This window comes from Ostrinia nubilalis, chromosome 10, assembly GCF_963855985.1.
Source record: "Ostrinia nubilalis chromosome 10, ilOstNubi1.1, whole genome shotgun sequence".
Classification (NCBI taxonomy): Eukaryota; Metazoa; Arthropoda; class Insecta; order Lepidoptera; family Crambidae; genus Ostrinia; species Ostrinia nubilalis.
The window spans coordinates 13,239,087-13,361,434 of record NC_087097.1 but is presented as its reverse complement, the minus strand read 5'-3'; the positions used below and the strand labels follow the sequence as shown (position 1 = coordinate 13,361,434).

Sequence of the window (122,348 nt, the reverse complement as noted above, 5' to 3'; positions counted from 1 at the left end):
TCACATTCGCTAATAGACAGATATTTTTCTGACCGGACAAGTCCGGTCTTATTCCTTCAAATCACTCGCGTCTCTACTTGTATTAAAATTAGATGCAGATAAATATTGCAAGTATTTAAAATGGAGAGAAAGTGCCCATGAACCTATACAGTGTGAGTCACGTTAAAGTGTACATATGAAAATAGATGAAACTAGACCTATTTTTATCGACAAAAAAGAGGTCCAAAAATTTTTGAGTTTTTTTTTTAATTTTTTATAGAATTTTTTTTCTTCCAATTACTTCTTGTAAAGAAAACGTAATAACTTTTAAACTAAGCGGTATATCCTGATAAAATAAAAACAGTAATAATGCTAAATAACAGGCAATACTAAAAAAATACATAAAATACACAATAAAGGCCAACAAATAATAAAAAATGATACTTTTTGAAAAAAATCTGCTTTTAAATTCGTGTTTTTTTGGTTATTTGATAAATTTCTCCAAAAAATGCCCCTATAACCGGTGGTTTTTATTACTTTGTATTATTCTCTATCGTATTACCTTCGTAAAAACAAAAATCGCATGTCTCTATCCCTATCACAACGTTTGCAATGATCATTTGAACTAAGCCTCTCCGGGCGCGCCGTTCAACGCTTCGTTAGCAACGAAACTGAAAATGGCTCTAGATTTGTAATTTTGATAAAGACAAGTTAGATTTCAAATAAAAACAAAAGATTTCGAAGTAAAATATGCATTTTAGTTAAAATTAAAATTGTCTCTACCTGTAGCGGAGAATAATGTTATGGCAGGCCTTTGTTCAAACGATCATAGCAAATGTTGTGATAGGGATAGAGACATGCGATTTTTGGTTTTACAACGATAATACGATAGAGAATAATACAAAGTAATAAAAACCACCTGTTATAGGGGCATTTTTTGGAGAAATTTATCAAATAACCAAAAAAACACGAATTTAAAAGCAGTTTTTTTTTCAAAAAGTATCATTTTTTATTATTTGTTGGCATTTTTTGTGTATTTTATGTATTTTTTTAGTATCGCCTGTTATTTAGCATTATTACTGTTTTTATTTTATCAGGATATACCGCGTAGTTTAAAAGTTATTACGTTTTCTTTACAATAAGTAACTGGAAGAAAAAAAAATCTATAAAAAATTTAAAAAAAATCTCTAAAATTTTTTTACCTCTTTTTTGTCGATAAAAATAGGTCTAGTTTCATCTATTTTCATATGTACACTTTAACGTGACTCACACTGTATATGTTGTATATATTACCTAGTTTCCAATATTTATTAAGTTTTTTCTTACGTATAGGTAATTATTGTTATTCTATCTAATCCTATAATGCGGCAAGTTTAAAACCAAAAGTCGGTCAAGTTATTATCTCCCAATAAATCATCGTAACCGGAAGATGCTCTCAATAATTCTCACGTTATAAAGTGAACATTTACAAATATTTATCCATCAATCAGGGCACAATAAGTTTTTTGTCCGGCGGCCGACCGACCCGGAAACCGTCCCGGATGGATTTTTTTTATATAAAAACCAGTTGATAGGCAAAGGGCGCAGTTTTTGTACCCACCTGTTTCCATGGGAAATCTCCATGTCCGGGGATGAAAAAGTGTTACAGATTTTGGATGTAACAAGATTTTTTTCCGTGAGAGCGTCTCCTCACAATATTTCTTATAAATACCCCTTCCGTTCTTATTAATTTCATATACAGGTTAAGATACTGGGAGTTACCGTGTAGCATGACAAGTTCAAGTAATTTTCACTTTCGTCTTCCTTGTGTTTAAGTACTTAGTTAACTGAAATGCTTATCTCATTATCATCATCATCATTTCAGCCATAGGACGTCCACTGCTGAACATAGGCCTCCCCCTATGCTTTCCATGTTGATCGATTGGTAGTGGCCTGCGTCCAGCGCTTCCCTGCTACCTTTCATGGGTGGACGTCACACGCTGCGTTTTCCGGTACGAGGCCTTCATTCCAGAATCTTGCTGCCCCATCGGCCGACTTTTCTGCGTACTATGTGCCCTGCCCATTGCCACTTCAGCTTGCTCATCCGTCGAGCCATGTCAGCGACTAATTCGTTTACGGATCTCCTCATTTCTGATTCGATCTCGTAAAGAAACACAGAGCATAGCCCTCTCCATAGCACGCTGTGCAACTTTGAGCTACTGTATAAAGCCTATAGTGAGAGGCCACGTTTCCGAGCCATAAGTCATCACTGGTAACACAAATGCTTATCTACCGGAAGCAAATAAATGTCAAAATTCCTTTATTTGCATGGACTATTAAATAGTGTTTATTAAAAGTAAAATCCCTTTTTAAACACAGTCCTATCATTAACCCATTTAAGCTCTTGTGGTTGTCTGATTGTACAAATAAGTACATATTTACTTAGTTTAAATAGATACATTCGGTGAGTCGAATATCAAATGACACAAACCAGAACCGTCGTGTTTACAAACTGACCCAGTCTGAGAACTTTAACATTATTATTATTTATTAAATCCCCGGAACGTCCTCAAGTTTTTGCGTCGCAATAAATTACATCCCCATCTGTAGGAAGGAAGCTGGCCCGTTATCCATTAAACAATAATATTATATCCAGTCGTCGGTTCACACGCTTGTATGATACGGAAAAGGGCATGATCGGTTTTTTGTTGTTTTTTAAACTCTTACTTTCGGTTTGGGTTTTTAAGATTACCGGATTCACATAAAAATTGTCACTGAACATGGTCTTAAGTTTCATTGAGGGGGATATATCCTTTAGCTGAGATTGTCACGTATGATTGCCATTATTGGATTTTGGAATTTCAAATTTGGGGTGATGGCTAGTTTTACGTAGGTGGGTATTAGTATGGATGCTGAAATGGTGTAAAATAGAGCTTGATTTAGTTAAGACCGCGTTGGTCTGAGTTCATGTCAACAATGCCAGCTGTCTTTGTAAGTTCAAAGCCCGCCCGGGGACAATTTAGTAGTGATGAGTGTGAGAATTTATAGTTTAAGTACTTTCATGTTTTCATTTAAAAATTGATCACATTTAAGTTCAGCTTTTATGCATCATGGTCTCGTGAAAACCGGTCCTCAACAAGACGTTATTATGACGCATCCCCTGAGAAGTTGTGTAGCGATATGTAAGTTATGTACTCAGTTAACGAGGGTATAGCCCTACGATAAAGTAAATGTAGGTCATAGAAAATTTCCGCCTATTCACATACATCAGCCATGAGTATCGGAAATGACAAAGAGAAGGATTTTGCTCTCTCTAGATTCAGGAAATAAAGCGATAACTGTACCTATGACGTGAATCATTTCGGTTAGGTGGTGGTAACTAAGGTACATAGGTTCCTAACCGAAATTCCAAATTGGTTAGGTTCAGTAGAAATTCCGATAGACCGCTTTTTCCCATCATCAGCCCCTTTCACACGTCAGCGACATATGACATCAAATTATTCACTTTTCATTGGCTCCGTCACGACATCGCATGCAATACCGTCACACTTCGGTTCATGTGATACCACAGGATCTATATTAAAAGCTATTTTGAACTCTATGCTCTTTTACATAGGATAAACCCATTAAAAGTCTGGACTTAAACGTTAACTGGAACCATTTTGCGTTCACAAACCGTTACTTAAACTGTATTGCAAAGCAGTAAGGTTGTAAATAAACTGGAATTCTGTTTTGCAGGTGCCAAGTTGAGTGGTTTTCTGGCATTGTGACCGTGGGAGAAATGTTTACGATCTAATTAAATATTAATTTGTCGATGCAGGACGTACGGAACCAGACGGAAAGGTCATCAATGGAACACCTGGTTCAGTAGGACAATGACATTTTGTACTTTACTAGTATTACTTTACCACGTATTACCTGCAAGTAAACAATGAAAGTAGGTATTAAAGCGTGTAAAGTTAAATAAAAAGTTGTAATATTATGAAATTTTATGCAATAACGTTCTGAATATAATATTATATCTTAATAATCCTTAAAAATAATTTTAATTCGATAACATAAACATCGCGCAAGAAGTAGAAGGAACTTAACATTACTAAGCAAATCCTCCAAAATTTGAACCCACGACCTTTCGCTTGAAGCGTTACTGCTCACCACTACGCTACGGCGACATCCTAGTCTAGTCACCATGTCACCAATAACATCGGATATTAAAAAGGTGTCACCTTAAAAATAGTTTTAATTAAATGAGTTGAAATATGTAAATACAAATGAAATCTATTTACCTACTGTACTTATAAGTAGCAGAAGTCCCCATACCAAAAATACTGCGACATTGCTAAAACAACGCGAATTACCGAGTGCATAATAAAATACGGAGGTCTATCGAACCCTGCACCTTGGCACATTCTCATACACCGCGACCGTGAGAACCCAGCGACACCCCTGCCCATAAAGTAGGTAATTCCACCGCGAACCAAACTGCACGAAAAAACACGCTACTTCATAGCCTTCCCCTTCACGGTACGCCGCACACATGAAGTACCGAGTTAAACCGCAAAGGTGTGCGTAGAAAAAAACACAGTCCTTCATGGAAAGGTGTGAATCAATGAAGTACGGGGATAATGTGTTCGGGTGACGCGATAAAAAAATGCGTTCTTGATGGGCGCGCCGACGCCCATACATTCCCATACAATACAGGATAAGGGAGTAATCGAAGTAGCTTCACTTTGAGGAAATTGAATTTCGGCGAAATGTTTTTTATTTTTTTTAAATAACTATCTAGCTAACACCTGGGAAAATATTTCTATTAATAAAAATGGTAATAATGATTACATTTTCCTTAGTTTAATTTTAGGATATGCAAATCCTACCTACTACTTATTTTTGAAAATTGTACAATAAGTATTTTTTCTTAGAGAACGCATTGAGTAGGTAACGTTTTGTTAACAAGATCCTTTAAAACGCTCCCATAATGCCCAAAAAGACTTAGTCCAGAATCAAACCGCGACCCACCTACGCGCAGCAACCACTCATCCACCGCGTCCATTCACAACAGGTTCCCCCGTAGAGCGAGACGGAACGAAAACAAAACATTCCGACACAGTTCCCACCGCTCCAACCCTCGGGACAGAAAGAGACAGCTCAACTTCCCCGTTGCGTTTTATAATGCGGACGGAACGGGAACAAGGGCAATTTGAATTTTGCTTTGCGCGTACGCAGGATGCTCGGACATATCGTGTCGAGCCCCCGTCGGGAGCAGACGTGTCTGTGATCTGTGAAGTGCCAGTGACGTAGTGTGTATCAAAATGCCGTGCAGCGAGGATGACGACTCACAAACTGGGTTCATGTCAGATTCTACCAGAGGGATGTCTAAAGCTGAATTGCGAAAGGTGAGGATCCAGTGCTGTGCGGTTTTTATTTAAAAAGTGCTTTTCGAAAAAAAGAAAGTGTTTATTGTGATCTTGAAAAATTCTGAAAATTAACCTAAAGTGCAAATCAGTTGGATTTACAAAATATTTCAAGTTAATACATTTTCAATACCCAGTGATTTATTTCTGTGAAGTTATTAAAGTTTGAAGTGTTATACTTAGTTCCATTGTGACCAATATTTTTCCCTATTGCAGACGAATAAACCGATAATGGAGAAGAAGCGGCGCGCGCGCATCAACCAGTGCCTTAACGAGCTCAAGGACCTGCTGATAGATTCTACCAACACCGACGTAAGTGTCTCTTCCAGTAAAATATTTAATCTTACGTGACATTGTGCTCACTTTACATATTACAGAAGTTTCCATATTCTCGTATTCTCCAAATAATGTTTAGCTCATTCACTTTTCCATAATTTCTACAGACGAAAACAACTTTTAACTCGTCCAAATCATTTACAATAAGATAATGAATACGCGATACAATTTCATAAATTCCAATAAGAATCTGACAGCTGAAATAATGCTAATTTCCTTTTCTCTACATTACAGCCAGCTCGCCACTCCAAACTGGAGAAAGCCGATATCTTGGAGCTGACGGTGAAGCATCTTCAGACGCTGCAGAGGCAACAGCTGGCCGCTGCCATCGCCGCCGACCCTGCTGTTCTGCAGCGCTTTAAAGCCGGCTTCGGAGACTGCGCTGTAGAAGTCAGAAGATACCTCTCCCGCCTCGCCAGTGTTCCAACCGGTCTTCGCCACCGATTGGGAAACCATCTCCACTCCTGCATCAATGGAATCGAACGCCTCAACCCTCCCGCAGACTACCCATTAATCCCCGACCCTCTCAGACTAGAAGATGAAAGACCCAGTGCGTTCCACTTCGTACGATCAACAAAACCCACCAGCCCGCCCCTCAGCCCATTATCCTGCGATTCCGCTTGCGACTCCTCTACAGAACTCGAAACACCACCAAGACCAGTCCAGACCTTCCCATTCCCTACCCCACCGAGTAGATCCGCGTCAGATCAAGACTCGAGCCCCGAAACTCAAAAACCCACCGTTTCATCCACAACCATATCACCGGAAACTTTAAAACAGGAAGCTATAAGAAACAAAAAGTACATGGAACCTCTATCCATCATCATAGACGTGGAAAACTACAAAATAGGAATCGATGCGTCGCCCAAACGAGCGGTCGATTACTCTATGAGGAGTAAGTTGAAGCGGCCGGTAGTTGAAGCTACAGGCCCCGCGCCAAAGGTGATCAAGATAGAACCTGAGCGAACTGTGATACCAGAGAGGTTAGACAACAAACTGATCTACGTTAGGAAGTCCCCTGAAAAGTCAGCGTTCAGGAGAGTTTCAGAAAAAACCTCTGTGTACCCAGAAAAGAGGTTGACGCTTCCCGAAAGTATAACCACGCCTATGGAGAGACCGTCGTTGATAAGTCCCGATTTAGTACCTGTGATGCCGAGAACAGTGATAAGTCATACGGCGGCGTCGCTCGCGCAATCCTCTAGTAGTCAAGCTAGGGACAAACAAAGGGCTGACGTCAGGGACCAAAGGGCTGACGTCAGAGACCAAAGGGCTGACGTCGGGGACCAAAGGGAACCAGACACGGGCTCAAGGTCCCCCGAAAAAAGTACAAGCACTGAAATGTGGCGGCCTTGGTGAGATTTGATGGTGATATTATATTCTGAAGTTATGGAATGAAGCTTTAAAATTACCCTGTGGTATACAATTTATATTGTTAAGATATATTAAGAGTATTATTAAAGAGTTTTTAAGTTTTAGTCCACTGTAGTTATTATTTATCGCTAATAGATATTTTTAATTAGCATGAGTGATAGTCTCATGACAAAGGTTATGAGGTTTAAACATTAAGATAAATGTACAAAAATAACGAATCGTAAATTAAAAACAATTGATTAAAAATACTATCTTTATTGGCAAGCACATCACATAGCACTTTTTATCACAATAAATAAACAATTCAAAAGTGGACGGATTAAGTTACGTTATTAATTAATTATTAAATCTAAAAACATAATTTGAAATATTTAAGTTAAATAAATACAACTCTATCTGACAAACATGATATTCAAAGAGGTACCATCCATTCTGAATTACTCGTACATAAAAAACAGGTACAGAAACGACAAGATGATAAATGACTGACTAGTCAATCTTTGGCTATTCAAAATAAAAATAGCTGCAGTTACAAAAATACACACCCGATCATTGGAAAACTTTACACACGCTTCATAAATAGATATACCTGACCAATTCTTGGTCATATTAATTCATTTTGGCTAGAAATTAGGAAGCATAATACACGCAACTTTAATGTCGAGACAATTACAATTTTTAACTCTAAAATAAATTATGAAAAAGTGGGCGTGGCTTATTTATTCTCTTGTCTACAAGATTCCCGAAAATAATTTCTTAAGAGTTCGTAAAGCTAAGCGTCCACATGTCGGTATCGTACGCATCGGACGTATCGCACGCAACGGATCGTAGTATTATTTATATGGAAACTCATATAAGTGCGTCCACCTGTCCGCATCGTACGCATCGCACATCCGATACGATGTGTTTCGTACGATGCGTCCGTTGCGTACGATACCGACAAGTGGACGCTTAGCTTAAATCGTCACTACCCCTACTAATAAGGTAAGTTGGTAAATCTAGATAGATTTATTAAATGCAAACGTACCTAATATTCAGATTACGAACTGCTATTTTCTCTTCTATATTTCTGGTAATAGAGTTCACTTTTGCTTGAGGAAGTCCTTCCTTTGCTGCTGCAGCTTCTGTTCTAAGAGTGTAATCTTCTCCTGGTACTTGGCGGTCTCGCGTGTCAGCGCCTGGATGGCGGAGTCCTTGCGAGCTACGGCTACCTTCACCCTGGTGGGATAAAACATATAAGGTGAGAGAAGATACAAGCCATATATGGTGTATCTTACAGGGTATCAGATTGGTCATTATAGACTGCCCAATGCCCATTCATAAATTCAAAGCACATATTAAAAGTACCTTAATGAAAAAGGGCTACTATAAAGTCGATGATTATTTAAAAGATAAAAATGTTTGGAATGCTTATCTGCCTAGCTTGCATAAATACTTATAAACTATGTATATTTTAAAGTCTGTAAACCTTTGAAAAAGAGGCTGACAATAGTGACTGAGTTTCTTGCGCTGCTTCTTCTCAGCACTGGCCCATTTATTGTCCTGAAGCAGTGGTAGGGTATTCTACACACATGGATTTTTTTTAAATTTTCTATTACTTACACAAGTAAGCTCAATGTGTGCCTGTATTAGGAGTAGATTCACCACAACGAAACAGTCCAACGATCGGTGGAGATCGAACTATCGTTTTTCCAACAAGCAGTCCAACGCCGAAACCGTTAGGCCCAGAACAGACGGTGAAACGCAACTGCAACGAAACTGCAACTTTGTGATGATTCTGATGAATGAAACTGAAAGTTTCAAACTGGTCGCGTCATGTGTGGTCTCTCAACGGACGCTACGGCAAAAACCTAGATGCAACTCTAAAGTAACTAGCAGTTGCAGTTTCGTTGCAGTTGCGTTTCACAGTCTGTTCTGGGCCTTAGGCTATTGTCGTCTCTTATAGCATCTCATTCAGGTTACAAACCTGTTGTAGATGCATCTCAGAATGTTAATAACATTTTTTTTACGAGGCAGAACTTAATGTTAATTAAAGTTTTTGGATAATCCCTATCATTAATTTTTGAGACACAACTTCTCACTTGTCATCATCATCTAACAATGGTGGACTCACTTGGCATAGAGCTGGTGCATCTGCTCCTCGTGCGTCTTCTTCATGTTGTCTATGTCCCGGTGCAGGTCATCCACCTTCCCTTTCCAGCTCCCTTCGCAGCTGGATCGAACTTCTTCCGCTCTTGCCTCCAGTTGGGAGTTTTTCTGATAACAAAATATACAGTTACTACCAGCACCTTATTTGCGACAATCATATTGCTAGTTTGGAGAAACGCGTGGAACATCGGACTTATTACAACTACGTAAGATGTCTGAATGTTTAGCTTGATAAGACGTCATTGACTTTCTCAGGAGGAAAATACTAAAGTTAGAGCCAAATTAGTGAGGCTTGGGGGTTAGCTAAGATATTGGCAAAATCTTTTGCTAACATTTTTTTTTTTTTTTTTTTTTTTTTTTTTACACAGCGCCAGCTAGCCCCAAAGTAAGCAACTTAATGCTTGTGTTATGGGTGCTAGCTTAACGGATATACCTACTACTTATATCCTTTTTTTTACTCATATACTTATATACTTATATACATTCACTGATGAGTGCAAATGCGATAGTCCTCCTACCACTTTCGCGCTCACCAGTTGGTGCCACTGTCTTCGCTACTAGCAAGTGACAGGACCTTACTCTACAGTGGCGCTAACTGGTGAGCGCTAAAACGATAGCCCTCATTAGGTTTATCTTCAAATAAGTAAGTAGGTATGAATTATTTTTTACCTCAATCAGAACCTTATTGCGTGTTTCCAATTGGCTGATGGTCACTTCAAGCTCTGCACCTGGAAATAGCAATTTTACGTCACTACGTAATGTAAACAAAAATATACTAAAAGTCTGTGGAATTTTATTTTAATAATGCAGTAGGATAAGATCTTATGAACCCTGTTGGGCGTTGCAAATTGGTTGCCTGTATACATACAGTGGGCCTCGGTCTGGCGAACGCGCGCCTGCGCATCTTGGTAGCGTCGTAGCGTGGCACGCTCCGTCTCTGCTAGCTCCTTTAGCTCCGCTTCGTATTGCTCTTTGTTCCTCCTATGGGATATATCAAATTGAAGTTCTTTAGAAATACATATAGGACGTCACAACAGTGGTGTCAATGTCTAAACAGTGCCGTGCATTGGGACCTCCAAGCTCAAGACCTTCAGGACTAACAAGCAAACCCTATAGAACTGGCTAAATATTCTACCACGTCTCAACTTTAACAGTTTAATTAGGGTTTTAGCACCAGGACCTTTGATTACCTAGTATAGCAAACCTGCCTAGAGCGCCACGTATCGGCATGTTTAGTAGACTAAAATTAAAATATTATTTGTCTATGGTATGTAGCTCTAAGCACTCTTCTCTCTGGCCACCGGCACGATTGTCACCGCCCTATATTTTTATATTATTTTTATCGTCAAGAGTTTGGAAGTAAACTTAAATCACAAGTGTTGCTGACTTTCAATTCGGGCCCTTCAAGATCCTCATACTAGCCTATACAGTGTGAGTCACGTTAAAGTGTACATAAGAAAATAGATGAAACTAGACCTATTTTTATCGACAAAAAAGAGGTCAAAAAATTTTTGAGATTTTTTTTAAATTTTTTATAGAATTTTTTTTCTTCGAATTACTTATTGTAAAGAAAACGTAATAACTTTTAAACTAAGCGGTATATCCTGATAAAATAAAAACAGTAATAATGCTAAATAACAGGCGATCCTAAAAAAATACATAAAATGCACAAAAAAGGCCAACAAATGATAAAAAATTATACTTTTTGAAAAAAATCTGCTTTTAAATTCGTGTTCTTTTGGTTATTTGATAAATTTCTCCAAAAAATGCCCCTATAACCGGTGGTTTTTATTACGTTGTATTATTTTCTATCGTATTACCTTCGTAAAACCAAAAATCGCATGTCTCTATCCCTATCACAACATTTGCTATGATCGTCTGAACAAAGGCCTGCCACAACATTATTCTCCGCTACAGGTAGAGACAATTTTAATTTTAACTAAAATGCTTATTTTACTTCAAAATCTTTTGTTTTTATTTGAAATCTAACTTGTCTTTATCAAAATTACAAATCTAGAGCCATTTTCAGTTTCGTTGTTAATGAAGCATTGAATGGCGCGCCCGGAGAGGCTTAGTTCAAACGATCATTGCAAACGTTGTGATAGAGATAGAGACATGCGATTTTTGGTTTTACGAAGGTAATACGATAGAAAATAATACAACGTAATAAAAACCACCGGTTATAGGGGCATTTTTTGGAGAAATTTATCAAATAACCAAAAAAACACGAATTTAAAAGCAGATTTTTTTCAAAAAGTATCATTTTTTATTATTTGTTGGCCTTTTTTGTGTATTTTATGTATTTTTTTAGTATCGCCTGTTATTTAGCATTATTACTGTTTTTATTTTATCAGGATATACCGCTTAGTTTAAAAGTTATTACGTTTTCTTTACAATAAGTAATTGGAAGAAAAAAAAATCTATAAAAAATTAAAAAAAAATCTCAAAAATTTTTTGACCTCTTTTTTGTCGATAAAAATAGGTCTAGTTTCATCTATTTTCATATGTACACTTTAACGTGACTCACACTGTATACGCCTCTGCCGTCACAAATCTCCCCTATCATCGTCATTGACACGTTTGGAGTTGATTATGAAGAAAGGATCGGCCCTTACCTCAGTGCTTCTTGAAGATCTTTCCTCCCCGCCTGCGCCTCAGCCTCCATGCTTTCGATAGCTCGTTCAATCTCCCTGTCTCTTTCGTGCTTGTGCTGAGCGGATATCTCCGCTATCTTCCTCTTGAGTATCAACTGCTGTTCATTCTCGAAATCCCGCTTGTGTTGCTCAAAGCGTTCTTCGAGTTCTAATTGTTTCTGTTTCAGTTGCTCTTCATGCTTCTCTCTTTCTTGCGCGATCTCCTGTTCCATCTGCACTTTTTTGTCGTCTAACAACTTTTCTTGATCTTCTTTCCATTGTTCTGTACACATATAACATTGAAAATTAGTCTTTTAAGCATTAAAAAGTAAAAATAGGTCATAGTATAGCCTTGAATAGCTCTAAAAATCTAGCTAGGATCTTAAGCCGCGTGGCTGCTTCTAGTACTCTAGCTCCGAGCTTGCTCTCTAGCTCGCTGTCTCTAGCCTGGCTCGCTCATCTGCGCGTCGGCGCGAATCTCCGCCTGGCTGCTCCTGTTGTTCCTGGTACTCTAACTCCGAGCTAGCTCCCTAGCTCCCCGATCCTAGCCTGCCTCGCTCACCTAGCTGGGCGCGCTGCTGGCGCTTCCGCTCGGCCAGTACGGCGGCGGGGCGCATCTCTACCACCTCTACCACCAGCCGTGTGACTGCTCCTAATACTCAGCTCCGGGTTAGCTCCCTAGCTCGCCGCCCCAAGCCTGGCGCGCTCACCCAGCTCGGCGCGCTGCTGCCGTGCCCTCTCAGCAGCGCGGCGGCGGCGCGCATCTCCACCACAAGCCGTGTTCTTTGCTCCTGCTACGTTAGCTCTAGCTCTGGGCTAGATCCCTAGCTCAGTAACCCTAGCCTGGCGCGCTCACCCAGCTCGGCGCGCTGCTGGCGCTCCCGCTCGGCCACCATCTCCACTACAAGCCGTGTTCGTTGCTCCTGTTACTCTAACACCGAGCTTCTAGCTCCCCGATCCTAGCCTGGCGCGCTCACCTAGCTCGGCGCGCTGCTGCCGCTCCCGCTCGGCCAGCGCGGCGGCGGCACGCATCTCCACCACAAGCCGTGTTCGTTGTTCCTGGTACTCTAACACCGAGCTAGCTCCCCGATTCTAGCCTGGCTCGCTCACCCAGCTCGGCGCGCTGCTGGCGCTCCCGCTCGGCCAGCGCGGCGGCGGCGCGTATCTCCACCACAAGCCGTGTTCGCTGCTCCTGCTACGTTAGGTCTAGCTCTGGGCTAGATCCCTAGCTCAGTAACCCTAGCCTAGCGCGCTCACCCAGCTCGGCGCGCTGCTTCCGCTCGGCCACCATCTCCACTACAAGCCGTGTTCGTTGCTCCTGTTACTCTAACACCGAGCTAGCTCCTAGCTCCCCGACCCTAGCCTGTCTCGCTCACCCAGCTCGGCGCGCTGCTGGCGCTCCCGCTCGGCCAGCGCGGCGGCGGCGCGCTCGTTCTCTGCCCGCATCTCTGCCACAAGCCGTGTTCGCTGCTCCTGCTACGTTAGCTCTAGCTCTGGGCTAGATCCCTAGCTCAGTAACCCTAGCCTAGCTCGCTCACCCAGCTCGGCGCGCTGCTGTCGCTCCCGGTCTGCCAGCGCGGCGGCGGCGCGCTCGTTCTCTGCCCGCATCTCTGCCACAAGCCGTGTTCGCTGCTCCTGCTACGTTAGCTCTAGCTCTGGGCTAGATCCCTAGCTCAGTAACCCTAGCCTAGCTCGCTCACCCAGCTCGGCGCGCTGCTGTCGCTCCCGGTCTGCCAGCGCGGCGGCGGCGCGCTCGTTCTCTGCCCGCATCTCTGCCACAAGCCGTGTTCGCTGCTCCTGCTACGTTAGCTCTAGCTCTGGGCTAGATCCCTAGCTCAGTAACCCTAGCCTAGCTCGCTCACCCAGCTCGGCGCGCTGCTGTCGCTCCCGGTCTGCCAGCGCGGCGGCGGCGCGCTCGTTCTCTGCCCGCATCTCTGCCACAAGCCGTGTTCGCTGCTCCTGCTACGTTAGCTCTAGCTCTGGGCTAGATCCCTAGCTCAGTAACCCTAGCCTAGCTCGCTCACCCAGCTCGGCGCGCTGCTGGCGCTCCCGCTCGGCCAGCGCGGCGGCGGCGCGCTCGTTCTCTGCCCGCATCTCTGCCACAAGCCGTGTTCGCTGCTCCTGGTATGTTAGTTCTATCTCAAGGATCTGCTTCTCCAGTCTGCAATCAACAATATTCAATTAAAATTATGAAGTCCAAATATAACTTGACCTACTATATCACTGACTGATATGACGACGAAGAAGTGGTGGAATAAATTGAATGTCATTACATTGTGTCATGTCATTCATGCGTCCACACTGGGCGAACGGGCTCGCGCGGCAAACTCGACATCCTGCTCACTCAAGAGCAGGGTGAGCAGGATGACCAGCGTGCCGCGCGAGCCCGTTCGCCCAATGTCGTCCACATACCATAACATGTTACAAAATAAATGAGGCCAGTGTGGCTAGCATAATGCCACCAAATCTGCTTCCATTTCATCCGACAGTCATATTTACACACGTCATGTCTACTTCTATGTCTCACCTGGAGTTAGCTAGCTGCCTTTCCTTCACCAGCACTACCTCTTTCTTAGCTTGGAACGTTTTTCTCAAGTCCTCCAGCATCTTAAGGTCAGACACCTCCTTTGGCTAACGTCATATCTATTTCTACTTCTATGCCTTACCTGGAGCTAGCCAGCTGTCTCTCCTTGACTAAGGCAGCCTTCTCAGCCTCGAGCGTTCTTCTCAAGTCCTTCAATCCAGCCGAGTGTTCTGCTAGCGTGCTCCGCATAAAGCATCTAGAGGTAAAATGGCACAGCTTTCGGAAGTCATACCTATGTTACTTTTATGCTCACGGCTCACCTGGAGCTAGCCAGCTGCCTTTCTTTCACCAGCGCTGCCTCTTTCTCAGCCTCCAGCGTCCTCCTTAGCTCTTCTAACTCAGCAGAGTGCTTGGCCTGCGAGCGGCCGCATTGCTCTGCGTGGAGCATCTTGAGATCAGACACCTCCTTTTGTTAACGTCATATCTATTCTACTTCGATGCCTCACCTGGAGCTAGCGAGTTGCCTTTCCTTCACCAGCGCTGCCTCTTTCTCAGCTTCCAGTGTCCTTCTCAGCTCTTCTAACTCAGCAGAATGCTTGGCCTGCGAGCGCCCGCATTACTCCACATAAATCATCTTGAGATCAGACACCTCCTTTTGCTAACGTCATATCTATTCTACTTCTATGCCTCACCTGGAGCTAGCGAGTTGCCTTTCCTTCACCAGCGCTGCCTCTTTCTCAGCTTCCAGCGTCGTCCTTAGCTCTTCTAACTCAGCAGAGTGCTTGGCCTGCGAGCGGCCGCATTGCTCTGCGTGGAGCATCTTGAGATCAGACACCTCCTTTTGCTAACGTCATAAATATCTATTCTACTTCTATGCCTCACCTGGAGCTAGCCAGTTGCCTTTCCTTCACCAGCGCTGCCTCTTTCTCAGCTTCCAGTGTTCTTCTCAGCTCTTCTAACTCAGCAGAATGCTTGGCCTGCGAGCGGCCGCACTGCTCTGCGTGAAGCATCTTGAGATCAGACACCTCCTTTTGTTAACGTCATATCTATTCTACTTCTATGCCTCACCTGGAGCTAGCGAGTTGCCTTTCCTTCACCAGCGCTGCCTCTTTCTCAGCTTCCAGTGTCCTTCTTAGCTCTTCTAACTCAGCAGAGTGCTTGGCCTGCGAGCGGCCGCACTGCTCCACATAAATCATCTTGAGATCAGACACCTCCTTTTGCTAACGTCATATCTATTTCTACTTCTATGTCTCACCTGGAGCTAGCAAGCTGCCTTTCCTTCACCAGCGCTGCCTCTTTCTCAGCTTCCAGTGTCCTTCTCAGCTCTTCTAACTCAGCAGAATGCTTGGCCTGCGAGCGGCCGCATTGCTCCACATAAATCATCTTGAGATCAGACACCTCCTTTTGCTAATGTCATATCTATTTCTACTTATATGCCTCACCTAGAGCTAGCAAGTTGCCTTTCCTTCACCAGCGCTGCCTCTTTCTCAGCTTCTAGTGTGCTTCTCAGTTCTTCTAACTCAGCAGAATGCTTGGCCTGCGAGCGGCCGCATTGTTCCGCGTGGAGCATCTTGAGATCAGACACCTCATTTTGCTAACGTCATATTTATTCTACTTCTACGCCTCACCTGGAGCTAGCGAGTTGCCTTTCTTTCACCAGCGCTGCCTCTTTCTCAGCCTCAAGGGTCCTTCTTAGCTCTTCTAACTCGGCAGAATGCTTGGCCTGCGAGCGACCGCACTGCTCTGCATGAAGCATCTTGAGATCAGACACCTCCTTTTGCTAACGTCATATCTATTCTACTTCTATGCCTCACCTGGAGCTAGCGAGTTGCCTTTCCTTCACCAGCGCTGCCTCTTTCTCAGCTTCCAGTGTTCTTCTTAGCTCTTCTAACTCAGCAGAGTGCTTGGCCTGCGAGCGGCCGCATTGCTCTGCGTGGAGCATCTTGAGATCAGACACCTCCTTTTGCTAACGTCATATCTATTCTATCTACTTCTATGTCTTACCTGGAGCTAGCCAGCTGCCTTTCCTTCACCAGCGCTGCCTCTTTCTCAGCCTCAAGGGTCCTTCTTAGCTCTTCTAACTCAGCAGAGTGCTTGGCCTGCGAGCGGCCGCATTGCTCCGCGTGAAGCATCTTGAGATCAGAAACTTCCTTCTGCTGACGTTCTGCCATTTCACGAAGCTCGCCCTCTAGACCTTTCACTGTTAACTCCTGGGAAATCGAGATATGGCTGTGTAGATTTTTTTATTTGAGAATGCGTTCAAGACAACATCAAATGTTTGATGGTTATTCGGATTATTTTATTTTGAATGAAATAGTGCTACCTATAGTATGTTTGTGAACTTACTTTTATTTTCTCAGCTTTTTGTCGAACCCACCGCTGCCTAGCAACCTGAAATTGATGGAATAGACATGAAGTTATGAGTGCAATATGGTGTTGGGATATGTTTCATGTCCCTGCGAAAATGATACTTGTGCTAGATTGTAAGCACTGTTAATGAATGCTGGATTAAAATAATTTGATAGATCTCGTTTTTTATAATAAAAGTGAACACTAATTTTCATGCTCGAAAGTGTCCTATGACGGCTTTTGATGTTTTTCTAGAGTGCGCATGTGCCTCAGACAGAGATGTCAGATAACGTCACGGGAAATCGTGTTTTGACAGTAATATCTAAATCTCACTGAATGAGGGCTATCGTTTTAGCGCTCACCAGTTAGCGCCACTGTAGAGTAAGGTCCTGTCACTTGCTAGTAGCGAAGATAGTGGCACCAACTGGTGAGCGCGAAAGTGGTAGGAGGACTATCGTATTTGCACTCATCAAGATGGCGCCACTGTAGAGTAAGGTCTTATCAATCGCCAGGGGTGCCAACTGTTAAGTATAAAAACGATAGCCCTCATTGACTGGTGATGTCATAAACACATTTTAAGGCAAATTGGGTACTTGATACCAGTTGACTAGTATCATTTGACCGTACTTCTGATGAACTGTGTAAGCCTCACTTGCTGCGCGGCGGCCATCTTGTCGTGTTGGTTCCTGAGCTCGAGCTTGTAGCGCTCCTCCAGCGCTTGCGCCGAGCGTTTCCAGCGCTCCTCCAGCGCTCGCCGCTCGTCAACCAGCTGTTCGATGCGGTGGTTCAAAGTCTTCTTGTCGTTTATCAGCTGGGAAAAGGTAAGCACTTTTTGGATGACCAAAGTTGATATATGTAGGTACAGACGAAAAAAAAACTATATTGATGTGAAAGTGGTGTCTTATGTAGTCGTAATAGGGCCGATATTGGAACGTAAATATAGATAGTCTGATGTACTGATTACAACTATACCGCATTGACACTGACGCGCCGTTTTGACTAATGTTGAGATCGAACTACAAAAATTTACTTCAGAATTAGCAAGAGTATGAAATGAATTATTGTTACCTGGTCAATGAAATTCTGATGTCTTTTTATAGTCTCTTCACATTCTTGCTTCACTTTTGATATGTTCCTTATTGACTGCTTCTCCAAATTGCTGACTTTTGAAATCATCTGGAATTATAATATTTTAAACTATTATGTTGCATTTTTACTATAAAATCATCCTGTTCAGACGAACATTGATCTCTGATCAGCAACAAATTTGGCCTACATCATAGTGCAATCGTTGCACATTACACGGGCGTACACTATTATAGATTTAAGTAATGTACTTGTATGTGTGTGTAAATAGCGTTAGTATAAATATTGTAAGATTGTTAATAAATCCTCTTTGACCGTTTGGACTTGGACTACATCATTTCAACCACGTATCGTTCCACCTGGTAACTATATTCCTCTCACTGTGGCCAAGACACCCTTAGCCATCAGATCCTGATCAGTCTTGTGAGTCTGCTTGACTGGCAGTGAGAAAACCCACTCCTCACCTTATTCCTCACCACATTCCGTCTGTTACCTTAGGTCTCACGGTGCAGACATCCCTCACTTATTTATATATTTATTTATCTTATATTTATGCTGTAGGTTAGGGAACTAGGGAATTAGGATACCTAGGGACATAGTTCTATCCTATAGTATAATTGTTCATGTGTAGCTAGCCGGTGCCTTTACAAGAGACCACACTTCCACGCACTTAGATACATTATTTTCACACTCTACATTAACATTAGTCGGCAGCTGCACAATCCAAACCATCTGGAATTAATTTAAATACATATGAAAGTGGTGCCACCCAGTGAAAACAAGTACTTTCTGTTACATTTTGGTAAAGCAAGACATACAAATATTCGTCTTGAAGGAAAGAAGCTTATTATCATACCTGTTCCTTATGGTTGGTGAGACTCTCCTGCAGTAGAGCGATGCAGCAGGATCGTTCTTCTAGCTGCAGGGACAAAGTCACCAACCTCTGCGCTAGCTCCGTTTGAGGCAGCTTCAACAATGACTCCAACCTATAAAAAGTTTAACTAATTAAGTGACCAGTGCATGGATGGTTCATGAGCATAACCAGGTATATCTTACTTTGGCACTGTTTGCGGAGTAGTGTTAGTGACCACAGATAGGGCATCGTTAGCACTTTGTTCCACCTTTTCTAGGAATTCAAATATCTCCCTGGAAACATAAAGAAAAGTTATTATTTTGTGATCTTCTTTTGAAGGTTGGCTTAACTTTAAGCACTTACATAAAGTGGTCTTTGGGAGCAGTATTTTCTTCTTCTTTCTTGGACTCAGGTTCAGCAGCAACAGTCCCTTGGTGGCTAACCACAGACGTAACAGGATTGTCACCATAGCTCTCTATTTCTTTCAACATGGAGTAAATATCGAAAACTGTAGAGTTAGAACTGAGTTCTTTAGGTTTTGGTGGCTCCTTTGATTCTTTCGCTGAATTTACTACAGTTGATGGAGGTGTAGTTTCTACTTCAACTTTGTCAACTGTTTCTCTAGTGCCAGTTTGTTCGGGTATAGTTACTGGAGATTGAATTTCTTCAATTTCAAGGATTCTAGGTGAGGGCGCTGATAGAGACATCCAAGAATCTATGTCTTTGTCATTTTGAACCCCTTCTATCCTCGCGCTCATTGGGATACGATTGGAATACAAATTCTTTTGGGTCTGGTTTCTGATATGGACAGGAATTGCAGCTTTACTGCTATTGGGTTTGGTATTTTTGTTATTCCAGCTTTGTTTAAAAGCCATTGTACTTTCATCAAACCTAGGAGCTACATCACTGGGACTATTATTAGGTTTTTTATCATATTTCTGAAGATTTTTAACAATATAATCTTTGCTATAATCACCCTCTTTAACTTTTAAATAATTCTGTATCAATTCTTTAGTCGAAATTTTAGACACGTCTCTTTTACTATTTTCTAAAGAGTTGTTGTTAACTTTGGGCATCTCATTTATGCTTGATTCCTGTGAATTTTCACTTGAATCCTTCTTATCATCTACAAAATGAGTGGAGTTTTGTTCGAACATTCTGTCGATGTTGAGTGGAGTAGGTGATATGGCGTCACTTTGAATATCTTTAAGAGTAAGCTCATGTAGATTGTTTATAGCTTCTAACTCTCTTTTGTAATCTTCTATTACTTTGGAAGTATAGGCTTTAGTAGTGCTATTGACTAAGTATGAAGGATATTCTAAATCTTTGTTGTTCTTTCTTTCAGAACCTTGACTACCCTCACTAGTGCTTGGCATGTTGTCGCTCATACTTTTAGTAGGAGAATTTTGAGGAGGCAAAGCTACATGCCCTTCTTTCTTTATGAAGAAATCTTTGTATAGTAAACGACTATGATTCAAAGGTTCTGTCCACTTTTTATCTAAAGGGAAAGTCTTATGATAATACTTATCATTGCTACTTGTGGAGACACTGTCCAGGCTTTTGGGTTGGTCTTCAATTTTTGTATGTGAGCTAGATTTCTTTAATATTGAAGACGAAGAATGTGGAAGAGAGTAGTTTTGTTTATATACTTTTTCATCATTGGCGCCACTATCAGGATAGCCAGAGTCCTTTGAAGAGGCATCAGTATGTACAACTGTACTTGACATTTTGACAGCATAGGACTCCATGGTGTTAGTACGAAAGTCATCATAAAAGCTGCTGTAAGTTCTAGGGTCACTCATGAAATTTTGTGTCTTGGGATATGCATCATCTTTTAAATCAACCACGTAAGTATTTCGTCCAGTTAGGTTCTCGTCTAGGTTGACTTCTTTTACATTATTGGCATCGTTTAAAGAGTTTTCAGGAGAGAGACTTGATAGATTTTGTGATGGGACACTTTCCAAGTCTTGTGTAGATTCTTCTTCGACAAGAGACAGTTGTTGCTTCGTTAATGTGAGTCGACGGGAGTATGTATCTATTGCTTCTTCTACTTCTGCTTGAATATTCGGAGTGCCGAAAGATACGCGCCCTTCTAATGAATCTTCAGTGCTTTTTTTGTCAGATTCTAAAGGAATAAAGTAAGACTCGTAAGAGCGCGTTTTAAATGATGGAGACAGACTCCTTTCATAGTAACTATCTTTATTCTTAGTTGGCGACGACGCTCTCGGTGGACGTTCAGTTATTTTAATTTCTAAACCATATTCATCGTTTGGCTTATCTCCATACACATTATCCATAACTTTGCGACCCCTTTTAGCTATATTTCTATACTTTAAAATATTCTTAGCACTAGGACTTTTAATTTTTGGCCCTAACTGGGCCTTGGCTTTTATTTTAGTCCCTAAACTTATAAAGGTGTCCTCAGAGCCGTAATCAGAGGCATTGCTACATATTTCTTTGTCTTTTTTTATGTATTGATGTTGAGGTGATTTGAAATCTCCAAGCAACTCTGTTGTTGGGGCGACCACTTTCACAGTTGTTGGGGAACCTGAAAATTAGAGTTAATGGTGTATTAAACAAAATATTTATCTATATCCATTGTACTTATCATGCAATAAATATTATCCTAAATAAAGAAGAAATCAAGACCTTGCTGCAAGATACATGCAAATTATTCTTTATAAGACAAAGTCCTAGAATTAGGTTCCACATTCATAATAAATTAATTAAACATAAAATATAAATGTAAGTGTTGTGTAGGTAGTTGCATATAAGTCTGAGTAATGTGTAAAGTGTTTACTGTTATAGGACTGCAGAATCTCAGCACTAAATGTCTTCAGGAAACTCCGTGTAGACGGTGCTCTCTCCTTAGCATCCGCTGAGAACGGTCTCTTGTACTTTTCTTGAAGGTCCTGGCAGTGGAAAGAAATAGCTAACTAATGAATTAACATCTAATAAATTATGTTGACTTTTGATTAACAAATTATGATAATATTTAGTTAAAAATATTTTTTTTATAATCTTACTAGCTTTCCGCCCGCGGCTTCGCCCGCGTGGAATTTTGTCTGTCACAGAAAAACTTTATCGCGCGCGTCCCTGTTTCAAAAACCGGGATAAAAACTATCCTATGTTCTTTCCCGGGACTCAAACTATCTCTATGCCAAATTTCATCAAAATCGGTTGCGAGGTTTAAGCGGGAAAGCGTAACAGACAGACAGACAGACAGACAGACAGACAGAGTTACTTTCGCATTTATAATATTAGTTGGGATGGGATAAGAATTGAAGTTTTATAGATCTAGAGTAATATAGCAAATTCATGTATTACACTGATTATGGAATTACTATGTAGATCAATCAGATTTCTACAGAATTTTGGGTGTTAAGCCTTGGCGCAGACCACCGACTTTTAGTTGGCCGATAGTTGGGCCCGATTCTAATTTGTATGAAGAATCGGCCGATACCAAATCGGTCTAATGTGCGCACTTTCATACATGTTTATACTTATCAATAGCCCGATCCAACTATCGGCCAACTTAAAATCGGTGGTCTGCGCCTAGGCTAAAGGTAAAACCCATGGTAAAACAATATTTCTTATATGTCATGTCTTTTCAGTCAAAGTATACCTAACAATATTAATCTCATTTGCGTGACCTTCTAAGCAGGCATTAATAATTATTAGGGTCACGAACCGTAATCGATTTAACAAAAACAAAGAAATTTACCGGCGTGAAGCAGGAATTTTGAAGAGCTGAGCGTGGTCGGTTGCGTACGTTCTTTTTATCGTCTTTCCTTTTACTTCTGTATGTAAGATTTACAGGCGAGCCCAGCAGCCGCAAGTTAGAATTTTCCTTCGACATTTCACGCACATAACAGCGACAAATCCACGAAAAATCGGACAGATTCAGTTCTTTTCACTTTCAACCTTTTTTGACGTTTAAGTTGTTTGTTGTTGTCATGTCATTTGGTTGCTAAGCAACTGATTTATAGCCAATCGACTGTATTACTTTTAAATCTATTATCTCTAAACAATTCAGTAAAATAAGTATTCAATTAACATTTGACACAAATATTTTGTAATTATTAATGTGATGTATTATTAAAATAATAATACACCACAATTTTATAGAATTTTAAAGTGATAAAAGTACATTGTCTGTCCGGAAGTAGCGTAAGTTCTCAATCGCAAGCATGAAGCTACAGCTCTAATCCATATCTGTGAGCTACAGATATCGCAACGCAAGGTTATCAATGTTGCCAGCAATAAATAATACCGCTTGTGGTAGAAATTAATGAAAAAAGTAATACCATGATGTGTCTACATTTTATGATATTTTTTCATAAAACCCATGAATAAAATTTATGTTTAAATTCTTATAAAAAATATTTATGCGTATTTGTATTATGAATAATTATAAATTAGTAAATAAAGATTGCCAATGGAATAACAAAACGCAATAAAGTTATGACGTCAGCGATAAAAATACCGGCTGGTTTAGCCGCATGGTTTTCTCGACTTGCTGCGGACTGTAGTTGAACCTTGAAGGTATTTCGATTCGATCGCGTCCATTCGGGGTAGAGTGGTGCATGCTAGTTCGTCTTTCTTAGTACGTATCAAATCGAGGCTCGCAAGCGCCATCTATCCGCCTGACCCCGTACTTTTTTGACCTTAAAATGCGTTTACGTTTATAAAAATATTAATTTGTTATACAATGTTTTATTATTAAAAGTTATTTAATTGAAATAGAACTCTATAAAATATTTTATAGTCTCTTAAAACTTTATAATCAAGAAAAATTAAAATTGGTTTTAAAAAGTCTTGAATCGTGTGAACGCTTCCATAATATGTCGGTTAACCACTTGAACGTCAAATCTGACATTCTAATTTGAAAACTTGATCGTTGCTGTTGCGCGCTCCGTTTTCTTATTGGATTTCTTTCTCTTTGCATTCGCGATCCTTGATAGTAAAACGTTGAGTCGAGCTAATGCTCCTCCGTTCTAACTTCAGGTCTTGTGTGTGTTGAGAAAGTGACTGAGATAGTGACTCTGTTATACCTACGTGTCGTGTTGAGATAGTGACTCTGAGAAAGTGAACTTTTACTTTTGTTTATGTGCTTGTGTGACCACAACCATGCCTCAGAAGATCTGCTGTGTTTCTTCATGCAAATCATCACTTCAAAATGGTTAGTAAATAAATACTTGTAACAGTAATAAATGGTTACCTACAAATAACCAACCTTATGCTTTACTTAGCTGCCAAGTGCCATAAAAATTTATTACTTTAATAAAACTTGTACCTACCTACTATTCAATCTCATCTTAATCTGATGATGTAGAATGAATAGGTATCTAAATAAAGTACAACTAAAGTCTTAACAACAAACAACCTTCAAACTTGTGAGAGTATAAATTTATTGCAATCCGTGATGATAAAATTAAAAAAAACACCTTATGTTTATGCCATCAAAAAATAAATTGTGAACTCATGCCAGATTATAATCTGGCGCAGTTAGACTACAATTTGTAATCTTACCTAACCCACTATTAGTTTACAATGCCACTCAATAATATAATACTCTAAACTAATGGAGTGCACAAATTGTTACGGAGACATAATAAAAGAAAATTCAATTTAAAAATAACTTGTATTTTAATATGTTGATGGCCACCGGTGGCTTTGGTCAATAGCCCATTTGCGCCAAGCTTCAGGTGTTACAACAAACTATAACTGAGAAAGATTACAATTTGACATTAACTTAAATCTCATTTTGCAGGTGCCATTCTTCATAGCTTTCCGAATCCATTGAAAGAGTTGGAAAAGTTTCGCACATGGGTGAAAAATGCTGGTATTGATGGAGAGGATGACAAACATATATTTGCCAACAGAAGAATTTGCCATCTTCATTTTAATAAAATATATCATTACCCGAAAAACAGATTGAGCAAACTGGCAATTCCAACACTGCATCTTCCAGGTATTTTAGTTAGTTATACATATACATATAGGACAATAATAATTATTACCTATGTAATATTTTTTTCACACATTCTAAAATTTTATTCACCGAGATAGTGTGGTACTAAATTTAAAAGTGGTCTTATGTTAAAGAGATGTGCAATTTATCTCACCAGCGCAGCTGGCATGTAAATTTGTGTAAAAATACATCCGTAATTATTATTTTTAATTAATTACTTGTAATTAAACTAAGACACAGGTTATCATTACCTACATTATACACCATTCTTCCAAAATCTTAGTTGTTAATTTTGTAATAAACTAGTTGTACCTAACACATTTACCTAAGTTCCCTATAAAAATAGGGTACATAAATTTTGTGACACTAACTACTAACATAAATAAGTTCCTACTATGTTTATAATGTATAAAAGCCATAATAATTATGGATTGACATTTGTACCAAAATTATGGCCTTGCAGGATTGGAACCCGCAACCACTGTAGACTGGAGCGTGGTTTTCTTCTTTCGCATAAATTAAGTCCTGACATTCCTAATATACTAAGGCAACATCTTGCAATGTCACCATGTATGTTGTTCTACATATCTCCAAGTCGAGCAATTTTTTATTCTTATGACGGATGAAATATTAAATTTGTCTTTATTTTTTAGATGTCCCATCCAGTTACACAGCAGAGCCTATGGACGTGTGTGAGCAGCAGCCACCCACATATAAAGAGATCTATTGTGGTCCTAATACTAGTAAGTAAATATTATTAGTGTTCTCTTTTATAAAACAGCAAAACATTAAAATGGTATTGTACCTATAGTTTATTTACAAATCAGTATGAGTTCATAAACAGTTATAAGAGTTTACAGAACTTTTAATTATTAACCCCCTTACTAATAAAACTTACACGCTCGTTGAACAGTTTTTTAAAGTGACGTTTAGTATGGAAATATCATTTTAAAACAGTGTTCAACAACTGTGTAACTTTTTATTAGTAAGGGGGTAAGATTATAACAAAAATGAAACAATGGACAAAATGTCAAGTGGCAAAAATCGGAATAAATAATAACCCAGCATTGATTGAGCCTATTGTAACTAGGACACTGAAATTTTATATTGCATAATATAAAAAATTATGCTGGACCTTGGAGGAGGGCTTTGTCCAGCAGTGGACGTGAAAACAAGGCACTGACATCATGTTTTTTTTTCATTGTATTAAAATGAAAAGTGATGCCGTGGTCTTTCTTTTTAGTTCTTAAATTGTTCATATTTAAACAATACAAAAAGGCGTGTAATGTGTGGGTAAGATTGATTGTTACCTGTCAAAAATGCTATCCTGGGACGCCATTCGAGCGTGACGAGACGTTTAAGTGTATCTTCCCTTGTTTTAATCTTATGTAAAACTAATGCCATAATCAAATATCTGGCCGGATTATTTGTATGAAATTTTGTGAATTTGAGCAACAAAATCAGGTCTTAAGAGGTTATTATAATCTTTCAAAATACCATGCTCATTTGAACCAGAATGAAGTAAATTATAAAATTTATTTCTTTTCAGGTGCACCACAACCAACTTCTAAAAGGCCTCAGCCCATGACAATGGATGACCAGCAGCCAAGCACGAGCACTATGACTTACACTGGTGTTACTAGAAGTAAGTTTTGTTTTATTTTATAAATGAAAACTGATGCCCAGCCGGGCTAGGATGCGCGTCGTGATAAACTCATTTTAGACGACACATGTATGAGTTATTATTATTTAAAAAAAAACATAACCCTCCTTCTGGCGTAGTCGGGTAAAAACATTACAAAAAGGCTCTCCGTGCGTGTAATGCGTAGGTATAGACCCAATATACTTAACTGTCCTATCCGTGACATTGACAGCGGGGCGCCACCGTCAATACCGGATAGCTGGTTCCGACTTTTTCCATGCTGGATGATGCTTTTACACTACGCGGAAATTAGTCAAGTCAATGTGAACACACACCGAACAGTGAGGTGGGGATGATAAATAAATGATTTTCATCCCCACCCCGCTGTTTGGTGTGTGTTCACATTAACTTGACTTTTCTAATTTCCGCGCAGTGTAAAAGCAGCAGGAAACTATAAAGTTGAACGATGGTGGCGTCCCCCTGTCAATGAGTTTGGTGGGCCAGTTCAGTTTAGGTCATCTAAAACACCGATTGTTACCTGTCAAAAATGGCATCCTGGGACGCCATTCGAGTTTCACATTTACAAGAAGCATAAGCCGTATCTTACCTCTTTGTTTTAATCTTGGGTAAAACTCAAATTCAAATTAAAAATATTTATTGCGTAATTCTAATCCCATAATCTCAATATCTGGCCGGTTTATTTGTATGAAATTTTGTGAATTTGAGCACCAGAATCAGGTCTTAAGAGGTTATTATAATCTTTCAAAATACCATGCTCATTTGAACCAGAAGGAAGTAAATTATAAAATGTATTTCTTTTCAGGTGCACCACAACCAACTTCTAAAAGGCCTCAGCCCATGACAATGGATGACCAGCAGCCAAGCACAAGCACTATGATTTACACTGGTGTTACTAGAAGTAAGTTTTGTTTTATTTTATAAATGAAAACTGATGCCCAGCCGCTGAGCCGGGATAAACTCTTATGGATGATTTTAGACGACACATGTATGAGCTTATTTAAAAAAAACATAACCATACTTCTGGCGCAGTCGGGTAAAAACATTACAAAAAGGCTCTCCGTGCGTGTAATGTGTAGGTAAGGCCGATTGTTACCTGTCAAAAATGCCATCCTGGGACGCCATTCGAACTCGACATTTACGAGACGCATAAGCCGTATCTTGCCTCTTTGTTTTAATCTTAGTTAAACTCAAATTCAAAATCTTTATTGCATAACTCTAATCTCATAATCAAATATCTGGCCGGATTATTTGTATGAAATTTTGTGAATTTGAGCACCAGAATTAATTAGAGAAGAAGAGGTTCTTATTATCTTTCAAGATACCATGCTCATTTGAACCAGAATGAAGTAAATTATAAAATGTGTTTCTTTTCAGGTGCACCACAACCAACTTCTAAAAGGCCTCCGCCCATGACAATGGATGACCAGCAAGCAGCAAGCAAGCAGCCAAGCACAAGGACTCACAGTGGTGTTATTAGAAGTAAGGAAAATATTTTTTTTTTTTTATACATAATAATGTGGTTATATTAAACTAACTCTTACCATTTCTTAATTTTAGGCCATATGTTCAAGAACCAATTTGAACAAGATCTATATAAAGCAGTCGCCAAAACACAAGCGGAACTCAGACGATGCAAAAAAGCAAAAGCGGGATTAATACAAAAGTTACAAATAGCCAAGAAATTGACCCGTTCCAAAGCTTATCAATATGTTACAAAAGACTTGTCACCAGCAGCAAAAACATTTTTTGATATGCAAATAAGACAATCTACAAAACACCCCAAAGGACATCGTTTCACATTAGATGAAAAGATATTGGCATTATCATTATATAAACCTAGTCCAAAGGCATATCGCTTGCTGAGCCAAATATGTGTTCTGCCGAAAAAAACTACCTTGAACAAATTAATGACGAAAACATATTTAATGCCTGGGATAAATGATATTATCTTTAATAATTTAAAGAAAAGGGTAGAAAAAATGCCTAGTAAGCATAGATATTGCTCTATAATATTTGACGAAATGGCCATTGCTGCCCATGTTGCATTTGATAAACATACCGATAAAATAAAAGGTTTTGAGGACGACGGATTCGAACGCGAAAGAAAATTTGCTGATCACGTGTTGGTATTTATGGTCAGAGGAGTATTCAAAAAATTTAAGCAGCCTGTCGCTTATAGCTTTTGTACTGGATCCACAAAAACGGAGAAGCTCAAAAGGCAATTAAAAACAGTAATTGAAAACGTTTTAGCAACCGGACTCAAAGTCATTTCGACAACGTGCGACCAGGGATCCACTAATATGGCTGCCATAAATTCACTAATAAATGACACCAAAGGTCATTATATAAGGCAGAATCAAGAATTTAAAGGGGGGTTTTTTGAAATCAACGAACACAAAATTTACCCACTATACGACCCCCCTCATCTTTTAAAAGGAATAAGAATAAATCTGATTACAAAAAATTTGGAATTTACTCTGAATGGGAAAAAGCGCACGGCAAAATGGGCCCATTTAGAAGCTCTATACAAAAAGGGCCCAAGCTATAAAGGCATGCGCTTAATTCCTAAACTTACCGCGCGCCATGTAATTCCTAATTTAATACCTAAAATGAAGGTTAAATACTGCACGGAACTTTTTAGTAAAACTGTCAGCGTTGCCATGGGATTTACAGCAGGTAAACATTTATTTGTACTTGCCTTTTATGCCAGTCATCATAGTCACGAATATTATAATTTATAACTTAGTTTCTACTGCAAGAGTTTCATGTCATCTGCTTGGAAATATTCCATGATTTCATAATGTCTAGATTCGTTTTTAACTGACTTTAACATAAGGATTTAATTTTACAAAAATGCATTGAATACATTGGACTTGACTACAATTAATTTGATTAACGAATTAATAAATTAAAATTAATTTGGTGCACGACACTATCTGGACTACCTTATAATAATTTTATTTAAAACAAGTATGTAAATATATTTTATACTTGTATGTAACTATATAATGTGTTTGTTTATAGGAACTGGCAGAATCCCAAAAGAAGCTCAAGATACTGCAGAAATTTTATTATTTTTCGACAATTTGTTCGATTCCGTAAACGGTAGTTACAACAGAATTGAAAAGGGTAAAGTTTACCGATCTGCGGTCTCGCCAAAGTCACCACATCATAAGTTGTGGTATAAAAGTCTACCAATATTAAAATCCATGCAATTTGTTGGTGGAGCACGCTCAGGGGTGGTTCCATCTTTAAGAAGTTGGATTAAAACTATAGAAGCATTCCAGCAAATAACAAAAAAATTACATTCCATTGGGCTCAAATCTTTACTGCTGCGCAATTTCAATCAAGACCCTTTAGAAAATTTTTTTGGTGCAATAAGGGCTCATGGGCATCGAAATATAATGCCTACAGTGCCGGCATTTGAGGCTTCTTATAAAGCGCTTTTAATAAATAATATGGTGTCGCCTAAATCAATTGGGGCTAATTGCGAAAGTGATGATGGCTATTGTTTACAAAATCTCAAATACCTTTTTTATGAAAACATTGTTAGGCCCTTACCTAAAAATATAATAATAAATTTTGATCACATAAACATGGATCTAACCAACATTGATAATTTAATAAAAAGCCAAAATCCGTTAAACATCGAAAAATGCGCAGCAGCTGCTTATTGTAGTGGTTGGGTTATTAAAACAATTTATAAAAATATTGGTTATTGTGAAATGTGTAAAAGTGATTTAGAAGGGGATGGTGAAGAAATCTATTCAAAATTTATAACTATGAAAAAATATTCAGAAAAATGCAATCTTCACTATCCCAATAAACATTTGCTGGAATGCCTATTGCATATAGAAGAAATCACATTGTTAATTTTATCAACACAGTGTGAATCGGATCAAATATCCGAATATATAAAATTGGTAACCACTTCTCTTGTAACATTAAATTTTGTGACATGCGAAAGTCATAAAGAAAAAGTTAAAGAACTTATAATATGTAAAGGAATTTCCTTGATGATAAATGACTGGTGTAAAGAAATAAATAATATATTAAATGGTAAAAATATAGTTTTTGATGAAAATTGTCCTATGAAAATGTTAGCGCACAGATATTTTGTATCACATAAAAGTAAAAATAAAAGTTTTAAATGATTTACATATTTGTTTTTTATTTCTTTTACCTTGTTTAGCAATTGGTTATGTGCAGTTTTATTTTGGTAGATTTTTTTTTCCAAATTAATGCACTGTTGCATTGTTTTGGAAAAAAATCTACCAAAATAAAACTGCGCCTCAAAATAATATTTGGAATAATACCTGGATACGAACCATGAACGACGAAAGCACCGTGTTACAAGCAGAAGCGAGTACGGAGCTTGAGAACTAGATGGCGCCTCTTTCTATCAAAACCTTGAGACGGCTATCTATACGTAGTACTTATTCTTATCTATGGAGTGGTGTCCCTGATTCATAAGTTTGTGGAATTCTTGCTTAGTGCGCTCTACTTGGAATAATTTGTGGAGTTTTGTGCAAACAGTGAATTTATTTTAGCTAGTCAAAATGTTCAGTGGAATCGCAGGTAAGGTTTTTTATTTTTAACTAATTAAAACTTTTAATTATCTAATAATTATTACGAAAAAATGCGATCGAAACTTAATTAAAATTGATATAAACGGGTCCATACTGGTAAGTTTTTATTATTTATTAACTGCAAAATGTAGTTATTTATCATTTTAGATATTTATATCAGCAAATTGTAGAAATAGTCTGCATTCCTAATGCGTAGAATCGTAGTCACCCATTTACTACAATTTTATAAACTTAAATGCTGACACTTTTACCACATTATTTTAAAGTAGCGCACTTTTACCAAAGCAAGAAAAAAATAACAATGGTTATACCTACGCACAAATGTTATGTTAATTAGTGAAATTCAAAATAAAGGAAAATTTTCAAAATAGGTTGTATGTAAGAATGTTCATTGAACCAGAAAAATATATTATTTAACCTTGACATGACACCATGATGGTGTTGCTGATTCAAACTTAAAGTTTTCTTTAACTTCTGTGTTTAAGTACATAACTACGGCATTTATTGATGTGTTTACTATTTTCATGCGGTAGGAAATGAACAACTAGACTGACTGGCTAGGAATTACGATTAATTTAACGAGACGAGGTCAACCGGTCATCTTTTAATTAGGTAAGGCACCTTTGAAAACAACAAGCGTATTTTTAAACAATTTACTTATCTTTTTTTACTGTACACAAGGACTGCAAGTGCGACATGCGTTTCAAAAGATGGCGCCTGTTTGTCGAAATCAATTAGGTGACAAAGTTCTAACTCTAACTTTGCCGTTGTGCAAAATTAAAATTACGTAATGTTGGGGAGGATGGTATTGTTTTATAAACTTTTTGGATTTAAAGCATGGTTTCGTAAAATTGTTCAACTACATAAACGTATGTTAAAATGTTCCAATTTCATTCTTTTGTTATTCAATCACAACCGCATTCGGGAGTCGGGAGTGACCGCATATCAATGCGTTCGAAGCAAGTCATCTCACTGCTCGCAACTAAAATAACTTTCAAAGGTTATTTATTTTTAACAGAATTCATAATCAGGTAACTGGTTGACATCATCATGGTCTAGGTACGTGAAATATTTTTAAAGACATTTCACAGTTAATATTGTAATCGCGGTGAGGTGCAGCAATCCTTGTAAGGATGTAAGTTCTAAGGGTTCGGTCTTTCTTAAGAAAAGAATAGAAGTACCTGCTCGTCTTCTACTTTGTCCCCTGTTTGTAGTATTTTAAGGACCTGAGGTTTTCTGAATAAAGAAAATAAAATAAAATCCATAAATGTTAGACCTGTAGAAATATGAAAATGAAAGTACTTATTAAATGAGACTCTCGTTTGCATATTATGAATTTATATACTTACCTAAGAATAATAAGTACCTAACTAAGTAGGTAGGTAGGTACGTAGGCACTTTTCAACCCTTTCACGCATTCCAGTATTGTAAGGTGAGACTGAGTATGTTGAAAATATACGCAGTAGGGAGGAATAACAAAAAACAAGAAATATAAGTACTTCTTATAAGTATCTCGAGAACAGATGGCGGGAAGCCTTGACCGCGCGTACGAATATTAATGCGCAAATCGAAAGTCATAAGTGCTGCACTCGTATTTTCTGATGCACATGAAGGAAGATGTAAATACCTACGTAAATATTTAAGTGTATTAATCTTAATTCTTTAAACGTTGGGTATTATCACAGAATAAGTAATAGTACAGGTACAGAAGGATTACTCCGCAAGACGATTTAAATAAATGCGAGTCTTGCTGCGACGCGATACAGTGGAATTCAGCTCGCACAGCACTACGTACCTACAATTTTATTCACCTACAAGTTTTGTCTCTTTCTATCGCGTGCCTCTGAACTCTTCTTACGCTGCTAGGGTTGCTATGCTGTCTAGTGAAAAAATAGAATTAATCTACTTAGGTATTTGTAATGAGGTACGTATGTAGGTAAGTATTAGTGTTATTTCCGTACCGCGCGGGAATAACTTGACATCTCGACCTGCACTTTTTTTTTTTTATTAGCTTAAACGTTTCCTCTACCTTATACCCTTCTGGTATAAAAAACTCAACTCGAAATATCCAAAAATACTTGAAATACAGCTCTTGTTCACAAGTAAATATCTCCAATTTAGGCAATAAATATTTGACATAACGATATATCCAATTAATATTATTCGTACAAACATTTATATTTCGATTTATCAATGTATGTCAGAACATGTATTTGTTAATATTTCGACTTATACATTTATGGATTTTCGTTTTTAATTTGACAAAAACAGTTATCAAGTTATGATCCCCTCTGAGTACTAAACACATCCATGATATGTGCAGTTGTCTAGTTATGCACACTGTCGAGAGTTTGGATATTTGGAGTTATCCAGCTATTACATTCGTATAATCATATTTTTATATGTGTTTTAGCAGTTGTTAAAATATAACATTGTCAGGATTTCGAGCGTCTTTAAATGTTTTTTACTTTGCAACCCCTGAAAATATTTTTTAATATATTTAAGCATTAATTATTACTTTTATTACTATTTTCAATAGTTTAAAACTAAATTAACGTTTAAATAGCAAGTTGAAAGTAGAAGGATAAGTTTAGTCAATAGGTAGGTACTATCTACTTATGTTTTTTCATAACAGACTAAGATTTCGTTTGACAACCGAATATAAGTAAAAAATCTAATAATAAACTTTTAGGTCAACTTTAAGTTCCGGATATTTTTTATAGTCTATTGACTTCAATGACATTAATTAGGAATAATGATGAGGTAAGTAGGGTCGATACGCCAGATCTCGTCTATTTAGTGAGTTGGTAGATTTGAGGAATAAAAATAATATACAATTTTTCGTAATCATTTTAAACGAAAAATTGTTGTCATTATGCTCCCTTTAGTCTTTATAAGTATAGTATTAAACTTGCTTTAAACCATTAGAAGTTTTAATATCTTTGTAATATTAATATTATAGAAAAAATGCATTCAAATCACTAATAATTAATAACAGCATGGAAATAAAAAAATAAAGATAAAATCTTACTAATTGGTATTCAAAATATTTAGGTATCACACTTAATAATTATCAACATTCATAATAATATATTTTAGTTTATTTCATTTTTTTAAATTTCAATAGCATGGCTCAATTTGCAATATGGTCTCCTCTCTAGGCACAGTTTGCTTTTTAATATTATTTACAACGTCTTTACTCTGTATTTAAAAAATTGTCGTGATAATGTGGACGCAAATTGGTTATCACAAAGGGTAAGCTACATTTGGAGCGTGTATTAGCGTCCAGGAAAAGGCCTAAGTACTAAAAAAAATCTTTGTGTTCGATAAGTCATGTAAATAACGTTTTAAATAATATACAACATGCAATGTTTTGTATATTTTAATATCTTAGGCCCAGTTAGACCAGACCGCGATCACTTCTGACGCAAAGTGGAAATTTCATTGTAGTAAATTCGCATCCACCTTATTTTAAGTGTCATTTAATAAAGTACTATCACCGATATCATTATCCGTATTGTATGGTTCATGGTTAAGGCTTAGAGACTGCGGTAAATCCCAAACTAGACCTAAATATATTAAAAACTTACCTTGAAACGCGCACCTGCTCACGTGGGATTTATATTTGGCAAAAACGGTAGCATGCTATAAGATTTTTTTAATGTGGGTTTACCTGTCATTAGGGTTTCTGATTTCTCGACCTATTTTTTTTCTCGAGTTTCGGGAATTCTCGAGGCGAAAATCTCGAGTTTTCTCGGGTCTCGAGTCTTTTAATTAAAACTCTTGAAATCGGTTGAAATTTAATAAAAACACAGTTTTTTTTAATCTAATATACCTACTTTAATGCACAACAATCAATATTAGAATTTAGTACCACTTATTTTGGTAAGGAAACAAACAAAAAATGAAATCTTCTTTCATAATTAATATTAACTAATCATAACTTAGTTATTACTAAAGGAACAAAAGTCATAAAGTCGCGTGTACTTTAAAGATAAATAACAATAAAATTGCACATTTATGTACAAATTAATGCTGTTGAAACATTGTTAAACAAATAAAATAAAATAAAATAAAATAAAAAATCTGGAGCTACAATTGAATCACTTGTTTTCCAAAGGACACAAGTCCAAATATGTAGCAAAATTACGATAAATAGTTTTTTTTTATAAACAAAAAAACACTTTTTAATAATTTTTTAAATTTCTTTAGGATAACGACTTGAATAAACTTTACGAGGAGGCACGAGTACGTAACCTAACAGACAGTTAACAAATTTTTCGGTCTTTAAATCAGTCAGAGTTAAACATACATAATAAATAGGTATGGCATACTCGTAGGTAAACATTATTACTTAGTTTCGATTGAGATCATTAATTGCAAATCAAATCAGTTAAAAAAGGAAGACTAGGCCAGTCTAAAAGCAACGTTAACCACGTTGCTTTTAGACTGGCCTAGTCTTCCTTTTTTAACTGATTTGATTTGCAATTAATGATCTCAATCGAAACTAAGTAGTATGTATTCCTTAGTCGAGTATGCCATACCTATTTATTATGTATGTTTAACTCTGACTGATTTAAATAGGTTATATTAAATAATTAAAAACTAACTTTTGTCTAAGAAAACAGGCTTTCAAGAGTATTAAAGCTTCAAAATCGAAACTCGAGAATTCTCGAGCTCCGGTAATTTTTTTCTCGTCTCGAATGAAGCCAAATTTCTCGAGTTTTCTCGAGTTCGAGAAGGCTCGAGCAGAAACCCTACCTGTCATACATTCAGGGAATCATAGCAATAGCTTTCGTTCTAGAGTGATCCGTCATTTGGACGTGAACTGGACGGTGGACGCGAAAGGGCGTGTCGACCTTACGCAAAAATATTTCAGTTAATTTTAATTATTTTAAGCTTAATGGTAAGCCTAAAATAATTAAAATTAATTGTGCTTGTTATGAAGCATTGCTTTTGTTCTTTTATTTGTCTTTTTTTTTTATTTTAAGTAAACGTACAATTATCTGATCAAAAGCAATCATAATCTGCGATTATATTTGATTTTTCTAATAAATTTGTTACTATTTCATTGCAAAAGTGATAAAAATATGTTCTATTTTTATGTTTTGTTTTTTTACTTAAACTTCATTCAAAATAATTAACTTAAATCCAATTTTTACACCTTAAATGTTTGTTTTTCTTTGGTGAATAACTTGACAAGTCGTCGGTACACAACTTGACAAGTCTTTTTTTTAATAGATTAAGAAGATAATTTAATTAAATTCTTACGCCAATCGAAAGATACGCATCAAATTAGCTTATTTCAATCATAAAAATATCAATTATCATTAATTCAGATTTACCAGAGAACTCTAAACTTTAAAATCGCTCCCCTGAAAAGTACGCAAAAATGACATGTCAAGTTATTCCCGCGCGGTACGGATTTTACCTTTGTAAAAATAACATTTTAAATATACCTACTTAGGATAAAAAAGTACTTATTTTAATACAATGTCTTCATTCATACCTATTTTAACATAAGACAAATAAATTAAACATACCTACTATCACAGAAGAAAGAATGACAAATCATACCTACCTACTTACTACGCAAACACGAAACGGCTACATCCTAGAACGAGAGGCACCACCCGAAAATCATATTTGTATTTATTTGGCTTTGCACAAACTTAATCTAATGTTACTCGCTGTACTTTGGCAACAATTTTATTTTTTACTGAATATTGTTGGGGTGCCTATGCATTATGGCAAAAGAACTAGCTTGTCGTAATTTGGTGTACCTACTTATCGATGTTACTCTTCCGTTTCATTTACCTACACGGAAAGGTAATAGTTAATATTTTAACGATCAAATTCTTAAAACATCATAAATTGTATTCAAAAGAAATTATTTATTAAAGGCAAAACATCAAGTCCCGACGGGCGCGCGCGTTACACTCGACTGATATAATACCCGCCGGCGGGGCGCTTCGCTGTAGGTAATTATCGGATGTACCGCGCGGAGTGAGCCAGGCCTGGTATTATGTAGACCTGTCACAAGTTCGAAACTCTTGAGTTGAGTGTAGATTCATTTGAGTTTCGTTTCAGAATAAAGTTTTGGGCCGGCATGCATTATGAAAGGACTCCTGGAGGATAGGTTCTACCCTCAAAATGGACGGATAGATCTTAGTTTGAATTTAAACAATAAAAGTTTGAAGAAGATGCTTCACTTTGCAATTGCATCCAGTTTAAGCTTTTACTTTACGGGTGATATCATCAAGCATACACATTATGAAGTCATGGTAGGCAAGTTGTCATTCACACATCATGAGCAACTTGTTTATTTATTTATTCTTCTCTCCTCTTACCACTGCCCCCGCTGCTAAACTATTGATTTTCAAATGTGTCTGGTAAGATTCACATCGAAGTATATTATATTGTTTTAAATACACATGAGTATACTATTTGAGCCATTATGCGATCGATCACAATGTCACGGTCACCTCGCGATGACGTCGCACTGTCTTACCTACGAAACTATTTTTCATTGTCTAGACCCCAGATAACTATGTTTACTAAACAGCTGTATCAAAGTTCAAACAAAGCAAATGCTTAATAGTGACTTCAGTTAGGTACACTGTTGCATAAACCTGTACAGTGGGAGGTAAATCACTTCTTCTTCTTTGGCCCATTCCCATTTTATTTGGGGTCGGTTCTCCGCGTCCGTGGGAGGTAAATCACTATTAATTTATTTAACCATAGTGTAAATGGCCTAAACCAAAACGGTGCTAGTAAATTTAGGCTTGTAGAGAAGTGTTTATCAAATCGATTATGCCGTTGGTTCAGACCTGACAGACTGCCAGGATACGTTTTTGTATGTGACAGATCAGACAACTGTAACAGACAAAATTTAATTAGCAAAGTGAACACCATATTTTATTGTTTTATTGTGTTGTCCGTATGACTGCTATGAGGTCATGCGCGTATTATGGACTATTAAAATTATCTATAGCGTAGGTATAGACAAAAACACATCAAGCTTAACACTGTCGCATCTAATGAAGTTGTATTAGAAGCTATTTTGCAATATAAAATGTAAAACTGATGTGCTATTGACTGTACTACCGGAAGACATCGCGGCAATGAGTGGATTGACTTCAGAGCTTGAGAATTTAATAGGACCGTGTGTTGAATAACGATTGGCTTATAACGGGTTCAGCGTTCCATATTCGTGAGTGTACTAGAACTAGAACATTAAAAATAGGTTCTTATGATGAAAAATTAAAATTGGCACTAAGTTTAATAATTAAATTAATTTCATTGGACGATACAATTTAACGAAACACGTAGGTCGTGGCTCAAATGAACTGTTTGTTTCTAGAAAATTGAATATACCTACCTAATTAATGACTAACGGAGAGTAAATTAGGTGGGGGACAGTTTCTGTTTGAGGAGGCATTACACACGTCTATAATAATATGTACTAACTACTAGGTAGGTAGTTACTTAGGGATGTACAGTACTTTGTGTTAAATAATGTTAATTTTGTGATGCGTAGTCGAGTTTTACTACTTCTGTGGAATTTCAAGAATCAGGAAGTGTTCAACGAATAAATTTGGAATACACGCAAAATCAATATTTTAGCGGTAAAGTGCGCAATAAACACTGACTAATCAGAGGCCAAGTGCTAAAATGTAAATTTCCTCGTTACACAATGATTGGAGGCTGGTCACATTCATACTTGGCGTTTGCGCCAAGACTATTTAATTTCATTTTACCTACATTTATGTTGATATTCAACATAGGTACTAATAGTCAACCAGCTTGGTGTGTAAAAATTAAATTAAACTTTATCTTATTTTTAGATAACTATGATACATACATATGAGCAGCATGCAATTGTAGTAGAGTAGGCATATAAATTAGACAAAATATTTTATAAGGAATGTAACAATAGCAAATTACGCCTTCTGCCTACATCGCATGCCAGCCGAGTGCATGCCACTAATGCTAGAAATCATTCACAGTTATGACTAATTAAATTTACTATTCATGATTGAATATTGATGCAATCATTCCTATAAATCTGGCATATTGCCATTCATACAACTAAGCCTACATAGTTTTGCTTCTGTTGCAGTGTGCAAAGCTAAAAGCTAAAGCTCTTTTTTTAAGGAATTACTTATTGTAAAATATGTAATTCCCAAGAAAAAAATCGATTCGATAAATAAGTTTTCAGAAGTTTCCTTTCTAAGTAGCTTAGAACTAGAAGTTTAGACCGGAATAAGCTCATTTGCTACTTAACCCCTCAAAAGCTGACTCGAAATAATTAATTTAGTTAATTGACTAGCAGTTTTTACTTAACTCCAGTAAATAATTACCCGTCCTATAAATTACAAACTTAATTGACAGTCTGTCAGTTGTTACTTTATTCTATTAAATAATTACCCGCCCTATACGTTTACTGACACATTTTTCATCACAAAACTGTGTCAGCATGAAGTTGTTTGCAGTGGTAAAGTGCATCAGAATGCAATTAGCTGACGTCACCCCATCGTGCAAACATTCTGAGTAACATGGCGAGCGTGACCTAGCTTGGGTGTAGTCTTACTTTATAATTCTTCTACGTTTACCTACTTCCTGGTTGCCCTGTAATAAAATGTGGCCAATAGCCTCCCCAAGTCGTCTGTCCAGCTTGGGGAGTTAGGCCAAATCCCCATTTGCCTCGGTAAATTGAAGTGGGTGGTTCCATCAGTAACGACTATGATCTGATGATGATGCCCTTACTTTTGGGCACTCTTTGTCTTTTTTAGTTACTTTTTCTGTTTAAAAGTGTTTATAGTGTACAATGTGTTTTTGTGCCAAATAAGTAGAAAAAATAATGATGATAACCTAGTATTTCTGTGATATTGTGGACTAAAGGATTCATGAGATTACTAGATGAACCGCGAAGCCCGCGATATTTGTAGGCAAACTAAACAGTTTATGGTGATTGATGATGTAATTAATTGCGTTTTGTTTACGTGATTTAAAGTTATTTTAAGTAACGCCTGCGTGATACATTTAATCTGAACAGCTAAGAAGACTGAATACATTATATAGAGGGCAAATGAGCAATACAAAAGGCACTAGGGTCCAGACAGAGCCCACGCACTCACCGGCACAAAACATGAGAGTCACCACATTATTTTCAATTTGACTTTGCACGATGAGTCAACCAACCTTTGACAATAAGTTATCAATATTAATTTATTAAAAACTTAGACTTTGCCCTTACGAACGTTGGTGTTGACGATGATTTTACTATTTTGACGTCTACAACTTCATTAATTTTACTTATTTAGGTATTTACGTATGTTTACTAGAATCATTACATCATATGATTTTCCCTTACGTCTATTATTGCTATTTTCGTCTCAGGAAAAGTGATAAAAATAACTAATAAATAAATGTAGAGCTATCAACAACGACAACAAGATGTGCGTAATAACATGCATGGTGGACCCTAAGTACCTAGGTACGTAACTTAAATGAGGATTCGTATATTTAACTTGTTTAATTACAAACTTGAAGTAACGTTAATATTAATATTATTTTGATTAATTAATCAAAATTAAACGTGAAGGAAAATCAGAAAAAAGTTGCTCCAAAGAAATGATAATCCGGATTATTTTATTATTTTCCCGAGACAGAATAAAAACGACTTTTAACTAATTAAAAAAGCTATAAAATTGACAAGTTTCATAAAAACCCGTTCACAAGTTTTTGTGTGAAAACACAAACTTGCAAATATTCGCGAAACAAAAAATAAAGATGTCAGACTAGAACAAACGCAATACGGTTTTTAATTTTTGCTCTCTTCGTATTATGTATAACAGATTATGTAGGTAGAGAATTAATGGTTTTACTTAATTATTTTTTTGGTTCTATCAACATCTAATACTGTTCAGTCAAAGCTCGAATCTTCCATTGTTGTCTTGTGACCGATACCTACCCGGGCCGCGTTTGTTCCCGCACCGGTTTCTCGACGTCGGCCAGCTGGGATGGCGATAAAATATCGTTGCGGGCGTAGGCGACCGGTGCACGAGCACCGAGCTAAGGTCACGGGCAAGTCACGTAGGGCTGACTAGATATAAACTTTATGTCAAACTACAGGCTTATCAAGCATTCTTTAATCACGGACCCACATCATGTTCAGGCCCATATGAAACATCTTAGCATGTTGCCAACGATCCGAAATTTTTTTCGACGAGTTTTTACTTGTTGACATTTTTTGCCCGTGTGAAATTCAGTTTGTCACAGATCGTTTTAAATTGTAGCCTAATGATATTCTGACAGACAATATCTAATGTAAAGTTTCATCAAAATCCGTTCAGCAGTTTTAGCGTGAAAGACTCATAAACTTTCACATTTACTCATACTATTAGTTGGATGGCTTAGATAGTATTGGATACCTACGTTGTATCAATGACTACAGCAGATAACATAATCACTGTGCGAAGTTATAAACTGACATCCTTAGCCATAAGATTTAATTAAACAAAAGGAAATGATTCACATAGAGAATAGAAGCGTGATAATTGGCGTCGGAATGCGGCTTTGTCACTGAACTTGCGGCGTCTAAGGTATTTACGTCCGTTTGATCTCTAAGAGCATTAACTTCGACCTACATTCATTAAACCGTTAATCTTCTGTTATTACTAAACTACTCAAAGCAAACCCTAGTTGTTTCTATACGACAGATGTAGAGTGTTGCGCGACGTGACTGCGGCGTGACGAGTTCATGGAAAGCGTCGATTGACAAAATTAGTAGGATGATGGGATCGTAGTTCGCAACGCCCGCGAAATATATTCACGTCGGCTAAATTTTGAATTTCGTTATCATTTTGTTAAACATTCAACAGCACATGATCAGACTATACATTTTAAAGAAGGTATAACTTGTCGTCTGTGGCAAACCGAACCTCTTTGCCTTTTATACTTTTTTTATTTTATTTTTTTTAAGAATAAATCTGTTTTTTTGATAGCTGTCTTGTAAGCAACGTCTCGAAATTAAACGCGAATAACTTACTTGGATATTTTCTTATATTTTTCACTCCTTTACCTCTGATCCCTCACTGTCCTCAACATCGTCTTTACATTTTGGAAGACTAAAATTGAGACTGAGGAAAGTAAAAAGAAATTTGAATTAAGTGATCGGCGAGCGGCTCTATGTAATGACAATGTAACATAGAATGATACTTCGACCGCAATTGTAAACAGTGTTATGTTTATTGTGGTCTATTGTGGACTTGTGGTTAAGTTGAATAGGCAGAAAGCACTTTCTAGCAAAGATATTCGATTCCACCCCTATACTCAATAAGTTTCATCACCCAAAAAAGGTCCTACTTAGTTTTCCTTTCGCAATGAAAAATGCTCAGTCCGATATTTATTTTTTACGGAATAAGTCTTCAGGTAACCTCTAACATTTAAGTCTTGTCTCTATCGATACAAAATCCTAATACCACGATTGAGTTACCCAACTTATTATTATGTTCGCCGCTTTCTCCCAACTTCCCACGTAAAATCAAGCTACTTAAAACTCTGTGTTGCCAACTTTGTTGCTTAGAACGGGTGCTGCCACGTGTAGGTGTATTACCTATTTTCCTGGATTTGTATCAAAAATCAATGTAGCGAAATATTTATAGAATAGAGCAGACATTGTTTTCTTGGCTTTAACATTACACATAGGTATTGTCTTCTCTATAAAATAATTAATAGGTAAAAAGATAATACCAAATGCTCTGCAAAAAATGAAATGTGAAAATAATAGAGAATATCCGTTTCATATCAGTGAACTCAAATCCGTTTGACTGATAACATTGGTTACCATAAATAATATGTGACCCAAATTACTAACGGTCCAAAGTTTCTGTCATAATCATAATCCTTTGTTTGTTTCGAAATTTCTATCAAATCAACACTGATGACAAATCATCTGTATCAAATATAGAGTCTTCTAGGCCCCACGAGAATATTAAAAACTCCCTCCGTAGCAAGCCCCACCACGCCATATCGGATGAAAGTGCCTGAAAACATAACTTAACTCTGTTACGACTTACTTAGATTTTACTAATTTAATTCCTATTACAACTATTACCTAAAAATCTACATATGTTACCTGTTTCTAGGACTGATTAAATAAACTGATTTAGTGGTAAGATCTTATACCACCAAAACTTGTAGAGCAAAATGTTCACTCCATTCTCAGACTAAGAATAATAATGTTGACACATGGGACTTTTCTATCGGGGACACTATTTATAGTTCGACTATATTGTTATTTATCCTGTGGAAATATTTCAGAATTTCAGCAAGTGAAACAAAATCTATCAGAACAGAATCTATACTAATATTATAAATGCGAAAGTAACTCTGTCTGTCTCGCTTTCACGCCTAAACCACTGAACCCATTTTGATGAAATTTGGCATAGAGATAGTTTGAGTCCCGGGAAAGGACATAGGATAGTTTTTATCCCGGTTTTTGAAAAAAGGCCGAGCGCGATTAAAGTTTTTCTGTGACAGACAAAATTACACGCGGGCGCGGTCGAAGCCGCGGGCGGAAATCTAGGTAGTTTAATATAATTATGAAATGAATCAATCCAAGAAGTCAAATATTTTCGTGGCATGTCATCTCGTAGTATCTTTTCATCCATACCACCGCCCAATCCATCCATCTTTTCTCACGTCGTCCTTCCTCAAAGTCACCAGATAAGTCTTAAATAGCCACGACCCAAGGTTGCCTCCGTTAACCGTCACGTTATGGTTTACTGCGAACATTAACAGACTAGTTATCTTGTCAGACCGAGTTCTCACGGTAAAGACACAATGTGTTTGATAAATACCTAATTACTCGATAATTCTGATTATAACAAGTGAGTAAATAAGCAAGAAAACTTTGTACGTAAATAAATATGTATTTGTAACAAAATTGGTTCAAATTATTTAGATAAAGATAGGTTTTGTAAAGAAAACAGCAAGTTATGTAGAAGAGATATTACATTTCTCAAAAGCAAATAAATCATTAATTTTATCATTTACGCTTGGTATGTTCGAAAAATGATACTAAGTTTTTTAAATATTTTGGCTGGGTACCTATTAAATTGTTAGTTTTGTTGATTAAAAAACCATTAAGACTATCTCTAGCTCGACTAATCTTAATTTAATATTAATCCTTAATTTCTTGCGCAGCCAAACATATTTGATAAAAGACACTCGTAGTATACCGAGTGAGTCATAGCGTGTAATATTTGAAACTATCATTACACAATAGCGTGGAGAGGTCAGTAGGGTGGAGCATAAACAAATGATAGCGGAATGCCGCGTCTGTCTGCGCCGGCGCATTGTTTACCGCGGCACCATGATCACTAGCATAGGGCTACTAGCATTGTAATTTACTATCAGATACAATTAATTATTGATAGGTAACACCCAAAGTAGCCAATATGTTCGCAACGCGTCTTTGTTACAATTGAATAAGGTTGTGTTGTCTACTTTTTGGTCACTTTGAGTGTCACGAACTGTTTGACGCTGACTGTACTACTACGAGAAGTCATTAGTTCCGGCTGAGTAGATGTCTTTTGTCGTACAATTTATTCAAGACTCTACAGAAGCTTTAATTGAACATAAAACGGTAAGTATCACTTAATAGAGATCTCTGGGAATTGGGATGAGATCATGATGAGACCCTTTACAAGAGCTAGGCTTTATCCAATTCTTAGAATTTAGTTGTACTTAACTCCTACTTACCTACTTCGACGAATCTGTAACGCAAATTCGCTTTTATTTCCCTTGTGGCGGAATATAGCCATTGGCGTATCTAGGCTTCTTTTTCAGGGGGGGCCGTGCCACCTCGGCCCCCCACAATATGTATACGCGCATGATAATAGCATAGAAACAATATTAAATAGGTGAAATTTAAACAGACTCCTGTTTTAGGACGAGTGGGGTGGGGCCGGGTACAACTAAAGTACATATATTCATAACAACGAGTGAAGGTGCATTCAATTGTATCTGGCTGTAACACGAAACTGGTTCATTAAACTATGCTTTAAAGTATCAAAACATTGAGGTGCAAAACTGTGAACCCTAACCACACCGCGGCATCTCGCACCGCGATGACATCACCAAGGTCGGCCGGTCCGAAACCGCGCACGCACCGCGCTGCGTCACACATCTCGTTCTAACGTATCCGATATCCGATCAAGCGAGGAAGACAGAGAAACCGAATCGTTTCTGCGTAGCAATTACGCTCCGAAAATAAAGTCAAGAATGCTGGGGCATTAATAACCGAAGGGCGAAGCAAGTGCCTCCATTCAGGAAATATGGGCTACGAATTGAAATGTACAACGCGGTCGGCAGCTACTCTATTGTTATAGTAGGAAAATCTGTAGAAAAACAAAGAAAAACGAAGCTTTGTTAAGAAAAACAGGCAAGAGTTGAATGATTCAAAGAATCTATTTAAAACGGTGACGCAGTGATGGTGATAGTTGAGAAGATTGCACAAAAATATGTTATGTTCAGAAGTTATTTTCAGAGACTTCAGGCAATTAGTCATCATCACACTGCGCTTGGATGTACATTATAATTACCAAAAATTTATAAATAGACTGCTACCGAAATGTTTTGCAATTTACCTTTTAAGGGAAGATAAACATAAATGTAGAGTCTCTTCTATACCCTAATTCTCAACGGCTTCACGGATATCCACGTAACTACCAACGCAATTACAATTTAAACTAGATTAGCAGATAATTGCATTAAGGAAGTCAACAATGTGTCTATCAAAATAAATACGGCGTGATTTCACGCAGCGTGCTTATGTCATCGGGCCCGCATCGCCTCAATTGGCTGGCATTGCCTGTCGTGCCTACACAAGCCTGCTAAACGTTCTGATTGCCACTTCCAGTGGATTACATCAGCTCATTTTAGGATTTGTGTTATTCATCAGTCATTGATCTCTTCTTTGGTCTGATCCCTTACCCTTCCTTATTTTTGTTAGTTTTGTAAGTCAACGTGAAATTTTGAACTTCGTCAGCTTATAAACGCATGATATATACTCAGTGGGTGATTATAATCTGACGGAATTCTCAATTTTAGGGTATTTCTGGTTTCACCATTTTATCCCATTTTGCTTGGCGTGATATCACGTGCACTTAAGTTGACTTTCATCCTGGTATCACGCGCGTGAAAGTTGTTTTCCGACGTGATATCACGCGCGTCCGAGTTGTCTATCAGTCGTAAAATTTCTGGAACTTATAAAGCACATCGTAAACAAATCGAGTAGTTAGTATCATAAGGTTACCTGAGCAAAACAGAGCACAGTTTAGCACGTATGATCTAACAGCTTACAACAGTGAACAATACTAACTAATTTACGGGAATGTGATATAAGACCGTGATAAAATATTTTTCAGGCAGTTTTTAACTGTGCTTGTGATAGCTAAGTTTGTTTCTTTATTGTGCTGTGAACCATTAGTTATTATGTCAAACATCGCTGATAATATCTCGGGTAATTACGGCTTGATTACTTACTTTTCTTTGTTTGCTTTAATTCCATAATGGGTAATAGGAAGCGTTTGATGTTATCAATTATACTGTCCGAGTAAGTATCTAGAGTACGAGTTTTTAGACTTTCCGTTCAAATGAGAACTGTGCTGCATTTATTTATGACGAAATTATGAGAAGGGTGGTGAAAAACATGTTAAAGATTTTTAAATACACTCGCGAGCAAAAGTACGGAAAATTTGAACTAAGTATTAATTATGTGTAGTTTTTTGTTTAATTTTAACATTAAAATTGTTCTCTACATTCATAACCAGTATTTTTCCATATTCACAAATGAATTAAAGTGCAATGTCGCCTTCCCCAGTGTGCTATAGCCGCATTAGGTCATAGAGGCAATACCAAGTATTGCCGCAGACCGATCGATGTCTGGACTTGACCAGAACCAGTCTGCTAGCTGCTGATCTATTAATGAAACTGTAAAGTTAAGGGCTTGTTCCCAACAGATATATGCATATCCCGTTTTTTGCTTGAACTGTTTTTTGTAAGATCCCGCTTAGTGATAGGTATTCGTTCACACGTTTTCATTGACCAGCAAAATTGGAATTTGTAATTTTTTTTTGACACGCGTGTGTCCACATGACAGTCCAGTTTGCGAGATTCTGCATTACTGGATCCAGTATAACTGTGATCCAGTGTAACTGTGGGACTGAGAACGAGCCTTGAGACAACATTGACCTTGACCTTGAGACAACCTGGCTGTTCGACTACCTCAGTCAATCAGCTGATAAGGCACTAACCCGATACCTTTCTGCGCAGTTGGTCATTTTGGGAGACTTCAATGCACTCAGGAATGGCTCTTTCCATACCAGGTGACCGACCACACTGGGAGGATTTCACGTAGGATGAGCTTTTTGTTTGTTTACTAATTACAGATGCGTATTAGGTTCGTTACGTAATACAAAGACGTAATAAGAAAAATAAAAGTGTATTTGTTCGGCTTGTTATTTACATTCGAATAAGATATCTTAGTGCATATTTAGAACGTTTGTGTGACCTTTATCGATTCCAACTCCACCTTTCCTCGCCCTCTGTCGCCGCGAGACGCAGCTCTCAAGATGCCCCTGCCTGATTTTGGAGGGCATTTGTTTTTCTAAGTAGAATAAAACCACAGATTTTTCTCAAGATCGGCCTTTTGTCTTTCTCAGGCTCTTTATAGCACGGAATATATTAAGTTCAGGTTCATAATATTTTCGAATTTTTTATGAGACTTTCGGAGCTTTGGGTCAAATTACTTTTTTGGACCATATCGCCTAAATTGATAAATCTTTTAGAAAATAAAAATACTCACTTTCTTTGCGCAAAGACAAGTTGCTACCCAGCAAAAAAATTCTCAGCTTCTTTGTCTCGCGATTACGGTTTAATTTTCCGAGTTAATTTAAATGTCTTTCATTGTTGTCTAGTTTGTTTCAACCTTATGACCAGCTTGACAAAGGCCTCCCAAAGTCAAGTTACTATCTCCCTAATAACTGCAAGCTGACTAATTCTTTTATAATAGTGGTTTTCACAAAGTTTCCATCATATCTGCAGGTATGTTTAGTGGATCGATGCCACCCGGGCGGTGCCAGACGCCCGGGCGTCGGTAACTGCGTTACGCGAATTGAGTTAGCTGGAAAAGCTATAGCAGCGGGTCTGTAGGTCACGGGTGGGACGCTAGGTCAGGGGTTCCCAAAGGGTGCGCAAAAATTTCATATTTATACTTACTTATGTAATATTATAAAGCTAAACCCCATTATTAATAAAAAGTTACACCTAGGATGAACACTGGATTAAAATGACATTTCCATACTAAATGACAACTTAAGCCAGAGATCAACTAGGGTGTAACTTTTATTAATAAGGGGGAAAGAGTTTATTTTTATTTGGTTGAACGCGCTAATCTGAGGAACTACTGGTCCGATTTGAAAAAAATTGTGTTGGATAGCATAGAGATAGATGACAGATAGATTATTAAGGAAGGCTATATAAACATCTCCTTATAACTAATAGGAGTGGAGCAGTAAAGAAAAATGTTGCAAAAACGGGAAATATTATTCAAACTATTTTCACGCATATGAAGTCGCGGGCACAGCTAGTTGTAGATAATAATATGTAGATATTTTAATTTTTGTTCCTATCTACCTGACCTTAATACTATCAACTATCACTATAGGCGCCTATTTCTTTCGACTGTATCTCTTTCAAAGGGCAGGGCATCGTGAAAATACTTTTGTAACTGCGCCGCGGGATGAAAAAGATTGGGAACCCCTGTGCTAGGCACTAATTGAATGGTATAGGGCGGATTATTGCTTGCTGTAGTATTAAGTAAATGGTGGCTGAAAGGTTATTGATTGGTTGGTTATCTGTTGTGTTTTTCCATGGGCTTTGCCAAATAAAACCTTTTTTAGCAAAGATGTGGATAACATATTGGCTCTACCATTTGGCATAATTTATTCAATAAACAATTTTATTTTGTCACTTTTATGCACATTTGGAATTGTAAATATGGAAAAGTGTAGCTCAATCTGTTAAAAACTAATTAAAAAAAATAATAAATAAGTAGAAATTGAACTCGCATCGCAAGTAATTTTCGTCTTTGTCAATTAAAATTAATATAATAGAAGTGCGTATCTAGTTTTTATAGGCAAGCTTTAATTATACAGGGTGTCTCAAAAACAATGTCCATTGTTTTTGGGACACCCTGTATGTTTATAAACAAAGTTTCCAGATATCTTTAGCCACTGTAGGTATCATCAGATTATGTAAACCAAAATCTTAACATTCATATAACCGACTAACTCTACATTATAGCTCGTCAAAGCGTAATCGACATTTTACGGTCTCTACAATGTAGGGCGACTGGCAGTCGGGAGCGCTACATGTTTCTCTTATGTTTAATGGATTACATCATATTAAACGAGAGAGTTTCGCTTGTATTGGCAGTAAATATAAAATATTTTATGTTTATCGCTGAAATTGCTGAAATCTTACAGATTCATGAGTTCATATTTCTTTAATTACTGTAGGGTTTATTTGTTTTATTAATTTGTATTTTGATTATTTATTTATACGCTATTTGTGTACGATCGTGGAAGATTCTGGTGCCAGCATACTCGGAGCGAGCACATATTCCTTTTTTGACTTTACTATTCACAGTGCTAATTTTCGAAATTAAACCAGTAGCTACTAATCCTTATTGCATGAAAGTTACACAAGAAGTACTGAAAATAGACCTTCCTCAACACAAAGAGGCAATATCATAAGAATTTCATAATTGTTCTTTGTTTTCCTTCAGTCTGTAATTTTCCATAGCATTCGTTGTTTACTTGTCGCAGCGGACTTTGGATTGCTCTATTTATAGGTCAATGCTCAATGCTCGTTCTATTCGGGTTATTTCAAATAATTGTTAAGTACTTTGAAATGTGAGAAACTCGCTGTAATACACTGAAAAAAATGTTTGTTTACTGCTTACACAACAAAAGTTTTAACAAAAGTGACCACCGAACACTTTGGTTATGAGGAACAAAATGTTGTGTAAATTAAACAAATAATTCTGTGGTGAGCTAGACTTAGTTTGGTTATAGTTAACACTTTTTTTGTGTAAGCAGTAACCAAACATTTTTTTCAGTGATAATCTGCTCTCACTATTTCATTAACCTTCTGAACACGATCGCGTTACCTATGATTTTGAAGCTAATTGAATCAATCAGAAATGTACGTTGCTAAATGAATCACTGAATGAATTACAAATTACGAACAGATGACGTAATTTTAAGTAGGTATTACGTATGAACAACATGAATCTGCTGTAGGATATTTTGATCAGCACAATAATACTGCACTCGTCGCGACGGTGGCAAATACAATTACACGTTCATTTGGAGAGAAAAGTTTATACAATACAGCTTTGAAAATAAACTTTCAGCTATTATTTATTGTGTGAAACTTTCCTTTACGACTGATATAAAAGTTTACAGCGATGAAAATGCTGAACTTAAAAGCACGCTACGACACGTAGCAAGTGCTCGTAGCACTTTCATATTTCGTAGTTCTCGTAACGGTGACAAATTACTATACCCTACCCCTTTTTTCGAAACTTAACATTTGGGTTATTGGTTTCCAATCTTAAACTATCCATTTGTCTGATCCTATTGCTCCACAGACAATATTCCACTAAATCTCATCTGTACAGGGCGTTTATAAATACATCTTCTCTTGCAACATACACCCAAAATTGCGCAAGCGCTTCAGAAATATGAAAACGTTTAGCAATATCAAACATTAGCCAGATGCAAGGTACTTGTAGGGAACGGCCCCTCGAAGGGAGTGCCTTACTTACGTACCTCAAGACTACCTCGAGTGCTTCCTGAGTTATTTGGGTCACATCAATGCTAGGTTGCCAAACAACGAGCGTTGCTCTCGGGCAGGGTTGTCAACCTTTAATTTGATTTTAGAATGTAGGTCGCATGTGGCGGGCAGATGAGTGATAATGAGTTTATAATTGTCTATTCTTTAGGGGGGTTGTTGTTACTACTTTGCAGGTTTAGTGATTTCACAACTGATGAACTGACACAGAATTTCTTTACTCTAGATTTTTTCTTGAACCACTCTTTTTATGTACTGTATCTTATAAGATACCTTAAAAGTCTATATAGTGGCTGCACATGTAATAATTTTAAGATTTATTATTATGACAATATTGATTATTTTTACGTTCATCACACTAGACTAGGAATAAACTAATTTTGCTGTAATACACTCCTCTTTATTTATTTTTTTATTGAGGAAATAATAAAAATTACTAGTGATTACAAGCGCAATAAAAATCATATCATTCGTTTTCTATCCACAATAACCGTCAAGTGTAAGACAAACAAAAATAAATAAAAACAGTCAAACTGCTTTAGCAGCCCTACCCCCGGCCGGCTGACCGAGTGAGTGGTGGCTATTCCCGTGTCAAGTGGCCGAGATCGATGCCCGGAGGTGACACGCCACTCACGTGCTGAATGTAGAGTCATTTGTCTTTTATTTTTTCGGCACGATACTGACGTGTGAATGGCTATGATGACGATATAAGATAAAGAGCAAAGTACGGACACTATTCTACTTATGCCTAGGAAGCTTTTTTTTCTAATTTACTCATAAGTTTACTAGGTATTTAAGCCTACACAATGAAAACAATTAAATATTAATTTTATTTGCCCTGAAATAATACACCAATGGAGATAAAACTATGGATATTTTTAAGCTAGTATGAAAGTATGAATTGGATGCCTAATAAATACGCTTCTAGTAGTTGGGGAATTTTAGAGAGAGTTCAGTAGCAACGTTAAAAATCGCTAAGTTTATGTAGAGTTCAATTGCATGACTATTACATACTATATCACAATAGGCTAAAAACCATATCGTTTTGTACATACATATTGAATTGCAATCGCATGTACTACTAACTCTACATGACGCACATTGAATAACACACATACACAATATTCCTGTAAATAGACACAATAACTTAAATAGATTTTACTGGTCAATTTACTCACATAGACCCGTATTCTGGAACGATTACTCAATCCTGTGATTGGTTTAACTTCAATCTTTAGACTAATCAAAGGCTTGAAACTCTTAAAAGCTTAACTGATTATCGTTTTAGAATACTGGTCTACACAATATTTACCTTGCCCGACCTCGATCATTTTCTTTCGCATAGTGAACCTTACCACGTAGACGTAGATTGTAAATATTTACATACTCGCATGGTTTTGGAACGATTTAAATCTAAATGTGGTATTTATGTTTATTACACGCATTCCGGTAGACAAGAACCTTGGTGAGTTCAAGATTGTTTTTATAAATCTTTCTTGTTTGTGGTGTCTTTTTAGAGACTTGTTCACGGAAAACCATTTTATCGGTTTGAAAATTTCCATGTAGATTTTATTGAAATAGCAAGTAAATATTTTAAATTGCACGAAATATCTTTACGTTTCCATGGGACTAAAATAAAAACTAGTAACTAGTAAGTATGAGTTTTCAGGTTTCTTTGAAATCTTATTGTATGTCTACCGATCTACAGTGAAAAATACCTACGTTATGTATAATTATTTTGTGCAACATCTTGATAAATTCCCCTGTGTACAAACTAGTTAAAACCACTTGTATGTGACTTAACACCTGATAACTATGAAATAATAGTATTGCTAAAAGACACCTTGACCGCGATGAAAGTCACAAGAAATCAATATAAACAGTCACACGTTGCTGTCGCAGAGCCAAGTTCACGGCTAAATATTATATTTATATCGATTTTTCTATTAAATAGTGCGTCATTCGTATAACCTACCTTACGTGTAATTTATTGTATTTATCGTTCTATTCTATCTAGCACTTTTATTTTTATTCTAAAAAATAATTTCGAAATGTAATTTCAATTAATAAATGCGATTTTTTCATTTAATAAATCAACAATTAAGGATTACTGAAATCAATAATACCTATTTTCATTTGAGCCTAATATAAAATTTCATGAACAATATTTTTATTGTAGCAATTGTGGCATTTTCAAAATACTCATACCTGATGAAAAGTATAAAAAGCTATATTATTTCCTGATATTATTATATTTTATTGCTACGTCAAAGTTTATCTTAATTAAGAAACCAATTATTTTTAGATAATCTTGTTGACATTGTATTATTGATATAGGTTGAGTAACATCAATTAAGTTATCTTGTTGAATGTAGGTCACTATTAAACCGTTTTCCAATAATTTTAAATGACTGTCTCAGGATTTGGAAAGACTACAAAGTAAAAAAATCATGGGTTCTAGGTACTTCTTCCCGGCTTAGTTAGTTGTATTCAGTGAAAAAACGTTATGAACCTACTCAGGTCTATCTTATAATATCCCAGCACAGATTGTTGGCTGTTTAAGAAATTCTGTTTAAGATTTAAATGTATTCCGCGTTAATTGATGCATTGAGTGCGAACCGTCATGCATTATTAAAGTTGTTTACTCCAGCCCCGCTATGGTGGAGCCTGTCGTTAAATTTTACCGCCCATTCTACATTACGCGCTCTAGTAAATTAAGGATATATTGCTATATCTTGTGCATCTATGACATTATCAGGATTATTTTATGGACCTTAATGGTTTGTTTTACTGATAAAATATTTTTAACCTAATGAATTTTGTGATGTATTATGTAATTAATCCAGTAGCAGTAAGAGTACTCAATCTGTAATTAATTGTAACTGACACAATAGGAATGTCCATGATAAATGAATACCAGGTTTGAATGACATAATCTGAAGTTAACCTTGACTGACGCCGACATACAGCACATGTACAAATGGCGGCACATTTGGCTAAACACTGGTCTTATGGAGTTGCAATTGGTGCTATTTTAAAATAAAGATTCAGTCTGATCTGACGACTGTACATGGATTTATTTTACCCTCCTCAAAAAAACCTCTTTTGTTGTTACGTTCGACGCTACAACAATAATATGTTACAGTCAGCGTCAAATAGTTCATGACATGACACCCATAGTAGACAATAAGTTCGCAACACGTCCTTGTTACAATCGAAATAATTGTGTTGTCAACTTTTTGGTCACTGGGAGTCACGAATTATTTGACGCTAACTGTACCTACAAATGAAATATAAATATAAATATATCTTTGGACAATCTCACACAGCGCCATCTAGCCCCAAAGTAAGCAATGAATATGCTTGTGTTATGGGTGCTAGCTTAACGGATATATTACTTATATACTTTTTTTTTTTTAAATACATACATATTATACATAGTAACACCCAGACCCGTCACAGAAATTAAAATTCATCATTTCAATTTCTGCCCGGCCGGGAATCGAACCCGGGACCTCTCGGCATAGTAGTCCGTTCTGAACCACTACACCAAACGGCCGACTAAATGACACCAAAATGCTGCTACGTAACAACATGCCATGCACAGTGTTACAGACTTAAAAATAAAAATAAAATAAATAAATAACTTATTCTAAAACTGACTCTACCCCTGCAGGAGCGTTCCGGAGTATCGGAGAGAAGACCGCGTCTCTCTTCGAGCGCAAGAAGAAGGATGCGGAGCAGGTGGCCCAGGAGAAGGCGCAGGAGGCCGCCCACGTGGTGGAAGAACAGGCGAAGAAGACCGGGGAGATCATCGCTGGCGCCCAAAAGACCGCTGAGGACGCTGCTGGTAGTGGTAAGTGCGACAGTTCTTCTTTCTTCTTCTTGAAGTGTCGACAACAAACCTACACAGTGTCAGCCCAAAACTCCGCTACAAGAGTGGCGTTGTCAGTAGCCTTCATTAAATCTTCCTGCGAGCAGTTGTTTGGGCACGCAGCGCACGACATCATGTACTTCTTCGACTGAGGAACAAAACCACACCTGCACTCCAAGTTCTTCGTTTTTTTTCAGCCAAATGACTTCCACCGCTGGACAAAGGCCTCCTCCAAGGATCTCCATAACGACCGATCCTTTGCTTCCCGCGACCTTCACTAGATCGTTCGTCCACCTAGTAGGGGGCCTGCCTACACTACGTCTTCCGGCCCGTGGTCGCCATTCCACTCGAGAACTTTTGACTTTTGCCCCAGCGGCCAACCAACGGCCATGCATCATCTCTACGAGCTATGTGCCCCGACCACTGCCACTTGATTTTAGCAATTCTGCAGGCTATTACGGTCACTATAAATGCGATAGTATTTTATTGTAGATGAATAAATTTAATTGTTAGATTCCCGAAAATAAGGTAGGAGATTGCTCACATATGAAAAGGAAAGAAAATCTCAAGACGTAACTCCTGGTGATTACAATACAGTAATTATTGCAACATTGAATGCGTAGCACTTAATTAATGGATTGTCTAGAATTTCCCGCAGCAGCCGATGATTAAGTAATTAGTTAGTGCTCCACTAATCATTTATCGAGTTAACAATTTGGTTGTACTAATTGATAATGTAAGCATGAATGATTCATGCGAATTCTTGAATCATCAAAGATTTCTTTCTTGATGAATAAAATTTTATAAATAAACATTACCTACTTGTATTTCTTCAAAGGAAAGGTAGCGTCAGACTTTAGAGTTGTTTTCATCGTCCTATTTCGTTTAAAAACAAAAGTGTATTAACTTGGACTATTGTTTCATTCTCTTAACCTTTTGGCTGACATTGATTGCGCAACAATGCTATTAAGATATTATCAGCGTCTAAGCTAATTGGAGTCCGTTTATAGAGACTTACTGGCTCTACCTCCGTCGCGCGTGATCAGTTATCTTTTAACTGCGCATTAGCATTAAATGACACCAATAAAATTCCGAAATTATAACGAATATGATTATTGGGGCTTGCTGATTTATTGTAAGTGTCGTTCACCCCAAGTCCTGGATTTAGAATGGCTAAGCAACTCTGGTTGCGTTGAACGCTCGAGGTCGACCTCCTCAGGTTCTCGTGTTTAGAGCCATCTGATTAACCGTTTTATATTCCTAAATTACATAGTGTTTTCCTTATCAACCGCGCTATTCTAAGTCTTAGTAAAGATGAAATCACACCGAAAATAGGTTTTAGGTTGTAACACGGTCTCAAATTCAAATTCTTGATTGCCATATTGAGCCCATTTCAGGGCACAAACCTCTACAAATTAAATTTGTTTGCCCTAACAAGTAGATCGACTGAGTTCGAGGACCTCTATCACTTCTGTCACCTATTTCTTAAAGCCTTGAGTAGTTGAAAGAACACCATGTGAGATTTCTCCTACTAGTTATACTAAACCATAAATCTTCTCCAGCTGCCAACGCCAAGCAGTCAGCCATTGATGCCCTGGACAAGGAGATGTCAAAGGTGTCCCTGGCTGCAGGAGAGGCCAAGGACGCCGCCAGCCGCGCCGTGGCTGATGGCAAGAAGGCCGTAGACACCACTAAAGGTAAGGCACCAGCATCCTGGGACCTGAAAAGGTAGTTCTGGTAGTTAGAAATTGGTAGCAGAGTAGTTTGAGCACTTATTTTTGATGATTTTGGGCTTGATTAGTACCATAGTACTTTAGAGAGTAGTCCCATAGAAAGTAGCATCATATCAATAAGGTCTGCCAAACCTAATTAGTAGTTACGAGTACCTTTCTAAAATTGGAAAATCAAATCTTTCAACTTCTTGTACACCAGTCCTTTAGTAGTATTTTTAGTATGAAATGTATCGCATAAGTAGCTATAATTGCACTTTTATTATTCGTAGATACACTTGCAACCACAGTTGATAACTCAAAGAAGGCAGCCGAATCTGCGGTGAACACAGCTAAAGGTGAGATCACACTTTACGTAGCCTTCCAATAACCTCGAGATGAAGTCATCATTCTAGCCTTGAAGGAGACTATTTCCTTCCTTACAACTCTGCTTTATACTTTAATTATCTTTATAACTTTGTTTCTCACAAACACTGCATGTTTCTTATTCTTGACTTAACACACTTTTTTCTTATTAAGCACAGTAGTTCTTAACTTATCAGCACTTGCTTGTTAACTGTTGCATTGCACTTTGTAGATGGTATCTGTAGCGTCGCGGACTCTACCAAGAGTACCGCTCAGGGAGCTGTGGACACAGGTCTGTCGTATGTTGGGAGCGCCAAAGGTAATTAATAAGACATATTTATGTACACGTTTATCGTCGTTGAAGCTTGATTAGGTCTAGCCCAGCCATTCCGTAACTTAAAGCTTTAAAGCTCTATCCGAGAGCTACTACGGGCCAAATGAAGAACCATTTTTTTTATTTACTGGCAAGTTGGCAATATTTTGCGATGCCTATAACTGTGATGATTTGTGTCTCGATTTGATGAACAACAATGTTCTGAGACTTGTCTCTCTATTAATCCCTAATGTACTTATCCAAAGCTTTACTTTAAAGTTTTAAAGTATTTATATTTAGTAACCTCGTGTTTTATCGTTAGGTGTTTGTTTATATTATCGACAAAAAATAGTGCATAGGTTCAATACCTCGAATCATTAACACGTCTCCTGTCGTCATGTTGTTCCGTTAATTTTCCTCCCACGTTCTTGGCAAGTTTCTCTTGCTTTCACCACATCGATGTATCTTTAGGTTAGTCAATCCATTCTCGCCTATTTCAGTATTAAGTTCGTTATCCTTTTTACTTTCTAGAATTTATACAGGTTTCCCTCATATTATTTTATTTTTTTGTTATATTTTTCAGCCATCTTTATTTGCTTGTTATTTTGATTTCGTAGATACAGTCGCAAGCGCAGCCCAAAGCACAATTGACACCACCCAAAAGACCGCACAAAGCGCATTTGACACGAGCAAATCTTTTGCTACCGGTGCTAAAGGTATAAAGATATAAGTAATTTTCATCAAATCTATAACCTAAATCGGACCATCACCTACATACCTAAGTCATTGTAAATTTTCATTTCCCCTTTAAACAATATCTAGATTACTGAAATCTGGTTTTAGATAGCGTTAGCAAAGTAGATTTTCTTAGAGAAATCTATCACGATAATAATATTGTTAATGTTGTAGATAAAATTGCAAATACAGTAAACTCTACTGTCGATTGCACCAAAAACACAGCGCAATACGCTGCCGACTCTACCAAGTCATTCGTAGACAGTGCTAAAGGTATCTGCGAGTTGTGTCCTTTATTTGCACCCCGTTATTAACCCTTTGTTTGTTTGCCAACTAAACGCTTTGAGCGAGGTTTAGACTAGCGATAAAACTTGCAGAAATTGACTTCAACAAGCTGTTTACCACTACGCAAATAGCTGTGGAAAACCAACTTCTGCAAGATATATACAGTGGTGACAGCTTGAGGAAGTCAATTTCTGCAAGTTTTGTTGCTAGTCTAAACCTCGCTTTTAGATTCAGCAGAAAGCTCATTGCAATCGGCTCTGAATGCGTCGGTGACCGCCGCCTATTCCGCTTACGACGTTGGAAAGTCGTATTTCGATAGTGCTAAAGGTAGGACACGTTGCTTTGACAGTTATCAGTGTTTTGTTTTCGTCAGCTTTTGTTTTTTTTTTGTTTTGTTAATTTTTTAAGTTGTATTTTCCCTTGTAGATACTGTAGCCAGTACGGTAGATTCCACTAAAAATGCAGCCCATAACACAGTCGAATTAGGGAAATCGTACGTCGATTCCGCCAAAGGTATTTATCATTAATTTGAATTTGGTTTCACATTTGTTTTGTTGCTTTTTCCTTAGTTCATTGTACTTTTGTAGATGCCGTTACAAGCACCTACCAAAACACAGTCGATACCACGAAAAATGTTGTAAACTCTACTGTGGATACAGGCAAAACATACGTTAGCAGCGCTAAAGGTATTTATAGTTATCATTACACGTTCTAAATCAGAAATAGATTAATTGTTAATTAAAATAGCAGCATTAAATAAAATTAGCGATAGGAAGTTATTATTAACTTACCATTTATTAATAATAGTTTTTGTTTTGTTCAGGAAAACAATCATTAAGTTATTATCGCAATTTTATTGGTATAGGAACTTGAGTAATGTTGTTCTTGTGTTAAACACCTAAGACACGCAATATAATTACGTGGGAAACAATTTTAGATGCCGTGGCGAACACGGTGAACAGCACAGTTGACACAACTAAAAATGTCACAGCATCTGCCATTGGAAAAGGAACTGAGTTAGTGGGCAGTGCTAAAGGTAGGCATGTTTTTAAAACAAACAATATAAATAAAAATAACTTTAGGCAGATATTTAGAAACCTACCTATTGTAATTATACTACGAGTAGATGGAATAGACAGACACAAATCAGTGTGGTAGGATTTTGGATGGTCTGGATGACAATGGACGAGTGGTAGTCGAAATAGGAATATTTGACTTTTACAATGGATGGTATTTTACGTGACCTTCATTTCTTAGATACGATTGCAAACTCAGTAGACTCGGCGAAGAATGTCTCGACCTCGGCTTACGATGAGGGACTTTCAATCGCTGGAGCAACCAAAGGTTTCAAAGTTCATTAACGTTATTGTGCTAATTTATGTTTCCACTGTCAAGTTGTCATCCATTTTGTGCTAATTTACCCGTATCATTACCATTAAGTATATGTTTATCAAATTCATGTAAATAAACCATTTAATGTTAATTCATTCTGCTTCTGTAGACACTATAGCAAACACTGTGACAGCTACCGTAGACACTACAAAGAATTTTACATCATCGGCTTTAGACAAAGGTGCCACGTTAGTAGGCACTGCTAAAGGTAAATAAACCAAAAAACGCTTCACATTAAATTTTTAGTGCTTACTCCCTATGGCTTAGTAAATAAATTATTATCTCAAAACTGCTGTAAAATAACATTACAGTTTATGACCTTGACCATACATTTATTTTCTCATTTAGTACTTTATTTTCATTTTTGTTCAAATTTTGTAGACACCGTAGCAAACACAGTATCATCCACTGTAGACACAACTAAGAATGTAGCTGCAGCTGCAGTAGACAAAGGGACATCACTAGTTGGCACTGCTAGAGGTAGATACATAGAATCACTGTTTTTTTTGTTTTTTGTTGGTTTCAAAAATACTTTTTATTTTATTTTTATTGTAGACACCGTAGCAAACACAGTATCTGCCACAGTAGACACGACCAAAAATGTGGCCTCGGCTGCAGTAGAAAAGGGCACATCACTTGTAGGCGCTGCTAAAGGTATACACTGGGTAGATATTTGTACATGAACCATAGAATCATTGGACTGGTTTTCATTACTGTAGTGTATTTATTTTTGTAGACACCGTATCTGCCACAGTAGACACAACTAAAAATGTGGCTTCAGCTGCAGTAGAAAAAGGCACATCCATAGTAGGTTCTGCCAAAGGTTGGTCATTGATGTTCATTTGCATTTAAAAAAGCTTTTTATGTTGTTTTGATATATCCTTACTATTTAATTATTCTTTGTAGACACCGTAGCGAACACGGTATCGGCTACTGTAGACACAACTAAAAATGTTGCCGCTGCCGCTGTAGAAAAAGGCACTACATTAGTAGGCACGGCTAAAGGTATTACAAAATTGTTTATTTTTACTTTTTGTTTGTTTTATTTGTTCTATTTTCTTTTGTTTATTATTATTTTAACTATTGTAGACACCGTAGCAAACACTGTATCGGCGACTGTAGACACAACCAAAAATGTAGCAGCGGCCGCAATAGACAAGGGCACGTCACTGGTAGGAACTGCTAAAGGTATAATTTATCGTCATAAATTTCATCTTTAGTTTTTGTTTTATGCTTTTATTAACTGCGTACTATATTTTTGTAGAGACCGTATCAAACACCGTAGACACAACCAAAAATGTAGCTTCATCCGCATTTGAGAAAGGCACATCCCTTGTAGGTTCAGCCAAAGGTAATAAAGTTCAGTATTCCTGAGTTACAATTCAGTTTGGTTGTATTTTTGTTTATTTATTTTTTATTTATTGTAGACACTGTCACCAACACAGTATCAGCTACTGTAGACACAACTAAAAATGTTGCTTCTTCTGCATTTGAGAAAGGCACATCATTAGTAGGTTCAGCCAAAGGTAGGTAAAATTTATCAATTTCATTCATTACCATTACAATTTCATCATTTTTACGTTTGGTTTCAAATTGTAAAAGCTTTTCATAATACAAAGTTTAATTTTACGTTATTTATTGTCCATTGTAGACACCGTAGCAAACACAGTATCGGCAACAGTAGACACAACTAAGAATGTTGCTTCGTCCGCGTTTGATAAAGGAACAGCATTAGTGGGCTCAGCTAAAGGTATTGTAAGCTTTTCATTTGCATTTAAAGATTCATATGGGCATTTCTACTGTACGGTGTATTTTTTCTCAATTCGGTGCTAAAATTTATATTTAGCTTTTTAAGTAGTTTCAATACAAAAAAATAAATGTTACTCCATTCTGAATGTAAAAATAGCATTGTCACTAAATATTATGAAGTGGTTTATGAGAAATGTTAAGCATCGAATTGAGAGAGCACCGAATTGAGAAAATGAATCACGGAATTGAGAAATGAATCTCCAAATATAAAAATCGCTCCGCAAACTTAGAATTGATGACATTATGAAGTGATGAATGCCTAATGTATTTCAATAATTAACATAATAAATACTTAAAACGTTTTGATATCTGATTGCTGGTCTATTAGTTAGATGGTTCATTTTTAGGTTTATGTGTCTGAAATACCAATGGAATAAAACAAAAATCCTAATCAATATGTTTAATAAGGAACTATAATAAATTCTTAATTTTTATATATTATTTTAATTTTATTTAAATAAAACAAATAAATACATAACACAGGGTCTCTTTGTTTATTTATTCTTAACCTTAAACATAAAACAAATATTGCAAAACCCAAGAGCTAGATTGACCTGACACTATACCGAAGATATTATATCGGACGTCAGTTTGTACACGATTAAAATGGCACTCAAATAGCTGAAATACAACAAGGTACCAGGTGTTACGGCATTATAGCTGAGCTTCGCCGGTACTAAAGGCTCTACAGAAGCAGTTCAATTACGTCATTCTCGAAGAAAAAACGCCTCCGGCATGGCACAGAAGTGTAGTGATAGCATTATAGACTCATCTCACTTATGAGGCGTGTTTACAAACTGTTTTCGAGAGTCCTTACGAATTATCTCGCTCGCAGACTCGACGACTTCCAGTCTTCCGAACAAGCTTGTTTCCGAAAAGGCTTTAGTATTATGGTACACACACAGGTACGCTACGGCAGATTATACAGAAGACCAAGGAGTCGCGATATCGGGGATGATATCCGAGTCATGGCCTCCGTAGAGCCTTTCAACAAGTGGGTCTCAAAATGAACATGGACAAGACAAAAATCATGTCAAATGTCCGTGTTGCACCCACTCCTCTGAAGGTTGGAGACTACACTCGAAGTTGTTGACAATTGTGTATACCTGGGACAAGAGTCCAGATAGTTAGGTCCAACTTTGAGAAAGAGGTCTATCGCTGAATTCAACTCAGCTAAGCATCGATCGGGAAGCTTCGCTATTACTTCTGAAATACCGCAGCGTCTTAAGACAAAAGTCTTCTACCAGTGTGTGTTGCCAGTGATGGTGTATGGATGTGAAACTTGGTCGCTTACTATGAGCCTAATAAGAATCAGAAATGTGAATATCGGCAAGAGAACCAAAGTGACCGGCATAGCCCGTAAAATTGCATAAATCAAGTAGCAGTGGGCGGGACACATAGCTCGTACAGATAATGTCTGTTGGGACTGAAAAGTTGTCGAGTGGAAACCACGGACCAGTGAGCAGGCCCCCACTAGGTAGACCGACGATCTGGTGAAGGTCGAGGGAAGAACCTGGAAGAATTATTTTAATGAGATAGCAATAGCAGTGTATTTTTTTTAATGAAACCTCATAAAATTAGTTTTATTGTCTTCTGTCCAATGACTGGTACGGTCCAATGATTGTTAGTTCACCCTATTATTATGCTCTATTGATTTCATTATTATTTTAAGTTACACAAACAATTTATAGCACAATAAAAGTATCTATTTTCATTTAATATCAATTCGGTGTACGTGTTTTCTCAATTCGATGCCCCATATTCCGCGGAATTGAGATCCACGGAATTGAGGAAAAATCACATTTCATCAAATTACTCGAAAATATTATAAATTACAACGATTTCTACCAAACGTAATGGCAGATATCAGTTAAATACTTAATTAATTCAGCAGTAATCTCATTAAATACTTCATGAACATTATTAATATCGCACACCGGTTTGAGAAATGACCAGTGACCAAAAATTCTGAGTGATTTCAAACCTCTGAAAAATGCTCCTCAAAGCGACTGATCCCTCTTTTATACTGCTCGACCACTCGAGTGCAACTGCTAGTTTATGGGAATCAGGCGTGGGTGTTCGTATTGTGCGTTGTTAGTGATATATGAGCACAAAAGTAAAAATCACGGAATTGAGGCACACACGTCGGACAAAATTTAAATGTGTTACTGTATTAAAACCCAAGGACTTGCAATAAAGAAACTCATTTATATAGCTTTATTAACTATCCCTTGTTCTGTGAATGTGGGTTTCATAATGGGGAAGTTATTATTTCAAAAGTTATGAAGCAAGAACGAGTAAATTCTGGAAACCGGACACTCCATTTTAGGCCAAATTTCGCCCGTTTTTGAACTTTCGGATTTTTTCAAGGCGAGATGTAAAACCTGGCGGTCTTCTAAATATGCTCTCCATCAAGTCAAGAGTCCTATAAATACGTGTGATTTTTTTCAAGTCCGTACTTCAATTTTAAAGGTACTTTTTTCGCCCCAGTAGGTCGATCGGTCGTCCCCGTAGAAATGCCCATATCCATTAGGATAGGAAGATTTATTCTTATCGTTTTATTTTCCTTTTATTTGTAGACACTGTAGCAAACACTGTATCCGCCACAGTAGACACGACCAAAAATGTTGCTTCGTCCGCATTTGACAAAGGCACATCACTAGTAGGCTCTGCTAAAGGTATTTTATGCTTTTAATTTACATTTAAAGGTTCATACTGGTTCATACCCATTATGAGAGGAATATTTATTATTTGTATCGTTTTATCTTTTATTGTAGACACTGTAGCAAACACAGTATCAGCAACGGTAGACACAACTAAGAATGTTGCTTCGTCCGCGTTTGATAAAGGAACATCTTTAGTGGGCTCTGCTAAAGGTATTTTATGCTTTTAATTTGCATTTAGAGGTTCATCTTACCTATAATTATAGCAATATTTATTTACATCGTTTTATTTACCGTTGTAGACACCGTAGCAAACACTGTATCGGCAACTGTAGACACAACTAAGAATGTTGCTTCGTCCGCGTTTGACAAAGGAACATCATTAGTGGGCTCTGCTAAAGGTATTATAATGCTTTTATTTTGCGAACTTGTACTTAGTAGGATGATTATTTTTAATCGTTTTATTTACTCTTGTAGACACCGTAGCAAACACAGTATCGGCTACTGTAGACACAACCAAAAATTTCACTGCTTCAGCAGTAGACAAGGGCGCAAGTTTCTTTGATTCTGCTAAAGGTATACTTTATTATTTATCTTTTGGTTATCATTGGTTATCATTCATCAGTTGCTTTTACTTAATATTATTTGTTGTGTTATTTACTATGATTTATTAATTGTAGACACAGTAGCAAACACTGTATCAGGCACTGTAGACACAACCAAAAATGGGGCTTCATCTGCAGTAGACAAAAGCTCTGCTTTTGTAGGGTCAGCCAAAGGTCAGCCAAAAATAAATAATAATGTTTTTCGTTTTGTGATTGTTTGTTGTGTGACGTCATTATACTCTTAGATAGGTACGATTGCAAATTGGATAGGTATACTTAGTTATGACTAAAACATACCTGTTTACCAGTTTAAGTTGCAGTTGAATAATGCTTAATTTTAGGCTTCAGTTTTCGTACAATGTCTGAAATGGTTAAACTTTAACAATTTGATATTATTCTGATTGTATGAATTTGTGGCGTGAAAGAAAAAATCTACCAACTTACACAACTAGCATAACCTAATTAATTTTAAGGCATTTCTTGGGTTGCATGTGGTTTTCTTTTCTAATTTTCTGCTTTTTTTCTTTAACTCTCACTAACTTTTCCGTAGATACAGTAACAAGCACGTTATTTAGCACCTCAGAGTCTCTTGAAAAGATCGAGAACGAAGTTGAAGAAATAGCTGAATGTTCTTCAGGTAAGTAACAACGTAGCATTTTCCCTGCTTGTTTATTTTTAGTTGAAAAATTTTGACATATTAATCAGGCAGATAGGTGATTAGTCATGCTTAACAGAACAATTAACGACGTGTCGTTAATAAAAGAGTTTGGCGCCATAACAATTGTTCAATTGAGACAGAAGTCTTTCATTAAGACATCAATGGGTAATCGGTGCAATTGTTATACTTGCTTGAGTTTAACTAGCGACTATTTTCTAGTCTGATTGATACTAAGTTCGATGCTACTAAATGAGGGGCAAACTCTGCCCTGAACGGCACAAAGAGTATATGTATAGTTGAAGAATCTACTGGTAAACTATTCGCGCATTGGTTTTCATTAATGAATGATCTAAACAGATTTTCTTGAGTGAATATAATTACTTTCATGAAACTAATATGTCTAATGTCCAAGATTAACTGACCCGCTTACAATGACAAACTTTTTAAACACATTTCTCCATTGAAAAGTTTATTTGTGTTGTCTAACTGAATTATTTCTATTTATTGAAGTGAAGTGTGTGTCTTTTGAAATAACCCACGACAAATGAGCGATTCTAATCTCTAAAAAACCCTACTAATGCTAAACGACGTTTTCGTGTATGTTATTCTTATAAATATTTTCTCTTCAGATGCCATCCACACGACCATGGACACGACGAAGAAGGCAGCCGAGGATGCGAAGGCGCAGACGATGAAGGCAGCTGAAGACGCCAAGGAGAGGGCCAAGGCCGCCGCCGAGGCCGCCAAGGAAGAGGCCAAGAGGGCAGCCAGTGAGTACTAACCCTAAATAAAACTCATTTTATATTTGCAAATAGGCTTTTTAAAAGCACTTTTATACGTCCGTTAATAAATACAAAGGATTTCCTAATTCAACTTCTTGCCGGCCAAAAAGTCTCATGTCTTTGTTGTGGTGACGCGTTTTAAAGCCGTAATAAAAACAAGTTTTACAATGTCGAAATACGAGTAATTTGTCTATTTTAATATTGTAAATTGAATAATTTAAATACAGCGATGATGCAATCAAAGCAGTTCCTGAATAATTATGTTTTTTGTTTTTGTTTATTGACAAAAATACGATGATGTGTCCATCGATAAATCTACACAGTACTTTATTTAAACAAGCTGGCTCAAAACTTACACCGCGCCGGTCGGAATCAAGCAATCGAGTCGAAAATCATCGTTCGTAAACTAAACGCGGTCTTGCACATTATCATGTGCAACCTCCATAAGCCTAAGGCTGGGTTGCACCATCTTACTTTAACTTTGACAAACGTCAAAAATCTGTCAAACTCCATATAAAAAGCACCGGTTATCGTTATAGTTACGGTCAAATTAGGTGATGCAACTCAGCCTAAGTTTAGCATTATAATAGGACAAACGTTACTTATTCACTTCAGACATTGCCTTAGAAGAGTCCAAGAAGGCAGCAGAGAAGGCGGCTGCCGACGCAACCAACGCCGTCAACAGCACCGTCGACAGCACCTTCAAGCGAGTGGAGCACGCCACCGACGAGGGCCTGAAGAACGCCGGCCATGTGGTAGACTCCAAACTCAAGGACGCCGACAAGTTCCTCAGCGAGAAGAGAGATACGGTAAGCTGCCCCTACTGCTAAGTCCTACTTGCCCCCTCTTGACATAGCTCAGTCAACAACACCTTCTAGCGAGTGGAGCACGCCACCGACGAGGGTCTGAAGAACGCCGGCCATGTCGTCGACTCCATGCTCAAGGACGCCGACAAGTTCCTCAGCGAGAAGAGAGATACGGTAAGCCCTCTCTAGGTTGCTCTTTGCCCCTACTGTTGGGACTTCCCTGTCCCCCTAGAAAATACCTTCGACAACACCCTCAAGCGAGTTAAACTCAAAACCGACGAGGGCCTCAAGAACGTTGGCCATGTTGTAGTCTCTAAGATCAAGGATGCTGACAAGTTCCTCAGCGAGAAGAGAGATACGGTAAGCTGCTCCCACTGCTTGGTCTAATTTACCCCTCAATGCTAGATCATATCTGCCCCCTTAAGACACCACGCTGAAGCGAGTGGAGCTTGCCACCCACACTAAGATCAAGGACGCTGACAAGTTCCTCAGCCAGTAAGAGACATACGGCAAGCTTCTTCCAAATGCCCCTTAGACAAAGTTTTTTTTTAATGCTAGACAAGGCAGGTATTTGACCGCAATCGCACCTGGTGTTAAGTGAGATGCAGTCTAAGATGGTAAGAAGTTACGTGGCAGTTTTCATTTCGCAATCGTTTCACGGATTGTACAGGAAAGCCGCTTCCAGAAGTAACTAAGTGGATTGGTAGCAACGTCATAATATTAGTCATTTCACTATAAACGTCATGAGATGAGATTCCATTTCCGTTCACAGCAGTTTGTAAGATGGCTCATGAAACGAAACATACATACCTATAAATAATTAGGTACATACTTAGTCAGCGTCAAATAGTTCGTGACACTCAGTGATCAAAAAGTTGATTGGACAATCTTACGAGTATTCCAATTAATGGTAACAAAGATGTGTTTGGAACATTTTGACTATTTTAGGTATCAAAAACTATTTGACGCTGACTGTACCTACCTATCGAATCAGAAATGAGGAGATCCGCAGGAGAACCAAAGTAACATAGCTCGCAGAATTGCTAAAATCAAGTGGCAGTGGGCGGGGCACATAGCTAGTAGAGACGATGGCCGTTGGGGCAGGAAAGTTCTCGAGTGGCGACCACGGGCTGGAAGACGTAGCGTGGGCAGGCTTCCTACTAGGTGGACCGACGATCTGGTAAAGGTCGCGGGAAGAGCCTGCATGCGGACAGCGCAGGACCGTTCATTGTGGAAAACCTTGGGGGAGGCCTTTGTCCAGCAGTGGACGTCATTTGGCTGAAACGAACGAACGAACAAACGTACCTACCTAACAATAACACCGCCACCAACGTAGGATTGCCCACTATTTAAACTAATTCCCTCGTGTTTTCTTCCAGTTGGTGACCAACTTTTCGACGGCAGCGCATGACGGCGCGCAGGGCGCAGCCGGGCTCCTCAGCAAAGGGCTGGCCACCTTCCCCAAGTGAACCCTCCCCGAGCCTGCATGCCATGTGTATACGGAAACTAACATAGGTTATGACAAGTAGACCCTTAATTGACTTGTGCTCCATTTTTGTTTAGATTCTCCTAGGTATTTTTTTACCATTTTAAGTCTATTAAGTTACTAGATTTTCATTTATTTTGCGTACCTTGAAGGTTATTTTACTATATTTATAATTTGTCTCTCGTTAGTTTCCGAATACACACATTCATCTTTGTTTATACTTGCACATTGTCTTTAAGTTTTGATATAATGATACAATTTATTGTATTTTATTAAGTGTCTGCCTAACACAGAATGGAGGTTGCGTAACACCAACATCGCGAACAATGTATCTTAAGTTTTATTTTTAAGCATTTTAATGGTTTGTATACCTCAAAATCGTAAATAACATTAGGTATGTTAATTCACAAAAATGCAATCTCATTTTATCTTACATTATAAAAATGTATATGATCGTACAAGTAGGTAAGTTTAGTTGTAAGTAAGGTTTTTATTTCAGTTTGTTTTGCATTTCACTTGCATTTCAAATTCCAAATTCAGAAAGAATGCTTCGCTTTACCGTCCATTGAAGGCCTTGGAAATTGTTATACTGGATATAACTACGTAGGTGATCGGATTCGCAGAAGTATTTAATATCTTTGTTACTAAGAATGTTTCAGCTTTTGGAAGAATATTACACTGTTCAATAGCTTTTATTTATCTTATTAAACTATTTACACAGATTCACGTACTGCTCGGCAGGCTATTTTTTATTGCCAACAGATTTTATGGTTCTTCATGTTGTTCTTCAAGGTAGTTTGACTACCTTTACACTTTACTGCTTTTTAAATGTTTAAGCGCAAACGCAATGTTTAAATTTTTTACTATTATTGTATTAATATTTTATTGTTATTTGTTTAATTATAAATGATGTCATATAAATATTTTATCCGTGTCAATGGCTTATTTAATAAATACTTATATTATCTTACTATATTTATTTCATTAACTAAAAAAACCCCTTTAATTGGAAGTAAGTATGGCATTTCACAGCCTCATATTATAATGTTAACGATTTAGTTTTTGTCGTTGTGATTTGTCATAAAATTAAGTAGTTACGTCATTATTAGAAATTAAAAAAAAAATAGATAACCATAAAATACAGGAAAAGAAAAAAACACCACAGGTGCTACTAGGTATATCGAGTTTGTCCGCAAACCGTAAATGTAAACTATTTTAAAAATGGCGCGGTAAGACCGGAAATGACCCTCAAACCAGTGTTGCCATATAATTTACAAATATTTTCTACTAAGTACTCAAGAATGTACAAAAGTAGTGAAGAAACAAAACGTTTTTTGACATTTGCGAAAGATCAACAACAATCATGGCGGCGTTGGTTCGCTCTAAACTTGGATTTCTCAAAAATACGATTTTATCGACTTCTATTCGTTCACTTTCGACTACGACACCACTAAATATTAAAGAAAGTATGTATTAGGCTATATCTTATTCTTGTAATTTACATTTTGTGAACATAACCTCTACACATTTGTTATTGGGGTTATTTTCATTTTTGTGTTGTTTTTCTAGTACGGGAGCATAAAGAAGGTACAACTCTAGTAGTAGAGGCTGTGACGCTGCCATCTCCACGCCAGGATCTACTAGTTCGAGCGGAGAAATTCAATTTACCCACATCATACTGTGACGATGATAGTTCAGCAAAGAAGCCATGTTATATGTGTGCTCTTGGATTGGACGTGAAACACACTGATGTCCTAATATTGAGCCAGTTTGTAAGATCTGATGGATGTATGCTTCCACGGAGGATCACTCAATTGTGTAGCCGTCAGCAGAAGAAAATAGGCAAAATGGTTACAATGGCTCAAAAAGCAGGTCAGTATTTTTGTAACAAAAAATCTTTCCATAATACAAGTTATTTGTATGCACAAATGTAGAGCTCATGCTTGTCTGGTCAACCTACAGTAATATAACCCAACGCCCTGCTATACACATTTGAAAGTAGATTTACAAAAGATATGGAAGGACCAAGATTGAAGTCTTCTTCTTTTGCAGGTTTGATGATAAATCTGACTCCTGCAGGGTGCAAGAAGGACCCCAGAAAGAGAAGAGATCACAAAAAGTTCAACACATACTACGATGAGAAAACTATATTCATGAAGCGGATACCTGATCAGAATGACAAATGGAAGCGATAGACAAATTGTAAATTAATGTAAATATTTTGGTTGGAATAAATTAATATCTGTAGAAAGTATTTACAACTTCTTATTTTTTTTTTTTTTTTTTTTTTCGAGAATAAATTTTATAATAATACATTAACTTAAAATGACTTAAAAACTAAAATTTAAAAACTTCTTATTGAATAATCCATACCTAAGTATTGCAAAATTTATAAAATATCCTAGTTATAGTAGGGAATTTAGTGCAAGAACCCCTCCACTTTGGTATAGAAGGCTAATTTTTGCAACAGTGGTTCTTTGGGTGCTCCTGAGTGGATTTCCGTCGGTAGACATCGGGAGCCCCCCCTGTGGTAGCAGGGGGAGGGGGGGCAAGTTTCCTTCCGCCGCGCTTCACTTTAAGGCCCATATCTTCAAAACTATGGGTATTAGGGCAAGTGTGGTATCATTTTCGGATAATTAAAGGATGGCGAATTCATTTCTAGAACAAACTTTTTGCCTTTTCATACAAAAAATTAGAAATATTGAGTAAAATTCACAAAAACCAAAAAGCATTTTTTTAAATAAACGTCGTTTACTTTTAAACCACTGGAGATAATCTAATAAAAAAAATATGATCTGAAAGCTACATTTATCAGACTTATAAAAATATAACATTGTATGGTACTTTTTTCGCAAAAAGTAGGTGAAAAAAATTTTTTCTTCAGGACACAGCGGGCGAATTTTATTGCGCATCGGAAAAAAATATTTATTTTATCCATGAATTCATACTATTTGGTTCATAAGCAAGCAAGGATTATTATTTTAGAATTTATTTAGAGTTGCTGGCACATCAATCTACCATATTTTGTATTTTTTCGTCAATTGATTTTGAACTCTATGTGTGAGACATAAGGTTGAAAATAGTTTAAATACATTTTAATATTGAAAATATAAGAAGAAAGCACTAAATAAAGAACTTTAATTTGTCTAAACGTCATAATGATTATTATTATTTTAATTAACACTTATTTCTACATACTATTGTACTAGTGATTTAACGGAAAGGTAAGTGTGAGGAAAATGAGGTTTCACAATCATAGTGCGGGAGATATTTTTAGCACAAAGGTTACGGCTGTGACCTTTTTAGTTGTTTTTTTCAGACAGCACCAGCTTCTGCACTACTTCTTGCACTTACATCTCACCATTTCCAGGCAAGCCGCGGCAGCTACGGGCAAACCGGTCCATGTAGGCTCCATCTTGCTATCGGCTCTGGTCCACCTCCAACCAGTCGGGTAAAGGGAAGACTGAGTCGGTTGCTTGTAACTAATCCTATACGCGAACCCCTTGGATTGATCTAATAAGTAAGTGGATAGATCTTGAACAAGGGACGACTAGAAAAGAGGACCAAAATCCCAACAGAACAGTCTAATCTGGTTTACTGACAGCTCAAAGATGCAGTAGCGGCGAAGGGGGGGGGGGGGGCCGCCCCGGGTGCCAAGCATCAGAGGGTGACACATGTCGCACAGATTAGTACTCACTGGCGCATCTGCATAGCAAGTCTGCGGTCTATGTCAATGTCTTCAATCTTGGAATCGGTAGGTAACCCCAAAATCGTGGGGGTTACCAGGGGGTGCCTTAGGACTTACGCCGCCACTGCAAAGATGGCCTTGGGAACGGGAACGGGCGTCTACTGTAAACACTTCGAACATAGTGAACGCTTAAGGAGGTTTGCAACAGTGTTTCAAGCTGAATTCTACGCTATAATATGTGTGCACTAAAGAACAGGGGTGTAAAAAACGCAATATTTACATCCTGATCCACAGCCAGGCAGCACTCAAACAAAAAGCCATCGCCTCAGTGAAGGTTGAGTCTAGAATTATTCTAGATGCAATCGTAAAGATGAACAAACTCGGAAGGCATGAAAGTGTCCCTGATGTGGGATATCTGGACATACACGGATCAAATGCAATGGGAGAGCCGACAGTCTAGCGAAACTAGGGTCAGAGGCGATACCTATTGGGTCAGAACTGATACTTACCTTTATCTAACGGCATACCTCATGGCCATAATATGGTCATATCCAAGAAGCACAGTGCTGAATGGGAAAGCTCCAACGATATAAGATAAGCATCTCCAAATCATTCCTAAAGGGAAACACAGGGTCATGGAGAAAACCCATTAAGCGGAAATAAAAGGTACCTAAGCCCAAGCAATTACTGGTACGCAAACTGTACCTGCGTACCTGCGAGGTACTGGGCATTATGGAACGAACCACATGTCCCACAAAATGGGCCTAACAACAGAAGACAGCTCTCGAGCATGTGGAATACATGTGGGGTCCATAAATCAATACTGTAAGGATGGGTCTGCTTGGGTCAGCATATCCGGCATCAGAAGACTTAGAAGGCTTTCACTCAGACGCTTAATTCACCTAATGAATAGGATTTTTTTTGGATGATAGGGAATAAAAAAATGGAGCATAAAGATCCTAATGGGTCGCTGTGGACTACGCTTAGACCTAGCTTAGCTTAGCTTAGGCCCTACATAAGATAACCCAGACAGCAGCAGCAGCTTTGTATCAGCCTTGGCTACTGGCAGTATATCAAGGGATTCGCGTATAGGATCAGGTGCAAGCAACCGACTCGAGTCTTCCCTTTACCCGACTGGTTGGGGGTGGACCAGAGTCGATAGCAAGATGGAGCCTACATGGACCGCTTTGCCCGTAGCTGCCGCGGCTTGCCTGGAAATGGTGAGATGTAAGTGCAATAAATCTAAAAATCTTCCTCTCTCCTAAAATGCAGTGCCCGACAGGGTCCATAATTGTATCTTACCTTACCAATAACACCTTTTGTAAACATTATGGAAGCAATAAACTATTGAGTATTGAGTATTAAGAAGTAGTGCAGAAGCTGGTGCTGTCTGAAAAAAACAACTAAAAAGGTCACAGCCGTAACCTTTGTGCTAAAAATATCTCCCGTACTATGATTGTGAAACCTCATTTTCCTCACACTTACCTTTCCGTTAAATCACTAGTACAATAGTATGTAGAAATAAGTGTTAATTAAAATAATAATAATCATTATGACGTTTAGACAAATTAAAGTTCTTTATTTAGTGCTTTCTTCTTATATTTTCAATATTAAAATGTATTTAAACTATTTTCAACCTTATGTCTCACACATAGAGTTCAAAATCAATTGACGAAAAAATACAAAATATGGTAGATTGATGTGCCAGCAACTCTAAATAAATTCTAAAATAATAATCCTTGCTTGCTTATGAACCAAATAGTATGAATTCATGGATAAAATAAATATTTTTTTCCTATGCGCAATAAAATTCGCCCGCTGTGTCCTGAAGAAAAAATTTTTTTCACCTACTTTTTGCGAAAAAAGTACCATACAATGTTATATTTTTATAAGTCTGTTATATGTAGCTTTCAGATCATATTTTTTTATTAGATTATCTCCAGTGGTTTAAAAGTAAACGACGTTTATTTAAAAAAATGCTTTTTGGTTTTTGTGAATTTTACTCAATATTTCTAATTTTTTGTATGAAAAGGCAAAAAGTTTGTTCTAGAAATGAATTCGCCATCCTTTAATTATCCGAAAATGATACCACACTTGCCCTAATACCCATAGTTTTGAAGATATGGGCCTTAAAGTGAAGCGCGGCGGAAGGAAACTTGCCCCCCCTCCCCCTGCTACCACAGGGGGGGCTCCCGATGTCTACCGACGGAAATCCACTCAGGAGCACCCAAAGAACCACTGTTGCAAAAATGAGCCTTCTATACCAAAGTGGAGGGGTCTCCATACAAATCATTGCACTAAATTCCCTACTATTATCAGTGAATATCATTTTGTTTGTTACTCTGCATTAAAAATAAGTGGGGATATAATTGAAAGATGTAATTTAAGGTAATAATTTATTACTTTTCGTTGTTTCCTTTTAATAGCCATGAATGTTACATGGGCAAACACCCTGACAATGAGCGGGTGCCATCAAATGAAACACTGCTTCTTGAGAATCAATTAGGTACAAAGAAAACTTGTTTAAGCATGAGTTACACAGTACAGTAAGCATGGCCTATGGCGAAAAAACAGTTCAAAGTTACATAAACTTTTCAAATTCATCTGATATTTTTCTTGTTAATATGGTGTGACAAACAATTAAACATTGCACATCTCCTGTTAAAAATATACAAAAAATAACTGCAAACAAAAATGCATTTAGATGCAAAAACAACCACTTTTGATTAGACAAGATAAAAAATTTGTTAACCTAATTGAAATGTCTAAAAATTTGTTTCTATAAAATAAATATCGCCTAAAAAGTAGTCATTTTAAAATCTCTTAAAACATTTTTTACACATATAATATGCAGTCTAAGACATTAAATTCTTACTCCATAAAATCATGCCAGCGATTTTTGGTACAATTATTTCACATTCTGTTAACATCACAGCCTTTCATAGAGATATAAATATCCAAGATCTTTGGGAGGGTTTTCTGAGAGAGCAACCTGTAACAGAAGAGATATGGGTATAAAATACTTCTGGTATTCTGGTCAAGCATGATAAACTATTCTACACAAAAGGTCAGAATCGCATAAAATGTATTTTAGATAGGATAGTTCCATTACTGATCTCTAAAGGTTAGACCAGACCAACGCGTGCAGCCGGCGTGCACGATGACGATGGCGATGGCGACCAGACAGCGTGTATGAATTTGTAGCGATGTGTTCACATCAACGCGTCCTGTCATTGGTCGCGGCGATCTATGCAGCGTCTGCACGCAGCGATCAGCGATCATCGCGACATTTGTAACTGTGACGTTTCTGTTTTTTAAAATCGATGTAATAAATAGTAAGTAGGATCTGTTAAAAAGTTTTTACACAATTAAAAATGAATTATTCATAACATACCACTAGTCTGACCTACTTGAATAATAAAAAAGGTTTTAGAATAAAGTATCAATATCAGAATTTATTTTTATGTAATAAACAAATTATTCTAGTTTTCTCGAGAACCTGCTTCTTCAACTTCATAAATAAAATTGGGATATTATCTGCAGAACGAAATAATTGAGAATGTACATGTCTGCAGCTTTCTCAAAGGCCCTAGAGCAATTCTAAGTATGCCATAAATAAAAACCTAATTAAAGTCATCAAACGTCTCAGTCATTAATTTAGTGCCACTAGAAACACCTAGTTGATCAAAACTGGGTTTTTTGGGTTATTATTAAAGACAAAAAAGATATTTGGACTATTATGTAGGTACTCTGTGGTTTGCCTTAAAAAAAGTAAATGTCAAGATGACTTGCACCAAAAATTAAAATGAAAATTGATTTTGATAGATGTTGTGTTGAGTTCTGTGTAGTTTTGTGCGATTTAACGATAAGAACGACAATGGTAAAAGGTAATGGGGGCAAATTTTTTCCCTCAAGGAAAAAGATGAATTGGTTATAATCTTACTTGCCCACAAGGATATTGTACGAGCACGTCAGCATCGACCGCGACCTACAACATGCTAGCCGACTGGCCCATGAACCCTGAACGAACGTGCACCGTAGGCACTCTACACCGACGGCACATTGGACTGGACACATTGAATTGTGTTCATTATGTAAATCTTGTATATAGCAATAGCATAACAGTAATAAACCAGATATCAACCGTCCGCGTTGTGTTTCATTTCCCCCACTGAGGCCAAGAAAGCCTTAGTGCAGTCCTCCTTCCTATCAAACCTTTCTTTAAATCTAATTAAAAGGTATTGTTAGGGCTCTAGGGACTACAAACGAAGCCAGAAATATAGCTTGGTTATGAGTAACCAATACCTACTACACCGCATGTAATCCTGTCTCATTCTATAATATATGGCCGCCTGAATAAACTTGAGTGAAAAAGTGTTTCCACTGTCTCAATTGCATCAAAAGCTCCAAACAAATCATTTAATTCAGTTTCTATTTTGCCGAATAGGCGTGATTGACATTATGCGTGACAGTTGTGGTGACAGTGACAACCTGCACGCGCAGTGATCGCCATCGCGGTCGCGGCAGTGTGAAACAACTTTTGCACGCGCAGTGGTCGCCATCGCCATCGCTGCACGCGTTGGTTTGTCCGAACCTTTAGTTTTGTATCCATTTAATGAAAGATGTCAAAATAGTATGTATTTACCTTGTTGTCGTTGAATATGACCCAGCGGCCCTCGTGCAGCACGTGGCACACGTAGTGGCCTACCTGCGTCGACGTGCCCATGTGGGAGATGAAGGCGATCAGCTTGTATTCTGGGGAAAACATCATTTTACTAGCTCAGTTAGGTAATGGCAAACATTGGCTTAGTAATTATAGAAGTCTCATGAGTTTTACGACATGACCAACTTTAGAAATTCGTCATCGCGTTGCGTGATTGCGTTAAAACAATCGCAACTCACTTTCTGGTCCATCGCGGCATCCGAGCGTGCGGTCGGGCGCGGGCGGCGCGGCGTCGTCGAGCTCGTGCGCGTGGCTGAAGATCCAGTCCACGGCGCGGCCCACGTCGCCGTCTGTGGACGCCAGCGCCTTGGCCGCTTGTGCTCGCGTGAAGCCCATGCTCATGATCTGTTCTACGCTCGCCTCGTCCGCTACTGCTCCGGCGCTTGCTGTTGGAGAAATAACAATGAGCAAACATAAGATCAAACGCAGTGTCAGGCAACGTTCGAGAAACATTTCAATTAACCCTGACTTTATTTAGCCCCACTGTAGAGTAGGGTCCTTATATCTCGCTAGTGGCGTCAGCGGTAGGTCATTAGAGTGGCGCCACAGCTGCACTATAGACTAAGATTCTGTCATTCACCAGATTCCTCATTGCATACTTTCCTCATTGGAATGAGAAGACCTTAACCTAATGAGGGCTATCGTTTTTATACTTAACAGTTGGCACCCCTGGCGATTGACAGGACCTTACTCTACAGTGGCGCCATCTTGATGAGTGCAATTGCGATAGTCCTCCTACCACTTTAGCGCTCACCAAACCTAACCTAACCTTACTCTACAGTGGCGCTAACTGGTGAGCGCTAAAACGATAGCCCTCATTAAGTCGTAGTTGGACAAGCAGACATGTTCACGCGCAATAAAAATAGGGCCAGGAAGCCAGGATTATATCCATCATAAATCATACCAGCAGCGGCTCCGGGCGGGTGGAACTCGTTGGCGAAGTCCCAGTCGTTCATGTGCTCCATGAGCCAGTTGGAGGCGGGCTCCATGCCGCCGTTGTTGGTGTAGTACAGCGCCTTCTTGCACGCCTCCACCGGGAAGCCCATCTCTAACTGCAATGGAACAAAGTTCACTTTGAGTTGTAATTGAAAGTGGATTCTTGGATGGCTCAAACTTGGGAGTGCAAGTGTGGTTTTGTTCCTCAGTCGACGAGGCACATGATGTCGTACCCTGCATGCCCAAAGAACTGCACGCAGGAAGATTTAATGAAAGCTACTGACAACGCCACTCTTGTGGAGGAGTTTTAGGCTGGACATTCACAGTGTCCAGTATAAAACTTTGAAGTTTGTTGTCGAAACGACAAGAAGAAGATTGAAAGTGACCTCGTTATTATCCAAGGATGGGTGAATCGAGTCTGTAATGGAAGGTTTTTGAAGGGTGAAAGAACAACAGAGGCTCTAAACTCTAAACGATTGAGCATTTTTCGACTAGAAGCAATGCGACGTAATGCGATTAATACTTCACGTACTACAACGCTACATGTTATTTTTGCATCGAATCACGTCGCATCGCGTATGTCTTACACTTAGGACAGCGGGTTATCACTCTCATCAATCTTTGGCATGACCGGCTGCTGAATAAGTGTCAATGAACATTTTAGTTAGGCTTCAGCCGAAGTGTACTTACGAGGTCAGACAGCAGCGATTCGTCGTAGGTAGGCGCAGGCGTGTCGGACGCCGCGTCGGGCAACGGAGTTTCGCCGGGCTGCAAGCCGCGCCCGCGCAGGCAGCCGAGATCCACCTGGATAATGTAATTTAGAAACTTTAAGACAATCCTAAAAAACATTCATGCCCGTTTTCACCAACAATCCCTAATTTTAAAGTGACCCCTTTGGTAAAACATAACAGACATTTTGTTTTCATAGCGGTCATTTCAAAATTAGGGATTGATGGTGAACACGGGCATCAATATTCCAAATACATGACTAAAATATTTCAGAAAGAATGAATTCTGATGATAGATTCTAAGTTGACATGCATTAAATTTGAAGGCACAACTTATCTAAAAGAAGAATACAATTAATTTTCAATTAACCTTTAAATACGATAGCACCTCCGAAAAAAAAGTAGCATAGGCCAAAAAGTAAAGTCAATAGCTTGTATTGGCGGCGTCAACTGTTGCCATTCTGATGGAAATAGATAGAGAATTTATCTGATAAGGACCAAACAGCACTAGCTACAAAACTCTGCAAGCTTTACGAACCTCCCATGGCATATCGACAGCCACATCAAGCTTGGCGGGCGTCCAGTCCTCCTTGATGGTGAACTTCTTCAGCTGGATCAGCAGGTAATCCGGGAATGTGGCGAGCCGTGTGATTCTGAAATAAAGTCGTATATTGTTGACTTGTAGTTCTCCAACTGGAGTCTGATATGATATAATGGTGATGGTGAGGAGGAGCTTTATGTTTTTTCAAATAATTTAGTACCTAATCTTGTTTCTTCTCAGCACTTCCCATATGTTTGTCTCGAAGCGCTGGTAGGGCCCTAAAGATAAGGAGACATGTAAAGTGCCCCATAAGGGCTTTTCTTTTTTATTATTTACTATATTTTGACGTTCATAAGTGCCACTTGTGGTCTAAACTGAATAAATATTTTTGATTTTTTTTTGTTGTTTTTGGAGCAATAATATTTATTCATTTCTAATTAGTGTCGATCTGCTATTGACTGTATGCTAAAAGGGAGTGTAAAAGACTCATTGGTAGCAGATGGGGTCTTAACCCAAAGATAACACTTTGGCTCTACACATCAGTTATCAGGCCCTCTGTCACTTATGGATCAGTTGTCTGGTGGCCCAGAACAAAACTATCCACAGTAAGATCAAAACTCCAAAGCCTGCAACGTCTAGCAAGCATAGCGGCCACTGGTTGCATGAGAACCACACCATCGGCATCACTTGAGTACCTTCTGAATCTTAGACCCTTAGATCTCATCATTCAGGAGGAAGCGCAAGCAGCCGCTCTAAGACTTAAAGGAAACGGCCTATGGAAGCAAAACAAGGAAACAGGACACTGCGATCCTGCAGAAAACCATAAAAGATATACCTCTCACTGAGGCACCCATCGATAGGATACCCTGTGAACACATTTTCGACCGAAGATATGATATCCAACTTACAGCGGAGACGCGAGATTACTCTGGAATCAATGAAGTTAGGATATACACGGACGGCTCCAAAACTCAAACGGGTACAGGAGCTGGTGTCTTCTCGAATGATCTTAATATAAGAATATCAACAACATTAGATAAACACAATACAATTTTCCAAGCAGAATGCATTGGAATTACCAAAGCAGCACAGGCGGTAACAGCCAGAGACATCCGAGGTCTAAACATAAGAATTATCTCGGATAGTGCATCCGTACTGCAAGCGCTACAAAGCAACACAATAACAACGGCCCTTATATTGGAATGCCATGAAGCGCTCCAAGACATTGCAGCTGTAAATGGAGTTACCCTACAATGGATCAAAGGGCACAGTAACTCTTTAGACAACGACGCAGCGGATGAACTGGCAAAAAGAGGTTCGGACACAACAGTATTTGGCCCGGAACCAATACTGCCGATACCACAAGCACAGATCAGGAACTGGCTGCGTTCCAAAACAGAAGAAAAACACCACACAGAATGGAAAAATAGCGAAGGATGCAGGCAAACTAAAGATGCGGTTCCGGACGTATCGAAAAAGTTCTCCCGCAGCCTCATCAGACTAAACAGGGACAGCATCCGCAAGGTTTTAAGTGTCATAACCGGACACTGTATGCTAAACAAGCACCTATACAACATAGGTGTCACAGACAGCCCACTGTGCAGGGGGTGCATGGAGGCAGAGGAAACACCGCAGCATGTGCTCATGGAGTGCAGTAGCGTGGAAGAACAACGGGCTCAATTTCTTCGATCACCGTCGTCGCTACAGGAAGCCTGCAGCAGCCTGGACGGGCTGCTCGCCTTCTGGGGGGATCTGGGGTGGTTGGAGTAGGAAGATAAACCACAAATCGCGCACAATGGCCCTATCATGAGGCTAAGTGCGGTATTCGATTGCCCTGCAAAACTAACTAACTAACTATGCTAAAAGGGAATCGACATTATTATTAGTGATCGTTTTTAAAAATTCTCACCAAGTTTAATGGCAATGTATAAAAGCCTATTTTAGTAGTTATGTCATTGGCAGTATTGACTGTCCGCGACTCACTTGTGGGCGGTGACCTTCTTGTTGACGGCGCTGCTGAAGAATTGCTCCACGCTCTCCTCCTTCATGAAGCTGTCTAGGCACGCCGCGAACGGGATGTGCGGCCGCACCACCAGGGACGGGTCGCTGCAACCACAAACAATAATATGGTCACCTGTTGCACTTATGCAGCTTACTATTTTATTTATTTTACCAATGGTCCGTGACCCTCACTCGGCATGGGGCACACTGAAAACCAGCGCCGTGGCCTTCGTCACCGTGGGCCACGGCATATGCTAAGTGGGGGGTCCCGTTGCAGTGGGCATCTTGTTGGTGAGTGTGAACAACACTGGCTCAGTTTACTCTTGTTTTTATTTTTTTCTTCTTCCATTATTATGTGCCACTGTCATGTCTATGTAATTGCCTGTCTTTGTGTGATGTCCATTGTAATAATCTTTCTTTCTTTCTTTGTATTACATGGACACTATCTACATAGCCGTGTGAGCCGCGCAATGCATTCTTTACAGAGTAATAGTGAAGATCGCTTCCTACCGATAAGACTCGAAGTTGTCTTTTTACGATTTATGTTGCCGGAGATTATCACTTTCGTCGAAGTAAATAAAAGGGTTTCTTTCTATTATTAACAATACCGATTGACTTGACTATAGAGCAAACTGTGATGTATAAATGGGTCATTTCGGGTCGGGTGCTATGGCGACAACAGTACACGCAAATTGTGGGCGCATAAATGGGCACCGTTGACGCTCGGGCCTTAGGGCATTATTGTATTGTTATCAATACACGCATGATTTGGACACGTATGTCCTAGACTGCGGACGGAGCCGGAGCCTCTCGTGTTCTTTGACGACGTCGGCGTTGGAACTTGGTGTAGCAAGTATTATGGACGATGCTAGTGACGGTATACTGGATCCAGTTTAGATGGCGCTAGTGACACTTGGACAAGTGGCGAGCTGTGTACTCACAGGCGCTGTCCGCTCGCTTCGGCCTGCGCACGGCGCCGCTCGTACTCTCTCACAGCATCAGCGTTGGAGGCAGCTTTCAGCGCCACTGGCACCGGCAAGTGGTGCTCAGGCCGCGTGGTGTAGCGCACATTGCCGGACTCTATTCCATGTTAGAGACTAGTGACGCACAGTAAGAGCGCTTTCACATTTATGCGACTTTAGCAGTGCGACAAACGCGCGATAGATGCGCTGCCGATCATATAATATGACAACGTATGCCTGCCTTCACATTATAAAAACGCCGCTGCCGCGCTTCTGTCGCTTCAAACGCCCTAATGTGAAAGCGGTCTAAGCGATAGTATACTTACGGAGCCTCTTGTATTATTTGACGACGTCGGCGTTGGCACTGGGTGTAGCAAGTGTTAAGGACGGCGCTAGTGACGGTACACTGGATCCAGTGTATAGTTTGGTCCGTGAGCACGTAGAATTTTGTCCAATGACCCCAAGCTACCCATCCTTATCGCACGCGCGTAATTATATTGCTGTCGCGACTGTGTGACTGGCACCCGCAGTGAGTGTGCGAGCGCGACAGCAACATAATTACGCGCGAGCGATAAGGATGGGTAGCTAGGGGTCATTGGACAAAATTCTACGTGCTCACGGACCGGGCTTTAGATGGCGCTAGTGACACTTGGACAAGTGACGAGCTGTGTACTCACAGGCGCTGTCCGCTCGCTTCGGCCTGCGCGCGGCGCCGTTCGTACTCTCTCACAGCATCGGCATTAGACGCGGCGTGCAGCGCCACTGGCACCGGCAAGTGGTGCTCGGGCCGTGTAGTGTAGCGCACGTTGCCGGACTCTGTACACTATATGCTAGAGACTCACTAGTCACTCACTAGTGACGCACAGTAAAGCTTCAACCACACTTACATGTACTGCCACTGGTCTCGGCCTGCGCATTGAGCCTCTTGTATTCTTTGATGTCGGCGTTGGAACTGGGTGTAAAGCCTGGTCCGTGAGCACGTAGAATTTTGTCCAATGACCCCTAGCTACCCATTCTTAGCGCTCGCGCGTAATTATGTTGCTGTCGCGCTCGCACACTCACTGCGGGTGCCAGTCGCACAATCGCGACAGCAATATAATTACGCGCGTGCGATAACGATGGGTAGCTAGGGGTCATTGGACAAAATTCTACGTGCTCATGGACCGGGCTTTAGATGGCGCTAGTGACACTTGGACAAGTGACGAGCTGTGTACTCACAGGCGCTGCCCGCTCGCTTCGGCCTGCGCGCGGCGTCGCTCGTACTCTCTCACAGCGTCAGCATTAGACGCGGCGTGCAGCGCCACTGGCACCGGCAAGTGGTGCTCGGGCCGCGTGGTGTAGCGCACGTTGCCGGACTCTGTGCACTGAACGCGCTCCTCGACCGCAAACTTGAGGCAGTCAGCCGGGTTCGCCTTGTGGCGGCTGTGGCGCTGTTGGGACAAAGGTTCTTGGTGTCACTCTAATACAAGATAAGAGAAATCAGGGTGAAAAGAAATCACGATTTTTTTGATTAATTTGATTTTAGGGACTTTTATTAGGTTTTGCGATCATTTCTTTACTTCTTCTTACGGAAAACATTTTTATTTACGTAGAATTGATGTATAGAACTGGCAACACCGCCAAAAAAAATGTGGTTATCTAAAAAATCGCAAATATATTTGTATAGAAAAAATATTTTTTTCAAATTCTCCATATAAAACGACAATTTCATACATTAACACCTAATATTAACATTGAATTGTTTTCGAACATTACAGTTGATTATTATAAACTCCCAGCCTTTGATTTAAATCAGTGATTTTTATTTAAAAAATCACGCAATAAAAATCGTGATTTGTAGCGTTGCAGTTTTGGCTGTTTTTCACAAATTGTTTTTCTTACTCGATATTCTGATTTAGGATACCACTAGCGACATCTATTGGCGTGATTTAGAATTAATTTGCAATAGATGGCGCTTTTTGCTCAGTCAATTCAAATATATTTTTATGAAATATTTCCTAATGTTTTTATTTTGTTTATTCTATTTTTTGATGGAATGTTTTCAGTGTTCTGGAAATTGTTTTCATCATGGTTTTTATTAGTGTTTGCTTTTTTGGGCGGCGAAACGGAACGTCTCGCGACATCTCTATGAATCGCGGCTGTCAGTTGAGCTGTCAAATCACTTTGGAATTTTGGTCGATCTTGCGCAACCGCAATTTTGTTATTTTCGGGGATGTGATCCCCTATGTTTCAAATCGTGTGATGCAGAATGCATCCACGATAATTTATTAATATAATTTAAAAATATTCACACATGAGGTAAGTTCCCGTCGGAGAATTTATTTATTTTTCGTGATTGATAATTTTCGTATTCCAGTACGTGGTATTTCATGTGATCGTTTCTTTCAGAAATTTCCTAAACGTTATGTTGGACGAGGGCTGGGATGCTGAAAACTGCGAGTGAAGTTTAAATTAGCGAGCAGTTTTCGTGAGTATTTGTTTCCCATTGCGGTTTTTTTTCATAACCTAATGCCACGTTCCACTTGTGATTCTGACACTCGTATTTTTCGTTTCAGATGCGGGATTTTACAATATTTTGTAGTTTAAACAATTTCATACTTCAAATTTTACATTGATTTTATAATTTAAACATAATATTTTCATGATATTTCATATATTTTAATTTCTCTTCATTTCGTATGAATTGTTTCTCCTTTCTAAACTGCTGATCTCTTCGCATTTCCTCCTTGTCATCAAACCTCTGTCTCTGCAAGAGTTTGAACGCTTACCTGTCGAAGAGATGCAAGAGCTTCATCTGGCACTGCGCGCTTGAGGCCGTGGAGGACGCTGCTTGTAGCCTAAAAGTGTGCGAGACCCGTTGGACCCCGGAAGAAGAGAGGAACGTTCAGGGTAACGGCTTATAACCGCATGGCTTCCAAGGTACCCACTTTTCCATCCTTCAAGTAGGAGTCTTTCCGACCTGACATCGTGCAGTTATCTTAACTATTAGAGTCTTTTAATATTTAGGCTGAGTTTTAAGAAATTTGTAGTGGCAATAATATTCACCAAACCGAACCTAATTAACGACCCTGAATCCCTTGAGATTGGCACTATTACAGTAGTTATTATAATATCGTAATTGTTAACTATATATGAGCATACGAGATAAAATAAATTGTGTCAATTGAGAGGGAGCTGTTTTATTTGCATTTCTAATCACAACACAAGGAACGGTAACTTATATAAATTTCTGCAAGCCGGACAACCTCTTTTCACGTGCAGACAATTCACCATCTTCTTAGTCTGCACCGGTGGCGGTTCAATTCCAGTCACCAAGCCGCCAGGAAAAAATCATTTCTTGCAGATTCAAATCATGATTTAAATTATCAACCCTAAGAGAAATGCTAATCTTACTTTAGGGATTTTCCTGAATGAGTCGTCATAATAATGCTGTTTTTAGAAATGTTATTTTTAGGCGTGTCGACATTGCAAAGCGAGCAAGTCTCGTGATGTGCAGACGCGTTTACTTCGCGAGCCAAATTGAAATTAAACGAGGCTGCCTCTGGATTTGTTCAAATGCAAAGCCTTGCAATGTCAATACACGCTTTCATAAAATATGGTCAGCATTACATAAAATAAATACAGTCGCCGGCATAACAAATGCAACAGATTTTTTGCAAAATCACCTATAAAAATCCATAAGTGCACCACAAGAAACACAATAAAGCAAAAGAACGCGGACACATTCACGTGGCAATTTCAATGTCATTATTTATTTTTCAATTAGGGTTTTCGCGAATGAAAAATCCGCCAGATGGCAATACGTAGACGCGAGGTCCAATGCTGCATGATTGGTTATTTTTGATCTGTGAATCACACAGCAGTCAGACCCCACATCCACGTCCCGCCATCTAGCGGATCTTTCATTCGCGAAAACCCTCATTGAATTTTCTTACCTCAACAAGCGTGAGCAGATGCAGATAGAACTCGTGCGCGTCCTGCTGCCGTTTGGTGGCGAATTCGGCGTGCGCCTTGCCCACCAACTGCCGGAACATATGCGGAGCCACGCCGGCCTGCGTGCCTTCTGCTTCGGGGATCGAATAGCGCCCGGAGAGGAGCCCTACGCCTAGTTTGGCGCTGTGGAACGAAGAGATAATGAAATACCGCAAAAAAAAGAGTATATTGTTGCAATGAGGGCTACCGTTTTAGCGCTCACCAGTTAGCGCCACTGTAGAGTAAGGTCCTGTCACTTGCTAGTAGCGAAGACAGTGGCACCAACTGGTGAGCGCTAAAGTGGTAGGAGAACTATCGCATTTGCACTCATCAAGATGGCGCCACTGTAGAGTAAGGTCCTGTCAATCGCCAGGGGTGCCAACTGTTAAGTATAAAAACGATAGCCCTCATTCGAATGAGCTTTACGAAGCCACGCCGGCCTGCGTGCCCTCTGCTTCGGGGATCGAATAGCGACCGGAGAGGAACCCTACGCCTAGTTTGGCGCTGTGGAACGAAGAGATAATAAATACCGCAAAAAGGGTATAGTTGGTGCAATTCGAATGAGCTTTACGAAGCCACGCCGGCCTGCGTGCCCTCTGCTTCGGGGATCGAATAGCGACCGGAGAGGAGCCCTACGCCTAGTTTGGCGCTGTGGAACGAAGAGATAATAAATACCGCAAAAAGGGTATAGTTGGTGCAATTCGAATGAGCTTTACGAAGCCACGCCGGCCTGCGTGCCCTCTGCTTCGGGGATCGAATAGCGCCCGGAGAGGAGCCCTACGCCTAGTTTGGCGCTGTGGAACGAAGAGATATATTGTTAAAGGGTTAAAAAAGGGTATATTGTTGCAATGAGGGCTATCGTTTTAGCGCTCACCAGTTAGCGCCACTGTAGAGTAAGGTCCTGTCACTTGCTAGTAGCGAAGACAGTGGCACCAACTGGTGAGCGCTAAAGTGGTAGGAGAACTATCGCATTTGCACTCATCAAGATGGCGCCACTGTAGAGTAAGGTTCTGTCAATCGCCAGGGGTGCCAACTGTTAAGTATAAAAACGATAGCCCTCATTCGAATGAGCTTTACGAAGCCACGCCGGCCTGCGTGCCTTCTGCTTCGGGGATCGAATAGCGCCCGAAGAGGAGCCCTACGCCTAGTTTGGCGCTGTGGAACGAAGAGATATATTGTTAAAGGGTTAAAAAAGGGTATATTGTTGCAATTCGAATGAGCTTTACGAGCGCTTACACATTAGGGCGTTAGTAGCGCGACTGCAGCGCGGCAGCGGCGTCTTTATAATGTGAAGGCAGGCATCCGCTGTCACATAGTATGAAATTTTCGTCTGTCGCGCTGCTAAATCGCCTAAATGTGAAAGCGCTCTACATGTGTGGTGGCTCGCTACAGTTCGTTTTTCAAGTTTTCATAGACATTACACTATCGTTATGTGCATGTACACGTACACACACAAGTAAAGCTCACTCGCCATCGTGAGTTGCAAGAACTATAACATCAGCTCGGGAGAATAGGCATCTTCTGAGCAAGCTCACTCCATAGATTGTATCTGCAGTTCTACACCATTTAACTTAGATGAGACTTATGAAGGGAAGACTATACGTCACTTCTCACATCCCAATTTTTTATACGAGTGTATTTATTCACATATTTTAATGTTTCAGTCTTAAACAGAAAATATTTTTGTAACACAAAACGGTTTCGTGATGTAATCTCATAACAAGTTCTTACGTTTGGACGTTGAAGTCATTGACGGGATCCTCCGGGAACGTGGCGAATAGTTCTGGCGCGCCTTCGACGTAGCGCCGAACGAAGTCCGGCATGCGGAACAGGACCTATGAAGCAGCCAATTTTTAAATGTTAGACCATAGCTAGAAGCTAAAGTGGCATGTCTAAACTTTTGGTGAAAATGATCTTCAATAGGGTCTTACACCTTTTTTTGTTTGTTTACTAATGGAGTGACGTCACTGCGGATCCGTCATGGCGGATGGGCGTTTTAGATATTTGAAGAACAGATTAAAAAGAAGCGTTTTTAAAAGTGAACTTAAAAATTCTATTTGCACTTTTATGTAAAAATATCAACGTTTCCCGTTTAGTTTTTATGAAATCTATTAAAGACATGCATTTTTATATTTTTTCTTACATGGGGTGAAATACCCTATTGTTTATTTCAGAGATGACATTACGATTACAAACTTTAGTCATTCATGGGGGATAGCGGGGGCATCCTTGCCATCTTTGTCGCACAGAAACGGCTTGGCGTTGCATTCAAGAGCGATGTGTAGTGCCCGCCGTGTTAGTAGGGCCCGCCGTGATAACAATGTGACAAGTGGTTAATGCGTGCCGTTACTGACTCTAGCCTGTTTACAGCAGCTATTAAAGTCCGGTCGCCGAGCTCGTAGAATTTCGTCCAATGACCCCAAGCTACCCGTCCTTATCGCTGGCGCGTAATGAGGGCTATCGTTTTTATACTTAACAGTTGGCACCCCTGGCGATTGACAGGACCTTACTCCACAGTGGCGCCATCTTGATGAGTGCAAATGCGATAGTCCTCCTACCACTTTAGCGCTCACAAGTTGGCTCCACTGTCTTCGCTACTAGCAAGTGACAGGACCTTACTCTACAGTGGCGCTAACTGGTGAGCGCTAAAACGATAGCCCTCAGGGCAATCTACAACGTGGACAGTCTAACGTCATGTAGACCCATTTTCAAGGAATTGAACTTGTTAACTATCCCGTGTATATACATTTACGAGATTTGTGTGTTTGTCAAGACAAATTTTACTCTGTTCAAGACTAAAAGTAGTGAATGTAACTTTAATACTAGATATCCACATAGATTAAATTTCCCTGCGAAAACTACCAGTCTGTACAGTAAAAATGCTTACTGTATGGCCATAAAAATTTATAACAGGTTAGATGAAACAACAAAGTCTCTTCCTTTGCAACCATTTAAAAATAAACTAAAAACATTGTTGGTACAAGCTGGGTTCTACTCTGTGGAAGAATACTTTCAATCCTTCGACAGTAGATTTCGTGTGTTTTAGTTGAAACCCAAATATTTTGACTGTTTTATGACATAATTATATTCTCGTATTAGTTTATGATTGACCGATGTGATGATTTTATTGTTATAAACAGTGGTTTGTCCTGTGTAATAAATTTTGTACCTAACCTTTAAAATTGACATGAATACCGACTTATTTACTAATTAAATTATGTATTATTAATTAAATTCAATTGACACTAAAAGTTATTAATTAAGAACCAAAATGTAATTTATTAATTTTTAATGTTATAAATATAATGTTAACAATATTTGCATGCCAGCTTCTGGTGGACTGTGCGGACATTTTAATATTGTAAGAACTTGTAGACCACTTTTCACGCAAATAAACTGATTTGATTTGATTTTGATTTTGATCATTATATTGCTGTCGCGAATGTGCGACGGGCGGCCGCAGTGAGTCAGAAATATAATTACACGCAAGCGATAAGGATGGGTAACTTGGGGTCATTGGACGGCATTCTACGTGCTCGGCGATCGGACTTTAGCAGATCAGTATACTACCTGCACGACGCTGTTGATGTAGCAGGAGTTGCCGAGGTTGCTGAGCCCAGTGAGCGCGGGCCCGTGCAGCGGCCGCAGTTCGCTGCCCGACTCTTGGAGCGTGTTCCATTCACCAGTGCGTTGGTTCAGCTCCAATTCTAGCTCCACCATGGATTTGTCCGTCTGCAGGTTACAATGGATTAGTTTGTAACTGAAGAAAAATAGTATGAGCGGCGCAGTGGTATTATAAAAGTCGGCCGTGTGGTGTAGTGGTTCGAAACGGACTACTATTCCGGAGGTTGCGGGTTCGATTCCCGCACAGTACAAACATTTGTGTGCATGAACATATTTGTTTGTCTTGGACTGGGTGTTTTCTATGTATAATATGTATCTATTTACAAAAAAAAAAGTATTTAAATAAATAAATAAAAAATCGTTTATTGCTTGCTTTACAAAAAAGGAATTACAAAAAAAACATATTAAAAAGGTGGAAGTATTTAAGTATGTTTATATCCGTTGTCCCATAGTAAAAGCTTTGCTTAGTTTGGGACTAGAAGCGCAGTGTAAAATGTCCAAAAATATTTTTATTATTTATTAAGTGGTCAAAACGCGTGAAATAGGCGGGCGCACGCGACGGTAGGAAAGTTTTATCTTATACGTTTTCACCATCAATCCCTAATTTTTAAGTGACCCCTATGGTAACACATAACAGGAAATTGGTTTTCAAAGGGATCACTTAGGGATTGATGGTGAAAACGGGCATAAAGTACTCTTGGCTAGCGTTCTTTCGGAAGGTATGGCCATAGCCATCTCGTTCTTTCATAACAGCGCGAATCTATTTTAGAATACAAAAGAAACGAGATCATGATTTTATAATGCCTTTACAGTCATCTTTAAGCAAGATGCATAGAGTTCAAATTACCTTCTGCAGCTGCTGAATGTTGATCCCAAAGAGCCTCTCCGCTGCCAGGCGATAATAACCTTTATGCACTTCACACAGAGTTCAAATTACCTTCTGCAGCTGCTGAATGTTAATCCCGAAGTGCTTCAGATGCTCGGCGAGGTTGGGGTCTTCTACCATGTCGTCTTCAGCGCACGAGTACAAGTCTCCTTTGCCGTCGGTCGTGATGGTGCCTCTTCACTGCCAGGGGATAATAACCGTTATGCACTTCACACAGAGTTCAACTTACCTTCTGCAGCTGCTGAATGTTGATCCCAAAGTGCTTCAGATGCTCGGCGAGGTTAGGGTCTTCTACCATGTCGTCTTCAGCGTACGAGTATACGTCTCCTTTGGCGTCATAATGGTTCCCGGCTTCACTGCTGAATGTTAATTCCGAAATGCTTCAGATGCTCGGCGAGGTTAGGGTCTTCCACCATATCGTCTTCAGCACATGAGCACACGTCTCCTAGGCAGACGGTCGTAATGGTGCCTCTCCACTGTCAGGGGATAATAACCTTTATGCACTTTATACAGAGTGCAAATTACCTTCTGCAGCTGCTGAATGTTGATCCCAAAATGCTTCAAATGCTCGGCGAGGTTAGGGTCCTCCACCATGTCGTCTTCAGCATACGAGTACACGTCTTCTTTGCCGTCTTTCGTGATTGTGCTTCTCCACTGCCAGGGGATAATACCCTTTAAGCAAGCTGCATAGAGTTCAAATTACCTTCTGCAGCTGCTGAATGTTGATCCCAAAGTGCTTCAGATGCTCGGCGAGGTTAGGGTCTTCCACCATGTCGTCTTCAGCGTACGAGTAAACGTCTCTTTTGCCGTCATAATGGTTCCCGGCTTCACTGCTAAGAGATAATACCCTTTAAGCAAGCCGCATAGAGTTCAAATTACCTTCTGCATCTGCTGAATGTTGATCCCAAAGTGCTTCAGATGCTCGGCGAGGTTAGGGTCTTCCACCATGTCGTCTTCAGCGTACGAGTACACGTCTCCTTTGCCATCCGTTGTAATGGTGCCCAACTTCACTGCTAATGGGTAGCCGGTCTCGCGGTAATGTTCCACCTGGAGGAATAAAATGAGACTTATTAGGGACAAAAGTTTCAGTTTCAGAGTACAAACGGGAATAATACAAGAAATATTAATAGAGTTAGTTTACAGATAAATGTTTGGCATCATTGTTCGTTCGTTTCAGCCAAATGACGTCCACTGCTGGACAAAAGCCTCCCCCAAGGTTTTCCACAATGAACGGTCCTGCGCTGCCCGCATCCAGGCTCTTCGCGGCTGGAAGACGTAGCGTGGGCAGGCCTCCTACTAGGTGGACCGACGATCTGGTAAAGGTTGCGGGAAGAGCCTGGATGCGGGCAGCGCAGGACCGTTCATTGTGGAAAACCTAGGGGAAGCCTTTGTCCAGCAGTGGACGTCATTTGGCTGAAACGAACGAACGAAAGGAGTTATTTTTTTTGGGTATGTGTGTTTCATTATGACAGTTCATTGCTGGGAAAAAATTCTGCACGGCGCGCGTGTTGCATACACTGCACCAGAAGCAAAATATTCCAAAAAGTCTGCATTGCCTCGCGCGTGAACTAGCTGGCTATTTTTCTGAATAAAAAAAAATGGGGAAACTGTATTTTGTAATGTTCTTTGGGGGAAGGCTTCATTTAACTTTTTTTCTTTTTTGACTTGGTTTTGGGAACCACGATTTCGTCAATGTCACGTTTAAATAAAGTTATACCAACCGCGTGGACGTTCCCGCCCGAGCCGTAGAAGTAGCGGCGGCCGCACAGGATGGTGAACTATTGAAGCTAGGAGCTGGATGAAAAAAGTGGGACATCACGCGTTGTGGGGAAAGCTTACGTTCTTGTTCCCCGTAGGTCTAAGTTGAGCCTAACTTCGAACCCTACAGGAGATTTATAATGAAAAACTGTATTTTTGAACTGGTTATATTATTACAGCAAGACTAAGATGCGCGCGCGATGGTCGTACGGAATGAGTGAGCGGCGGCCGCGGTTGCGGCAGCGTATTTATGTGTAGGCGCGGGGACCCCGCGCTCCCCCGCCGATGCGCCCTCTGTTGTCATCACTAGTTCTAAAATGTTGTTATTGGCTTTGTGACGTTTCTTGGGGGACGCTTAGGTCTAGCAGTGTGTACAAAAAAGCCTAATACAACCAACCGCGTGGTCGTTCCCGCCCGAGCCGTCGAAGTAGCGGCGGCCGCACAGGATGGCGCCGTCCGTGAGGTTGAGCCACAGGTTGTTGGTGAGCTCGCACTTGGAGCACTTCCAGCCAGACGGCGGCACCTTCACGCCGTTGTCTAGCTGCTTCAGGTTTACTGCGTGGCTGTAGGAAGAAAAAAGTGGGGTTAGTTTACCAGATATAGTGATAAAAGTGACCACATTGCACTTTGATCAACAATACCAACTAAAGTCCGGTCGTCGGGCACATAGAATTTCGTCCAATGACCCCAAGCTGCCCATCCTTATCGCTGTCGCGACTGTGCAATGGGCGGCCGCAGTGAGTGCGCGCGAGCGATAAGGATAGCTTGGGGTCATTGGACAAAGTTATATGTGCTCGGCGACCGGATTTTAGATATCACACTTCTCAAGTGCGCTCTTATTTCCCGATACGTAATTTTTGAGCTGACCCGGTATCTAGTTGGTGTTGTTGATCGAAAACGTTGCATTCGACGATGACGTTAATGTTAACAGTTGGCATCACTAGCGATTGACATGACCCTACTTTACAGTGGCCCAATCTTGGTGATTGCAAATGCGATAGTCCTTTTACCGCTTTAGCGCCATTTGGCGTCACTGTCTTCGCCACTAGCAAGTGACAGTGACCTTACTCTACAATGGCGCCAATTGGTGAGTGCTAAAAGATAGCTCTGACAAACTTTTTATGAACTGTCAATGGGACTCTCATTAATTTTGTTACAGTATAAAGTGTGAACTATGACGTATGATTAAACTTACACGGACACTTGTCGAGTTTCGCCGTCCCAGGTGCCCTGTAGAGCGTTCATCTCGGCGATTTTGAACGGAGACTCCGCGTCGATCACTGCTTGAACTGACTTTTTCACCTGCAAAAAATTCTCAGTGTCACCAGAGTAAGCTGGATTTACACAAAAGCGGTATTTAACTGATAATGATGACCTAAAACACTATATGTAGTCATAGAGAGTCCAATGAGTGTCATCAGTGCGTCTACTATAACAATTTGATTTCTCTTATCGTCTTCACCCATCGCTCTTCGCTTCTCAGTATATTCATACTGCTTTCATTCGAAAGCGACAGAAAGAAAGAGAGAGAGAAATAGACCGTATACAGTACAAACAATTTTTTTGTTTTAAAATAGCATCAATTCCAACTAGATGAAATACCAGTGTTTGAGCTGTGGTGTGCACAAGTTGATCTTACCACATCAGGCAGTTCTGGGTTAGGCCAGGCATAGGTGTGGAAGCCAGGCAGAACTACCACCTCATAGTGGTCGGTGTATGTGAACTTAGGCCGCCCGCACTCGGGGTCGAAGCCGCCCTCCACTCCGATGGCCAGACGTGTGATTTTCTTCTCGGGCCCGTCGCCGGTCTGCTCTGGTTCTGGCACCTGTATTTTATTGAAATAAACGTGACAACACTAATTAGTTGTTTGGATAAAAGCAGCTAAAATTATATGTATGTTTATACTGAAATTAAATAGTTTATTCAGTACATAGGCTCATTCTATGCAGGGTTCGTAAGGATAATTATCGGATAATTATCATGAAGAGTAATTATCTTGATAGTTTCGAACCCTGTTTCTAGGGCACTTATACACGTTCCAAATATAGCTTACCCTACCACTGGTAATTGCATATAACTTGCAGCATATAAGCTGCAAAAACAACTGAACTACTAGGTTTTTGCAGCACTGACTTCTATCATTAGGTGTCTGTTAGTTTGAGTTGGCATATCTGAAAAAATTCGCACTTGCTTCGTTCAGTCTTAATTAGGAAGGCATGAGCAAAATTGAATGGTATAAAAATAGAAGAAGAAAATGTTAAATGTTCTGCTGATGCTAGTCAGCTAAAGATGAACAGTGCAGTTACCGGTTTTTTTTCCCTCTGTATGTGTAGGAAAACCGCATTGCCTGTCTTCTGGAAGTACTGCTCGACATAGTTGCGGCCAAACCCGAGGAAAGAGACGAGAGACACGTAGATACCGGTCTCGGATTCCTGAAACAACAACAAAAATAATTTTAGAGTACAAGTTATCAATTAATGTTTGTACTAGTTTCAATTCATAAAATCAATACCGTTTTACAGTTAGGAATGAAAGTATACTGTGTAGTTTAAAAAGTGCCCCCATAATTAGCATAAAGATAAGAGTTCATATCACCCCAAAGCAAAACTTGCAAAGCATAAGGGCACACTTTTGCCATTTTCTCCGAAACTGCCGCCACAAGCAGACGACAATGTTGAACTCTACCGACGTATACTTAGGCGCTTTTCTAATTCTGTGCGGATTCTCATTGAGTTTGTTTAACTTGAGTCGAGTAATCAAAAGAAACAAGTTCTCATCTGTGCTGCTGTCAGAAAATATACTTCTTATGTGCATCGGAATAGCGTTCGTTTCTCGCGCGATACACGAATCGAACTTCGAAAATGTTCAAGCGTTCGAAATGGATGAGCGCGCATCGGCGATCACGAGCCGTGGGGAGTCTAAACAATGCACTATTTGGTCGGCCATAATGAGTTATGGGCCATTAGTCGTGTCGTTCGTAAACAGCTTTGTAAGCCTAGTTATAGACAACTACCTACATTATACTATGATGCAGGAAATAGCAGAAAAGGAAAATGAAAACACAGACCAGGATTTACGTGAACGGACCATAAATGGAAGGTTTGAATTCAAGAATTTCTTTTTATTTTGGAAAAGATACTTCTCACAGATAGCAATTGCACTGCAGTGGATTTTGCCCATTCTACTTGGATTATTCATGTACCCAATGGGTGTGAATGAGAAAATGCTGCCAATGGGTGAACAGAGGAGTGATACATGCATGGCAATGATTTCTTTGAGCAATGAAACTTGTAATGTTTTTGAAACTTTTACCATAAACAACACTCTGGGACTTCGTAAGCATAAGCCAACCAAAGATTATTTGATTGCTTTTGATGATAATGATCAAAATATTTATGGAAATAGAAGTGTTCAAATCAACTCTGTGGTGGACAATTTATACAGGTTAATACATAGCATGCAAAATAACACCGTTGGCAATGTAACTGTGATAAGTGCTCCAATATATCGACAGCCAAAATCTGAAGTAATGTGTACAAAAGTGTGCTATATTGATAACAGTAAAATGTTATTATACATGTTTGCATTGGCCATTGTTAGTTATTTTGTACCGATTACCATTTCTACAATTATATTGACTAAGATAAATTTAATTGACACTAAAAGGCCAAATGAAAAGTTGTATGTGAGTCGAGAATTGATCTATAATTTGTTATTTTGGACTCCTGTGATGTTGGATTCATTTTTGTCATTGATATTATGCTCGTACTCTATGAACGGAATGAAATCGTCGCTGATTACTACCATTGCTAATGTATACCAAGCTGTCAAGAATTTCATGAACACAAAATATTTCAAAGACAATACTATAACACCGGTTTAATTTTATTTTGTAGACAAAAATGTTAAGGTGTGAACTTGTTTAAAAAATATTTATACCTACCTAATAAAATACAGAAACAACACAGGGCTAATATTTTTTTTCCTCTAAATATCTGATAATAAGTAGAACAGCTATTTGCAAAATGTTAGATTACTGCAAGTCTAGGGTCTACTGTACTTGTCACTACCTAAAATTATAAGGAGAGAAACAGTTATAATGTCTGGGTGTCCATGGAAGACCAGCGTCTTAGCATAATCTACTGAGATGCAGATGCTATAACACCATGCTTTTAGTATCTTCAGTATTATCAGTGGCACACCTTTTCAGTATCATTGTAACATGTACACATTCTTAAAAACTGTTGATTATGTGTATTGTTGATGACAGTGAATAAACATTTTTTGGTCAGAGGGTAGGGTTTCATTCTTTCTTTCTAATAAGAAATTAACCAAACAAAACCAAATGAAGAGTTAAGAACATCAACTGGTAAGAATATTAGTAATTTTTTCAAAGAAATTGACATAAATAAAATTTTATTGAGGTAGGTTTAGATTACATTATTTTTGATTTTTATTGTTATAATTAGATTTAAGGATTTATATTAGATGATAAGACAAAATATTTCAGGCGTGGGCGATAACACAGGTAATACTGGACATTTTAACAGTTAAAATCTGAAGAAATAATGTTATTATTTTGACTAAATTACTTTCTAAGTTCTATTTACCGGCAGATAACTAAATGAGAGGTTAGAAAGTAAGGAGTACATTTTGCAACTCACCGGATTGTCGAAAGAATAAACACATTCGTCTTTGTAAATCAGCTGCTGAGGCCCAGGTATTTTTATTTTAGATAAATGTGGAGTCAACAGGTCCAATGACGCCATTATATCTTAAAACTATTGATGCTTTATGTGAAGAACAAAAATGCGATGCGAGATCTAACAAATCAACGACGACGCCGAAAATATTCAATCAAAATGCAAGAAGACCACAATCAAACAAGATTTGAAGACAATCAAAATTTTACTTTATATTTTTTTATTTCACGGTTCTGTTCTGGAAGCTAGTCAATTTAGCCAAATATAGTGATGTTTCTGAAATTGAATATTCAGATTGGTGTGTCCCTATTTTTTAGTCGATAACTCGATACAACACTCGATTACTTTGCATTAGCGTGTGGTGTGGTGACACAGCATTCACCCTTTTCGCCATCGCCACATCAGCGTCACAGCACTAGTTGTACTTTGGCTGTCAAATTGTAAGCAAAGTTTCGAAGTTCGCTGATCCTAGTTCTAACTTAAAAATTAACAAAAAATGCCACTAAAATTGTATTATGATTTAATGTCCCAACCATCTCGAACATTATTTATTCTTCTCAAAAAAGTCCAATGTGACTTTGAGCCCAAATATGTGGATCTCCGGAAAGGTAACAAACTTTTTCTTTGAGTAAGTTTTGATTGAAAATTCTATCAGCTCTAAAGTAAAATTTAATACTTTTCATTTTGATTTAGCTGAACATTATTCTGAGGAGTTCACTAATCAAATTAATCGAATGCAGAGAGTGCCAGTGATTGACCACAATGGATTTATTTTATCTGAGAGGTTTGTAGTACCTACCTATACCATTTATCGAAATAGAAATGAATTACTAAATATAACGCAAGCCATTAGGTTTGCCTATACTTAAGCTCATTAATATTCCATAATTTAAAATATTAATTAGGTAAAAGATGAGGAACGTTAAATATCATATTGATATTTTGATTATAGTGTTGCAATAGTCAGATACTTGGCCCAAGAAAAGATGATTCCTGAGAGCTTGTACCCATCAGATAGCAAACTACGGGCTCGGGTGGACGAATATTTGGAGTGGCAACATGTAGGCCTGCGATGGCACTGTGCCATGTACTTTAGAGTTAAGGTAGGTTTATTTGTTTATCTTTTTATCATTTGGTACCCAGATTTACTTACACAATCTGTGGCTACTGAATGTTTTAGAAACTGCATTCTTTTTATAGTATCTCCTCATCGATATACAAAACATTCACATGTTCATTATTTAACAGACTGCAATCTAAATATTAAAAAAAATACATTCTTTCTACTATTTTGGGACTACTATTCTTAAATTATTTTCTTCTAGCCTATTATAACATTATGTTTAGATAGGTAGTTTTTTTTATCTTACATCAGTATCAGCACTGTTCATGAGTTATGATAACAATAATATCTTCTTATCTCTGACCTTTGTAATCTAATAGAGATACCTTTGTTGATTTAACCCTTGCACAGATTTGGCCCTATAAAATCAGTATGAAGTCTAGTTTCATACTAAATTAGAAAATGCTCAATTTTTAAAAACTTCAAAGATGGAAGATTCATGCATTCAAGCTAAAAAAGAAAATTAAGATGATAATATTGGTTTTACAAGCTTTTATTTTTACGTCATCAGTACTTAAAAAACTAAAACCCAACTACGACAAAAAACGACGCTGAAAAAGCATAAAACAAGATTTTCAGAATACTGAACTGAACGAAGTTGCCAATGTAGTTGCATAGTAATTTTCATGTTTGGAAAACCGCAGTCACACGTTGTCAAAGTGCTACGGTAGGTAGGTTTAAGTAACGTGTGACTACGCCTTTCCGAACATGAAAATTACTATGCAACTACATTGGCAACTTCGTTCAGTTCAGTATTCTGAAAATCTTGTTTTATGCTTTTTCAGCGTCGTTTTTTGTCGTAGTTGGGTTTTAGTTTTTTTACTTTTTATTATTTGTACTAGAGATGCACCGAATGTTCGGTTGAATATTCGTATTCGGTACATTCGGCATATTTTTTTCATGTTCGTATTCGGCCGAATGTTCGGTTGAATTGCCGAATAATTACCGAATATTAAAAGTATTGTTAACAATTAAAAAAATAATATTTAATTAAACAGTTTGGTTAACTAATTACTAAATAAGTGTGGTTTATAGCGAAAGTATTTTATAGTTTTTGAAAATGAACCAGACACTACTTGTACCAATTATTTATTGTGAAATAAAAAGATAAATTTAATTTTTATGAAATTGAAAATTTTAAGGACACTGCCAACACTGCTTTGAGTAACAAACAACTATTTTCAGAAAACTTTTTTTAGGATAGTTGTAATGTAATAACTATTATCTTAAGGAACCAACACAAGTATTCAAATATGTTTATAAAATCAAATAAGTTTTTTAAAATAAATATCTATCTAGGTATGTTAGGTATGCTAGTTAATGGTGAACTAGGAATTGTTATAACTATTTGTAGTTTTAATTCAATGTAAGTCAAATAAAATTCTTTAAAATCAACAATAAACAAATTATACCATCCGTTCACAAATGAAAATAATAAACAAATTTATAGAAACTTTAAGAGTCAACATTAGTTGGTAATTTAAGTGTTAATAAAATTTGAACCGAATGATTCGGCCGAATATTCGGTTCGGTACATTTTGAACCGAATATTCGGCCGAACACTCGTATTCGGTTCAATCTACATTCGGTGCATCTCTAATTTGTACTATTTTGGTGTTAAAGTGTATTTGTGGCGCATAATATGTATTAACAAAAGTTAAATTGATGAACTAATAAGTAGTAAAGAAGCTATGAACGAAAAGATCTGAATTATATGCAATCAGCCCATGAATACAGGTAAAGTCACAAGCAAATGCTAGTAATATATATATATTCGAAATGTACAAGTAAAGCGCTTTCAAATGATACCAAACACGGCATATTTATCTTAACTTTATTTTTTTACTCTGTATGTTTTGTCCGCTAGAGGGCGCCACATTCGATTTTGTGAAACCCCATATAGCCTATAACCAGCGGAAAATTAAGACGCTTCTAATGATATGTCATTTGTCGAATTCTGATAAGTAGTTTAGAAGTTACGAGGGAACACATGAACATACATACATACATACATAGCCTGTCAAACTCATAACCCTCCTTTTGCTTTGCCGTAGTCGGGTAAAAACACAGCAAGGCCAGAAAAAATCCTTCCCTTAAACTAGGTATAAATTGGTTTTTCAAACATTTAACAAACAACAGTAAGCAAATACTTAGGCTGAGTTGCACCACCTAACTTTGACCGTAACTATAACGATAACCGGTGCTCTTTGTATGGAGTTTGACAGATTTTTGACGTTTGTCAAAGCTAAAGTAAGATGGTGCAACCCACCCTTACACTTCGCGCGCGACTTCAATGCAGAGCGCCAGATTCAAAACAATACAAAAAGATCGCAAAGTAATAAAAATTAAAATTTTAGTACCAAATAGTGGTAAATTAATGAAAACAATAAAAGGTATTATGTAATACAGTTGTTTGCTTATTATTCATTGAAATATTTCATGTGCCAAAAAAACACTCTTTTTGGATATGGACTGTCGCTGAAGGGCGTAGAGCAAACTAAATTCTTATTAAACTTGGCGTTAACAGAGCTTGGAGCCCGCTCTACTCGGGAGGCAAACAGACGAAAAGACGCTAGCGGGCTACAAGCGTCGCATGTTGCGAGCGCTCGACGACTTCGACCAGAAGTGGCTCGGAATCCGTAACCAATTCGTAGTCGGCGACACCCTGACTGTTGCCGATTTGTTCGCTGCCACGGAGCTAGAACAACCGCGTAAGTTATTTCATAAAAAAAAGAGAAACTTTTGTTTTTTATAGCCGTAGGTTCTCAATTACTTCGACGATAAGTGGCTCGGGATCCGCAACCAATTTGTTGCGACACCCTGACTGTTGCCGACTTGTTCGCTGCGACAGAGTAGGAACAACCGAGTAAGCTATTTCAACAAAAAGATTAAAAAAAATATTTTGTAGAAGTTGTTATAGTATAGCCGTAGGTTCTTAAATACAGGGTGGCCCAGAAGAAAATTCTCTTTTGAAAATTCAATGAAACGAAAACTAAATTTTTATAGAACTTTAACTATTGCAATTTAAAGGAAATATAATGCAATTTATTTTTAAATTTACCTTTATTAAATTACATCGCCCAGGAGATTTCCTTGACGCTTACAACATTCGATCAACATGTATCAAAATCTTGAAATGCGTTCGTTAGAATTACCTCGAAATCTATTTTCAATTTTTTGCCGAATGCTCGGCTTCAGTTGCTGCATGGTTGTTGGATTATAAAAGTATACTATATTCTTAATGTAACACCACAAAAAAGAATTTTCTGGAGTGAGATCAGGGCTTCCTGGTGGCCAGGAGATGTCACCCCTGCCTGAAATTATTTTTTGTGGGAACATGTCTCTTACCATTTAAATGCTCTCATTTGAAGTGTGACACGTAGCCCAATCTTGATGAAACCAAGTGCTCCGGTCATAGCCTTGCGAATCTTGCAGCTTTGAAATCAAAAAGCTTTTCAGACTACCAGTATAGCGCTCTCAAAAATTAATCATCCTTTCAATGCAACAAACCAATTAAGCAGGGGTGAAATTTCACTGCCTCTAAGAAGCGCTAATCTCATTCCAGCAGACTTCTTTTTGTGGGGTTACCTTATGAGCAGATTATACTTTATTAATCCAAAAACTGAACTGAACTGAACCCTGAATCCATTTCGAGGTAACTCTAACGAAAGTTTTCCAAAATTTTGATGTATGTTGACCGAATGTTGTAAACGTCAAGGGAATCACATGTCCGATAAAATTTATAAAAGAAAGTAAATTTTAAAATAAATTGCACAAAATTTCCTTTAAATTGCAATAGTTAAAGTTCTACAAAAATGTACAGTTTTCGTTTCCTTGAATTTTCAAAAGTGAACTTTCTGGGCCACCCTGTACTTCGACGATAAGTGGCTCGGGATCCGCAACCAATTCGTAGCCGGCGACACCCTGACTGTTGCCGATCTGTTCGCTGCCACGGAGCTGGAACAACCGAGTAAGTTATTTCATCAAAAAGATAAAAAAAATATTTTGTAGAAGTTGTTATCGTATAGCCTACTAAGAATCTACGTTCTTAATTACCTACTTCGACGAGAAGTGGCTCGGGCAGGACACGGAGTTAGTGCCCGACAACGCCCTGACTGCAGACTTATGTGCGGTGACGAAACTTGAAAATACGGACCCGTTAAATTGTGATTTTGTTAAACCTAAAGGTTTCAATTACAAGTTATAGCATTCTGCCTATCCAACCCCAAAACATTATCATTAGTAAAACACTATGTCGTTAACCTTTTTCAACCATTATCATATTCTCAATCCTGTATTTTTTAATCAGTCATTTACCCATGCGACACGATCCAACGGAAATCGTTGGAGCAGGCCTATGCCAAGAGGCATACTGAGCTTCGGGATATTTTATAACACAGAACTAAATATTTAACATATTTTTTTATTATTATGTAGCCAAGTTCAGAATCAAAAGGCTTATTATTATTATTATTTATTATTATTACCCACAGGGATGGCAGGCTACGACCCCAAGGAGCACTACCCCGCCATAGCGACGTGGGCCAAGAAGGTGCAAGAGCATTTCAACCCTTACTACGACGAAGCGCACGTCACCCTCAACAAAATCGCCACCAAACAGATTCAGATGGCAAAATTGTAAAATTAATTCATTTATTTCACTAAGGTGGCTTTTAAAGGGCACTTTTACATCTCCCAATATTTTTTGCATTAACCCTACCACTGGTTCGGGACAATAATGTCGAAAAGTGCAAAAAAAGCAGCGCAAGAAACCAACTCAATATTGTTACCCTTTTTTCTACATTTTACAGGATTATGAACTAAAATCATGTGCTCGTAAAATCTACTCTAGTTTGGTAATATTGACAAATACAGAGTGATTTTTGTATCAGTATCCAAATTTTCAGGATCGACTCAGAATCAGTAACTTAATTGATTTACGTAAAGAAAACAAAACTTTTTTCTCCATATTTAATTATTTTCATCCGCTGCGCGCGGTTTCCAAATTGACTCACGTGGAAAATTTGCTTAGTTCATGGAAAAATACGTACACACAGTTAACTGCAAAGCTTAATAGACATAATGGTGAGCAAAATAAGCAATAACCTTTAAAACTTAAGATATGGGCACCCGCGGATTAGACTTTCAATATTTTTTTTTTGCGAAAAAAAAATACCACAATTAAAAATAATTACGATAAAATTGTATTGTCAAATTGTTCTAACGAGCTTATTAAAAAATTTGGATACTGATAACAAAGTCACCCTGTAGATACATTGTACATAAAATAATAAATTCAATGCTACAAGATAAAACGAGATTAATGCAAACAGTTAAAGAAATACCCAAAGAAATTCGTATATGTATTATTACTCACGTACATTGATGATAGTAATGGAACAATGAAATATTTTGTATACAATTTACATTTCACTTAGCATTTAAGGGTTAAGGAATTTTATTTCATGTTACCTAATGACATTGCAATATTATTTTAAGGATATAATTATGGTATGGTGTTTTCAGGATTGATATATTTTTTTGTTGTAACTTCATGAAGTAAATAAATAGTATGTTCATATCTGAAGTCTACATTATTTTGTATTATAGACTAAAAACAATTAACTCCAAAATCCACGAATCTATCTTTTTATAAATGTTGTCGTTAAAGTATAAATACAACTGTTGTTAGTTTATTGCGATAAGAATCAAAGTGAGTACCTAGATAGATAGTTAAAAGGTTTATTTGCAAAACACATTGACACACATTAAGCAAAAAGTTTAAGGGTAGGTTGCATCATCTTACTTTAACAATGACGATAACCGGTGCTTTTTGTATGGAGTTTGACAGATTTTTGACGTTTGTCAAAGTTAAAGTAAGATGGTGCAACCAAGCCTAAAAGAGTAACTAACAAACAGGAGTATCAGGAAAAATAGTGACATTACAAAGCAATAAAAAAAGAAAATCCTGCGCTAAGGTGTAAGTGTGCCGCAGCGATGCAATAAGCAGAGAGCTCAGTGTAAACATACTATATCTACTTATTAATCATAATTATTTTTGCACCACCAACACAAATTTTCTGTTCGGCCCAAAGGCCATAAAAAAAGCTCATAAAACTTATTTATTTTTTCAAACAGGCTTTTGAAAAGCACTTACACGTCCCAGTATTAACCCTACCACTGCTTCGGGACAATAAATGGGCCAACTGGGAGAGAATTCCATAAGGCAATAAGTTTGCCTTTTGTACTGCATTTTTTTGTGTGCAATAAAGGTTTTCATAATAATATAAACACTGCTCTAAAAAGAGTAGAACACTGATCAGCTCATGCTTGAAAAAATATTGCTTACAGCACGAATCTAACGTACTCGTAGGTAGTACATAAAACTCGTTCGCGCTAAGTTTGCCGGTCCGTGGAATGCGCGTCCCCTCCTCCAACCGCGATTAAACGCAATTAGTAAGTGATTAAACGCAATTACCTAATGTGTCTTATTATACCCAAATACACAATTTTTACGAACGAATAAAATAAAAAATATTTTAAATATAGTTTGTTAAAGTTATAGATGCTACCCGTCGAGTGACGTCATATCGCCAGCGGCAAACTTAAAGCCACATTAAAGCGAATGGATAGTAATATTATCTATCTACCCTCTGCCCTTTCCACAAATTAGATCGCCAACTAAGCCCTGCCATTATCAGCCGTGTCGCCGTCTCAATCAACTCCACGTATGCGATTGCAATTGGATTTCACAAAGCAGAAGTACGGAACCTTGCTGCCTTGTAACGTGTAGGTACTAAATAATTAATGGTTTTCGTTTGCGGATCAAATCTAGTAAGTATTCGTCAGACTAATACATACATTATGAAATGTTATAAAAGTAAGTAAGTATAAAACGTACGCTTATCAAAAATGGAAATCTAACGGGTGTTTTTTTTAGAGGTACTTATACAACTTTAAATTGGTTACAATGTTTCTAGTGATAGTTAATTTGATAGTTGGTGGTAAATTTGTGGACAGTAGGTTTTGGCATTTCATAATTAGATAGAATTACTTCAGAAAAACGCTTGTACATTGTGTAAAAATGAATTTTAAAAATCATGGTTCAGTTTTCCATACAAACGTCCATATTCCGGTCGACGTAATTTCCGTAACTTCCTCAGATGAATTATATTAATGTGGCAGAGCTATGGTTTCAACAAGATGGTGTTTCCAATCCAACCCACATTCAATTTATTGCGGGAAACATTCCATGAGCGCATAATTTCACGTGATGGATCTTTGAATTTTTTCTCCATGATCGGGTGATCTCACACCTATGGATTATTTTCTCTGGGGATATGTGAAGTCCACTACTGCGCAGATAAACTACGGTAGGTATTCATTGCCAATATTTGTCGCGTTATTGCCGATGTATGGCCCCAGTTGCCCGAAAAAGAAATTGTACATCTCGATTCCGCTACATTTGAGCCAACCGTGGCACCCTTAGGCTCGAAATCATTTTGAAGCATATTTGCCATAATCAGCATTTTCATCATTTTAAGGCTCCGAAAGATCTCTAGAAAGAGCTTTCATTATTATAGTAAAGCTTTTTATTTTCTATTTAACTATGAAACTAGAGCATTTTGGTAATTTAGTTGACTTTATCCTCATAAGCATCAATCACTTTTAATAGAACTGCTATGCTAAATCGTTTTTGTATTGTTTATTATTATTAAGACAAATTAATGTTTCTCTGTAAGTGATTGCATTTTAATCTTTTTGAGAAATAAATATCTTTAACCTTAAGCTCTTACATGGAGGGTTCCTAGTTAAGTAAAGCCAGAGATTGTTTTGTTTTGGTTATAACTCAACTTAATATTTAAATTTTCTATTACATCCTACACAACAAGGACGACTACTTACGAACATAATTCCTGCCTACTTTTGTGTACCTTAGAAATGTAAGACACATTTCTAAGGTACCAACCATCACCATCTTACTTTAACTTTAACAAACGTCAGAACTCTGACAAACTTCATACAAAAATCACCGGTTATGGTTATAAGTAGTAGTCATGGTTAAAATAGGGTGGTGCAACTCAGCCTAAGAAACCAAAAGACGTGGTTATTTGGGATCTTTATATAAGAACTGCCATCCTGGCACCTGTTGAGCACAAGTAAAGTTCCTGAACGGACACACATAAGTAGGTAAGGAATACACAAACCTGTTGCACTCAGCCTTCCCTTGCTAACTTATAACGTGACTCATCAGTTGACTTTAACTTCAGTTAGTTAACTAACTTGACTAAATAAAGACATTCAATAAATATTTACATAAATGATTTAGTGTACAGTTCAAAGTAAAATGACGTTCGTTACCTTGGTAAGTATAATGCAATAAAAACGTCATGGCCTAAGTAAGTAGGTATGTAGGTATAGCCTAAATACAGTTAACTTTCTAATGTAAGTAGAGCCTAGGTAAGCCTACTTTGCTGTAGACTAGGTACTTATTCCGAAATCACGATTTTATCTCTGTTTAAAGTTACCATTTCAAATGGTTGAAGTTAAATATTTTTACCAAACGCTGGCTTGATCTTGAAGTTGTTGACTGTAGATTCTTTATTTTCCTCTCATGATAAGGCGTCTTTATATAATTTTACTTAGCTATCCATAGTATCCATCTTTAAATACCTTACATCTTTAAATAAGTAGGTTTTGATAGGACGATACCTACTAAAACACTCCATTATTTTATACAATATTCATAGCAGTAAAGCAAAGATAAAGTAGGCTAAATGAAAAGTTATCCTATAACGGAAGATAATACAAATGATGAAATTATTACAAGTTATAAGTACCCGATTATTACAAACACCGGCACACTTTCAGACTTTCATTTTAAAGACGATTAATTGAAGAATCATAGGCACTAACGCTATTCTTATTACGCTGTCAGTAAAAGATTATATAAAATTTCATGCTTCAATTTCTATAACTATAATATTAAATCCCTTCCAATATTAATTACGTGTTTAATATTGAAAGGGGTATTATGAACGGATGAATCTCTGAAAATGAATGTTTTCCAATACACGTGTAACAAAAGCTTTTCGTAGAAACTCAACAATCCTACCGATGTATTTCGCTATAAATCATAGCAAAAAAAGTTCCAAACTCCTGAATTCCGAGTAAATGGGGGAGGTTGCTATATATGTGGGCCGCTCTGATTGGTCGAGTGGGGTAAGTCCCGCCCATTGGAGGGGAGCTGGCCCTGCCCACTTACGTTAGTTCCTGCCCTACTGAATGCGAATTTTCATTCCGTCAGGGTCCTTCGTAGCGAACAGACGTCTACCAGCAAGTCTCCAGAGCATCGAGTAGAAGAAAGACTAAAAATTTTAGTTTGATCAAAGTTTAAAGTTAAATTTTTAGTTCTAAAATCTGTGTTCGTAAATTCAGTGAGCTGACGGCATCTTTCATGGGTAAGTAACCTTTTTTATATTCATTTTTGGTATTTTATTTTATGTTTTTTTTGGTTTTGTTAAAAAATGATTTTATTTCATTTTTAATACTTGGTTTTATTTTAATATTTTTTATACTCTTCCGATTATTTTCTGACGCTGAATTTCTAAATTTTGTATTTGTGTTAATTTAAATTCTTATATTTCATTTCAAAATTAAAATTAGGCAGATTTTAGTTAACTTTCTTAAAGTTATTTAATTATGATCCTCCGATATCGTTTTGGTGCAAAATTACTCGGTTCCGTATTCATTAAAATTATTTAAGACTATCTTCTATTCACGATCTCACTAAATTTAATTTTATTCAGCTGAAAAAGTCTATAACGCATGTGTTTTAATAAAAAACACGTCTATAAAATCTAAACTATTCAAAAACACTCTTTATTGGTTTCTAAAAGCATAAATACAATTTTTTGTAACCCTAACTTGAGAAACGACGCGTACTTACATGTTTTAATTTTTTTACATAAGAAACAGAATTATTTAATTGAAAAAATAGCTTAACGAAAGCGAAAAAACTATTTTCTAACATTTCATTCAATCGTCAAAAGTTCATGAAGTACGCGCGTAGCGGCGACGCGCGGTCGCGGTTAAAAGTTTAACTTTTCCGTATTTTAATTTTATTCCGTAAAATCAGTGCTCGTAGTCTGTAGCGCGTAGCTCGCAGCTACGGCTGGCTAGTCTGTAGCCGTCTACGGCGCGTCGTAGACGTGCTCCGCGCGCTCGCTACGAAACGCTACGGGAATCCGTAGCTCGTAGGCCGTTTTGTTAAAGTTGATAAAATCAAATAAATTATGAAGTTTGTGAGTAAAAATATTAAAATAGTGGAGTAAAAAAAATTTTTAATTCTTCATTGCGCGGGGTTTTCAATATTTTTTTTTTTGTAAAACGCGCTGCGTTTGTGAAAAAAAAGTGGTATTGCATCAAAACGTTAGTTAATTTATTAATAATAATTAAAGAGTGTTAACTATTCTCAATTTCTGACGTGATTATTTTATTTTTAGACGTGTTGACTGATGACTGGTTGAAATGAAGACAAAGAAAAATTCTGAAGAAAATAGCGAAAAGAAATACACGTTTATTTAAATAGGTAAGTAATTAAATACAACTCCGTCAACACCGCTTTAATTTATTACGTGAAATAGATTGTAATTTATTTTTATTAGTAAAAAAACGAGTTAACGGTTTCTAAAGTTGGTGATTTTGTTTTAGAAAAGCGGTATGCAGAAGGAGAATTGAGGAGAGAGGCGGAGGAAGCAGAATACAACATAAATTGCAAGTAAGTGGTCCCTCCCCTTGTCCCTCCCTTGCGGTTTAGTTTTTAAGAGTTTTTGGGTGTTGAACACCAATTTTAAAATTAGTAAATAGAGTGAAATTTCACTATTTCACTCGAAGTAATTTTAGGTAATATCAAATTTTGAGTAAAAATAATTTGAGTATTATTAAAAAAAAAAAAAAATTTCACTGATATTTTTTAATTGAAATCGATTGCCTCAGTTCGGATAAACTAAACTATCGCTTAATTTATTACTTTGTCAATTTTTCAAACATTAATAAAGATAATAAAAAGAAATCAAAGAACATAGATGAACAGCAAACTTTTAACTTTTTGTTAGTGATTGAATTGTTGATTTATTAGATAGGCCCTAGTGATTATCTATTTTAATATTAAGTTAGGTTTAGGAATAACTCAGAAAAGAAGGTGTTGAAAATTAAGAATTTATCTTTTTATTAATTAAGTTGTTCTTTTTCGTCATAATGCAAGTTTCTCAGTTAAACTTGCGTCTTTAGGTCCACATGTTTTTTTCTTAAACCAAATTATAGCGCGCTTCAAGAAAACTAAGTTTTTTTTTATAAAATTGTACAAATATTAATTATTTTTAATTGTATAATAATTTTACTTGAGAAATTAATTTAAATATTCTTTCTGTATCAGTAATTATCATATAAAAGCTTAGTTAAAACTAAGGTCATAGGACAATTAGTCCGTACAGAATTTGTTTATGGATCCGATTAAGAAAGATCTTCAAGTTATTTAATTTTGTACTTATTAAATTTTACAAATGCTTAAATAATATCATGTGTTGTTTCAATTCAACACAATTTCGTAGGTATTCTGCAGCAGATCAGCTAGTATAGATTTTATTAGGTAACTTTAAATTAATAAAACAATGTTTGTAAAATAAATGAAATAAAGATTTTGTGTCCATTCATTATAGTTGTAAGTTCTTAATTATATTTTAAGTATAAGCACCACTGCCGCACAGAAGACCGAAGAAGAAGAAAAATATTTCGGGCATGAGGTATAGTTTATTTTTGGGCACATGTTGTTACTATGTGTGGCGGGAATAAACTGTACTTTATGTACGAATAGAAAACGACGACGAAGACTCAAGGTAGGGATAGCTATAAGTGATATCATACGAGTTTGGTTAACATTTTTAATCGTTTCGGTATAAAATTAACAAATTGAAATACTTATAAGAAAAATGGTTAAAAACAATATAAAAAAATATTTTAACCACAAATTATAATAATTAAAACTGTAACTAAGTGTGAAATAAGTTTGTAAGTACCTAGCAAAATAGAAAGAAAAACATTTATTGCAAACACAAATTGCAAAATAAACTTTGTCTTAAACATGAGACACCATTTCAGTTAATATTTTTAGAAAGAACACCATTCTAACTTAAAATTTCTGTAACAGTCTCCTTCTAACAAAGAAGTAAGCTTTCTTAAAATTGTAAAGTTGTTAACTGAAAATAAAATACTTTTATTAAAAGGTTAAGCTAATTAAAGTACGTTTTGACTTGTTTTTAATCTTTTTGAAAATAACATTATCCTTTCCTTATCAGTTAATTTGGTGAATAAAAATAATAATTGATGATCAAAAATGTTAATTTACTCGTTACAATGGTAGAGTTTTTGATGAACACAATCTGACTTTAGTAGTTTGTTGTGTTTTAACGTCCGTATTCACAAACATTACTATGAGGTCTCACAGTGCGCGAAACCAATTACAGAGCTCTATTCAACGCTGTGCGTTCGACTTGCTGCTTCACTTAAGCAAGCATTGTTTGTGAATACGGGCGTAAGATAGTATTTTCAGAATTTTTCATTTAACTACAACATTTTGGAACGCAAGAAGAACTTCGTAGTAACGGAGTAAGTTTATTTTCGAACAACACAAATGATATTCAAAATCTTGTGATTATTCGTAAATAACTTTCTTCGTTGTACGAGCAGAGCAGGAAGAATCTAAGATGTTAAGAACTTGTGTTTTTTTCTATGTTATAATTATTTATTAATAAATAATTTTTATGTTGTAATTATCATTGGTGTAATATTACACAAAATTCGCAAGCCTAAAATATTTGATATTGTTAAAAATAGTAACGAATTGTTGGTTGTATTCAGGTCTATGTTTAATGAAAATTCCGAAAAACAAATATAAAATTATTTAAAAAAGCCAATAACATTTACAAAAAATTAAAATGCAGTGGTAAAAATATAAAAAAAATATACCTAAATTACTATGAATGCACGCCACATTAAGATGAAACAAAAAAATGGGAAATTAAGAACTTTTTGGCATTTTTTAAGTAAACATCCAATTAAGTAAAAAAAATGTATTTACTTCTTCACCTACTACTGTATTAAAAACATATTTCAACAAATCCATCCAATCCACCAGAATTCTGAAAATTCAGTAGCCGGCAAGAATTCTCTATAAAGAACAATAAAATAAACAATTAATTTATTTATTAAAATAGGCGTGGCAGTTCCAGTCGTAAATCTAAGGAGGGTGTGCCACGCCTTTCCCGGGCTAGACCCCGCCCAGCGAGCCATTGACGTCACCTGGTCCAGGGCTCTGGGCCCAGATATCTAGGGCTCACTCAGTGGAGTATAGGTCGGTACGGAGAGCAGCCGTCTGCTCTGTTGCAGTCTACAACTTTGCGCTTTTCCTTTATTTTGAAAAGCGACTTCGCACGGGTGTAATGCTGACACTAAATCATAGACTTCAGCCAGCGTTTGCAATGTAAGCTCAAAAAATGTGTTTATTTATTATTAACTTTTTTTAAGTAAAAGTTCAAAAACTTTTGACAACAAAGAGTTTCGCACCCAGTAAGTAAAGTTAGCTTGCGTTCCCCGGGCTAGCGTTACTCAGTTAGTACTGTTTAGCAGTCGAGTTACCATATGAAATCATTAAAATGTTTTTAATTTCTAAAATTAGTGAAACAGATAATAAATGTCGAGCTTAAATTCAGTAGGCATTTCTATTTAAGTAATTATTTAAAAATATTCCAACGCAATTTTCACGTCATTGTTTGAGATATATTTTAAGGTGCGTTCGATTTAATAATCTGAAATTTTAATATTACAAGTAGAGTTGTTCTTGAAATAAGGTCTAAAATGATTCATATTATCGTAAAATCGTAATATTCTTGGTGCTACATGGAGGTCAGTCATTATTGATTTTATCACACGATATGCGCACGCAAATATCCTTGGGCACGCAAGGCGAGCTAAGCTACGCCCGGGCTAGCGTCCGCAGTCCGCGTTCAGACTCGAGTACGAACACTCGTCTGGTAACCTTACATTGAAAATAATATTTGAAAAGTAGTTAAACAGATTTTCAATCAGTGGATCCTTTTATGTAAGTAAATACTGTTAGGCCAGTAGAATTAAACACAAAAATTGATTAAATCGGAAATAATTCAAACAAAAGATTTACTTGCTTTAACGGCTTCATTGGTTGCCCATTAAGACTCTCCTAGGTTTTCGACTTCGACGGAGTTGTGCTTAAGTGGTGGGGGGCCCGGAAAGGGGCGCTTTTTCGGTTTTCCGGTTATACCGCGTAAAGGACTTACCCTATCGAAAAGTGGTCTTCCTGACGGTTGAAGGGCATTTAATCCTGCATTAAATAAGACCAAATTCATATGTTTTGAACAAACCGTTCTCGTGCAAATGTTCGGCAAAGTAGAAAATATGTGTATAATTAATTACCCTCTCCACGTCCAATGGCTCGTTACCCACAGGCTTCCAAGTCTTGAAAAGGAGCGCCTCAACCAGTGTAACCCTATCAAGGCTTACGAGCTGGATGCGCCTATCCTTGTTCGTCCCAGCCGTTCCTTAACTGCGGTTGCTGCACCTCTTCCTGGCACTCACCTGAACGACTCTGTGTTACCTACTGTGGCTGCTCCTCTTCTTTGTATCCTCCTGCACGACTACGTTGCCTAGCCGTATGCCTGGTCTAAGGTTCGACGCCAAAAATCAACAACAACAAGTTCATATTAAAACGCTGAAGAGTTTTTTGTTTGTTTGTTTGAACGCGCTAATCTCAAGAATTACTAGTTTGATTGAAATAATTATTTTTGTGTTGAATAGCTCATAAATTGAAGAAGGCTATAGGATATATACAATCACTCTACGACTAATAGAGACGAAGCAGTAAAGAAAAATGTTGCAAGCACGGAAAATAGTATTTAAACTATTTTCACGCGTACGAAGTTGATTTTGTGGCGTCGAACCTTAGACCAAGCATATGGCTAAGCAATGCAATCGTACAGGAGGGTACAAGGAAGAGGGGCAGCCACAGTAGGTAACACAGAGTCGTTCAAGAGAGTGCCAGGAAGAGGTGCAGCAACCGCAGTTAAGGAACGGCTGGAACGAACAAGGATAAGCGAATCCAACTCGTGAGCCTAGACAGGGATACGCTGGTTAAGGCGACCCTTTACAAGGCTTGGGAGCATACGGGTGACGAGCTATTGGACGTGGAGAGGGTCATTAATTATACACATATTTTCTACTTTGCCGAACATTTGCACGAGAACGGTTTGTCCAAAAAATATGAATTTGGTTTTATTTAATGCAGGATTAAATGCCCTTCAACCGTCAGGAAGACCACTTTTCGATAGGGTAAGTCCTTTACGCGATATAATCGGAAAACCGAAAAAGCGCCCCTTTCGGGGGCCCCCACCACTTAAGCACAACTCCGTCGAAGTCGAAAACCTAGGAGAGTCTTAAAGGGCAACCAATGAAGCCATTAAAGCAATAAAATCTTTTGTAGGAATTATTTCCGATTTAAAAGCTAATTCTACTGGACTATGTGCTTATTTTTAAATTAATTTATCTGACTTCAAGTCATGATTTCTATAGACTTTGGTAGGGGTAGTTTGGTCGTTGGTGTCAGCTATTATCGATTTTGTACAACATGCGCGCGCAGTACACTTGCGGTAGCCAAGTAAGCTTGGTCTCCCAGGCAAGCTTTGCGGACTAAGCTGGATACAACATAAATTATTGTTGTAGAAGCCCCCATTTTTAGACCACTTTGGTAATGGTAGATAAAAATAATATGTCATTATTGATTTTTCATCGTGTTATGCGCGCGCAATAACCTTGGGCAAGCCAAGCAAGCTCGATTCCCAGGCTAACGCGGCCGGGTGCCCAGCAGTTTTCGGTCAGACCTGAGTGGGACCACTTGTGTTTTAGTACACTTTTATAATAATTAACTTAAAAATAGATTCAGTGTTAAAATTTTAAAAGTAAATGTTCATACTCAGACTTAAATTATTTTGAAGAATGCGGTTTCTTTTATCTAAATTCAGTGAGTACTTTTATGTAAGTAAACTTGGATTTAATATAATACTGGCATCAAATAAATACAGAATATTGTAGATCGATTTCAAGAGGCAGCCATCTTGAACATCGGATGTTAGTAATTTTTCATCTGCATGATGCGCGCGCATTAACCTTGGGTGAGCCAAGTGAGCTCGGTGCCCGGGCACCCGAGTTAGCGCAGCGGGGTGAGCTAGTCAGTTCTTGCTCAGACTCGAGTACGACTACTTGTCTTTTAATATACTTTAATAATAGGTCAAAAATAGGTACAGCTGCAGTGTTAGAATTTTAGAAGTGAACGTTCATTTATTCAGATTTAAAATTATTTTGAAGAATGCGGTTTCTTTTATCTAAATTCAGTGAGCCCTTTTATGTAAGTAAACTTGGATTTCATTTAATACTTGCATTAAAAACAGAATATTGTTGATAGCTTTCAAGGGGCGGCCATCTTGGAGCCTCCATTTTCATTCCAATTTGGTTACGCTAGTAACATCGGATATCTGCATGATGCGCGCGCATTAACCTTGGGTGAGCCAAGTGAGCTCGGTGCCCGGGCACCCGGGTTAGCGCAGCGGGGTGAGCTAGCCAGTTCTTGCTCAGACTCGAGTACAACTACTTGTCTCTACACTTTAATAATAGGCCATAAAATTGATACAGTGTTAGAATTTAAAAGTGAACGTTCATATTCAGATTTAAATTATTTTGAAGAATGTAGTTTCTCTTTTTAAATTCAGTGAGCACTTTTATGTAAGTAAACTTGGATTTAATTTAATACTTGCATTAAATACAGAATATTGTTGATAGCTTTCAAGGGACGGCCATCTTGGAGCCTCCATTTTCATTCCAATTTGGTTACGCTAGTAACATCGGATATCTGCATGATGCGCGCGCATTAACCTTGGGTGAGCCAAGTGAGCTCGGTGCCCGGGCACCCGGGTTAGCGCAGCGAGGTGAGCTAGCCAGTTCTTGCTCAGACTCGAGTACGACTACTTGTCTTTACACTTTAATAATAGGCCATAAAATAGATACAGTGTTAGAATTTTAAAAGTGAACGTTCATATTCAGATTTAAAATTATTTTGAAGAATGCCGTTTCTTTTATCTAAATTCAGTGAGTACTTTTTGTTGGAAAGTTAGAAACTTTTTGGTTAAACGCAAGCATATTTGAATATTTGAATTTGGCACTCCGCTGTCAATGTAAGGTTTCCAGACTTCTGGATCAGTCACTCGATCTCATGTAGTCTCTGTGTGCTGTATGTTCTAAAATAAATCCGTGGTAATCTTCGTGGTCTTTTCCTTCTTACGATCCAAACTCCAACATGGTAGCAGAGCGTAGTTACAAGAAGTGAAAAGCACCCATATTTCCGCGAGATTGGTCGTACATCGTGCACTTGGAATTATTACCGTACCGGAAGCGGCGAACGGTATTCAAGATGGCTTCGATGGGATTCGGTCAGAATTGCATTGAGAGACTAAAGGGGGCAGAAAATTACTCCACGTGGAAGTTCTTGATGCGAATGGTGCTAATCCATGAAGAGTTGTGGGACTGCGTAGAAGCGGTGGCCGACGAGGACAACAAGAAGAAGGATGATAAGGCCTTAGCGCGCATCGCGCTGTCCGTGGCGCCGACCATAATCCCGCATATACGCACTGCCAAAAGTGCCCACGAAGCGTGGACAATACTACAGAAAACGTATGAGGGACGTGGTCTGAGCAGGAGATTGGGCTTGCTGCGGAGTCTCTTCAATACGAAATTATCTGAGTGTGGCTCAATGGAAGTTTACCTGAACAAAATAAAAGAAATTTCACATCAACTGAGTGAAATTGAATCGCCGCTGGACGACGAACTCGTTGCGGTGATCATACTGAGTGGGCTCACAGATGATTACGACCCGCTCATCATGGCGATTGAGCACTCATCTTCCAAGCTAAGTACGGAAGTCATCTCGACTAAATTACTTCAGGAAACCCAAAGACGGGAAGAGAAAACTGAAGAAACGGCACTGATTACACAGAGGAACCCAAAGTGCTTCGGGTGTGGTGCCAGAGGACACATGCTGCGGAACTGTCCAAAAAGGAGTTCAACGTCCAAAGAACAGACCTCCGGGGACGAGCCAAAGAGTCAGAAACAGCAGAAGAAGCCATGGAAGAAGAACAAGGCTAATCTGTCGGCACTCTCCGTGAAGGTGAAAAGTGACGTGTGGTACATAGACTCTGGGGCCACAAACCACATGTGTAATAGTGAAAAAGTGATGGTGAAGTGCGATCGTAATAAGGTTTTTAAAGTGAGCATTGCAAACGGTGAAATGCTATCGACCGCGGGCTTAGGTGAAGTTCAGGTTCGTTTAAAAGACTGTGTAAGGACACTAAGTGAAACTTATTACGTACCCAACTTAAGTACTAATCTATTATCTGTCAGTGCTTTGACAAAAAAGGGTTATGTTGTCAAATTTGACAGAAATTCTTGTATTATTTACAATGGTGATGAAATTCTAGCTACTGGTACTCAAATCAACGGTGTTTATCAACTCGACACGGTGTCAGACAACGCCAGTACTGTGGAACAGGAGTGTACCATAGTGGCGTCGCCAGCAGTAGACACGACATCCCATGATTTGTGGCATAAGCGTCTTGGTCATCTGAACTCGAGAAGTATGCAACTTTTACAAAAAGGTATGGCTAATGGTATTTCTTTTAATAATTCGACTTTTCAGCAATGTGTGTCATGTGTTGAAGGGAAACAGAGTAGGCTTCCATTTCCCAAAAAGTCGTATAGTAGAGCTACAGAGGTGTTAGGTCTAGTTCACACTGACCTTTGTGGTCCCATGCAACAGCCATCTCTAGGGGGAGCTAAATATTTTCTTAGTTTCATTGACGACTACACAAGGAAGCAGTTTGTTTATTTTTTGAAATTCAAACATGAAACTTTTGAATATTTTAAACAATTCAAAGCTCTTGTGGAAAATGAAACCGGAAAGAAAATAAAGGTACTTAGAAGTGATGGAGGCGGAGAATATATGAGTTCTAAATTTCAGGCTTATATGAAGGCGTGTGGGATCAAACACCAGAAGACCATACCAGGCTGTCCACAACAAAATGGCGTCGCAGAACGAGCCAACAGGACTGTGATGGAGAAGGTCAGGTGCTTGCTGCGAGATGCTGGCCTCGGAATGAAATTCTGGGCTGAGGCAGTGAATACAGCGGTTTACCTGAAAAACCGAAGTCCTACGAAGGCCGTTGCTGGAGTGACACCTGAAGAAAAATGGACAAATAAAAAGGTAAATCTAAACCATTTAAGAATTTTTGGTTGCGTCGCATATTCTTTAGTAAAGAATAGAAGAAAGCTAGACTCGAAAAGCAAACCGTATATATTTGTGGGATATGAGTCTAAGGGATATCGGCTGTTAGAGCTACATAATCCGACAAAATGTGTCTATTCTCGCAATGTTGTGTTTTTAGAAAATAAATTCTCTAATAAAAACATGTCAGATGATGAAAATGTTGATCAACACATAATTGTTGACTTCAACAAGAGTTCTGTTGAAATTCAGCAATCAGAGTCATCCAATGAGAGATCTGATATTTCTGATGACATGAGATTATCACAGGAAGTCAGCACGAGTACAACAGAAGACTCTTCTAGCGATGACACAGAAAATTGCTCGGATGAAACCTATGTTCCAGGTGAAGACTCTATTGCTGAGGCGGAGATGTCAACAGACACTTCATATGAAGATGTTCCGGAGTCTCCTCTGCTGGTCAACCTTGTGGGATCGGTCGACGGCTACCCCGACGAACCACGTACTGCAGCCGAGGCGCTGAGCGGAACTGATTCAGACAGCTGGCGGAAGGCGATGAATGATGAGTATAATTCATTCAATAAACTCAAATGTTGGACTCTAACAAAGCCTGAACCAGGTCGTAAGCCTGTTCAATGCAAATGGATCTTCAAAAGGAAGTATGGTGCTGATGGTAAGTTATTGAAATATAAAGCTCGTTTGGTTGCCAAGGGATACACACAGAAATATGGTATAGATTATCAAGAAACCTTCTCACCTGTGGTTAGATACTCTACTCTCAGGATGCTTTTGGCAGTAGCGGCAGAGTATAACCTTGATATTGAACATTGGGATGTAAAAACTGCATTCCTGAATGGTGATTTGGAAGAAACTGTGTATATGGAGCAGCCAGAATGTTTCAAGGTGAAAGGTAGTGAAGGAATGGTATATAAACTTAATAAGGCTGTTTATGGACTTAAACAGGCCTCCAAGTCTTGGTATGACAAGATTACCAAGGTTTTATGCAACAAGCTGAAGTTCAGTCAATTGAATTCTGAGCCTTGTGTTTTCTCGAAGTCTGAAAATGGATTGATGATGATCATTGCATTGTATGTGGACGATCTAATTGTATTTTCATCTCCAGGTTTTCCAGACAGGGATAATATAAAGAAAGGATTGCAGGATGAATTCGAAATCACTGATCTAGGGCCAGCTCAACACATACTTGGGATGAAGTTGATGAGGAAAGATGATAAAATTTACCTCACTCAGTCAAACTATATACAGAAGGTATTGAAGAAGTTTCGAATGGAGGACTGTAAACCTATTGCAACACCCATGGAAACGGGACTGAAACTTTGCAAGGAACCTAAAGATGAGACCTACGACTACAGAGGTTTAATTGGTTCACTGATGTATGTGGCAGTTTGCACGAGACCTGATATAAGTCATGCCGTAAGCTACCTTAGTCAATTCAACGATTGCTTCGGAGAAAGTCACTGGAAAGCTGCGAAGAGAATTTTACGTTATTTGAAGGGTACTAGTAATTTTGCTCTTGTGTTTTCTAGGTCGGGCATGGATATTTCAGCTTATGCTGATGCTGACTGGGCGTCAGACAACATGGACCGCAAGTCATACACAGGCTTTGTGTTTACTATTGGTAAGTCAGTCGTTACTTGGGAGAGTCGCAAGCAACGTACTGTTGCCTTGTCCAGTACTGAGGCGGAGTACATGGCGTTGTCTGACACATGTAAGGAAGCTCTATTTATTAGAAAGTTTATATGTGAGATTTTTGGTACCATGCCTAGAATAACAATTTACAATGACAATCAATCTGCTATAAAACTATGTAAAAACTATATGTTTCATTCCAGAACTAAGCATATTGATATTCGTCATCATTTTATTAAAGAAATTGTAAACAAGGGAATAGTTGAAATTAAATATTTGTCAACTGTTGTTATGTTAGCTGATGTGTTAACTAAAGCACTATGTAAAGAGAAACACAATAAGTTTGTGTGTCAATTGCTAACTGTAATTTAAGTTACTTAATGCTAACAATTGAATTAAAGCTAATTGTAACTTAAGTTTTTTTAAATGTTAACTTTGTATTTGTGTTGTGTTTCTTTACTGTTAAGTGTTTTATAAATGTATTTATTGTAAGTTTAGCTTGCGTTTAAGGGCCAGTGTTGGAAAGTTAGAAACTTTTTGGTTAAACGCAAGCATATTTGAATATTTGAATTTGGCACTCCGCTGTCAATGTAAGGTTTCCAGACTTCTGGATCAGTCACTCGATCTCATGTAGTCTCTGTGTGCTGTATGTTCTAAAATAAATCCGTGGTAATCTTCGTGGTCTTTTCCTTCTTACGATCCAAACTCCAACACTTTTATGTAAGTAAACTTGGATTTAATTTAATACTGGCATCAAATAAATACAGAATATTGTAGATAGCTTTCAAGAGGCAGCCATCTTGGAGCCTCCATTTTCATTCCAATTTGGTTACGCTAGTAACATCGGATATCTGCATGATGCGCGCGCATTAACCTTGGGTGAGCCAAGTGAGCTCGATGCCCGGGCACCTGGGTTAGCGCAGCGGGGTGAGCTAGCCAGTTCTTGCTCAGACTCGAGTACAACTACTCGTCTTTTACCAACTTCTAATAAAACCATAGAGGTACCTACTTTGTTAAAATTTGTTATCGAAACATAGTTATGGTGGTCGGTCCTGAGGTAAATTAAGTGAGGATCTTTGTGTAAGTAGAGGCTGTATTTAATTTTTTTCCGCGGTTTATTTCAAGACGCAAACTAAGTTTTAATATTTATTTAAAATGTAGTGAAGTCGACATACTCTGTCAGGTCCACTTTGGTCAGGATTCAGGGTAGATGACGCAGTCATTATCGATTTTTCATCGTGATGCGCGCGCAGTCTCTTTGTAAAACCAAGTGAGCTAGGCCTTGCCCGGGCTAGTGCCGCGGGGCGAGCTGACAGTTTGCGCTCAGACTCGAGTACGATTACTCGTCTTTCAATACAATTTTAAGACTATAGAATAGAAGTTATTAATTAATTGAAAGTGAACTCCTATTAGGTGAAATTCAGCAAACATCGGTATAGGTAAATATTATTGGCACTTTTTTAATCGTGGTAGATTTCAATTAAAAGATTGTATACGCAGGCCAAGTATTTTATAACAATACAAGTTTTAGTGATAAATATTAATAAAACCTTCAAATGTTTTTAGAGTTTTGGGGTCGGCCATCTTAGAATTTTTTTCGCTTTGGTTATTATGGTAGTTACCATAGGGCATCATTGATTCATTTCACATTGCGCGCGCAGTGTACTTGCGTGAGCCAAGCAAGCTCGGCCTCCCAGGCTAGGGTGGGTGGGGCTTCGTTATACACGATGCTTTGAGTGGGGTGGGGTACCTAGTTGATGTCGGCCATTATTGATTTTTCATCGTACAATAAGCGCGCAGTATACTTGCGAAAGCCAAGCAAGCTTGGCCTCCCAGGCTGGGGTGGGGTGGGGCTTCGTTATACAAGATGCCTTGAGTGGGGTGGGGTACCTAGTTGATGTCGGCCATTATTGATTTTTCATCGTACAATAAGCGCGCAGTATACTTGCGTAAGCCAAGCAAGCTTGGCCTCCCAGGCTGGGGTGGGGTGGGGTGAGGTTTCGTTATACAAGAGGCTTTGAGTTGTTGGGGTACCTAGTTGATGTCGGCCATTTTGATTGATATTTTATCGTACGAAATGCGCGCACAGTATACTTGGGTATACAGTCGGCTAAGTAAGCTTGGTCTCTCAGGCTAGGGTTTAATTCAACATGCGCACGCAAGTCACTTGCGTAGGTCAATCGAGCTTGACCTCCCAGAATAGCTTGGGCCAGGTGAGGTACATCGTGCGCCTACAGATTCCTTGGGCAAGCCAGGCGAGCTCACTTTTACTTGTCTTTCAAGAAATACGTATTGGAACATTAACATAATATTCGTAGTTAATAGAAAACTAGTTCCTCTTAATTTTATAAAGCTTTACGTGCTGAGATTTTTTTAATTATTTCATTTAGATTTTTTAAAATCTATACTTATAATAAATCTGTAGAGAGGTCAATTCTGTACATGAAATATATATTCAAAATAACTATCAGGGGGTGATTAGTGATCGATACTGATGCCAAAAATGCAATCAGTAAAAATTTTGTCTGTCTGTCTGTCTGTCTGTCTGTATGTTCCTTATAGAAACAAAAACTACTCAACGGATTTTAACGAAACTTGGTACAATTATTCTTCATACTCCTGGGCAGGTTATAGGATACTTAGGAATTCCCACGGGAACGGGCATTAGCGGGAAAATCCTTTTGTATGAAAAATCTAAACCGCTAAAGTTAGACGCTTGAAATTTGGCATGCAGGTACCTTAGTAAACTTAAAGCTTAGTTATAATAGGATATTGCAAAATTCCTACGGGAACGGGAATTAGCGAGAAAAAACACATTCGTATGAAAAAATCTAAGCCACGTAAGATAGACGCTTGAAATTTGGCATGCAGGTACCTTAGTAAACTTAAAGCTTAGTTACAACAGGATATTGCAAAATTCTCACGGGAACGGGAGTTAGCGGGAAAAAACATTTGTATGAAAAAATCTAAACCGCGTAAGTTAAACGCTTAAAATTTGGCATGCAGGTACCTTAGTAAACTTAAAGCTTAGTTATAATAGGATATTGCAAAATTCCTACGGGAACGGGAATTAGCGAGAAAAAACACATTCGTATGAAAAAATCTAAGCCACGTAAGATAGACGCTTGAAATTTGGCATGCAGGTACCTTAGTAAACTTAAAGCTTAGTTACAACAGGATATTGCAAAATTCTCACGGGAACGGGAGTTAGCGGGAAAAAACATTTGTATGAAAAAATCTAAACCGCGTAAGTTAAACGCTTAAAATTTGGCATGCAGGTACCTTAGTAAACTTAAAGCTTAGTTACAACAGGATATTGCGAAATTCCA

At 38.2% G+C, this 122,348-nt stretch overlaps 8 protein-coding genes across 29 annotated transcripts; 5 read left to right on the top strand and 3 right to left on the bottom strand.

Annotated features, from left to right (window-relative positions):
• The first annotated feature begins 5,209 nt into the window (after positions 1–5,209).
• On the top strand, positions 5,210–7,180 carry LOC135075611 (lysine-specific demethylase 9-like). Its single transcript, XM_063970025.1, has 3 exons — positions 5,210–5,351; positions 5,586–5,681; positions 5,940–7,180. The coding sequence occupies exons 1-3, from the start codon at positions 5,268–5,270 to the stop codon at positions 7,059–7,061; spliced, it is 1,302 nt and encodes a 433-aa protein (XP_063826095.1). The 5' UTR covers positions 5,210–5,267; the 3' UTR covers positions 7,062–7,180.
• A 943-nt stretch (positions 7,181–8,123) lies between these two features.
• On the bottom strand, positions 8,124–13,305 carry LOC135075612 (centrosomal protein of 131 kDa-like). Its single transcript, XM_063970027.1, has 6 exons — positions 13,234–13,305; positions 11,840–12,140; positions 10,093–10,205; positions 9,894–9,952; positions 9,190–9,332; positions 8,124–8,294 (listed from the first exon to the last, which is right to left on the bottom strand). The coding sequence occupies exons 1-6, from the start codon at positions 13,301–13,303 to the stop codon at positions 8,159–8,161; spliced, it is 822 nt and encodes a 273-aa protein (XP_063826097.1). The 5' UTR covers positions 13,304–13,305; the 3' UTR covers positions 8,124–8,158.
• Positions 13,306–13,363: 58 nt separating this feature from the next.
• Positions 13,364–22,592, bottom strand: LOC135075447 (centrosomal protein of 131 kDa-like). The gene is made up of 13 exons (XM_063969887.1): positions 22,394–22,592; positions 21,470–21,581; positions 19,033–21,217; positions 18,873–18,962; positions 18,673–18,802; positions 17,799–17,906; positions 17,383–17,541; positions 16,728–16,772; positions 16,386–16,591; positions 13,882–14,018; positions 13,720–13,791; positions 13,558–13,629; positions 13,364–13,467 (listed from the first exon to the last, which is right to left on the bottom strand). The coding sequence occupies exons 1-13, from the start codon at positions 22,526–22,528 to the stop codon at positions 13,364–13,366; spliced, it is 3,555 nt and encodes a 1,184-aa protein (XP_063825957.1). The 5' UTR covers positions 22,529–22,592.
• A 915-nt stretch (positions 22,593–23,507) lies between these two features.
• On the top strand, positions 23,508–30,512 carry LOC135075610 (uncharacterized). Of its 2 annotated transcripts, XM_063970023.1 has the most exons (8): positions 23,508–23,851; positions 24,443–24,643; positions 25,297–25,386; positions 26,193–26,288; positions 27,109–27,204; positions 27,681–27,785; positions 27,864–28,982; positions 29,331–30,512. In XM_063970023.1, exons 1-8 carry the CDS (start codon positions 23,800–23,802, stop codon positions 30,458–30,460), a joined length of 2,889 nt encoding a protein of 962 aa, XP_063826093.1. In that variant the 5' UTR covers positions 23,508–23,799; the 3' UTR covers positions 30,461–30,512. The 2 variants fall into 2 exon arrangements, with proteins under 2 accessions (XP_063826093.1, XP_063826094.1); XM_063970024.1 differs by lacking the exon at positions 29,331–30,512 and having other exon boundaries at positions 27,864–29,113.
• A 250-nt stretch (positions 30,513–30,762) lies between these two features.
• LOC135075302 (perilipin-4-like) lies at positions 30,763–69,277 on the top strand. Of its 21 annotated transcripts, none has more exons than XM_063969694.1 (30): positions 30,763–30,884; positions 54,501–54,680; positions 56,261–56,395; positions 56,701–56,766; positions 57,006–57,092; positions 57,704–57,802; positions 57,996–58,094; positions 58,335–58,433; positions 58,533–58,619; positions 58,694–58,792; positions 59,044–59,142; positions 59,364–59,450; positions 59,608–59,706; positions 59,880–59,978; positions 60,054–60,152; positions 60,235–60,321; positions 60,405–60,503; positions 60,588–60,686; positions 60,763–60,849; positions 60,926–61,024; positions 61,150–61,248; positions 63,887–63,985; positions 64,085–64,183; positions 64,273–64,371; positions 64,448–64,546; positions 64,651–64,749; positions 65,126–65,212; positions 65,863–66,003; positions 66,631–66,824; positions 68,201–69,277. In XM_063969694.1, exons 1-30 carry the CDS (start codon positions 30,866–30,868, stop codon positions 68,288–68,290), a joined length of 3,030 nt encoding a protein of 1,009 aa, XP_063825764.1. In that variant the 5' UTR covers positions 30,763–30,865; the 3' UTR covers positions 68,291–69,277. The 21 variants fall into 21 exon arrangements, with proteins under 21 accessions (XP_063825764.1, XP_063825782.1, XP_063825785.1 ...); XM_063969693.1 differs by lacking the exon at positions 30,763–30,884 and adding an exon at positions 46,207–46,427; XM_063969703.1 differs by lacking the exons at positions 30,763–30,884; positions 60,926–61,024 and adding an exon at positions 46,206–46,427.
• A 360-nt stretch (positions 69,278–69,637) lies between these two features.
• LOC135075607 (large ribosomal subunit protein mL66) lies at positions 69,638–70,561 on the top strand. The gene is made up of 3 exons (XM_063970022.1): positions 69,638–69,773; positions 69,877–70,179; positions 70,360–70,561. Exons 1-3 carry the CDS (start codon positions 69,671–69,673, stop codon positions 70,500–70,502), a joined length of 549 nt encoding a protein of 182 aa, XP_063826092.1. The 5' UTR covers positions 69,638–69,670; the 3' UTR covers positions 70,503–70,561.
• A 3,816-nt stretch (positions 70,562–74,377) lies between these two features.
• Positions 74,378–97,041, bottom strand: LOC135075301 (ubiquitin carboxyl-terminal hydrolase 5). The gene is made up of 17 exons (XM_063969692.1): positions 96,791–97,041; positions 94,433–94,558; positions 93,766–93,951; positions 93,322–93,428; positions 92,524–92,689; positions 91,248–91,415; positions 89,429–89,590; positions 87,590–87,693; positions 85,822–86,002; positions 83,105–83,316; positions 80,907–81,029; positions 78,921–79,035; positions 78,345–78,458; positions 77,623–77,770; positions 76,898–77,104; positions 76,641–76,750; positions 74,378–74,987 (listed from the first exon to the last, which is right to left on the bottom strand). Exons 1-17 carry the CDS (start codon positions 96,893–96,895, stop codon positions 74,925–74,927), a joined length of 2,397 nt encoding a protein of 798 aa, XP_063825762.1. The 5' UTR covers positions 96,896–97,041; the 3' UTR covers positions 74,378–74,924.
• Positions 97,042–97,243: 202 nt separating this feature from the next.
• On the top strand, positions 97,244–103,512 carry LOC135075299 (glutathione S-transferase theta-1-like). Its single transcript, XM_063969691.1, has 5 exons — positions 97,244–97,437; positions 97,523–97,613; positions 97,782–97,932; positions 100,480–100,663; positions 102,446–103,512. Exons 1-5 carry the CDS (start codon positions 97,326–97,328, stop codon positions 102,592–102,594), a joined length of 687 nt encoding a protein of 228 aa, XP_063825761.1. The 5' UTR covers positions 97,244–97,325; the 3' UTR covers positions 102,595–103,512.
• Positions 103,513–122,348: the final 18,836 nt, after the last annotated feature.

Bases quoted from the DNA above. Each gene is read 5' to 3' on its own strand.
- LOC135075610 (XM_063970023.1), top strand. From the start codon at position 23,800: ATGCCTCAGAAGATCTGCTGTGTTTCTTCATGCAAATCATCACTTCAA. The intron at 26,289-27,108 runs GTAAGTTTTGTT...ATTTCTTTTCAG, and splicing joins TTACACTGGTGTTACTAGAA to GTGCACCACAACCAACTTCT. The intron at 27,786-27,863 runs GTAAGGAAAATA...TCTTAATTTTAG, and splicing joins TCACAGTGGTGTTATTAGAA to GCCATATGTTCAAGAACCAA.
- LOC135075302 (XM_063969693.1), top strand. From the start codon at position 46,400: ATGTCAAACATCGCTGATAATATCTCGG. The intron at 59,451-59,607 runs GTTTCAAAGTTC...CTGCTTCTGTAG, and splicing joins AATCGCTGGAGCAACCAAAG to ACACTATAGCAAACACTGTG. The intron at 60,504-60,587 runs GTATTACAAAAT...TAACTATTGTAG, and splicing joins ATTAGTAGGCACGGCTAAAG to ACACCGTAGCAAACACTGTA.
- LOC135075447 (XM_063969887.1), bottom strand. From the start codon at position 22,528: ATGTCGAAGGAAAATTCTAACTTGCGGCTGCTGGGCTCGCCTGTAAAT. The intron at 18,803-18,872 runs GTAAGATATACC...AACTTTTTATAG, and splicing joins ACTCCGCAAACAGTGCCAAA to GTTGGAGTCATTGTTGAAGC. The intron at 16,773-17,382 runs GTGAGGCTTACA...CATCAATTTCAG, and splicing joins AGATGGCCGCCGCGCAGCAA to GTTGCTAGGCAGCGGTGGGT.
- LOC135075299 (XM_063969691.1), top strand. From the start codon at position 97,326: ATGCCACTAAAATTGTATTATGATTTAATGTCCCAACCATCTCGAACA. The intron at 97,614-97,781 runs GTTTGTAGTACC...TTTTGATTATAG, and splicing joins GGATTTATTTTATCTGAGAG to TGTTGCAATAGTCAGATACT. The intron at 100,664-102,445 runs GTAAGTTATTTC...TATTACCCACAG, and splicing joins CACGGAGCTAGAACAACCGC to GGATGGCAGGCTACGACCCC.
- LOC135075611 (XM_063970025.1), top strand. From the start codon at position 5,268: ATGCCGTGCAGCGAGGATGACGACTCACAAACTGGGTTCATGTCAGAT. The intron at 5,352-5,585 runs GTGAGGATCCAG...TCCCTATTGCAG, and splicing joins CTAAAGCTGAATTGCGAAAG to ACGAATAAACCGATAATGGA. The intron at 5,682-5,939 runs GTAAGTGTCTCT...TCTACATTACAG, and splicing joins TAGATTCTACCAACACCGAC to CCAGCTCGCCACTCCAAACT.
- LOC135075301 (XM_063969692.1), bottom strand. From the start codon at position 96,895: ATGGCGTCATTGGACCTGTTGACTCCACATTTATCTAAAATAAAAATA. The intron at 93,952-94,432 runs GTAACTGCACTG...AATAAAATACAG, and splicing joins TACAGAGGGAAAAAAAACCG to GTGCCAGAACCAGAGCAGAC. The intron at 77,105-77,622 runs GTATGATTTATG...TTTCTCCAACAG, and splicing joins CCCGCCCGGAGCCGCTGCTG to CAAGCGCCGGAGCAGTAGCG.
- LOC135075612 (XM_063970027.1), bottom strand. From the start codon at position 13,303: ATGCGGGCAGAGAACGAGCGCGCCGCCGCCGCGCTGGCCGAGCGGGAG. The intron at 10,206-11,839 runs GTAAGGGCCGAT...TATATCCCATAG, and splicing joins GATCTTCAAGAAGCACTGAG to GAGGAACAAAGAGCAATACG. The intron at 8,295-9,189 runs GTGAGTCCACCA...TTATCCCACCAG, and splicing joins ATGCACCAGCTCTATGCCAA to GGTGAAGGTAGCCGTAGCTC.
- LOC135075607 (XM_063970022.1), top strand. From the start codon at position 69,671: ATGGCGGCGTTGGTTCGCTCTAAACTTGGATTTCTCAAAAATACGATT. The intron at 69,774-69,876 runs GTATGTATTAGG...TTGTTTTTCTAG, and splicing joins ACCACTAAATATTAAAGAAA to TACGGGAGCATAAAGAAGGT. The intron at 70,180-70,359 runs GTCAGTATTTTT...CTTCTTTTGCAG, and splicing joins TACAATGGCTCAAAAAGCAG to GTTTGATGATAAATCTGACT.